A 144,179-nucleotide genomic window follows, 5' to 3' on the forward strand; every position below is an offset into this window, starting at 1 on the left:
CTCTTTCTGTAGAAACTGCAATTGGACATTCTGAGCGCTAAGAGGCCTCTATTGGGAAAAAAAATATCTTCAAATAAAAACTACACAGAAGCATTGTGTGAAACTAATTTCTGATATGTTCATTAAGCTAACAGATTTAAACCATACTTTTGATTGCGCAGTTCTGAACACTCTTTCTGTAGAAAATGCAAGTGGACATTCGGAGCGCTAAGAGGGTAATAGTGGAAAAAGGAATATATTCAAATATAAACTACACAGTAGCATTCTGTGAAAATTCTTTCTGTTCTGTGCATTCAACTAACAGAGTTGAACCTTACTTTTGATTGAGCCGTTCTGAAACACTCTTTCTGTAGAAACTGCAATTGGACATGCTAAGCGCTAAGAGGCCTACATTGGGAAAAAGAATATCTTCAAATAAAAACTACACAGATGCATTCTGTGAAACTTATTTCTGATTTGTAAATTCAGTTAACAGAGATAAAACATATTTTTGATTGAGCAGTTATGAAACACTCTTTTTGTAGAAAGTGCAAGTGGAGATTTGGAGCGCTAAGAGGGTAATAGTGGAAAAAGGAATGTCTTCAAATATAAACTACACAGAATCATTCGGTGAAACTTCTTTCTGATCTGTGGATTCAGCTAACAGAGTTAAACCATACTTTTGATTGTGCAGATCTGAACACTCTTTCTGTTGAAAATGCAACTGGACATTTGGAGCGCTAAGAGCTTAGTAGTGGAAAAAGGAATATATTCAAATATAAACTACACAGAAGCATTCTGTGAAACTTCTTTCTGATCTGAGCATACAGCTAACAGAGTTAAACCATACTTTTGATTGAGCAGTGTTGAAACACTCTGTCTGTAGAAAATGCCACTGGACATTCGTAGCGCTAAGTGGGTAATAGTGGAAAAAATAATATGTTGAAATATAAACTACACAGAAGCATTGTATGAAACTTCTTTCTGTTCTGTGCATTCAACTAACAGAGTTGAACCTTACTTTTGATTGAGCCGTTCTGAAACACTCTTTCTGTAGAAACTGCAATTGGACATTCTGAGCGTTAAGAGGCCTATATTGGGAAAAAGAATGTCTACAAATAAAAACTACACAGAAGAATTGTGTGAAACTTCTTTCTGTTCTGTTTGTTCAACTAAAAGAGTTGAACCTTAGTTTTGATTGAGCCGTTCTGAAACACTCTTTCTGTAGAAAATGCAAGTGGAGATTCGGAGCGCTAAGAGGGTAATAGTGGAAAAAGGAATGTCTCCAAATATAAACTACACAGAATCATTCTGTGAAACTTCTTTCTGATCTGTGCATTCAGCTAACAGATTTAAACCATACTTTTGATTGAGCAGATCTGAACACTCTTTCTGTAGAAAATGCAACTGGACATTTGGAGCGCTAAGAGAGTAGTAGTGGAAAAAGGAATATATTCAAATATAAACTACACAGAAGCATTCTGTGAAACTTCTTTCTGATCTGAGCATTCAGCTAACAGAGTTAAACCATACTTTTGATTGAGCAGTTTTGAAACACTCTGTCTGTAGAAAATGCAACTGGACATTCGTAGCGCTAAGTGGGTAATAGTGGAAAAATGAATATGTTCAAATATAAACTACACAGAAGCATTGTATGAAACTCCTTTCTGTTCTGTGCATTCAACTAACAGAGTTGAACCTTACTTTTGATTGAGCCTTTCTGAAACACTCTTTCTGTAGAAACTGCAATTGGACATTCTGAGCGCTAAGAGGCCTATATTGGGAAAAATAATATCTTCAAATAAAACTACACAGAAGCATTGTGTGAAACTTACTTCTGATATGTTCATTAAGCTAACAGAGTTAAACCATACTTTTGATTGCGCAGTTCTGAACACTCTTTCTGTAGAAAATACAAGTGGACATTCGGAGCGCTAAGAGGGTAATAGTGGAAAAAGGAATATATTCAAATATAAACTACATAGAAGCATTGTATGAAACTACTTTCTGTTCTGTGCATTCAACTAACAGAGTTGAACCTTACTTTTGATTGAGCCGTTCTGAAACACTCTTTCTGTAGAAACTGCAATTGGACATGCTAAGCGCTAAGAGGCCTACCATGGGAAAAAAATATCTTCAAATAAAAACTACACAGATGCATTCTGTGAAACTTATTTCTGATCTGTAATTTCAGTTAACAGAGATAAAACATATTTTTGATTGAGCAGTTATGAAAAACTCTTTTTGTAGAAAATGCAAGTGGAGATTCGGAGCGCTAAGAGGGTAATAGTGGAAAAAGGAATGTCTTCAAACATAAACTACACAGAATCATTCGGTGAAACTTCTTTCTGATCTGTGCATTCAGCTAACAGAGTTCAACCATACTTTTGATTGAGCAGATCTGAACACTCTTTCTGTAGAAAGTGCAACTGGACATTTGGAGCGCTAATAGAGTAGTAGTGGGAAAAGGAATATATTCAAATATAAACTACACAGAAGCATTCTGTGACACTTCTTTCTGATCTGAGCATTCAGCTAACAGAGTTAAACCATACTTTTGATTGAGCAGTTTTGAAACACTCTGTCTGTAGAAAATGCAACTGGACATTCGGAGCGCTAAGAGGGTAATAGTGGAAAAAGGAATATATTCAAATATAAACTACACAGTAGCATTCTGTGAAAATTCTTTCTGTTCTGTGCATTCAACTAACAGAGTTGAACCTTACTTTTGATTGAGCCGTTCTGAAACACTCTTTCTGTAGAAACTGCAATTGGACATTCTGAGCGCTAAGAGGCCTATATTGGGAAAAAGAATGTCTACAAATAAAAACTACACAGAAGAATTGTGTGAAACTTCTTTCTGTTCTGTTTGTTCAACTAAAAGAGTTGAACCTTAGTTTTGATTGAGCCGTTCTGAAACACTCTTTCTGTAGAAAATGCAAGTGGAGACTCGGAGCGCTAAGAGGGTAATAGTGGAAAAAGGAATGTCTCCAAATATAAACTACACAGAATCATTCTGTGAAACTTCTTTCTGATCTGTGCATTCAGCTAACAGAGTTAAACCATACTTTTGATTGAGCAGATCTGAACACTCTTTCTGTAGAAAATGCAACTGGACATTTGGAGCGCTAAGAGATTAGTAGTGGAAAAAGGAATATATTCAAATATAAACTACACAGAAGCATTCTGTGAAACTTCTTTCTGATCTGAGCATTCAGCTAACAGAGTTAAACCATACTTTTGATTGAGCAGTTTTGAAACACTCTGTCTGTAGAAAATGCAACTGGACATTCGTAGCGCTAAGTGGGTAATAGTGGAAAAAAGAATATGTTCAAATATAAACTACACAGAAGCATTGTATGAAACTTCTTTCTGTTCTGTGCATTCAACTAACAGAGTTGAACCTTACTTTTGATTGAGCCTTTCTGAAACACTCTTTCTGTAGAAACTGCAATTGGACATTCTGAGCGCTAAGAGGCCTCTATTGGGAAAAATAATATCTTCAAATAAAAACTACACAGAAGCATTGTGTGAAACTTATTTCTGATATGTTCATTAAGCTAACAGAGTTAAACCATACTTTTGATTGCGCAGTTCTGAACACTCTTTCTGTAGAAAATGCAAGTGCACATTCGGAGCGCTAAGAGGGTAATAGTGGAAAAAGGAATATATTCAAATATAAACTACACAGTAGCATTCTGTGAAAATTCTTTCTGTTCTGTGCATTCAACTAACAGAGTTGAACCTTACTTTTGATTGAGCCGTTCTGAAACACTCTTTCTGTAGTAACGGCAATTGGACATGCTAAGCGCTAAGAGGCCTACATTGGGAAAAAGAATATCTTCAAATAAAAACTACACAGATGCATTCTGTGAAACTTATTTCTGATCTGTAAATTCGGTTAACAGATATAAAACATATTTTTGATTGAGCAGTTATGAAACACTCTTTTTGTAGAAAATGCAAGTGGAGATTCGGAGCGCTAAGAGGGTAACAGTGGAAAAAGGAATGTCTTCAAATATAAACTACACAGAATCATTCGGTGAAACTTCTTTCTGATCTGTGCATTCAGCTAACAGAGTTAAACCATACTTTTGATTGAGCAGATCTGAACACTCTTTCTGTAGAAAATGTAACTGGACATTTGGAGCGCTAAGAGTGTAGTAGTGGAAAAAGGAATATATTCAAATATAAACTACACAGAAGCATTCTGTGAAACTTCTTTCTGATCTGAGCATTCAGCTAACAGAGTTTAACCATACTTTTGATTGAGCAGTTTTGAAACACTCTGTCTGTAGAAAATGCAACTGGACATTCGTAGCGCTAAGTGGGTAATAGTGGAAAAAAGAATATGTTCAAATATAAACTACACAGAAGCATTGTATGAAACTTCTTTCTTTTCTGTGCATTCAACTTACAGAGTTGAACCTTACTTTTGATTGAGCCGTTCTGAAACACTCTTTCTGTAGAAACTGCAATTGGACATTCTGAGCGCTAAGAGGCCTATATTGGGAAAAAGAATGTCTACAAATAAAAACTACACAGAAGAATTGTGTGAAACTTCTTTCTGTTCTGTTTGTTCAACTAAAAGAGTTGAACCTTAGTTTTGATTGAGCCGTTCTGAAACACTCTTTCTGTAGAAAATGCAAGTGGAGATTCGGAGCGCTAAGAGGGTAATAGTGGAAAAAGGAATGTCTCCAAATATAAACTACACAGAATCATTCTGTGAAACTTCTTTCTGATCTGTGCATTCAGCTAACAGAGTTAAACCATACTTTTGATTGAGCAGATCTGAACACTCTTTCTGTAGAAAATGCAACTGGACATTTGGAGCGCTAAGAGAGTAGTAGTGGAAAAAGGAATATATTCAAATATAAACTACACAGAAGCATTCTGTGAAACTTCTTTCTGATCTGAGCATTCAGCTAACAGAGTTAAACCATACTTTTGATTGAGCAGTTTTGAAACACTCTGTCTGTAGAAAATGCAACTGGACATTCGTAGCGCTAAGTGGGTAATAGTGGAAAAAAGAATATGTTCAAATATAAACTACACAGAAGCATTGTATGAAACTTCTTTCTGTTCTGTGCATTCAACTAACAGAGTTGAACCTTACTTTTGATTGAGCCTTTCTGAAACACTCTTTCTGTATAAACTGCAATTGGACATTCTGAGCGCTAAGAGGCCTCTATTGGGAAAAATAATATCTTCAAATAAAAACTACACAGAAGCATTGTGTGAAACTTATTTCTGATATGTTCATTAAGCTAACAGAGTTAAACCATACTTTTGATTGCGCAGTTCTGAACACTCTTTCTGTAGAAAATGCAAGTGGACATTCGGAGCGCTAAGAGGGTAATAGTGGAAAAAGGAATATATTCAAATATAAACTACACAGTAGCATTCTGTGAAAATTCTTTCTGTTCTGTGCATTCAACTAACAGAGTTGAACCTTACTTTTGATTGAGCCGTTCTGAAACACTCTTTCTGTAGTAACGGCAATTGGACATGCTAAGCGCTAAGAGGCCTACATTGGGAAAAAGAATATCTTCAAATAAAAACTACACAGATGCATTCTGTGAAACTTATTTCTGATCTGTAAATTCGGTTAACAGATATAAAACATATTTTTGATTGAGCAGTTATGAAACACTCTTTTTGTAGAAAATGCAAGTGGAGATTCGGAGCGCTAAGAGGGTAACAGTGGAAACAGGAATGTCTTCAAATATAAACTACACAGAATCATTCGGTGAAACTTCTTTCTGATCTGTGCATTCAGCTAACAGAGTTAAACCATACTTTTGATTGAGCAGATCTGAACACTCTTTCTGTAGAAAATGTAACTGGACATTTGGAGCGCTAAGAGCGTAGTAGTGGAAAAAGGAATATATTCAAATATAAACTACACAGAAGCATTCTGTGAAACTTCTTTCTGATCTGAGCATTCAGCTAACAGAGTTTAACCATACTTTTGATTGAGCAGTTTTGAAACACTCTGTCTGTAGAAAATGCAACAGGACATTCGTAGCGCTAAGTGGGTAATAGTGGAAAAAAGAATATGTTCAAATATAAACTACACAGAAGCATTGTATGAAACTTCTTTCTTTTCTGTGCATTCAACTTACAGAGTTGAACCTTACTTTTAATTGAGCCGTTCTGAAACACTCTTTCTGTAGAAACTGCAATTGGACATTCTGAGCGCTAAGAGGCCTATATTGGGAAAAAGAATGTCTACAAATAAAAACTACACAGAAGAATTGTGTGAAACTTCTTTCTCTTCTGTTTGTTCAACTAAAAGAGTTGAACCTTAGTTTTGATTGAGCCGTTCTGAAACACTCTTTCTGTAGAAAATGCAAGTGGAGATTCGGAGCGCTAAGAGGGTAATAGTGGAAAAAGGAATGTCTTCAAATATAAACTACACAGAATCATTCGGTGAAACTTCTTTCTGATCTGTGCATTCAGCTAACAGAGTTAAACCATACTTTTGATTGAGCAGCTCGGAACACTCTTTCTGTTGAAAATGCAACTGGACATTTGGAGCGGTAAGAGAGTAGTAGTGGAAAAAGGAATATATTCAAATATAAACTACACAGAAGCATTCTGTGAAACTTCTTTCTGATTTGAGCATTCAGCTAACAGATTTAAACCATACTTTTGATTGAGCAATTTTGAAACACTCTGTCTGTAGAAAATGCAACTGGACATTCGTAGCGCTAAGTGGGTAATAGTGGAAAAAAGAATATGTTCAAATATAAACTACACAGAAGCATTGTATGAAACTTCTTTCTGTTCTGTGTATTCATCTAACAGAGTTGAACCTTACTTTTGATTGAGCCGTTCTGAAACACTCTTTCTGTAGAAACTGCAATTGGACATTCTGAGCGCTAAGAGGCCTATATTGGGAAAAAGAATGTCTACAAATAAAAACTACACAGAAGAATTGTGTGAAACTTCTTTCTGTTCTGTTTGTTCAACTAAAAGAGTTGAACCTTAGTTTTGATTGAGCCGTTCTGAAACACTCTTTCTGTAGAAAATGCAAGTGGAGATTCGGAGCGCTAAGAGGGTAATAGTGGAAAAAAGAATATGTTCAAATATAAACTACACAGAAGCATTGTATGAAACTTCTTTCTGTTCTGTGCATTCAACTAACAGAGTTGAACCTTACTTTTGATTGAGCCTTTCTGAAACACTCTTTCTGTAGAAACTGCAATTGGACATTCTGAGCGCTAAGAGGCCTCTATAGGGAAAAATAATATCTTCAAATAAAAACTACACAGAAGCATTGTGTGAAACTTATTTCTGATATGTTCATTAAGCTAACAGAGTTAAACCATACTTTTGATTGCGCAGTTCTGAACACTCTTTCTGGAGAAAATGCAAGTGGACATTCGGAGCGCTAAGAGGGTAATAGTGGAAAAAGGAATATATTCAAATATAAACTACACAGTAGCATTCTGTGAAAATTCTTTCTGTTCTGTGCATTCAACTAACAGAGTTGAACCTTACTTTTGATTGAGCCGTTCTGAAACACTCTTTCTGTAGTAACTGCAATTGGACATGCTAAGCGCTAAGAGGCCTACATTGGGAAAAAGAATATCTTCAAATAAAAACTACACAGATGCATTCTGTGAAACTTATTTCTGATCTGTAAATTCAGTTAACAGATATAAAACATATTTTTGATTGAGCAGTTATGAAACACTCTTTTTGTAGAAAATGCAAGTGGAGATTCGGAGCGCTAAGAGGGTAACAGTGGAAAAAGGAATGTCTTCAAATATAAACTACACAGAATCATTCGGTGAAACTTCTTTCTGATCTGTGCATTCAGCTAACAGAGTTAAACCATACTTTTGATTGCGCAGTTCTGAACACTCTTTCTGTAGAAAATGCAAGTGGACATTCGGAGCGCTAAGACGGTAATAGTGGAAAAAGGAATATATTCAAATATAAACTACACAGTAGCATTCTGTGAAAATTCTTTCTGTTCTGTGCATTCAACTAACAGAGTTGAACCTTACTTTTGATTGAGCCGTTCTGAAACACTCTTTCTGTAGTAACTGCAATTGGACATGCTAAGCGCTAAGAGGCCTACATTGGGAAAAAGAATATCTTCAAATAAAAACTACACAGATGCATTCTGTGAAACTTATTTCTGATCTGTAAATTCGGTTAACAGATATAAAACATATTTTTGATTGAGCAGTTATGAAACACTCTTTTTGTAGAAAATGCAAGTGGAGATTCGGAGCGCTAAGAGGGTAACAGTGGAAAAAGGAATGTCTTCAAATATAAACTACACAGAATCATTCGGTGAAACTTCTTTCTGATCTGTGCATTCAGCTAACAGAGTTAAACCATACTTTTGATTGAGCACATCTGAACACTCTTTCTGTAGAAAATGCAACTGGACATTTGGAGCGCTAAGAGAGTAGTAGTGGAAAAAGGAATATATTCAAATATAAACTACACAGAAGCATTCTGTGAAACTTCTTTCTGATCTGAGCATTCAGCTAACAGAGTTAAACCATACTTTTGATTGAGCAGTTTTGAAACACTCTGTCTGTAGAAAATGCAACTGGACATTCGTAGCGCTAATTGGGTAATAGTGGAAAAAAGAATATGTTCAAATATAAACTACACAGAAGCATTGTATGAAACTTCTTTCTGTTCTGTGCATTCAACTAACAGAGTTGAACCTTACTTTTGATTGAGCCGTTCTGAAACACTCTTTCTGTAGAAACTGCAATTGGACATTCTGAGCGCTAAGAGGCCTATATTGGGAAAAAGAATGTCTACAAATAAAAACTACACAGAAGAATTGTGTGAAACTTCTTTCTGTTCTGTTTGTTCAACTAAAAGATTTGAACCTTAGTTTTGATTGAGCCGTTCTGAAACACTCTTTCTGTAGAAAATGCAAGTGGAGATTCGGAGCGCTAAGAGGGTAATAGTGGAAAAAGGAATGTCTCCAAATATAAACTACACAGAATCATTCTGTGAAACTTCTTTCTGATCTGTGCATTCAGCTAACAGAGTTAAACCATACTTTTGATTGAGCAGATCTGAACACTCTTTCTGTAGAAAATGCAACTGGACATTTGGAGCGCTAAGAGAGTAGTAGTGGAAAAAGGAATATATTCAAATATAAACTACACAGAAGCATTCTGTGAAACTTCTTTCTGATCTGAGCATTCAGCTAACAGAGTTAAACCATACTTTTGATTGAGCAGTTTTGAAACACTCTGTCTGTAGAAAATGCAACTGGACATTCGTAGCGCTAAGTGGGTAATAGTGGAAAAAAGAATATGTTCAAATATAAACTACACAGAATCATTGTATGAAACTACTTTCTGTTCTGTGCATTCAACTAACAGAGTTGAACCTTACTTTTGATTGAGCCTTTCTGAAACACTCTTTCTGTAGAAACTGCAATTGGACATTCTGAGCGCTAAGAGGCCTCTATTGGGAAAAATAATATCTTCAAATAAAAACTACACAGAAGCATTGTGTGAAACTTATTTCTGATATGTTCATTAAGCTAACAGAGTTAAACCATACTTTTGATTGCGCAGTTCTGAACACTCTTTCTGTAGAAAATGCAAGTGAACATTCGGAGCGCTAAGAGGGTAATAGTGGAAAAAGGAATATATTCAAATATAAACTACACAGTAGCATTCTGTGAAAATTCTTTCTGTTCTGTGCATTCAACTAACAGAGTTGAACCTTGCTTTTGATTGAGCCGTTCTGAAACACTCTTTCTGTAGAAACTGCAATTGGACATGCTAAGCGCTAATAGGCCTACATTGGGAAAAAGAATATCTTCAAATAAAAACTACACAGATGCACTCTGTGAAACTTATATCTGATCTGTAAATTCAGTTAACAGAGATAAAACATATTTTTGATTGAGCAGTTATGAAACACTCTTTTTGTAGAAAATGCAAGTGGAGATTCGGAGCGCTAAGAGGGTAATAGTGGAAAAAGGAATGTCTTCAAATATAAACTACACAGAATCATTCGGTGAAACTTCTTTCTGATCTGTGCATTCAGCTAACAGAGTTAAACCATACTTTTGATTGAGCAGCTCTGAACACTCTTTCTGTTGAAAATGCAACTGGACATTTGGAGCGGTAAGAGAGTAGTAGTGGAAAAAGGAATATATTCAAATATAAACTACACAGAAGCATTCTGTGAAACTTCTTTCTGATTTGAGCATTCAGCTAACAGAGTTAAACCATACTTTTGATTGAGCAATTTTGAAACACTCTGTCTGTAGAAAATGCAACTGGACATTCGTAGCGCTAAGTGGGTAATAGTGGAAAAAAGAATATGTTCAAATATAAACTACACAGAAGCATTGTATGAAACTTCTTTCTGTTCTGTGTATTCATCTAACAGAGTTGAACCTTACTTTTGATTGAGCCGTTCTGAAACACTCTTTCTGTAGAAACTGCAATTGGACATTCTGAGCGCTAAGAGGCCTATATTGGGAAAAAGAATGTCTACAAATAAAAACTACACAGAAGAATTGTGTGAAACTTCTTTCTGTTCTGTTTGTTCAACTAAAAGAGTTGAACCTTAGTTTTGATTGAGCCGTTCTGAAACACTCTTTCTGTAGAAAATGCAAGTGGAGATTCGGAGCGCTAAGAGGGTAATAGTGGAAAAAAGAATATGTTCAAATATAAACTACACAGAAGCATTGTATGAAACTTCTTTCTGTTCTGTGCATTCAACTAACAGAGTTGAACCTTACTTTTGATTGAGCCTTTCTGAAACACTCTTTCTGTAGAAACTGCAATTGGACATTCTGAGCGCTAAGAGGCCTCTATAGGGAAAAATAATATCTTCAAATAAAAACTACACAGAAGCATTGTGTGAAACTTATTTCTGATATGTTCATTAAGCTAACAGAGTTAAACCATACTTTTGATTGCGCAGTTCTGAACACTCTTTCTGTAGAAAATGCAAGTGGACATTCGGAGCGCTAAGAGGGTAATAGTGGAAAAAGGAATATATTCAAATATAAACTACACAGTAGCATTCTGTGAAAATTCTTTCTGTTCTGTGCATTCAACTAACAGAGTTGAACCTTACTTTTGATTGAGCCGTTCTGAAACACTCTTTCTGTAGTAACTGCAATTGGACATGCTAAGCGCTAAGAGGCCTACATTGGGAAAAAGAATATCTTCAAATAAAAACTACACAGATGCATTCTGTGAAACTTATTTCTGATCTGTAAATTCAGTTAACAGATATAAAACATATTTTTGATTGAGCAGTTATGAAACACTCTTTTTGTAGAAAATGCAAGTGGAGATTCGGAGCGCTAAGAGGGTAACAGTGGAAAAAGGAATGTCTTCAAATATAAACTACACAGAATCATTCGGTGAAACTTCTTTCTGATCTGTGCATTCAGCTAACAGAGTTAAACCATACTTTTGATTGAGCAGATCTGAACACTCTTTCTGTAGAAAATGGAACTGGACATTTGGAGCGCTAAGAGCGTAGTAGTGGAAAAAGGAATATATTCAAATATAAACTACACAGAAGCATTCTGTGAAACTTCTTTCTGATCTGAGCATTCAGCTAACAGAGTTAAACCATACTTTTGATTGAGCAGTTTTGAAACACTCTGTCTGTAGAAAATGCAACTGGACATTCGTAGCGCTAAGTGGGTAATAGTGGAAAAAAGAATATGTTCAAATATAAACTACACAGAAGCATTGTATGAAACTTCTTTCTGTTCTGTGCATTCAACTAACAGAGTTGAACCTTACTTTTGATTGAGCCGTTCTGAAACACTCTTTCTGTAGAAACTGCAATTGGACATTCTGAGCGCTAAGAGGCCTATATTGGGAAAAAGAATGTCTACAAATAAAAACTACACAGAAGAATTGTGTGAAACTTCTTTCTGTTCTGTTTGTTCAACTAAAAGAGTTGAACCTTAGTTTTGATTGAGCCGTTCTGAAACACTCTTTCTGTAGAAAATGCAAGTGGAGATTCGGAGCGCTAAGAGGGTAATAGTGGAAAAAGGAATGTCTCCAAATATAAACTACACAGAATCATTCTGTGAAACTTCTTTCTGATCTGTGCATTCAGCTAACAGTGTTAAACCATACTTTTGATTGAGCAGATCTGAACACTCTTTCTGTAGAAAATGCAACTGGACATTTGGAGCGCTAAGAGCGTAGTAGTGGAAAAAGGAATATATTCAAATATAAACTACACAGAAGCATTCTGTGAAACTTCTTTCTGATCTGAGCATTCAGCTAACAGAGTTAAACCATACTTTTGATTGAGCAGTTTTGAAACACTCTGTCTGTAGAAAATGCAACTGGACATTCGTAGCGCTAAGTTGGTAATAGTGGAAAAAAGAATATGTTCAAATATAAACTACACAGAAGCATTGTATGAAACTTCTTTCTGTTCTGTGCATTCAACTAACAGAGTTGAACCTTACTTTTGATTGAGCCGTTCTGAAACACTCTTTCTGTAGAAACTGCAATTGGACATTCTGAGCGCTAAGAGGCCTATATTGGGAAAAAGAATGTCTACAAATAAAAACTACACAGAAGAATTGTGTGAATCTTCTTTCTGTTCTGTTTGTTCAACTAAAAGAGTTGAACCTTAGTTTTGATTGAGCCGTTCTGAAACACTCTTTCTGTAGAAAATGCAAGTGGAGATTCGGAGCGCTAAGAGGGTAATAGTGGAAAAAGGAATGTCTACAAATATAAACTACACAGAATCATTCTGTGAAACTTCTTTCTGATCTGTGCATTCAGCTAACAGAATTAAAACATACTTTTGATTGAGCAGATCCGAACACTCTTTCTGTAGAAAATGCAACTGGACATTTGGAGCGCTAAGAGAGTAGTAGTGGAAAAAGGAATATATTCAAATATAAACTACACAGAAGCATTCTGTGAAACTTCTTTCTGATCTGAGCATTCAGCTAACAGAGTTAAACCATACTTATGATTGAGCAGTTTTGAAACACTCTGTCTGTAGAAAATGCAACTGGACATTCGTAGCGCTAAGAGGGTAATAGTGGAAGAAAGAATATGTTCAAATATAAACTACACAGAAGCATTGTATGAAACTTCTTTCTGTTCTGTGCATTCAACTAACAGAGTTGAACCTTACTTTTGATTGAGCCTTTCTGAAACACTCTTTCTGTAGAAACTGCAATTGGACATTCTGAGCGCTAAGAGGCCTCTATTGGGAAAAATTATATCTTCAAATAAAAACTACACAGAAGCATTGTGTGAAACTTATTTCTGATATGTTCATTAAGCTAACAGAGTTAAACCATACTTTTGATTGCGCAGTTCTGAACACTCTTTCTGTAGAAAATGCAAGTGGACATTCGGAGCGCTAAGAGGGTAATAGTGGAAAAAGGAATATATTCAAATATAAACTACACAGTAGCATTCTGTGAAAATTCTTTCTGTTCTGTGCATTCAACTAACAGAGTTGAACCTTACTTTTGATTGAGCCGTTCTGAAACACTCTTTCTGTAGAAACTGCAATTGGACATGCTAAGCGCTAAGAGGCCTACATTGGGAAAAAGAATATCTTCAAATAAAAACTACACAGATGCATTCTGTGAAACTTATTTCTGATCAGTAAATTCAGTTAACAGAGATAAAACATATTTTTGATTGAGCAGTTATGAAACACTCTTTTTGTAGAAAATGCAAGTGGAGATTCGGAGCGCTAAGAGGGTAATAGTGGAAAAAGGAATGTCTTCAAATATAAACTACACAGAATCATTCGGTGAAACTTCTTTCTGATCTGTTCATTCAGCTAACAGAGTTAAACCATACTTTTGATTGAGCAGATCTGAACACTCTTTCTGTTGAAAATGCAACTGGACATTTGGAGCGCTAAGAGCGTAGTAGTGGAAAAAGGAATATATTCAAATATAAACTACACAGAAGCATTCTGTGAAACTTCTTTCTGATCTGAGCATACAGCTAACAGAGTTAAACCATACTTTTGATTGAGCAGTTTTGAAACCCTCTGTCTGTAGAAAATGCAACTGGACATTCGTAGCGCTAAATGGGTAATAGTGGAAAAGAGAATATGTTCAAATATAAACTACACAGAAGCATTGTATGAAACTTCTTTCTGTTCTGTGCATTCAACTAACAGAGTTGAACCTTACTTTTGATTGAGCCGTTCTGAAACACTCTTTCTGTAGAAACTGCAATTGGACATTCTGAGCGCTAAGAGGCCTATATTGGGAAAAAGAATGTCTACAAATAAAAACTACACAGAAGAATTGTGTGAAACTTCTTTCTGTTCTGTTTGTTCAACTAAAAGAGTTGAACCTTAGTTTTGATTGAGCCTTTCTGAAACACTCTTTCTGTAGAAAATGCAAGTGGAGATTCGGAGCGCTAAGAGGGTAATAGTGGAAAAAGGAATGTCTCCAAATATAAACTACACAGAATGATTCTGTGAAACTTCTTTCTGATCTGTGCATTCAGCTAACAGAGTTAAACCATAATTTTGATTGAGCAGATCTGAACACTCTTTCTGTAGAAAATGCAACTGGACATTTGGAGCGCTAAGAGAGTAGTAGTGGAAAAAGGAATATATTCAAATATAAACTACACAGAAGCATTCTGTGAAACTTCTTTCTGATCTGAGCATTCAGCTAACAGAGTTAAACCATACTTATGATTGAGCAGTTTTGAAACACTCTGTCTGTAGAAAATGCAACTGGACATTCGTAGCGCTAAGTGGGTAATAGTGGAAAAAAGAATATGTTCAAATATAAACTACACAGAAGCATTGTATGAAACTTCTTTCTGTTCTGTGCATTCAACAAACAGAGTTGAACCTTACTTTTGATTGAGCCTTTCTGAAACACTCTTTCTGTAGAAACTGCAATTGGACATTCTGAGCGCTAAGAGGCCTATATTGGGAAAAATAATATCTTCAAATAAAAACTACACAGAAGAATTGTGTGAAACTTATTTCTGATATGTTCATTAAGCTAACAGAGTTAAACCATACTTTTGATTGCGCAGTTCTGAACACTCTTTCTGTAGAAAATGCAAGTGGACATTCGGAGCGCTAAGAGGGTAATAGTGGAAAAAGGAATATATTCAAATATAAACTACACAGTAGCATTCTGTGAAAATTCTTTCTGTTCTGTGCATTCAACTAACAGAGTTGAAATTTACTTTTGATTGAGCCGTTCAGAAACACTCCTTCTGTAGAAACTGCAATTGGACATGCTAAGCGCTAAGAGGTCTACATTGGGAAAAATAATATCTTCAAATAAAAACTACACAGATGCATTCTGTGAAACTTATTTCTGATCTGTAAATTCAGTTAACAGACATAAAACATATTTTTGATTGAGCAGTTATGAAACACTCTTTTTGTAGAAAATGCAAGTGGAGATTCGGAGCGCTAAGAGGGTAATAGTGGAAAAAGGAATGTCTTCAAATATAAACTACACAGATTCATTCGGTGAAACTTCTTTCTGATCTGTGCATTCAGCTAATAGAGTTAAACCATACTTTTGATTGAGCAGATCTGAACACTCTTTCTGTTGAAAATGCAACTGGACATTTGGAGCGCTAAGAGCGTAGTAGTGGAAAAAGGAATATATTCAAATATAAACTACACAGAATCATTCTGTGAAACTTCTTTCTGATCTGAGCATTCAGCTAACAGAGTTAAACCATACTTTTGATTGAGCAGTTTTGAAACACTCTGTCTGTAGAAAATGCAACTGGACATTCGTAGCGCTAAGTGGGTAATAGTGGAAAAAAGAATATGTTCAAATATAAACTACACAGAAGCATTGTATGAAACTTCTTTCTGTTCTGTGCATTCAACTAACAGAGTTGAACCTTACTTTTGATTGAGCCTTTCTGAAACACTCTTTCTGTAGAAACTGCAATTGGACATTCTGAGCGCTAAGAGGCCTCTATTGGGAAAAATAATATCTTCAAATAAAAACTACACAGAAGCATTGTGTGAAACTTATTTCTGATATGTTCATTAAGCTAACAGAGTTAAACCATACTTTTGATTGCGCAGTTCTGAACACTCTTTCTGTAGAAAATGCAAGTGGACATTCGGAGCGCTAAGAGGGTAATAGTGGAAAAAGGAATATATTCAAATATAAACTACACAGTAGCATTCTGTGAAAATTCTTTCTGTTCTGTGCATTCAACTAAGAGAGTTGAACCTTACTTTTGATTGAGCCGTTCTGAAACACTCTTTCTGTAGAAACTGCAATTGGACATGCTAAGCGCTAAGAGGCCTACATTGGGAAAAAGAATATCTTCAAATAAAAACTACACAGATGCATTCTGTGAAACTTATTTCTGATCAGTAAATTCAGTTAACAGAGATAAAACATATTTTTGATTGAGCAGTTATGAAACACTCTTTTTGTAGAAAATGCAAGTGGAGATTCGGAGCGCTAAGAGGGTAATAGTGGAAAAAGGAATGTCTTCAAATATAAACTACACAGAATCATTCGGTGAAACTTCTTTCTGATCTGTGCATTCAGCTAACAGAGTTAAACCATACTTTTGATTGAGCAGATCTGAACACTCTTTCTGTTGAAAATGCAACTGGACATTTGGAGCGCTAAGAGCGTAGTAGTGGAAAAAGGAATATATTCAAATATAAACTACACAGAAGCATTCTGTGAAACTTCTTTCTGATCTGAGCATACAGCTAACAGAGTTAAACCATACTTTTGATTGAGCAGTTTTGAAACCCTCTGTCTGTAGAAAATGCAACTGGACATTCGTAGCGCTAAATGGGTAATAGTGGAAAAGAGAATATGTTCAAATATAAACTACACAGAAGCATTGTATGAAACTTCTTTCTGTTCTGTGCATTCAACTAACAGAGTTGAACCTTACTTTTGATTGAGCCGTTCTGAAACACTCTTTCTGTAGAAACTGCAATTGGACATTCTGAGCGCTAAGAGGCCTATATTGGGAAAAAGAATGTCTACAAATAAAAACTACACAGAAGAATTGTGTGAAACTTCTTTCTGTTCTGTTTGTTCAACTAAAAGAGTTGAACCTTAGTTTTGATTGAGCCGTTCTGAAACACTCTTTCTGTAGAAAATGCAAGTGGAGATTCGGAGCGCTAAGAGGGTAATAGTTGAAAAAGGAATGTCTCCAAATATAAACTACACAGAATCATTCTGTGAAACTTCTTTCTGATCTGTGCATTCAGCTAACAGAGTTAAACCATAATTTTGATTGATCAGATCTGAACACTCTTTCTGTAGAAAATGCAACTGGACATTTGGAGCGCTAAGAGAGTAGTAGTGGAAAAATGAATATATTCAAATATAAACTACACAGAAGCATTCTGTGAAACTTCTTTCTGATCTGAGCATTCAGCTAACAGAGTTAAACCATACTTATGATTGAGCAGTTTTGAAACACTCTGTCTGTAGAAAATGCAACTGGACATTCGTAGCGCTAAGTGGGTAATAGTGGAAAAAAGAATATGTTCAAATATAAACTACACAGAAGCATTGTATGAAACTTCTTTCTGTTCTGTGCATTCAACAAACAGAGTTGAACCTTACTTTTGATTGAGCCTTTCTGAAACACTCTTTCTGTAGAAACTGCAATTGGACATTCTGAGCGCTAAGAGGCCTATATTGGGAAAAATAATATCTTCAAATAAAAACTACACAGAAGAATTGTGTGAAACTTATTTCTGATATGTTCATTAAGCTAACAGAGTTAAACCATACTTTTGATTGCGCAGTTCTGAACACTCTTTCTGTAGAAAATGCAAGTGGACATTCGGAGCGCTAAGAGGGTAATAGTGGAAAAAGGAATATATTCAAATATAAACTACACAGTAGCATTCTGTGAAAATTCTTTCTGTTCTGTGCATTCAACTAACAGAGTTGAAATTTACTTTTGATAGAGCCGTTCAGAAACACTCCTTCTGTAGAAACTGCAATTGGACATGCTAAGCGCTAAGAGGTCTACATTGGGAAAAATAATATCTTCAAATAAAAACTACACAGATGCATTCTGTGAAACTTATTTCTGATCTGTAAATTCAGTTAACAGACATAAAACATATTTTTGATTGAGCAGTTATGAAACACTCTTTTTGTAGAAAATGCAAGTGGAGATTCGGAGCGCTAAGAGGGTAATAGTGGAAAAAGGAATGTCTTCAAATATAAACTACACAGATTCATTCGGTGAAACTTCTTTCTGATCTGTGCATTCAGCTAATAGAGTTAAACCATACTTTTGATTGAGCAGATCTGAACACTCTTTCTGTTGAAAATGCAACTGGACATTTGGAGCGCTAAGAGCGTAGTAGTGGAAAAAGGAATATATTCAAATATAAACTACACAGAATCATTCTGTGAAACTTCTTTCTGATCTGAGCATTCAGCTAACAGAGTTAAACCATACTTTTGATTGAGCAGTTTTGAAACACTCTGTCTGTAGAAAATGCAACTGGACATTCGTAGCGCTAAGTGGGTAATAGTGGAAAAAAGAATATGTTCAAATATAAACTACACAGAAGCATTGTATGAAACTTCTTTCTGTTCTGTGCATTCAACTAACAGAGTTGAACCTTACTTTTGATTGAGCCTTTCTGAAACACTCTTTCTGTAGAAACTGCAATTGGACATTCTGAGCGCTAAGAGGCCTATATTGGGAAAAATAATATCTTCAAATAAAAACTACACAGAAGCATTGTGTGAAACTTATTTCTGATATGTTCATTAAGCTAACAGAGTTAAACCATACTTTTGATTGCGCAGTTCTGAACACTCTTTCTGTAGAAAATGCAAGTGGACATTCGGAGCGCTAAGAGGGTAATAGTGGAAAAAGGAATATATTCAAATATAAACTACACAGTAGCATTCTGTGAAAATTCTTTCTGTTCTGTGCATTCAACTAAGAGAGTTGAACCTTACTTTTGATTGAGCCGTTCTGAAACACTCTTTCTGTAGAAACTGCAATTGGACATGCTAAGCGCTAAGAGGCCTACATTGGGAAAAAGAATATCCTCAAATAAAAACTACACAGATGCATTCTGTGAAACTTATTTCTGATCTGTAATTTCAGTTAACAGAGATAAAACATATTTTTGATTGAGCAGTTATGAAACACTCTTTTTGTAGAAAATGCAAGTGGAGATTCGGAGCGCTAAGAGGGTAATAGTGGAAAAAGGAATGTCCTCAAATATAAACTACACAGAATCATTCGGTGAAACTTCTTTCTGATCTGTGCATTCAGCTAACAGAGTTAAACCATACTTTTGATTGAGCAGATCTGAACACTCTTTCTGTAGAAAATGCAACTGGACATTGGAGCGCTAAGAGCGTAGTAGTGGAAAAAGGAATATATTCAAATATAAACTACACAGAAGCATTCTGTGAAACTTCTTTCTGATCTGAGCATTCAGCTAACAGAGTTAAACCATACTTTTGATTGACCAGTTTTGAAACACTCTGTCTGTAGAAAATGCAACTGGACATTCGTAGCGCTAAGTGGGTAATAGTGGAAAAAAGAATATGTTCAAATATAAACTACACAGAAGCATTGTATGAAACTTCTTTCTGTTCTGTGCATTCAACAAACAGAGTTGAACCTTACTTTTGATTGAGCCTTTCTGAAACACTCTTTCTGTAGAAACTGCAATTGGACATTCTGAGCGCTAAGAGGCCTATATTGGGAAAAATAATATCTTCAAATAAAAACTACACAGAAGCATTGTGTGAAACTTATTTCTGATATGTTCATTAAGCTAACAGAGTTAAACCATACTTTTGATTGCGCAGTTCTGAACACTCTTTCTGTAGAAAATGCAAGTGGACATTCGGAGCGCTAAGAGGGTAATAGTGGAAAAAGGAATATATTCAAATATAAACTACACAGTAGCATTCTGTGAAAATTCTTTCTGTTCTGTGCATTCAACTAACAGAGTTGAACCTTACTTTTGATTGAGCCGTTCTGAAACACTCTTTCTGTAGTAACTGCAATTGGACATGCTAAGCGCTAAGAGGCCTACATTGGGAAAAAGAATATCTTCAAATAAAAACTACACAGATGCATTCTGTGAAACTTATTTCTGATCTGTAAATTCAGTTAACAGATATAAAACATATTTTTGATTGAGCAGTTATGAAACACTCTTTTTGTAGAAAATGCAAGTGGAGATTCGGAGCGCTAAGAGGGTAACAGTGGAAAAAGGAATGTCTTCAAATATAAACTACACAGAATCATTCGGTGAAACTTCTTTCTGATCTGTGCATTCAGCTAACAGAGTTAAACCATACTTTTGATTGAGCAGATCTGAACACTCTTTCTGTAGAAAATGGAACTGGACATTTGGAGCGCTAAGAGCGTAGTAGTGGAAAAAGGAATATATTCAAATATAAACTACACAGAAGCATTCTGTGAAACTTCTTTCTGATCTGAGCATTCAGCTAACAGAGTTAAACCATACTTTTGATTGAGCAGTTTTGAAACACTCTGTCTGTAGAAAATGCAACTGGACATTCGTAGCGCTAAGTGGGTAATAGTGGAAAAAAGAATATGTTCAAATATAAACTACACAGAAGCATTGTATGAAACTTCTTTCTGTTCTGTGCATTCAACTAACAGAGTTGAACCTTACTTTTGATTGAGCCGTTCTGAAACACTCTTTCTGTAGAAACTGCAATTGGACATTCTGAGCGCTAAGAGGCCTATATTGGGAAAAAGAATGTCTACAAATAAAAACTACACAGAAGAATTGTGTGAAACTTCTTTCTGTTCTGTTTGTTCAACTAAAAGAGTTGAACCTTAGTTTTGATTGAGCCGTTCTGAAACACTCTTTCTGTAGAAAATGCAAGTGGAGATTCGGAGCGCTAAGAGGGTAATAGTGGAAAAAGGAATGTCTCCAAATATAAACTACACAGAATCATTCTGTGAAACTTCTTTCTGATCTGTGCATTCAGCTAACAGAGTTAAACCATACTTTTGATTGAGCAGATCTGAACACTCTTTCTGTAGAAAATGCAACTGGACATTTGGAGCGCTAAGAGCGTAGTAGTGGAAAAAGGAATATATTCAAATATAAACTACACAGAAGCATTCTGTGAAACTTCTTTCTGATCTGAGCATTCAGCTAACAGAGTTAAACCATACTTTTGATTGAGCAGTTTTGAAACACTCTGTCTGTAGAAAATGCAACTGGACATTCGTAGCGCTAAGTTGGTAATAGTGGAAAAAAGAATATGTTCAAATATAAACTACACAGAAGCATTGTATGAAACTTCTTTCTGTTCTGTGCATTCAACTAACAGAGTTGAACCTTACTTTTGATTGAGCCGTTCTGAAACACTCTTTCTGTAGAAACTGCAATTGGACATTCTGAGCGCTAAGAGGCCTATATTGGGAAAAAGAATGTCTACAAATAAAAACTACACAGAAGAATTGTGTGAAACTTCTTTCTGTTCTGTTTGTTCAACTAAAAGAGTTGAACCTTAGTTTTGATTGAGCCGTTCTGAAACACTCTTTCTGTAGAAAATGCAAGTGGAGATTCGGAGCGCTAAGAGGGTAATAGTGGAAAAAGGAATGTCTACAAATATAAACTACACAGAATCATTCTGTGAAACTTCTTTCTGATCTGTGCATTCAGCTAACAGAATTAAACCATACTTTTGATTGAGCAGATCCGAACACTCTTTCTGTAGAAAATGCAACTGGACATTTGGAGCGCTAAGAGAGTAGTAGTGGAAAAAGGAATATATTCAAATATAAACTACACAGAAGCATTCTGTGAAACTTCTTTCTGATCTGAGCATTCAGCTAACAGAGTTAAACCATACTTATGATTGAGCAGTTTTGAAACACTATGTCTGTAGAAAATGCAACTGGACATTCGTAGCGCTAAGAGGGTAATAGTGGAAGAAAGAATATGTTCAAATATAAACTACACAGAAGCATTGTATGAAACTTCTTTCTGTTCTGTGCATTCAACTAACAGAGTTGAACCTTACTTTTGATTGAGCCTTTCTGAAACACTCTTTCTGTAGAAACTGCAATTGGACATTCTGAGCGCTAAGAGGCCTCTATTGGGAAAAATTATATCTTCAAATAAAAACTACACAGAAGCATTGTGTGAAACTTATTTCTGATATGTTCATTAAGCTAACAGAGTTAAACCATACTTTTGATTGCGCAGTTCTGAACACTCTTTCTGTAGAAAATGCAAGTGGACATTCGGAGCGCTAAGAGGGTAATAGTGGAAAAAGGAATATATTCAAATATAAACTACACAGTAGCATTCTGTGAAAATTCTTTCTGTTCTGTGCATTCAACTAACAGAGTTGAACCTTACTTTTGATTGAGCCGTTCTGAAACACTCTTTCTGTAGAAACTGCAATTGGACATGCTAAGCGCTAAGAGGCCTACATTGGGAAAAAGAATATCTTCAAATAAAAACTACACAGATGCATTCTGTGAAACTTATTTCTGATCAGTAAATTCAGTTAACAGAGATAAAACATATTTTTGATTGAGCAGTTATGAAACACTCTTTTTGTAGAAAATGCAAGTGGAGATTCGGAGCGCTAAGAGGGTAATAGTGGAAAAAGGAATGTCTTCAAATATAAACTACACAGAATCATTCGGTGAAACTTCTTTCTGATCTGTGCATTCAGCTAACAGAGTTAAACCATACTTTTGATTGAGCAGATCTGAACACTCTTTCTGTTGAAAATGCAACTGGACATTTGGAGCGCTAAGAGCGTAGTAGTGGAAAAAGGAATATATTCAAATATAAACTACACAGAAGCATTCTGTGAAACTTCTTTCTGATCTGAGCATACAGCTAACAGAGTTAAACCATACTTTTGATTGAGCAGTTTTGAAACCCTCTGTCTGTAGAATATGCAACTGGACATTCGTAGCGCTAAATGGGTAATAGTGGAAAAGAGAATATGTTCAAATATAAACTACACAGAAGCATTGTATGAAACTTCTTTCTGTTCTGTGCATTCAACTAACAGAGTTGAACCTTACTTTTGATTGAGCCGTTCTGAAACACTCTTTCTGTAGAAACTGCAATTGGACATTCTGAGCGCTAAGAGGCCTATATTGGGAAAAAGAATGTCTACAAATAAAAACTACACAGAAGAATTGTGTGAAACTTCTTTCTGTTCTGTTTGTTCAACTAAAAGAGTTGAACCTTAGTTTTGATTGAGCCGTTCTGAAACACTCTTTCTGTAGAAAATGCAAGTGGAGATTCGGAGCGCTAAGAGGGTAATAGTGGAAAAAGGAATGTCTCCAAATATAAACTACACAGAATGATTCTGTGAAACTTCTTTCTGATCTGTGCATTCAGCTAACAGAGTTAAACCATAATTTTGATTGAGCAGATCTGAACACTCTTTCTGTAGAAAATGCAACTGGACATTTGGAGCGCTAAGAGAGTAGTAGTGGAAAAAGGAATATATTCAAATATAAACTACACAGAAGCATTCTGTGAAACTTCTTTCTGATCTGAGCATTCAGCTAACAGAGTTAAACCATACTTATGATTGAGCAGTTTTGAAACACTCTGTCTGTAGAAAATGCAACTGGACATTCGTAGCGCTAAGTGGGTAATAGTGGAAAAAAGAATATGTTCAAATATAAACTACACAGAAGCATTGTATGAAACTTCTTTCTGTTCTGTGCATTCAACAAACAGAGTTGAACCTTACTTTTGATTGAGCCTTTCTGAAACACTCTTTCTGTAGAAACTGCAATTGGACATTCTGAGCGCTAAGAGGCCTATATTGGGAAAAATAATATCTTCAAATAAAAACTACACAGAAGAATTGTGTGAAACTTATTTCTGATATGTTCATTAAGCTAACAGATTTAAAACATACTTTTGATTGCGCAGTTCTGAACACTCTTTCTGTAGAAAATGCAAGTGGACATTCGGAGCGCTAAGAGGGTAATAGTGGAAAAAGGAATATATTCAAATATAAACTACACAGTAGCATTCTGTGAAAATTCTTTCTGTTCTGTGCATTCAACTAACAGAGTTGAAATTTACTTTTGATTGAGCCGTTCAGAAACACTCCTTCTGTAGAAACTGCAATTGGACATGCTAAGCGCTAAGAGGTCTACATTGGGAAAAATAATATCTTCAAATAAAAACTACACAGATGCATTCTGTGAAACTTATTTCTGATCTGTAAATTCAGTTAACAGACATAAAACATATTTTTGATTGAGCAGTTATGAAACACTCTTTTTGTAGAAAATGCAAGTGGAGATTCGGAGCGCTAAGAGGGTAATAGTGGAAAAAGGAATGTCTTCAAATATAAACTACACAGATTCATTCGGTGAAACTTCTTTCTGATCTGTGCATTCAGCTAATAGAGTTAAACCATACTTTTGATTGAGCAGATCTGAACACTCTTTCTGTTGAAAATGCAACTGGACATTTGGAGCGCTAAGAGCGTAGTAGTGGAAAAAGGAATATATTCAAATATAAACTACACAGAATCATTCTGTGAAACTTCTTTCTGATCTGAGCATTCAGCTAACAGAGTTAAACCATACTTTTGATTGAGCAGTTTTGAAACACTCTGTCTGTAGAAAATGCAACTGGACATTCGTAGCGCTAAGTGGGTAATAGTGGAAAAAAGAATATGTTCAAATATAAACTACACAGAAGCATTGTATGAAACTTCTTTCTGTTCTGTGCATTCAACTAACAGAGTTGAACCTTACTTTTGATTGAGCCTTTCTGAAACACTCTTTCTGTAGAAACTGCAATTGGACATTCTGAGCGCTAAGAGGCCTCTATTGGGAAAAATAATATCTTCAAATAAAAACTACACAGAAGCATTGTGTGAAACTTATTTCTGATATGTTCATTAAGCTAACAGAGTTAAACCATACTTTTGATTGCGCAGTTCTGAACACTCTTTCTGTAGAAAATGCAAGTGGACATTCGGAGCGCTAAGCGGGTAATAGTGGAAAAAGGAATATATTCAAATATAAACTACACAGTAGCATTCTGTGAAAATTCTTTCTGTTCTGTGCATTCAACTAAGAGAGTTGAACCTTACTTTTGATTGAGCCGTTCTGAAACACTCTTTCTGTAGAAACTGCAATTGGACATGCTAAGCGCTAAGAGGCCTACATTGGGAAAAAGAATATCTTCAAATAAAAACTACACAGATGCATTCTGTGAAACTTATTTCTGATCAGTAAATTCAGTTAACAGAGATAAAACATATTTTTGATTGAGCAGTTATGAAACACTCTTTTTGTAGAAAATGCAAGTGGAGATTCGGAGCGCTAAGAGGGTAATAGTGGAAAAAGGAATGTCTTCAAATATAAACTACACAGAATCATTCGGTGAAACTTCTTTCTGATCTGTGCATTCAGCTAACAGAGTTAAACCATACTTTTGATTGAGCAGATCTGAACACTCTTTCTGTTGAAAATGCAACTGGACATTTGGAGCGCTAAGAGCGTAGTAGTGGAAAAAGGAATATATTCAAATATAAACTACACAGAAGCATTCTGTGAAACTTCTTTCTGATCTGAGCATACAGCTAACAGAGTTAAACCATACTTTTGATTGAGCAGTTTTGAAACCCTCTGTCTGTAGAAAATGCAACTGGACATTCGTAGCGCTAAATGGGTAATAGTGGAAAAGAGAATATGTTCAAATATAAACTACACAGAAGCATTGTATGAAACTTCTTTCTGTTCTGTGCATTCAACTAACAGAGTTGAACCTTACTTTTGATTGAGCCGTTCTGAAACACTCTTTCTGTAGAAACTGCAATTGGACATTCTGAGCGCTAAGAGGCCTATATTGGGAAAAAGAATGTCTACAAATAAAAACTACACAGAAGAATTGTGTGAAACTTCTTTCTGTTCTGTTTGTTCAACTAAAAGAGTTGAACCTTAGTTTTGATTGAGCCGTTCTGAAACACTCTTTCTGTAGAAAATGCAAGTGGAGATTCGGAGCGCTAAGAGGGTAATAGTGGAAAAAGGAATGTCTCCAAATATAAACTACACAGAATCATTCTGTGAAACTTCTTTCTGATCTGTGCATTCAGCTAACAGAGTTAAACCATAATTTTGATTGAGCAGATCTGAACACTCTTTCTGTAGAAAATGCAACTGGACATTTGGAGCGCTAAGAGAGTAGTAGTGGAAAAAGGAATATATTCAAATATAAACTACACAGAAGCATTCTGTGAAACTTCTTTCTGATCTGAGCATTCAGCTAACAGAGTTAAACCATACTTATGATTGAGCAGTTTTGAAACACTCTGTCTGTAGAAAATGCAACTGGACATTCGTAGCGCTAAGTGGGTAATAGTGGAAAAAAGAATATGTTCAAATATAAACTACACAGAAGCATTGTATGAAACTTCTTTCTGTTCTGTGCATTCAACAAACAGAGTTGAACCTTACTTTTGATTGAGCCTTTCTGAAACACTCTTTCTGTAGAAACTGCAATTGGACATTCTGAGCGCTAAGAGGCCTATATTGGGAAAAATAATATCTTCAAATAAAAACTACACAGAAGAATTGTGTGAAACTTATTTCTGATATGTTCATTAAGCTAACAGAGTTAAACCATACTTTTGATTGCGCAGTTCTGAACACTCTTTCTGTAGAAAATGCAAGTGGACATTCGGAGCGCTAAGAGGGTAATAGTGGAAAAAGGAATATATTCAAATATAAACTACACAGTAGCATTCTGTGAAAATTCTTTCTGTTCTGTGCATTCAACTAACAGAGTTGAAATTTACTTTTGATTGAGCCGTTCAGAAACACTCCTTCTGTAGAAACTGCAATTGGACATGCTAAGCGCTAAGAGGTCTACATTGGGAAAAATAATATCTTCAAATAAAAACTACACAGATGCATTCTGTGAAACTTATTTCTGATCTGTAAATTCAGTTAACAGACATAAAACATATTTTTGATTGAGCAGTTATGAAACACTCTTTTTGTAGAAAATGCAAGTGGAGATTCGGAGCGCTAAGAGGGTAATAGTGGAAAAAGGAATGTCTTCAAATATAAACTACACAGATTCATTCGGTGAAACTTCTTTCTGATCTGTGCATTCAGCTAATAGAGTTAAACCATACTTTTGATTGAGCAGATCTGAACACTCTTTCTGTTGAAAATGCAACTGGACATTTGGAGCGCTAAGAGCGTAGTAGTGGAAAAAGGAATATATTCAAATATAAACTACACAGAATCATTCTGTGAAACTTCTTTCTGATCTGAGCATTCAGCTAACAGAGTTAAACCATACTTTTGATTGAGCAGTTTTGAAACACTCTGTCTGTAGAAAATGCAAATGGACATTCGTAGCGCTAAGTGGGTAATAGTGGAAAAAAGAATATGTTCAAATATAAACTACACAGAAGCATTGTATGAAACTTCTTTCTGTTCTGTGCATTCAACTAACAGAGTTGAACCTTACTTTTGATTGAGCCTTTCTGAAACACTCTTTCTGTAGAAACTGCAATTGGACATTCTGAGCGCTAAGAGGCCTATATTGGGAAAAATAATATCTTCAAATAAAAACTACACAGAAGCATTGTGTGAAACTTATTTCTGATATGTTCATTAAGCTAACACAGTTAAACCATACTTTTGATTGCGCAGTTCTGAACACTCTTTCTGTAGAAAATGCAAGTGGACATTCGGAGCGCTAAGAGGGTAATAGTGGAAAAAGGAATATATTCAAATATAAACTACACAGTAGCATTCTGTGAAAATTCTTTCTGTTCTGTGCATTCAACTAAGAGAGTTGAACCTTACTTTTGATTGAGCCGTTCTGAAACACTCTTTCTGTAGAAACTGCAATTGGACATGCTAAGCGCTAAGAGGCCTACATTGGGAAAAAGAATATCCTCAAATAAAAACTACACAGATGCATTCTGTGAAACTTATTTCTGATCTGTAATTTCAGTTAACAGAGATAAAACATATTTTTGATTGAGCAGTTATGAAACACTCTTTTTGTAGAAAATGCAAGTGGAGATTCGGAGCGCTAAGAGGGTAATAGTGGAAAAAGGAATGTCCTCAAATATAAACTACACAGAATCATTCGGTGAAACTTCTTTCTGATCTGTGCATTCAGCTAACAGAGTTAAACCATACTTTTGATTGAGCAGATCTGAACACTCTTTCTGTAGAAAATGCAACTGGACATTGGAGCGCTAAGAGCGTAGTAGTGGAAAAAGGAATATATTCAAATATAAACTACACAGAAGCATTCTGTGAAACTTCTTTCTGATCTGAGCATTCAGCTAACAGAGTTAAACCATACTTTTGATTGACCAGTTTTGAAACACTCTGTCTGTAGAAAATGCAACTGGACATTCGTAGCGCTAAGTGGGTAATAGTGGAAAAAAGAATATGTTCAAATATAAACTACACAGAAGCATTGTATGAAACTTCTTTCTGTTCTGTGCATTCAACAAACAGAGTTGAACCTTACTTTTGATTGAGCCTTTCTGAAACACTCTTTCTGTAGAAACTGCAATTGGACATTCTGAGCGCTAAGAGGCCTATATTGGGAAAAATAATATCTTCAAATAAAAACTACACAGAAGAATTGTGTGAAACTTATTTCTGATATGTTCATTAAGCTAACAGAGTTAAACCATACTTTTGATTGCGCAGTTCTGAACACTCTTTCTGTAGAAAATGCAAGTGGACATTCGGAGCGCTAAGAGGGTAATAGTGGAAAAAGGAATATATTCAAATATAAACTACACAGTAGCATTCTGTGAAAATTCTTTCTGTTCTGTGCATTCAACTAACAGAGTTGAAATTTACTTTTGATTGAGCTGTTCAGAAACACTCCTTCTGTAGAAACTGCAATTGGACATGCTAAGCGCTAAGAGGTCTACATTGGGAAAAATAATATCTTCAAATAAAAACTACACAGATGCATTCTGTGAAACTTATTTCTGATCTGTAAATTCAGTTAACAGACATAAAACATATTTTTGATTGAGCAGTTATGAAACACTCTTTTTGTAGAAAATGCAAGTGGAGATTCGGAGCGCTAAGAGGGTAATAGTGGAAAAAGGAATGTCTTCAAATATAAACTACACAGATTCATTCGGTGAAACTTCTTTCTGATCTGTGCATTCAGCTAATAGAGTTAAACCATACTTTTGATTGAGCAGATCTGAACACTCTTTCTGTTGAAAATGCAACTGGACATTTGGAGCGCTAAGAGCGTAGTAGTGGAAAAAGGAATATATTCAAATATAAACTACACAGAATCATTCTGTGAAACTTCTTTCTGATCTGAGCATTCAGCTAACAGAGTTAAACCATACTTTTGATTGAGCAGTTTTGAAACACTCTGTCTGTAGAAAATGCAACTGGACATTCGTAGCGCTAAGTGGGTAATAGTGGAAAAAAGAATATGTTCAAATATAAACTACACAGAAGCATTGTATGAAACTTCTTTCTGTTCTGTGCATTCAACTAACAGAGTTGAACCTTACTTTTGATTGAGCCTTTCTGAAACACTCTTTCTGTAGAAACTGCAATTGGACATTCTGAGCGCTAAGAGGCCTATATTGGGAAAAATAATATCTTCAAATAAAAACTACACAGAAGCATTGTGTGAAACTTATTTCTGATATGTTCATTAAGCTAACAGAGTTAAACCATACTTTTGATTGCGCAGTTCTGAACACTCTTTCTGTAGAAAATGCAAGTGGACATTCGGAGCGCTAAGAGGGTAATAGTGGAAAAAGGAATATATTCAAATATAAACTACACAGTAGCATTCTGTGAAAATTCTTTCTGTTCTGTGCATTCAACTAAGAGAGTTGAACCTTACTTTTGATTGAGCCGTTCTGAAACACTCTTTCTGTAGAAACTGCAATTGGACATGCTAAGCGCTAAGAGGCCTACATTGGGAAAAAGAATATCCTCAAATAAAAACTACACAGATGCATTCTGTGAAACTTATTTCTGATCTGTAATTTCAGTTAACAGAGATAAAACATATTTTTGATTGAGCAGTTATGAAACACTCTTTTTGTAGAAAATGCAAGTGGAGATTCGGAGCGCTAAGAGGGTAATAGTGGAAAAAGGAATGTCCTCAAATATAAACTACACAGAATCATTCGGTGAAACTTCTTTCTGATCTGTGCATTCAGCTAACAGAGTTAAACCATACTTTTGATTGAGCAGATCTGAACACTCTTTCTGTAGAAAATGCAACTGGACATTGGAGCGCTAAGAGCGTAGTAGTGGAAAAAGGAATATATTCAAATATAAACTACACAGAAGCATTCTGTGAAACTTCTTTCTGATCTGAGCATTCAGCTAACAGAGTTAAACCATACTTTTGATTGACCAGTTTTGAAACACTCTGTAGAAAATGCAACTGGACATTCGTAGCGCTAAGAGGGTAATAGTGGATAAAAGAATATGTTCAAATATAAACTACACAGAAGCATTGTATGAAACTTCTTTCTGTTCTGTGCATTCAACTAACAGAGTTGAACCTTACTTTTGATTGAGCCGTTCTGAAACACTCTTTCTGTAGAAACTGCAATTGGACATTCTGAGCGCTAAGAGGCCTATATTGGGAAAAAGAATGTCTACAAATAAAAACTACACAGAAGAATTGTGTGAAACTTCTTTCTGTTCTGTTTGTTCAACTAAAAGAGTTGAACCTTAGTTTTGATTGAGCCGTTCTGAAACACTCTTTCTGTAGAAAATGCAAGTGGAGATTCGGAGCGCTAAGAGGGTAATAGTGGAAAAAGGAATGTCTCCAAATATAAACTACACAGAATCATTCTGTGAAACTTCTTTCTGATCTGTGCATTCAGCTAACAGAGTTAAACCATACTTTTGATTGAGCCGATCTGAACACTCTTTCTGTAGAAAATGCAACTGGACATTTGGAGCGCTAAGAGAGTAGTAGTGGAAAAAGGAATATATTCAAATATAAACTACACAGAAGCATTCTGTGAAACTTATTTCTGATCTGAGCATTCAGCTAACAGAGTTAAACCATACTTTTGATTGAGCAGTTTTGGAACACTCTGTCTGTAGAAAATGCAACTGGACATTCGTAGCGCTAAGTGGGTAATAGTGGAAAAAATAATATGTTCAAATATAAACTACACAGAAGCATTGTATGAAACTTCTTTCTGTTCTGTGCATTCAAATAACAGAGTTGAACCTTACTTTTGATTGAGCCTTTCTGAAACACTCTTTCTGTAGAAACTGCAATAGGACATTCTGAGCGCTAAGAGGCCTCTATTGGGAAAAATAATATCTTCAAATAAAAACTACACAGAAGCATTGTGTGAAACTTATTTCTGATATGTTCATTAAGCTAACAGAGTTAAACCATAATTTTGATTGCGCAGTTCTGAACACTCTTTCTGTAGAAAATGCAAGTGGACATTCGGAGCGCTAAGAGGGTAGTAGTGGAAAAAGGAATATATTCAAATATAAACTACACAGTAGCATTCTGTGAAAATTCCTTCTGTTCTGTTCATTCAACTAACAGAGTTGAAACTTACTTTTGATTGAGCCGTTCTGAAACACTCTCTCTGTAGAAACTGCAATTGGACATGCTAAGCGCTAAGAGGCCTACATTGGGAAAAAGAATATCTTCAAATAAAAACTACACAGATGCATTCTGTGAAAATTATTTCTGATCTGTAAATTCAGTTAACAGAGATAAAACATATTTTTGATTGAGCAGTTATGAAACACTCTTTTTGTAGAAAATGCAAGTGGAGATTCGGAGCGCTAAGAGGGTAATAGTGGAAAAAGGAATGTCTTCAAATATAAACTACACAGAATCATTCGGTGAAACTTCTTTCTGATCTGTGCATTCAGCTAACAGAGTTAAACCATACTTTTGATTGAGCAGATCTGAACACTCTTTCTGTGGAAAATGCAACTGGACATTTGGAGCGCTAAGAGCGTAGTAGTGGAAAAAGGTATATATTCAAATATAAACTACACAGAAGCATTCTGTGAAACTTCTTTCTGATCTGAGCATACAGCTAACAGAGTTAAACCATACTTTTTATTGAGCAGTTTTGAAACACTCTGTCTGTAGAAAATGCAACTGGACATTCGTAGCGCTAAGTGGGTAATAGAGGAAAAGAGAATATGTTCAAATATAAACTACACAGAAGCATTGTATGAAACTTCTTTCTGTTCTGTGCATTCAACTAACAGTGTTGAACCTTACTTTTGATTGAGCCGTTCTGAAACACTCTTTCTGTAGAAACTGCAATTGGACATTCTGAGCGCTAAGAGGCCTATATTGGGAAAAAGAATGTCTACAAATAAAAACTACACAGAAGAATTGTGTGAAACTTCTTTCTGTTCTGTTTGTTCAACTAAAAGAGTTGAACCTTAGTTTTGATTGAGCCGTTCTGAAACACTCTTTCTGTAGAAAATGCAAGTGGAGATTCGGAGCGCTAAGAGGGTAATAGTGGAAAAAGGAATGTCTCCAAATATAAACTACACAGAATCATTCTGTGAAACTTCTTTCTGATCTGTGCATTCAGCTAACAGAGTTAAACCATACTTTTGATTGAGCAGATCTGAACACTCTTTCTGTAGAAAATGCAACTGGACATTTGGAGCGCTAAGAGAGTAGTAGTGGAAAAAGCAATATATTCAAATATAAACTACACAGAAGCATTCTGTGAAACTTCTTTCTGATCTGAGCATTCAGCTAACAGAGTTAAACCATACTTTTGATTGAGCAGTTTTGAAACACTCTGTCTGTAGAAAATGCAACTGGACATTCTTAGCGCTAAGTGGGTAATAGTGGAAAAAAGAATATGTTCAAATATAAACTGCACAGAAGCATTGTATGAAACTTCTTTCTGTTCTGTGCATTAAACTAACAGAGTTGAACCTTACTTTTGATTGAGCCTTTCTGAAACACTCTTTCTGTAGAAACTGCAATTGGACATTCTGAGCGCTAAGAGGCCTCTATTGGGAAAAATAATATCTTCAAATAAAAACTACACAGAAGCATTTTGTGAAACTTATATCTGATATGTTCATTAAGCTAACAGAGTTAAACCATACTTTTGATTGCGCAGTTCTGAACACTCTTTCTGTAGAAAATGCAAGTGGACATTCGGAGCGCTAAGAGGGTAATAGTGGAAAAAGGAATATATTCAAATATAAACTACACAGTAGCATTCTGTGAAAATTCTTTCTGTTCTGTGCATTCAAATAACAGAGTTGAAATTTACTTTTGATTGAGCCGTTCTGAAACACTCTTTCTGTAGAAACTGCAATTGGACATGCTAAGCGCTAAGAGGCCTACATTGGGAAAAATAATATCTTCAAATAAAAACTACACAGATGCATTCTGTGAAACTTATTTCTGATCTGTAAATTCAGTTAACAGAGATAAAACATATTTTTGATTGAGCAGTTATGAAACACTCTTTTTGTAGAAAATGCAAGTGGAGATTCGGAGCGCTAAGAGGGTAATAGTGGAAAAAGGAATGTCTTCAAATATAAACTACACAGAATCATTCGGTGAAACTTCTTTCTGATCTGTGCATTCAGCTAACAGAGTTAAACCATACTTTTGATTGAGCAGATCTGAACACTCTTTCTGTAGAAAATGCAACTGGACATTTGGAGCTCTAAGAGCGTAGTAGTGGAAAAAGGAATATATTCAAATATAAACTACACAGAAGCATTCTGTGAAACTTCTTTCTGATCTGAGCATTCAGCTAACAGAGTTAAACCATACTTATGATTGAGCAGTTTTGAAACACTCTGTCTGTAGAAAATGCAACTGGACATTCGTAGCGCTAAGTGGGTAATAGTGGAAGAAAGAATATGTTCAAATATAAACTACACAGAAGCATTGTATGAAACTTCTTTCTGTTCTGTGCATTCAACTAACAGAGTTGAACCTTACTTTTGATTGAGCCGTTCTGAAACACTCTTTCTGTAGAAACTGCAATTGGACATTCTGAGCGCTAAGAGGCCTCTATTGGGAAAAATAATATCTTCAAATAAAAACTACACAGAAGCATTGTGTGAAACTTATTTCTGATATGTTCATTAAGCTAACAGAGTTAAACCATACTTTTGATTGCGCAGTTCTGAACACTCTTTCTGTAGAAAATGCAAGTGGAGATTCGGAGCGCTAAGAGGGTAATAGTGGAAAAAGGAATGTCTCCAAATATAAACTACACAGAATCATTCTGTGAAACTTCTTTCTGATCTGTGCATTCAGCTAACAGAGTTAAACCATACTTTTGATTGAGCAGATCTGAACACTCTTTCTGTAGAAAATGCAACTGAACATTTGGAGCGCTAAGAGAGTAGTAGTGGAAAAAGCAATATATTCAAATATAAACTACACAGAAGCATTCTGTGAAACTTCTTTCTGATCTGAGCATTCAGCTAACAGAGTTAAACCATACTTTTGATTGAGCAGTTTGGAAACACTCTGTCTGTAGAAAATGCAACTGGACATTCGTAGCGCTAAGTGGGTAATAGTGGAAAAAAGAATATGTTCAAATATAAACTGCACAGAAGCATTGTATGAAACTTCTTTCTGTTCTGTGCATTAAACTAACAGAGTTGAACCTTACTTTTGATTGAGCCTTTCTGAAACACTCTTTCTGTAGAAACTGCAATTGGACATTCTGAGCGCTAAGAGGCCTCTATTGGGAAAAATAATATCTTCAAATAAAAACTACACAGAAGCATTGTGTGAAACTTATTTCTGATATGTTCATTAAGCTAACAGAGTTAAACCATACTTTTGATTGCGCAGTTCTGAACACTCTTTCTGTAGAAAATGCAAGTGGACATTCGGAGCGCTAAGAGGGTAATAGTGGAAAAAGGAATATATTCAAATATAAACTACACAGTAGCATTCTGTGAAAATTCTTTCTGTTCTGTGCATTCAACTAACAGAGTTGAACCTTACTTTTGATTGAGCCGTTCTGAAACACTCTTTCTGTAGAAACTGCAATTGGACATGCTAAGCGCTAAGAGGCCTACATTGGGAAAAATAATATCTTCAAATAAAAACTACACAGATGCATTCTGTGACACTTATTTCTGATCTGTAAATTCAGTTAACAGAGATAAAACATATTTTTGATTGAGCAGTTATGAAACAATCTTTTTGTAGAAAATGCAAGTGGAGATTCAGAGCGCTAAGAGGGTAATAGTGGAAAAAGGAATGTCTTCAAATATAAACTACACAGAATCATTCGGTGAAACTTCTTTCTGATCTGTGCATTCAGCTAACAGAGTTAAACCATACATTTGATTGAGCAGATCTGAACACTCTTTCTGTTGAAAATGCAACTGGACATTTGGAGCGCTAAGAGCGTAGTAGTGGAAAAAGGAATATATTCAAATATAAACTACACAGAAGCATTCTGTGAAACTTCTTTCTGATCTGAGCATACAGCTAACAGAGTTAAACCATACTTTTGATTGAGCAGTTTTGAAACACTCTGTCTGTAGAAAATGCAACTGGACATTCGTAGCGCTAAGTGGGTAATAGTGGAAATGATAATATGTTCAAATATAAACTACACAGAAGCATTGTATGAAACTTCTTTCTGTTCTGTGCATTCAACTAACAGAGTTGAACCTTACTTTTGATTGAGCCGTTCTGAAACACTCTTTCTGTAGAAACTGCAATTGGACATTCTGAGCGCTAAGAGGCCTATATTGGGAAAAAGAATGTCTACAAATAAAAACTACACCGAAGAATTGTGTGAAACTTCTTTCTGTTCTGTTTGTTCAACTAAAAGAGTTGAACCTTAGTTTTGATTGAGCCGTTCTGAAACACTCTTTCTGTAGAAAATGCAAGTGGAGATTCGGAGCGCTAAGAGGGTAATAGTGGAAAAAGGAATGTCTCCAAATATAAACTACACAGAATCATTCTGTGAAACTTCTTTCTGATCTGTGCATTCAGCTAACAGAGTTAAACCATACTTTTGATTGAGCAGATCTGAACACTCTTTCTGTAGAAAATGCAACTGGACATTTGGAGCGCTTAGAGCGTAGTAGTGGAAAAAGGAATATATTCAAATATAAACTACACAGAAGCATTCTGTGAAACTTCTTTCTGATCTGAGCATTCAGCTAACAGAGTTAAACCATACATTTGATTGAGCAGTTTTGAAACACTCTGTCTGTAGAAAATGCAACTGGACATTCGTAGCGCTAAGTGGGTAATAGTGGAAAAAAGAATATGTTCAAATATAAACTACACAGAAGCATTGTATGAAACTTCTTTCTGTTCTGTGCATTCAACTAACAGAGTTGAACCTTACTTTTGATTGAGCCGTTCTGAAACACTCTTTCTGTAGAAACTGCAATTGGACATTCTGAGCGCTAAGAGGGCTATATTGGGAAAAAGAATGTCTACAAATAAAAACTACACAGAAGAATTGTGTGAAACTTCTTTCTGTTCTGTTTGTTCAACTAAAAGAGTTGAACCTTAGTTTTGATTGAGCCGTTCTGAAACACACTTTCTGTAGCAAATGCAAGTGGAGATTCGGAGCGCTAAGAGGCTAATAGTGGAAAAAGGAATGTCTCCAAATATAAACTACACAGAATCATTCTGTGAAACTTCTTTCTGATCTGTGCATTCAGCTAACAGAGTTAAACCATACTTTTGATTGAGCAGATCTGAACACTCTTTCTGTAGAAAATGCAACTGGACATTTGGAGCGCTAAGAGAGTAGTAGTGGAAAAAGGAATATATTCAAATATAAACTACACAGAAGCATTCTGTGAAACTTCTTTCTGATCTGAGCATTCAGCTAACAGAGTTAAACCATACTTATGATTGAGCAGTTTTGAAACACTCTGTCTGTAGAAAATGCAACTGGACATTCGTAGCGCTAATTGGGTAATAGTGGAAAAAAGAATATGTTCAAATATAAACTGCACAGAAGCATTGTATGAAACTTCTTTCTGTTCTGTGCATTAAACTAACAGAGTTGAACCTTACTTTTGATTGAGCCTTTCTGAAACACTCTTTCTGTAGAAACTGCAATTGGACATTCTGAGCGCTAAGAGGCCTCTATTGGGAAAAATAATATCTTCAAATAAAAACTACACAGAAGCATTGTGTGAAACTTATATCTGATATGTTCATTAAGCTAACAGAGTTAAACCATACTTTTGATTGCGCAGTTCTGAACACTCTTTCTGTAGAAAATGCAAGTGGACATTCGGAGCGCTAAGAGGGTAATAGTGGAAAAAGGAATATATTCAAATATAAACTACACAGTAGCATTCTGTGAAAATTCTTTCTGTTCTGTGCATTCAACTAACAGAGTTGAACCTTACTTTTGATTGAGCCGTTCTGAAACACTCTTTCTGTAGAAACTGCAATTGGACATGCTAAGCGCTAAGAGGCCTACATTGGGAAAAAGAATATCTTCAAATAAAAACTACACAGATGCATTCTGTGAAACTTATTTCTGATCTGTAAATTCAGTTAACAGAGATAAAACATATTTTTGATTGAGCAGTTATGAAACACTCTTTTTGTAGAAAATGCAAGTGGAGATTCGGAGCGCTAAGAGGGTAATAGTGGAAAAAGGAATGTCTTCAAATATAAACTACACAGAATCATTCGGTGAAACTTCTTTCTGATCTGTGCGTTCAGCTAACAGAGTTAAACCATACTTTTGATTGAGCAGATCTGAACACTCTTTCTGTTGAAAATGCAACTGGACATTTGGAGCGCTAAGAGCGTAGTAGTGGAAAAAGGAATATATTCAAATATAAACTACACAGAAGCATTCTGTGAAACTTCTTTCTGATCTGAGCATTCAGCTAACAGAGTTAAACCATACTTTTGATTGAGCTGTTTTGAAACACTCTGTCTGTAGAAAATGCAACTCGACATTCGTAGCGCTAAGTTGGTAATAGTGGAAAAAAGAATATGTTCAAATATAAACTACACAGAAGCATTGTATGAAACTCCTTTCTGTTCTGTGCATTCAACTAACAGAGTTGAACCTTACTTTTGATTGAGCCGTTCTGAAACACTCTTTCTGTAGAAACTGCAATTGGACATTCTGAGCGCTAAGAGGCCTATATTGGGAAAAAGAATGTCTACAAATAAAAACTACACAGAAGAATTGTGTGAATCTTCTTTCTGTTCTGTTTGTTCAACTAAAAGAGTTGAACCTTAGTTTTGATTGAGCCGTTCTGAAACAGTCTTTCTGTAGAAAATGCAAGTGGAGATTCGGAGCGCTAAGAGGGTAATAGTGGAAAAAGGAATGTCTCCAAATATAAACTACACAGAATCATTCTGTGAAACTTCTTTCTGATCTGTGCATTCAGCTAACAGAGTTAAACCATACTTTTGATTGAGCAGATCCGAACACTCTTTCTGTAGAAAATGCAACTGGACATTTGGAGCGCTAAGAGAGTAGTAGTGGAAAAAGGAATATATTCAAATATAAACTACACAGAAGCATTCTGTGAAACTTCTTTCTGATCTGAGCATTCAGCTAACAGAGTTAAACCATACTTATGATTGAGCAGTTTTGAAACACTCTGTCTGTAGAAAATGCAACTGGACATTCGTAGCGCTAAGTGGGTAATAGTGGAAGAAAGAATATGTTCAAATATAAACTACACAGAAGCATTGTATGAAACTTCTTTCTGTTCTGTGCATTCAACTAACAGAGTTGAACCTTACTTTTGATTGAGCCGTTCTGAATCACTCTTTCTGTAGAAACTGCAATTGGACATTCTGAGCGCTAAGAGGCCTCTATTGGGAAAAATAATATCTTCAAATAAAAACTACACAGAAGCATTGTGTGAAACTTATTTCTGATATGTTCATTAAGCTAACAGAGTTAAACCATACTTTTGATTGCGCAGTTCTGAACACTCTTTCTGTAGAAAATGCAAGTGGACATTCGGAGCGCTAAGAGGGTAATAGTGGAAAAAGGAATATATTCAAATATAAACTACACAGTAGCATTCTGTGAAAATTCTTTCTGTTCTGTGCATTCAACTAACAGAGTTGAACCTTACTTTTGATTGAGCCGTTCTGAAACACTCTTTCTGTAGAAACTGCAATTGGACATGCTAAGCGCTAAGAGGCCTACATTGGGAAAAAGAATATCTTCAAATAAAAACTACACAGATGCATTCTGTGAAACTTATTTCTGATCTGTAAATTCAGTTAACAAAGATAAAACATATTTTTGATTGAGCAGTTATGAAACACAATTTTTGTAGAAAATGCAAGTGGAGATTCAGAGCGCTAAGAGGTTAATAGTGGAAAAAGGAATGTCTTCAAATATAAACTACACAGAATCATTCGGTGAAACTTCTTTCTGATCTGTGCATTCAGCTAACAGTGTTAAACCATACTTTTGATTGAGCAGATCTGAACACTCTTTCTGTTGAAAATGCAACTGGACATTTGGAGCGCTAAGAGCGTAGTAGTGGAAAAAGGAATATATTCAAATATAAACTACACAGAAGCATTCTGTGAAACTTCTTTCTGATCTGAGCATACAGCTAACAGAGTTAAACCATACTTTTGATTGAGCAGTTTTGAAACACTCTGTCTGTAGAAAATGCAACTGGACATTCGTAGCGCTAAGTGGGTAATAGTGGAAAAGATAATATGTTCAAATATAAACTACACAGAAGCATTGTATGAAACTTCTTTCTGTTCTGTGCATTCAACTAACAGAGTTGAACCTTACTTTTGATTGAGCCGTTCTGAAACACTCTTTCTGTAGAAACTGCAATTGGACATTCTGAGCGCTAAGAGGCCTATATTGGGAAAAAGAATGTCTACAAATAAAAACTACACCGAAGAATTGTGTGAAACTTCTTTCTGTTCTGTTTGTTCAACTAAAAGAGTTGAACCTTAGTTTTGATTGAGCCGTTCTGAAACACTCTTTCTGTAGAAAATGCAAGTGGAGATTCGGAGCGCTAAGAGGGTAATAGTGGAAAAAGGAATGTCTCCAAATATAAACTACACAGAATCATTCTGTGAAACTTCTTTCTGATCTGTGCATTCAGCTAACAGAGTTAAACCATACTTTTGATTGAGCAGATCTGAACACTCTTTCTGTAGAAAATGCAACTGGACATTTGGAGCGCTAAGAGCGTAGTAGTGGAAAAAGGAATATATTCAAATATAAACTACACAGAAGCATTCTGTGAAACTTCTTTCTGATCTGAGCATTCAGCTAACAGAGTTAAACCATACATTTGATTGAGCAGTTTTGAAACACTCTGTCTGTAGAAAATGCAACTGGACATTCGTAGCGCTAAGTGGGTAATAGTGGAAAAAAGAATATGTTCAAATATAAACTACACAGAAGCATTGTATGAAACTTCTTTCTGTTCTGTGCATTCAACTAACAGAGTTGAACCTTACTTTTTATTGAGCCGTTCTGAAACACTCTTTCTGTAGAAACTGCAATTGGACATTCTGAGCACTAAGAGGGCTATATTGGGAAAAAGAATGTCTACAAATAAAAACTACACAGAAGAATTGTGTGAAACTTCTTTCTGTTCTGTTTGTTCAACTAAAAGAGTTGAACCTTAGTTTTGATTGAGCCGTTCTGAAACACTCTTTCTGTAGCAAATGCAAGTGGAGATTCGGAGCGCTAAGAGGCTAATAGTGGAAAAAGGAATGTCTCCAAATATAAACTACACAGAATCATTCTGTGAAACTTCTTTCTGATCTGTGCATTCAGCTAACAGAGTTAAACCATACTTTTGATTGAGCAGATCTGAACACTCTTTCTGTAGAAAATGCAACTGGACATTTGGAGCGCTAAGAGAGTAGTAGTGGAAAAAGGAATATATTCAAATATAAACTACACAGAAGCATTCTGTGAAACTTCTTTCTGATCTGAGCATTCAGCTAACAGAGTTAAACCATACTTATGATTGAGCAGTTTTGAAACACTCTGTCTGTAGAAAATGCAACTGGACATTCGTAGCGCTAATTGGGTAATAGTGGAAAAAAGAATATGTTCAAATATAAACTGCACAGAAGCATTGTATGAAACTTCTTTCTGTTCTGTGCATTAAACTAACAGAGTTGAACCTTACTTTTGATTGAGCCTTTCTGAAACACTCTTTCTGTAGAAACTGCAATTGGACATTCTGAGCGCTAAGAGGCCTCTATTGGGAAAAATAATATCTTCAAATAAAAACTACACAGAAGCATTGTGTGAAACTTATATCTGATATGTTCATTAAGCTAACAGAGTTAAACCATACTTTTGATTGCGCAGTTCTGAACACTCTTTCTGTAGAAAATGCAAGTGGACATTCGGAGCGCTAAGAGGGTAATAGTGGAAAAAGGAATATATTCAAATATAAACTACACAGTAGCATTCTGTGAAAATTCTTTCTGTTCTGTGCATTCAACTAACAGAGTTGAACCTTACTTTTGATTGAGCCGTTCTGAAACACTCTTTCTGTAGAAACTGCAATTGGACATGCTAAGCGCTAAGAGGCCTACATTGGGAAAAAGAATATCTTCAAATAAAAACTACACAGATGCATTCTGTGAAACTTATTTCTGATCTGTAAATTCAGTTAACAGAGATAAAACATATTTTTGATTGAGCAGTTATGAAACACTCTTTTTGTAGAAAATGCAAGTGGAGATTCGGAGCGCTAAGAGGGTAATAGTGGAAAAAGGAATGTCTTCAAATATAAACTACACAGAATCATTCGGTGAAACTTCTTTCTGATCTGTGCGTTCAGCTAACAGAGTTAAACCATACTTTTGATTGAGCAGATCTGAACACTCTTTCTGTTGAAAATGCAACTGGACATTTGGAGCGCTAAGAGCGTAGTAGTGGAAAAAGGAATATATTCAAATATAAACTACACAGAACCATTCTGTGAAACTTCTTTCTGATCTGAGCATTCAGCTAACAGAGTTAAACCATACTTTTGATTGAGCTGTTTTGAAACACTCTGTCTGTAGAAAATGCAACTGGACATTCGTAGCGCTAAGTTGGTAATAGTGGAAAAAAGAATATGTTCAAATATAAACTACACAGAAGCATTGTATGAAACTTCTTTCTGTTCTGTGCATTCAACTAACAGAGTTGAACCTTACTTTTGATTGAGCCGTTCTGAAACACTCTTTCTGTAGAAACTGCAATTGGACATTCTGAGCGCTAAGAGGCCTATATTGGGAAAAAGAATGTCTACAAATAAAAACTACACAGAAGAATTGTGTGAATCTTCTTTCTGTTCTGTTTGTTCAACTAAAAGAGTTGAACCTTAGTTTTGATTGAGCCGTTCTGAAACACTCTTTCTGTAGAAAATACAAGTGGAGATTCGGAGCGCTAAGAGGGTAATAGTGGAAAAAGGAATGTCTCCATATATAAACTACACAGAATCATTCTGTGAAACTTCTTTCTGATCTGTGCATTCAGCTAACAGAGTTAAACCATACTTTTGATTGAGCAGATCTGAACACTCTTTCTGTAGAAAATGCAACTGGACATTTGGAGCGCTAAGAGAGTAGTAGTGGAAAAAGGAATATATTCAAATATAAACTACACAGAAGCATTCTGTGAAACTTCTTTCTGATCTGAGCATTCAGCTAACAGCGTTAAACCATACTTTTGATTGAGCAGTTTTGAAACACTCTGTCTGTAGAAAATGCAACTGGACATTCGTAGCGCTAAGTGGGTAATAGTGGAAAAAAGAATATGTTCAAATATAAACTACACAGAAGCATTGTATGAAACTTCTTTCTGTTCTGTGCATTCAACTAACAGAGTTGAACCTTACTTTTGAATGAGCCTTTCTGAAACACTCTTTCTGTAGAAACTGCAATTGGACATTCTGAGCGCTAAGAGGCCTATATTGGGAAAAATAATATCTTCAAATACAAACTACACAGAAGCGTTGTGTGAAACTTATTTCTGATATGTTCATTAAGCTAACAGAGATAAACCATACTTTTGATTGCGCAGTTCTGAACACTCTTTCTGTAGAAAATGCAAGTGGACATTCGGAGCGCTAAGAGGGTAATAGTGGAAAAAGGAATATATTCAAATATAAACTACACAGTAGCATTCTGTGATAATTCTTTCTGTTCTGTGCATTCAACTAACAGAGTTGAACCTTACTTTTGATTGAGCCGTTCTGAAACACTCTTTCTGTAGAAACTGCAATTGGACATGCTAAGCGCTAAGAGGCCTACATTGGGAAAAAGAATATCTTCAAATAAAAACTACACAGATGCATTCTGTGAAACTTATTTCTGATCTGTAAATTCAGTTAACAGAGATAAAACATATTTTTGATTGAGCAGTTATGAAACACTCTTTTTGTAGAAAATGCAAGTGGAGATTCGGAGCGCTAAGAGGGTAATAGTGGAAAAAGGAATGTCTTCAAATATAAACTACACAGAATCATTCGGTGAAACTTCTTTCTGATCTGTGCGTTCAGCTAACAGAGTTAAACCATACTTTTGATTGAGCAGATCTGAACACTCTTTCTGTTGAAAATGCAACTGGACATTTGGAGCGCTAAGAGCGTAGTAGTGGAAAAAGGAATATATTCAAATATAAACTACACAGAACCATTCTGTGAAACTTCTTTCTGATCTGAGCATTCAGCTAACAGAGTTAAACCATACTTTTGATTGAGCTGTTTTGAAACACTCTGTCTGTAGAAAATGCAACTGGACATTCGTAGCGCTAAGTTGGTAATAGTGGAAAAAAGAATATGTTCAAATATAAACTACACAGAAGCATTGTATGAAACTTCTTTCTGTTCTGTGCATTCAACTAACAGAGTTGAACCTTACTTTTGATTGAGCCGTTCTGAAACACTCTTTCTGTAGAAACTGCAATTGGACATTCTGAGCGCTAAGAGGCCTATATTGGGAAAAAGAATGTCTACAAATAAAAACTACACAGAAGAATTGTGTGAATCTTCTTTCTGTTCTGTTTGTTCAACTAAAAGAGTTGAACCTTAGTTTTGATTGAGCCGTTCTGAAACACTCTTTCTGTAGAAAATACAAGTGGAGATTCGGAGCGCTAAGAGGGTAATAGTGGAAAAAGGAATGTCTCCATATATAAACTACACAGAATCATTCTGTGAAACTTCTTTCTGATCTGTGCATTCAGCTAACAGAGTTAAACCATACTTTTGATTGAGCAGATCTGAACACTCTTTCTGTAGAAAATGCAACTGGACATTTGGAGCGCTAAGAGAGTAGTAGTGGAAAAAGGAATATATTCAAATATAAACTACACAGAAGCATTCTGTGAAACTTCTTTCTGATCTGAGCATTCAGCTAACAGCGTTAAACCATACTTTTGATTGAGCAGTTTTGAAACACTCTGTCTGTAGAAAATGCAACTGGACATTCGTAGCGCTAAGTGGGTAATAGTGGAAAAAAGAATATGTTCAAATATAAACTACACAGAAGCATTGTATGAAACTTCTTTCTGTTCTGTGCATTCAACTAACAGAGTTGAACCTTACTTTTGAATGAGCCTTTCTGAAACACTCTTTCTGTAGAAACTGCAATTGGACATTCTGAGCGCTAAGAGGCCTATATTGGGAAAAATAATATCTTCAAATACAAACTACACAGAAGCGTTGTGTGAAACTTATTTCTGATATGTTCATTAAGCTAACAGAGATAAACCATACTTTTGATTGCGCAGTTCTGAACACTCTTTCTGTAGAAAATGCAAGTGGACATTCGGAGCGCTAAGAGGGTAATAGTGGAAAAAGGAATATATTCAAATATAAACTACACAGTAGCATTCTGTGATAATTCTTTCTGTTATGTGCATTCAACTAACAGAGTTGAACCTTACTTTTGATTGAGCCGTTCTGAAACACTCTTTCTGTAGAAACTGCAATTGGACATGCTAAGCGCTAAGAGGCCTACATTGGGAAAAAGAATATCTTCAAATAAAAACTACACAGATGCATTCTGTGAAACTTATTTCTGATCTGTAAATTCAGTTAACAGAGATAAAACATATTTTTGATTGAGCAGTTATGAAACACTCTTTTTGTAGAAAATGCAAGTGGAGATTCGGAGCGCTAAGAGGTTAATAGTGGAAAAAGGAATGTCTTCAAATATAAACTACACAGAATCATTCGGTGAAACTTCTTTCTGATCTGTGCATTCAGCTAACAGAGTTAAACCATACTTTTGATTGAGCAGTTTTGAAACACTCTGTCTGTAGAAAATGCAACTGGACATTCGTAGCGCTAAGTGGGTAATAGTGGAAAAAAGAATATGTTCAAATATAAACTACACAGAAGCATTGTATGAAACTTCTTTCTGTTCTGTGCATTCAACTAACAGAGTTGAACCTTACTTTTGATTGAGCCGTTCTGAAACACTCTTTCTGTAGAAACTGCAATTGGACATTCTGAGCGCTAAGAGGCCTATATTGGGAAAAAGAATGTCTACAAATAAAAACTACACAGAAGAACTGTGTGAAACTTCTTTCTGTTCTGTTTGTTCAACTAAAAGAGTTGAACTTTAGTTTTGATTGAGCCGTTCTGAAACACTCTTTCTGTAGAAAATGCAAGTGGAGATTCGGAGCGCTAAGAGGGTAATAGTGGAAAAAGGAATGTCTCCAAATATAAACTACACAGAATCATTCTGTGAAACTTCTTTCTGATCTGTGCATTCAGCTAACAGAGTTAAACCATACTTTTGATTGAGCAGATCTGAACACTCTTTCTGTAGAAAATGCAACTGGACATTTGGAGCGCTAAGAGAGTAGTAGTGGAAAAAGGAATATATTCAAATATAAACTACACAGAAGCATTCTGTGAAACTTCTTTCTGATCTGAGCATTCAGCTGACAGAGTTAAAACATACTTTTGATTGAGCAGTTTTGAAACACTCTGTCTGTAGAAAATGCAACTGGACATTCGTAGCGCTAAGTGGGTAATAGTGGAAAAAAGAATATGTTCAAATATAAACTACACAGAAGCATTGTATGAAACTTCTTTCTGTTCTGTGCATTCAACTAACAGAGTTGAACCTTACTTTTGATTGAGCCTTTCTGAAACACTCTTTCTGTAGAAACTTCAATTGGACATTCTGAGCGCTAAGAGGCCTGTATTGGGATAAATAATATCTTCAAATAGAAACTACACAGAAGTATTGTGTGTAACTTATTTCTGATATGTTCATTAAGCTAACAGAGTTAAACCATACTTTTGATTGCGCAGTTCTGAACACTCTTTCTGTAGAAAATGCAAGTGGACATTCGGAGCGCTAAGAGGGTAAGAGTGGAAAAAGGAATATATTCAAATATAAACTACACAGTAGCATTCTGTGAAAATTCTTTCTGTTCTGTGCATTCAACTAACAGAGTTGAACCTTACTTTTGATTGAGCCGTTCTGAAACACTCTTTCTGTAGAAACTGCAATTGGACATGCTAAGCGCTAAGAGGCCTACATTGGGAAAAATAATATCTTCAAATAAAAACTACACAGATGCATTCTGTGAAACTTATTTCTGATCTGTAAATTCAGTTAACAGAGATAAAACATATTTTTGATTGAGCAGTTATGAAACACTCTTTTTGTAGAAAATGCAAGTGGAGATTCGGAGCGCTAACAGGGTAATAGTGGAAAAAGGAATGTCTTCAAATATAAACTACACAGAATCATTCGGTGAAACTTCTTTCTGATCTGTGCATTCAGCTAACAGAGTTAAACCATACTTTTGATTGAGCAGATCTGAACACTCTTTCTGTAGAAAATGCAACTGGACATTTGGAGCGCTAAGAGCGTAGTAGTGGAAAAAGGAATACATTCAAATATAAACTACACAGAAGCATTCTGTGAAACTTCTTTCTGATCTGAGCATTCAGCTAACAGAGTTAAACCATACTTTTGATTGAGCAGTTTTGAAACACTCTGTCTGTAGAAAATGCAACTAGACATTCGTAGCGCTAAGTGGGTAATAGTGGAAAAAAGAATATGTTCAAATATAAACTACACAGAAACATTGTATGAAACTTCTTTCTGTTCTGTGCTTTCAACTAACAGAGTTGAACCTTACTTTTGATTGAGCCGTTCTGAAACACTCTTTCTGTAGAAACTGCAATTGGACATTCTGAGCGCTAAGAGGCCTATATTGGGAAAAAGAATGTCTACAAATAAAAACTACACAGAAGAATTGTGTGAAACTTCTTTCTGTTCTGTTTGTTCAACTAAAAGAGTTGAACCTTAGTTTTGATTGAGCCGTTCTGAAACACTCTTTCTGTAGAAAATACAAGTGGAGATTCGGAGCGCTAAGAGGGTAATAGTGGAAAAAGGAATGTCTCCATATATAAACTACACAGAATCATTCTGTGAAACTTCTTTCTGATCTGTGCATTCAGCTAACAGAGTTAAACCATACTTTTGATTGAGCAGATCTGAACACTCTTTCTGTAGAAAATGCAGCTGGACAATTGGAGCGCTAAGAGAGTAGTAGTGGAATAAGGAATATATTCAAATATAAACTACACAGAAGCATTCTGTGAAACTTCTTTCTGATCTGAGTATTCAGCTACCAGAGTTAAACCATACTTTTGATTGAGCAGTTTTGAAACACTCTGTCTGTAGAAAATGCAACTGGACATTCGTAGCGCTAAGTGGGTAATAGTGGAAAAAAGAATATGTTCAAATATAAACTACACAGAAGCATTGTATGAAACTACTTTCTGTTCTGTGCATACAACTAACAGAGTTGAACCTTACTTTTGATTGAGCCTTTCTGAAACACTCTTTCTGTAGAAACTGCAATTGGACATTCTGAGCGCTAAGAGGCCTATATTGGGAAAAATAATATCTTCAAATAAAAACTACACAGAAGCATTGTGTGAAACTTATTTCTGATATGTTCATTAAGCTAACAGAGTTAAACCATACTTTTGATTGCGCAGTTCTGAACACTCTTTCTGTAGAAAATGCAAGTGGACATTAGGAGCGCTAAGAGGGTAATAGTGGAAAAAGGAATATATTCAAATATAAACTACACAGTAGCATTCTGTGAAAATTCTTTCTGTTCTGTGCATTCAACTAACAGAGTTTAACCTTACTTTGGATTGAGCCGTTCTGAAACACTCTTTCTGTAGAAACTGCAATTGGACATGCTAAGCGCTAAGAGGCCTATATTGGGAAAAAGAATATCTTCAAATAAAAACTACACAGATGCATTCTGGGAAACTTATTTCTGATCTGTAAATTCAGTTAACAGAGATAAAACATATTTTTGATTGAGCAGTTATGAAACACTCTTTCTGTAGAAAATGCAAGTGGAAATTCGGAGCGCTAAGATGGTAATAGTGGAAAAAGGAATGTCTCCAAATATAAACTACACAGAATCATTCTGTGAAACTTCTTTCTGATCTGTGCATTCAGCTAACAGAGTTAAACCATACTTTTGATTGAGCAGATCTGAACACTCTTTCTGTAGAAAATGCAACTGGACATTTGGAGCCCTAAGAGAGTAGTAGTGGAAAAAGGAATATATTCAAATATAAACTACACAGAAGCATTCTGTGAAACTTCTTTCTGATCTGAGCATTCAGCTAACAGAGTTAAACCATACTTTTGATTGAGCAGTTTTGAAACCCTCTGTCTGTAGAAAATGCAACTGGACATTCGTAGCGCTAAGTGGGTAATAGTGGAAAAAAGAATATGTTCAAATATAAACTACACAGAAGCAATGTATGAAACTTCTTTCTGTTCTGTGCATTCAACTAACAGAGTTGAACCTTAGTTTTGATTGAGCCTTTCTGAAACACTCTTTCTGTAGAAACTGCAATTGGACATTCTGAGCGCTAAGAGGCCTCTATTGGGAAAAGTAATATCTTCAAATAAAAACTACACAGAAGCATTGTGTGAAACTTATTTCTGATATGTTCATTAAGCTAACAGAGTTAAACCATACTTTTGATTGCGCACTTCTGAACACTCTTTCTGTAGAAAATGCAAGTGGAAATTCGGAGCGCTAAGAGGGTAATAGTGGAAAAAGGAATATATTCAAATATAAACTACACAGTAGCATTCTCTGAAAATTCTTTCTGTTCTGTGCATTCAACTAACAGAGTTGAACCTTACTTTTGATTGAGCCGTTCTGAAACACTCTTTCTGTAGAAACTGCAATTGGACATGCTAAGCGCTAAGAGGCCTACATTGGGAAAAAGAATATCTTCAAATAAAAATTACACAGATGCATTCTGTGAAACTTATTTCTGATCTGTAAATTCAGTTAACAGAGATAAAACATATTTTTGATTGTGCAGTTATGAAACACTCTTTTTGTAGAAAATGCAAGTGGAGATTCGGAGCGCTAAGAGGGTAATAGTGGAAAAAGTAATGTCTTCAAATATAAACTACACAGAATCATTCGGTGAAACTTCTTTCTGATCTGTGCATTCAGCTAACAGAGTTAAACCATACTTTTGATTGAGCAGATCTGAACACTCTTTCTGTAGAAAATGCAACTGGACATTTGGAGCGCTAAGAGCGTAGTAGTGGAAAAAGGAATATATTCAAATATAAACTACACAGAAGCATTCTGTGAAACTTCTTTCTGATCTGAGCATTCAGCTAACAGAGTTAAACCATAGTTTGGATAGAGCAGTTTTGAAACACTCTGTCTGTAGAAAATGCAACTGGACATTCGTAGCGCTAAGTGGGTAATAGTGGAAAAAAGAATATGTTCAAATATAAACTACACAGAAGCATTGTATGAAACTTCTTTCTGTTCTGTGCATTCAACTAACAGAGTTGAACCTTACTTTTGATTGAGCCGTTCTGAAACACTCTTTCTGTAGAAACTGCAATTGGACATTCTGAGTGCTAAGAGGCCTATATTGGGAAAAAGAATGTCTACCAATAAAAACTACACAGAAGAATTGTGTGAAACTTCTTTCTGTTCTGTTTTTTCAACTAAAAGAGTTGAACCTTAGTTTTGATTGAGCCGTTCTGAAACACTCTTTCTGTAGAAAATGCAAGTAGAGATTCGGAGCGCTAAGAGGGTAATAGTGGAAAAGGGAATGTCTCCAAATATAAACTACACAGAATCATTCTGTGAAACTTCTTTCTGATCTGTGCATTCAGCTAACAGTGTTAAACCATACTTTTGATTGAGCAGATCTGAACACTCTTTCTGTAGAAAATGCAACTGGACATTTGGAGCGCTAAGAGAGTAGTAGTGGAAAAAGGAATATATTCAAATATAAACTACACAGAAGCATTCTGTGAAACTTCTTTCTGATCTGAGCATTCAGCTAACAGAGTTAAACCATACTTTTGATTGAGCAGTTTTGAAACACTCTGTCTGTAGAAAATGCAACTGGACATTCGTAGCGCTAAGTGGGTAATAGTGGAAAAAAGAATATGTTCAAATATAAACTACACAGAAGCATTGTATGAAACTTCTTTCTGTTCTGTGCATTCAACTAACAGAGTTGAACCTTACTTTTGATTGAGCCTTTCTGAAACACTCTTTCTGTAGAAACTGCAATTGGACATTCTGAGCGCTAAGAGGCCTCTATTGGGAAAAATAATATCTTCAAATAAAAACTACACAGAAGCATTGTGTGAAACTTATTTCTGATATGTTCATTAAGCTAACAGAGTTAAACCATACTTTTGATTGCGCAGTTCTGAACACTCTTTCTGTAGATAATGCAAGTGGACATTCGGAGCGCTAAGAGGGTAATAGTGGAAAAAGGAATATATTCAAATATAAACTACACAGTAGCATTCTGTGAAAATTCTTTCTGTTCTGTGCATTCAACTAACAGAGTTGAACCTTACTTTTGATTGAGCCGTTCTGAAACACTCTTTCTGTAGAAACTGCAATTGGACATGCTAAGCGCTTAGAGGCCTACATTGGGAAAAAGAATATCTTCAAATAAAAACTACACAGATGCATTCTGTGAAACTAATTTCTGATCTGTAAATTCAGTTAACAGAGATAAAACATATTTTTGATTGAGCAGTTATGAAACACTCTTTTTGTAGAAAATGCAAGTGGAGATTCGGAGCGCTAAGAGGTTAATAGTGGAAAAAGGAATGTCTTCAAATATAAACTACACAGAATCATTCTGTGAAACTTCTTTCTGATCTGTGCATTCAGCTAACAGAGTTAAACCATACTTTTGATTGAGCAGATCTGAACACTCTTTCTGTAGAAAATGCAACTGGACATTTGGAGCGCTAAGAGCGTAGTAGTGGAAAAAGGAATATATTCAAATATAAACTACACAGAAGCATTCTGTGAAACTTCTTTCTGATCTGAGCATTCAGCTAACAGAGTTAAACCATACTTTTGATTGAGCAGTTTTGAAACACTCTGTCTGTAGAAAATGCAACTGGACATTCGTAGCGCTAAGTGGGTAATAGTGGAAAAAAGAATATGTTCAAATATAAACTACACAGAAGCATTGTATGAAACTTCTTTCTGTTCTGTGCATTCAACTAACAGGGTTGAACCTTACTTTTGATTGAGCCGTTCTGAAACACTCTTTCTGTAGAAACTGCAATTGGACATTCTGAGCGCTAAGAGGCCTATATTGGGAAAAATAATGTCTACAAATAAAAACTACACAGAAGAATTGTGTGAAACTTCTTTCTGTTCTGTTTGTTCAACTAAAAGAGTTGAAACTTAGTTTTGATTGAGCCGTTCTGAAACACTCTTTCTGTAGAAAATGCAAGTGGAGATTCGGAGCGCTAAGAGGGTAATAGTGGAAAAAGGAATGTCTCCAAATATAAACTACACAGAATCATTCTGTGAAACTTCTTTCTGATCTGTGCATTCAGCTAACAGATTTAAACCATACTTTTGATTGAGCAGATCTGAACACTCTTTCTGTAGAAAATGCAACTGGACATTTGGAGCGCTAAGAGAGTAGTAGTGGAAAAAGGAATATATTCAAATATAAACTACACAGAAGCATTCTGTGAAACTTCTTTCTGATCTGAGCATTCAGCTAACAGAGTTAAACCATACTTTTGATTGAGCAGTTTTGAAACACTCTGTCTGTAGAAAATGCAACTGGACATTTGTAGCGCTAAGTGGGTAATAGTGGAAAAAAGAATATGTTCAAATATAAACTACACAGAAGCATTGTATGAAACTTCTTTCTGTTCTGTGCATACAACTAACAGAGTTGAACCTTACTTTTGATTGAGCCTTTCTGAAACACTCTTTCTGTAGAAACTGCAATTGGACATTCTGAGCGCTAAGAGGCCTATATTGGGAAAAATAATATCTTCAAATAAAAACTACACAGAAGCATTGTGTGAAACTTATTTCTGATATGTTCATTAAGCTAACAGAGTTAAACCATACTTTTGATTGCGCAGTTCTGAACACTCTTTCTGTAGAAAATGCAAGTGGACATTAGGAGCGCTAAGAGGGTAATAGTGGAAAAAGGAATATATTCAAATATAAACTACACAGTAGCATTCTGTGAAAATTCTTTCTGTTCTGTGCATTCAACTAACAGAGTTGAACCTTACTTTTGATTGAGCCGTTCTGAAACACTCTTTCTGTAGAAACTGCAATTGGACATGCTAAGCGCTAAGAGGCCTATATTGGGAAAAAGAATATCTTCAAATAAAAACTACACAGATGCATTCTGTGAAACTTATTTCTGATCTGTAAATTCAGTTAACAGAGATAAAACATATTTTTGATTGAGCAGTTATGAAACACTCTTTCTGTAGAAAATGCAAGTGGAGATTCGGAGCGCTAAGAGGGTAATAGTGGAAAAAGGAATGTCTCCAAATATAAACTACACAGAATCATTCTGTGAAACTTCTTTCTGATCTGTGCATTCAGCTAACAGAGTTAAACCGTACTTTTGATTGAGCAGATCTGAACACTCTTTCTGTAGAAAATGCAACTGGACATTTGGAGCCCTAAGAGAGTAGTAGTGGAAAAAGGAATATATTCAAATATAAACTACACAGAAGCATTGTGTGAAACTTCTTTCTGATCTGAGCATTCAGCTAACAGAGTTAAACCATACTTTTGATTGAGCAGTTTTGAAACACTCTGTCTGTAGAAAATGCAACTGGACATTCGTAGCGCTATGTGGGTAATAGTGGAAAAAAGAATATGTTCAAATATAAACTACACAGAAGCATTGTATGAAACTTCTTTCTGTTCTGTGCATTCAACTAACAGAGTTGAACCTTACTTTTGATTGAGCCTTTCTGAAACACTCTTTCTGTAGAAACTGCAATTGGACATTCTGAGCGCTAAGAGGCCTATATTGGGAAAAATAATATCTTCAAATAAAAACTACACAGAAGCATTGTGTGAAACTTATTTCTGATATGTTCATTAAGCTAACAGAGTTAAACCATACTTTTGATTGAGCAGATCTGAACACTCTTTCTGTAGAAAATGCAAGTGGACATTCGGAGCGCTAAGAGGGTAATAGTGGAAAAAGGAATATATTCAAATATAAACTACACAGTAGCATTCTCTGAAAATTCTTTCTGTTCTGTGCATTCAACTAACAGAGTTGAACCTTACTTTTGATTGAGCCGTTCTGAAACACTCTTTCTGTAGAAACTGCAATTGGACATTCTAAGCGCTAAGAGGTCTACATTGGGAAAAAGAATATCTTCAAATAAAAACTACACAGATGCATTCTGTGAAACTTATTTCTGATCTGTAAATTCAGTTAACAGAGATAAAACATATTTTTGATTGTGCAGTTATGAAACACTCTTTTTGTAGAAAATGCAAGTGGAGATTCGGAGCGCTAAGAGGGTAATAGTGGAAAAAGTAATGTCTTCAAATATAAACTACACAGAATCATTCGGTGAAACTTCTTTCTGATCTGTGCATTCAGCTAACAGAGTTAAACCATACTTTTGATTGAGCAGATCTGAACACTCTTTCTGTAGAAAATGCAACTGGACATTTGGAGCGCTAAGAGCGTAGTAGTGGAAAAAGGAATATATTCAAATATAAACTACACAGAAGCATTCTGTGAAACTTCTTTCTGATCTGAGCATTCAGCTAACAGAGTTAAACCATAGTTTGGATAGAGCAGTTTTGAAACACTCTGTCTGTAGAAAATGCAACTGGACATTCGTAGCGCTAAGTGGGTAATAGTGGAAAAAAGAATATGTTCAAATATAAACTACACAGAAGCATTGTATGAAACTTCTTTCTGTTCTGTGCATTCAACTAACAGAGTTGAACCTTACTTTTGATTGAGCCGTTCTGAAACACTCTTTCTGTAGAAACTGCAATTGGACATTCTGAGTGCTAAGAGGCCTATATTGGGAAAAAGAATGTCTACCAATAAAAACTACACAGAAGAATTGTGTGAAACTTCTTTCTGTTCTGTTTGTTCAACTAAAAGAGTTGAAACTTAGTTTTGATTGAGCCGTTCTGAAACACTCTTTCTGTAGAAAATGCAAGTGGAGATTCGGAGCGCTAAGAGGGTAATAGTGGAAAAAGGAATGTCTCCAAATATAAACTACACAGAATCATTCTGTGAAACTTCTTTCTGATCTGTGCATTCAGCTAACAGAGTTAAACCATACTTTTGATTGAGCAGATCTGAACACTCTTTCTGTAGAAAATGCAACTGGACATTTGGAGCGCTAAGAGAGTAGTAGTGGAAAAAGGAATATATTCAAATATAAACTACATAGAAGCATTCTGTGAAACTTCTTTCTGATCTGAGCATTCAGCTAACAGAGTTAAACCATACTTTTGATTGAGCAGTTTTGAAACACTCTGTCTGTAGAAAATGCAACTGGACATTCGTAGCGCTAAGTGGGTAATAGTGGAAAAAAGAATATGTTCAAATATAAACTACACAGAAGCATTGTATGAAACTTCTTTCTGTTCTGTGCATACAACTAACAGAGTTGAACCTTACTTTTGATTGAGCCTTTCTGAAACACTCTTTCTGTAGAAACTGCAATTGGACATTCTGAGCGCTAAGAGGCCTATATTGGGAAAAATAATATCTTCAAATAAAAACTACACAGAAGCATTGTGTGAAACTTATTTCTGATATGTTCATTAAGCAAACAGAGTTAAACCATACTTTTGATTGCGCAGTTCTGAACACTCTTTCTGTAGAAAATGCAAGTGGACATTAGGAGCGCTAAGAGGGTAATAGTGGAAAAAGGAATATATTCAAATATAAACTACACAGTAGCATTCTGTGAAAATTCTTTCTGTTCTGTGCATTCAACTAACAGAGTTGAACCTTACTTTTGATTGAGCCGTTCTGAAACACTCTTTCTGTAGAAACTGCAATTGGACATGCTAAGCGCTAAGAGGCCTACATTGGGAAAAAGAATATCTTCAAATAAAAACTACACAGATGCATTCTGTGAAACTAATTTCTGATCTGTAAATTCAGTTAACAGAGATAAAACATATTTTTGATTGAGCAGTTATGAAACACTCTTTTTGTAGAAAATGCAAGTGGAGATTCGGAGCGCTAAGAGGTTAATAGTGGAAAAAGGAATGTCTTCAAATATAAACTACACAGAATCATTCGGTGAAACTTCTTTCTGATCTGTGCATTCAGCTAACAGAGTTAAACCATACTTTTGATTGAGCAGATCTGAACACTCTTTCTGTAGAAAATGCAACTGGACATTTGGAGCGCTAAGAGCGTAGTAGAGGAAAAAGGAATATATTCAAATATAAACTACACAGAAGCATTCTGTGAAACTTCTTTCTGATCTGAGCATTCAGCTAACAGAGTTAAACCATACTTTTGATTGAGCAGTTTTGAAACACTCTGTCTGTAGAAAATGCAACTGGACATTCGTAGCGCTAAGTGGGTAATAGTGGAAAAAAGAATATGTTCAAATATAAACTACACAGAAGCATTGTATGAAACTTCTTTCTGTTCTGTGCATTCAACTAACAGGGTTGAACCTTACTTTTGATTGAGCCGTTCTGAAACACTCTTTCTGTAGAAACTGCAATTGGACATTCTGAGCGCTAAGAGGCCTATATTGGGAAAAATAATGTCTACAAATAAAAACTACACAGAAGAATTGTGTGAAACTTCTTTCTGTTCTGTTTGTTCAACTAAAAGAGTTGAAACTTAGTTTTGATTGAGCCGTTCTGAAACACTCTTTCTGTAGAAAATGCAAGTGGAGATTCGGAGCGCTAAGAGGGTAATAGTGGAAAAAGGAATGTCTCCAAATATAAACTACACAGAATCATTCTGTGAAACTTCTTTCTGATCTGTGCATTCAGCTAACAGATTTAAACCATACTTTTGATTGAGCAGATCTGAACACTCTTTCTGTAGAAAATGCAACTGGACATTTGGAGCGCTAAGAGAGTAGTAGTGGAAAAAGGAATATATTCAAATATAAACTACACAGAAGCATTCTGTGAAACTTCTTTCTGATCTGAGCATTCAGCTAACAGAGTTAAACCATACTTTTGATTGAGCAGTTTTGAAACACTCTGTCTGTAGAAAATGCAACTGGACATTTGTAGCGCTAAGTGGGTAATAGTGGAAAAAAGAATATGTTCAAATATAAACTACACAGAAGCATTGTATGAAACTTCTTTCTGTTCTGTGCATACAACTAACAGAGTTGAACCTTACTTTTGATTGAGCCTTTCTGAAACACTCTTTCTGTAGAAACTGCAATTGGACACTCTGAGCGCTAAGAGGCCTATATTGGGAAAAATAATATCTTCAAATAAAAACTACACAGAAGCATTGTGTGAAACTTATTTCTGATATGTTCATTAAGCTAACAGAGTTAAACCATACTTTTGATTGCGCAGTTCTGAACACTCTTTCTGTAGAAAATGCAAGTGGACATTAGGAGCGCTAAGAGGGTAATAGTGGAAAAAGGAATATATTCAAATATAAACTACACAGTAGCATTCTGTGAAAATTCTTTCTGTTCTGTGCATTCAACTAACAGAGTTGAACCTTACTTTTGATTGAGCCGTTCTGAAACACTCTTTCTGTAGAAACTGCAATTGGACATGCTAAGCGCTAAGAGGCCTATATTGGGAAAAAGAATATCTTCAAATAAAAACTACACAGATGCATTCTGTGAAACTTATTTCTGATCTGTAAATTCAGTTAACAGAGATAAAACATATTTTTGATTGAGCAGTTATGAAACACTCTTTCTGTAGAAAATGCAAGTGGAGATTCGGAGCGCTAAGAGGGTAATAGTGGAAAAAGGAATGTCTCCAAATATAAACTACACAGAATCATTCTGTGAAACTTCTTTCTGATCTGTGCATTCAGCTAACAGAGTTAAACCATACTTTTGATTGAGCAGATCTGAACACTCTTTCTGTAGAAAATGCAACTGGACATTTGGAGCCCTAAGAGAGTAGTAGTGGAAAAAGGAATATATTCAAATATAAACTACACAGAAGCATTGTGTGAAACTTCTTTCTGATCTGAGCATTCAGCTAACAGAGTTAAACCATACTTTTGATTGAGCAGTTTTGAAACACTCTGTCTGTAGAAAATGCAACTGGACATTCGTAGCGCTATGTGGGTAATAGTGGAAAAAAGAATATGTTCAAATATAAACTACACAGAAGCATTGTATGAAACTTCTTTCTGTTCTGTGCATTCAACTAACAGAGTTGAACCTTACTTTTGATTGAGCCTTTCTGAAACACTCTTTCTGTAGAAACTGCAATTGGACATTCTGAGCGCTAAGAGGCCTATATTGGGAAAAATAATATCTTCAAATAAAAACTACACAGAAGCATTGTGTGAAACTTATTTCTGATATGTTCATTAAGCTAACAGAGTTAAACCATACTTTTGATTGAGCAGATCTGAACACTCTTTCTGTAGAAAATGCAAGTGGACATTCGGAGCGCTAAGAGGGTAATAGTGGAAAAAGGAATATATTCAAATATAAACTACACAGTAGCATTCTCTGAAAATTCTTTCTGTTCTGTGCATTCAACTAACAGAGTTGAACCTTACTTTTGATTGAGCCGTTCTGAAACACTCTTTCTGTAGAAACTGCAATTGGACATTCTAAGCGCTAAGAGGTCTACATTGGGAAAAAGAATATCTTCAAATAAAAACTACACAGATGCATTCTGTGAAACTTATTTCTGATCTGTAAATTCAGTTAACAGAGATAAAACATATTTTTGATTGTGCAGTTATGAAACACTCTTTTTGTAGAAAATGCAAGTGGAGATTCGGAGCGCTAAGAGGGTAATAGTGGAAAAAGTAATGTCTTCAAATATAAACTACACAGAATCATTCGGTGAAACTTCTTTCTGATCTGTGCATTCAGCTAACAGAGTTAAACCATACTTTTGATTGAGCAGATCTGAACACTCTTTCTGTAGAAAATGCAACTGGACATTTGGAGCGCTAAGAGCGTAGTAGTGGAAAAAGGAATATATTCAAATATAAACTACACAGAAGCATTCTGTGAAACTTCTTTCTGATCTGAGCATTCAGCTAACAGAGTTAAACCATAGTTTGGATAGAGCAGTTTTGAAACACTCTGTCTGTAGAAAATGCAACTGGACATTCGTAGCGCTAAGTGGGTAATAGTGGAAAAAAGAATATGTTCAAATATAAACTACACAGAAGCATTGTATGAAACTTCTTTCTGTTCTGTGCGTTCAACTAACAGAGTTGAACCTTACTTTTGATTGAGCCGTTCTGAAACACTCTTTCTGTAGAAACTGCAATTGGACATTCTGAGTGCTAAGAGGCCTATATTGGGAAAAAGAATGTCTACCAATAAAAACTACACAGAAGAATTGTGTGAAACTTCTTTCTGTTCTGTTTGTTCAACTAAAAGAGTTGAACCTTAGTTTTGATTGAGCCGTTCTGAAACACTCTTTCTGTAGAAAATGCAAGTGGAGATTCGGAGCGCTAAGAGGGTAATAGTGGAAAAAGGAATGTCTCCAAATATAAACTACACAGAATCATTCTGTGAAACTTCTTTCTGATCTGTGCATTCAGCTAACAGAGTTAAACCATACTTTTGATTGAGCAGATCTGAACACTCTTTCTGTAGAAAATGCAACTGGACATTTGGAGCGCTAAGAGAGTAGTAGTGGAAAAAGGAATATATTCAAATATAAACTACATAGAAGCATTCTGTGAAACTTCTTTCTGATCTGAGCATTCAGCTAACAGAGTTAAACCATACTTTTGATTGAGCAGTTTTGAAACACTCTGTCTGTAGAAAATGCAACTGGACATTCGTAGCGCTAAGTGGGTAATAGTGGAAAAAAGAATATGTTCAAATATAAACTACACAGAAGCATTGTATGAAACTTCTTTCTGTTCTGTGCATACAACTAACAGAGTTGAACCTTACTTTTGATTGAGCCTTTCTGAAACACTCTTTCTGTAGAAACTGCAATTGGACATTCTGAGCGCTAAGAGGCCTATATTGGGAAAAATAATATCTTCAAATAAAAACTACACAGAAGCATTGTGTGAAACTTATTTCTGATATGTTCATTAAGCAAACAGAGTTAAACCATACTTTTGATTGCGCAGTTCTGAACACTCTTTCTGTAGAAAATGCAAGTGGACATTAGGAGCGCTAAGAGGGTAATAGTGGAAAAAGGAATATATTCAAATATAAACTACACAGTAGCATTCTGTGAAAATTCTTTCTGTTCTGTGCATTCAACTAACAGAGTTGAACCTTACTTTTGATTGAGCCGTTCTGAAACACTCTTTCTGTAGAAACTGCAATTGGACATGCTAAGCGCTAAGAGGCCTATATTGGGAAAAAGAATATCTTCAAATAAAAACTACACAGATGCATTCTGTGAAACTTATTTCTGATCTGTAAATTCAGTTAACAGAGATAAAACATATTTTTGATTGAGCAGTTATGAAACACTCTTTCTGTAGAAAATGCAAGTGGAGATTCGGAGCGCTAAGAGGGTAATAGTGGAAAAAGGAAGGTCTCCAAATATAAACTACACAGAATCATTCTGTGAAACTTCTTTCTGATCTGTGCATTCAGCTAACAGAGTTAAACCATACTTTTGATTGAGCAGATCTGAACACTCTTTCTGTAGAAAATGCAACTGGACATTTGGAGCCGTAAGAGAGTAGTAGTGGAAAAAGGAATATATTCAAATATAAACTACACAGAAGCATTGTGTGAAACTTCTTTCTGATCTGAGCATTCAGCTAACAGAGTTAAACCATACTTTTGATTGAGCAGTTTTGAAACACTCTGTCTGTAGAAAATGCAACTGGACATTCGTAGCGCTATGTGGGTAATAGTGGAAAAAAGAATATGTTCAAATATAAACTACACAGAAGCATTGTATGAAACTTCTTTCTGTTCTGTGCATTCAACTAACAGAGTTGAACCTTACTTTTGATTGAGCCTTTCTGAAACACTCTTTCTGTAGAAACTGCAATTGGACATTCTGAGCGCTAAGAGGCCTATATTGGGAAAAATAATATCTTCAAATAAAAACTACACAGAAGCATTGTGTGAAACTTATTTCTGATATGTTCATTAAGCTAACAGAGTTAAACCATACTTTTGATTGCGCACTTCTGAACACTCTTTCTGTAGAAAATGCAAGTGGACATTCGGAGCGCTAAGAGGGTAATAGTGGAAAAAGGAATATATTCAAATATAAACTACACAGTAGCATTCTGTGAAAATTCTTTCTGTTCTGTGCATTCAACTAACAGAGTTGAACCTTACTTTTGATTGAGCCGTTCTGAAACACTCTTTCTGTAGAAACTGCAATTGGACATGCTAAGCGCTAAGAGGCCTACATTGGGAAAAAGAATATCTTCAAATAAAAACTACACAGATGCATTCTGTGAAACTTATTTCTGATCTGTAAATTCAGTTAACAGAGATAAAACATATTTTTGATTGTGCAGTTATGAAACACTCTTTTTGTAGAAAATGCAAGTGGAGATTCGGAGCGCTAAGAGGGTAATAGTGGAAAAAGGAATGTCTTCAAATATAAACTACACAGAATCATTCGGTGAAACTTCTTTCTGATCTGTGCATTCAGCTAACAGAGTTAAACCATACTTTTGATTGAGCAGATCTGAACACTGTTTCTGTAGAAAATGCAACTGGACATTTTGAGCGCTAAGAGCGTAGTAGTGGAAAAAGGGATATATTCAAATATAAACTACACAGAAGCATTCTGTGAAACTTCTTTCTGATCTGAGCATTCAGCTAACAGAGTTAAACCATACTTTTGATTGAGCAGATCTGAACACTCTTTCTGTAGAAAATGCAACTGGACATTTGGAGCGCTAAGAGAGTAGTAGTGGAAAAAGGAATATGTTCAAATATAAACTACACAGAAGCATTCTGTGAAACTTCTTTCTGATCTGAGCATTCAGCTAACAGAGTTAAACCATACTTTTGATTGAGCAGTTTTGAAACACTCTGTCTGTAGAAAATGCAACTGGACATTCGTAGCGCTAACTGGGTAATAGTGGAAAAAAGAATATGTTCAAATATAAACTACACAGAAGCATTGTATGAAACTACTTTCTGTTCTGTGCATTCAACTAACAGAGTTGAACCTTACTTTTGAATGAGCCTTTCTGAAACACTCTTTCTGTAGAAACTGCAATTGGACATTCTGAGCGCTAAGAGGCCTCTATTGGGAAAAATAATATCTTCAAATAAAAACTACACAGAAGCATTGTGCCAAACTTATTTCTGATATGTTCATTAAGCTAACAGAGTTAAACCATACTTTTGATTGCGCAGTTATGAACACTCTTTCTGTAGAAAATGCAAGTGGACATTCGGAGCGCTAAGAGGGTAAGAGTGGAAAAAGGAATATATTCAAATATAAACTACACAGTAGCATTCTGTGAAAATTCTTTCTGTTCTGTGCATTCAACTAACAGAGTTGAACCTTACTTTTGATTAAGCCGTTCTGAAACACTCTTTCTGTAGAAACTGCAATTGGACATGCTAAGCGCTAAGAGGCCTACATTGGGAAAAAGAATATCTTCAAATAAAAACTACACAGATGCATTCTGTGAAACTTATTTCTGATCTGTAAATTCAGTTAACAGAGATAAAACATATTTTTGATTGAGCAGTTATGAAACACACTTTTTGTAGAAAATGCAAGTGGAGATTCGGAGCGCTAAGAGGGTAATAGTGGAAAAAGGAATGTCTTCAAATATAAACTACACAGAATCATTCGGTGAAACTTCTTTCTGATCTGTGCATTCAGCTAAGAGAGTTAAACCATACTTTTGATTGAGCAGATCTGAACACTCTTTCTGTAGAAAATGCAACTGGACATTTGGAGCGCTAAGAGCGTAGTAGTGAAAAAAGGAATACATTCAAATATAAACTACACAGAAGCATTCTGTGAAACTTCTTTCAGATCTGAGCATTCAGCTAACAGAGTTAAACCATACTTTTGATTGAGCAGTTTTGAAACACTCTGTCTGTAGAAAATGCAACTGGACATTCGTAGCGCTAAGTGGGTAATAGTGGAAAAAAGAATATGTTCAAATATAAACTACACAGAAACATTGTATGAAACTTCTTTCTGTTCTGTGCTTTCAACTAACAGAGTTGAACCTTACTTTTGATTGAGCCGTTCTGAAACACTCTTTCTGTAGAAACTGCAATTGGACATTCTGAGCGCTAAGAGGCCTATATTGGGAAAAATAATGTCTACAAATAAAAACTACACAGAAGAATTGTGTGAAACTTCTTTCTGTTCTGTTTGTTCAACTAAAAGAGTTGAACCTTAGTTTTGATTGAGCCGTTCTGAAACACTCTTTCTGTAGAAAATACAAGTGGAGATTCGGAGCGCTAAGAGGGTAATAGTGGAAAAAGGAATGTCTCCAAATATAAACTACACAGAATCATTCTGTGAAACTTCTTTCTGATCTGTGCATTCAGCTAACAGAGTTAAACCATACTTTTGATTGAGCAGATCTGAACACTCTTTCTGTAGAAAATGCAACTGGACATTTGGAGCGCTAAGAGAGTAGTAGTGGAAAAAGGAATATATTCAAATATAAACTACACAGAAGCATTCTGTGAAACTTCTTTCTGATCTGAGCATTCAGCTAACAGAGTTAAACCATACTTTTGATTGAGCAGTTTTGAAACACTCTGTCTGTAGAAAATGCAACTGGACATTCGTAGCGCTAAGTGGGTAATAGTGGAAAAAAGAATATGTTCAAATATAAACTACACAGAAGCATTGTATGAAACTTCTTTCTTTTCTGTGCATACAACTAACAGAGTTGAACCTTACTTTTGATTGAGCCTTTCTGAAACACTCTTTCTGTAGAAACTGCAATTGGACATTCTGAGCGCTAAGACGCCTATATTGGGAAAAATAATATCTTCAAATAAAAACTACACAGAAGCATTGTGTGAAACTTATTTCTGATATGTTCATTAAGCTAACAGAGTTAAACCATACTTTTGATTGCGCAGTTCTGAACACTCTTTCTGTAGAAAATGCAAGTGGACATTAGGAGCGCTAAGAGGGTAATAGTGGAAAAAGGAATATATTCAAATATAAACTACACAGTAGCATTCTGTGAAAATTCTTTCTGTTCTGTGCATTCAACTAACAGAGTTGAACCTTACTTTTGATTGAGCCGTTCTGAAACACTCTTTCTGTAGAAACTGCAATTGGACATGCTAAGCGCTAAGAGGCCTACATTGGGAAAAAGAATATCTTCAAATAAAAACTACACAGATGCATTCTGTGAAACTTATTTCTGATCTGTAAATTCAGTTAACAGAGATAAAACATATTTTTGATTGAGCAGTTATGAAACACTCTTTCTGTAGAAAATGCAAGTGGAGATTCGGAGCGCTAAGAGGGTAATAGTGGAAAAAGGAATGTCTCCAAATATAAACTACACAGAATCATTCTGTGAAACTTCTTTCTGATCTGTGCATTCAGCTAACAGAGGTAAACCATACTTTTGATTGAGCAGATCTGAACACTCTTTCTGTAGAAAATGCAACTGGACATTTGGAGCCCTAAGAGAGTAGTAGTGGAAAAAGGAATATATTCAAATATAAACTACACAGAAGAATTGTGTGAAACTTCTTTCTGATCTGAGCATTCAGCTAACAGAGTTAAACCATACTTTTGATTGAGCAGTTTTGAAACACTCTGTCTGTAGAAAATGCAACTGGACATTCGTAGCGCTAAGTGGGTAATAGTGGAAAAAAGAATATGTTCAAATATAAACTACACAGAAGCATTGTATGAAACTTCTTTCTGTTCTGTGCATTCAACTAACAGAGTTGAACCTTACTTTTGATTGAGCCTTTCTGAAACACTCTTTCTGTAGAAACTGCAATTGGACATTCTGAGCGCTAAGAGGCCTATATTGGGAAAAATAATATCTTCAAATAAAAACTACACAGAAGCATTGTGTGAAACTTATTTCTGATATGTTCATTAAGCAAACAGAGTTAAACCATACTTTTGATTGCGCACTTCTGAACACTCTTTCTGTAGAAAATGCAAGTGGACATTCGGAGCGCTAAGAGGGTAATAGTGGAAAAAGGAATATATTCAAATATAAACTACACAGTAGCATTCTGTGAAAATTCTTTCTGTTCTGTGCATTCAACTAACAGAGTTGAACCTTACTTTTGATTGAGCCGTTCTGAAACACTCTTTCTGTAGAAACTGCAATTGGACATGCTAAGCGCTAAGAGGCCTACATTGGGAAAAAGAATATCTTCAAATAAAAACTACACAGATGCATTCTCTGAAACTTATTTCTGATCTGTAAATTCAGTTAACAGAGATAAAACATATTTTTGATTGTGCAGTTATGAAACACTCTTTTTGTAGAAAATGCAAGTGGAGATTCGGAGCGCTAAGAGGGTAATAGTGGAAAAAGGAATGTCTTCAAATATAAACTACACAGAATCATTCGGTGAAACTTCTTTCTGATCTGTGCATTCAGCTAACAGAGTTAAACCATACTTTTGATTGAGCAGATGTGAACACTGTTTCTGTAGAAAATGCAACTGGACATTTTGAGCGCTAAGAGCGTAGTAGTGGAAAAAGGGATATATTCAAATATAAACTACACAGAAGCATTCTGTGAAACTTCTTTCTGATCTGTGCATTCAGCTAACAGAGTTAAACCATACTTTTGATTGAGCAGATCTGAACACTCTTTCTGTAGAAAATGCAACTGGACATTTGGAGCGCTAAGAGAGTAGTAGTGGAAAAAGGAATATATTCAAATATAAACTACACAGAAGCATTCTGTGAAACTTCTTTCTGATCTGAGCATTCAGCTAACAGAGTTAAACCATACTTTTGATTGAGCAGTTTTGAAACACTCTGTCTGTAGAAAATGCAACTGGACATTCGTAGCGCTAAGTGGGTAATAGTGGAAAAAAGAATATGTTCAATTATAAACTACACAGAAGCATTGTATGAAACTACTTTCTGTTCTGTGCATTCAACTAACAGAGTTGAACCTTACTTTTGAATGATCCTTTCTGAAACACTCTTTCTGTAGAAACTGCAATTGGACATTCTGAGCGCTAAGAGGCCTCTATTGGGAAAAATAATATCTTCAAATAAAAACTACACAGAAGCATTGTGCCAAACTTATTTCTGATATGTTCATTAAGCTAACAGAGTTAAACCATACTTTTGATTGCGCAGTTATGAACACTCTTTCTGTAGAAAATGCAAGTGGACATTCGGAGCGCTAAGAGGGTAATAGTGGAAAAAGGAATATATTCAAATATAAACTACACAGTAGCATTCTGTGAAAATTCTTTCTGTTCTGTGCATTCAACTAACAGAGTTGAACCTTACTTTTGATTAAGCCGTTCTGAAACACTCTTTCTGTAGAAACTGCAATTGGACATGCTAAGCGCTAAGAGGCCTACATTGGGAAAAAGAATATCTTCAAATAAAAACTACACAGATGCATTCTGTGAAACTTATTTCTGATCTGTAAATTCAGTTAACAGAGATAAAACATATTTTTGATTGAGCAGTTATGAAACACACTTTTTGTAGAAAATGCAAGTGGAGATTCGGAGCGCTAAGAGGGTAATAGTGGAAAAACGAATGTCTTCAAATATAAACTACACAGAATCATTCGGTGAAACTTCTTTCTGATCTGTGCATTCAGCTAAGAGAGTTAAACCATACTTTTGATTGAGCAGATCTGAACACTCTTTCTGTAGAAAATGCAACTGGACATTTGGAGCGCTAAGAGCGTAGTAGTGGAAAAAGGAATACATTCAAATATAAACTACACAGAAGCATTCTGTGAAACTTCTTTCAGATCTGAGCATTCAGCTAACAGAGTTAAACCATACTTTTGATTGAGCAGTTTTGAAACACTCTGTCTGTAGAAAATGCAACTGGACATTCGTAGCGCTAAGTGGGTAATAGTGGAAAAAAGAATATGTTCAAATATAAACTACACAGAAGCATTGTATGAAACTTCTTTCTGTTCTGTGCATTCAACTAACAGAGTTGAACCTTACTTTTGATTGAGCCTTTCTGAAACACTCTTTCTGTAGAAACTGCAATTGGACATTCTGAGCGCTAAGAGGCCTATATTGGGAAAAAGAATGTCTACAAATAAAAACTGCACAGAAGAATTGTGTGAAACTTCTTTCTGTTCTGTTTGTTCAACTAAAAGTGTTGAACCTTAGTTTTGATTTAGCCGTTCTGAAACACTCTTTCTGTAGAAAATGCAAGTGGAGATTCGGAGCGCTAAGAGGGTAATAGTGGAAAAAGGAATGTCTCCAAATATAAACTACACAGAATCATTCTGTGAAACTTCTTTCTGATCTGTGCATTCAGCTAACAGACTTAAACCATACTTTTGATTGAGCAGATCTGAACACTCTTTCTGTAGAAAATGCAACTGGACATTTGGAGCGCTAAGAGAGTAGTAGTGGAAAAAGGAATATATTCAAATATAAACTACACAGAAGCATTCTGTGAAACTTCTTTCTGATCTGAGCATTCAGCTAACAGAGTTAAACCATACTTTTGATTGAGCAGGTTTGAAACACTCTGTCTGTAGAAAATGCAACCGGACATTCGTAGCGCTAAGTGGGTAATAGTGGAAAAAACAATATGTTCAAATATAAACTACACAGAAGCATTGTATGAAACTTCTTTCTGTTCTGTGCATTCAACTAACAGAGTTGAACCTTACTTTTGATTGAGCCTTTCTGAAACACTCTTTCTGTAGAAACTGCAATTGGACATTCTGAGCGCTAAGAGGCCTCTATTGGGAAAAATAATATCTTCAAATAGAAACTACACAGAATTATTGTGTGAAACTTATTTCTGATATGTTCATTAAGCTAACAGAGTTAAACCATACTTTTGATTGCGCAGTTCTGAACACTCTTTCTGTAGAAAATGCAAGTGGACATTCGGAGCGCTAATAGGGTAAGAGTGGAAAAAGGAATATATTCAAATATAAACTACACAGTAGCATTCTGTGAAAATTCTTTCTGTTCTGTGCATTCAACTAACAGATTTGAACCTTACTTTTGATTGAGCCGTTCTGAAACACTCTTTCTGTAGAAACTGCAATTGGACATGCTAAGCGCTAAGAGGCCTACATTGGGAAAAAGAATATCTTCAAATAAAAACTACACAGATGCATTCTGTGAAACTTATTTCTGATCTGTAAATTCAGTTAACAGAGATAAAACATATTTTTGATTGAGCAGTTATGAAACACAATTTTGTAGAAAATACAAGTGGAGATTCGGAGCGCTAACAGGGTAATAGTGGAAAAAGGAATGTCTTCAAATATAAACTACACAGAATCATTCGGTGAAACTTCTTTCTGATCTGTGCATTCAGCTAACAGAGTTAAACCATACTTTTGATTGAGCAGATCTGAACACTCTTTCTGTAGAAAATGCAACTGGACATTTGGAGCGCTAAGAGAGTAGTAGTGGAAAAAGGAATATATTCAAATATAAAATACACAGAAGCATTCTGTGAAACTTCTTTCTGATCTGAGCATTCAGCTAACAGATTTAAACCATACTTTTGATTGAGCAGTTTTGAAACACACTGTCTGTAGAAAATGCAACTGGACATTCGTAGCGCTAAGTGGGTAATAGTGGAAAAAAGAATATGTTCAAATATAAACTACACAGAAGCATTGTATGAAACTTCTTTCTGTTCTGTGCATTCAACTAACAGAGTTGAACCTTACTTTTGATTGAGCCTTTCGAAACACTCTTTCTGTAGAAACTGCAATTGGACATTCTGAGCGCTAAGAGGCCTCTATTGGGAAAAATAATATCTTCAAATAAAAACTACACAGAAGCATTGTGTGAAACTTATTTCTGATATGTTCATTAAGCTAACAGAGTTAAACCATACTTTGATTGCGCAGTTCTGAACACTCTTTCTGTAGAAAATGCAAGTGGACATTCGGAGCGCTAAGAGGGTAATAGTGGAAAAAGGAATATATTCAAATATAAACTACACAGTAGCATTCTGTGAAAATTCTTTCTGTTCTCTGCATTCAACTAACAGAGTTGAACCTTACTTTTGATTGAGTCGTTCTGAAACACTCTTTCTGTAGAAACTGCAATTGGACATGCTAAGCGCTAAGAGGCCTACATTGGGAAAAAGAATATCTTCAAATAAAAACTACACAGATGCATTCTGTGAAACTTATTTCTGATCTGTAAATTCAGTTAACAGAGATAAAACATATTTTTGATTGAGCAGTTATGAAACACTCTTTCTGTAGAAAATGCAAGTGGAGATTCGGAGCGCTAAGAGGGTAATAGTGGAAAAAGGAATGTCTCCAAATATAAACTACACAGAATCATTCGGTGAAACTTCTTTCTGATCTGTGCATTCAGCCAACAGAGTTAAACCATACTTTGATTGAGCAGATCTGAACACTCTTTCTGTAGAAAATGCAACTGGACATTTGGAGCCCTAAGAGAGTAGTAGTGGAAAAAGGAATATATTCAAATATAAACTACACAGAAGCATTCTGTGAAACTTCTTTCTGTTCCGAGCATTCAGCAAAGAGAGTTAAACCATACTTTTGATTGAGCAGTTTTGAAACACTCTGTCTGTAGAAAATGCAAATGGACATTCGTAGCGCTAAGTGAGTAATACTGGAAAAAAGAATATGTTCAAATATAAACTACACAGAAGCATTGTATGAAACTTCTTTCTGTTCTGTGCATTCAACTAACAGAGTTGAACCTTACTTTTGATTGAGCCTTTCTGAAACACTCTTTCTGTAGAAACTGCAATTGGACATTCTGAGCGCTAAGAGGCCTATATTGGGAAAAATAATATCTTCAAATACAAACTACACAGAAGCGTTGTGTGAAACTTATTTCTGATATGTTCATTAAGCTAACAGAGATAAACCATACTTTTGATTGCGCAGTTCTGAACACTCTTTCTGTAGAAAATGCAAGTGGACATTCGGAGCGCTAAGAGGGTAATAGTGGAAAAAGGAATATATTCAAATATAAACTACACAGTAGCATTCTGTGATAATTCTTTCTGTTCTGTGCATTCAACTAACAGAGTTGAACCTTACTTTTGATTGAGCCGTTCTGAAACACTCTTTCTGTAGAAACTGCAATTGGACATGCTAAGCGCTAAGAGGCCTACATTGGGAAAAAGAATATCTTCAAATAAAAACTACACAGATGCATTCTGTGAAACTTATTTCTGATCTGTAAATTCAGTTAACAGAGATAAAACATATTTTTGATTGAGCAGTTATGAAACACTCTTTTTGTAGAAAATGCAAGTGGAGATTCGGAGCGCTAAGAGGTTAATAGTGGAAAAAGGAATGTCTTCAAATATAAACTACACAGAATCATTCGGTGAAACTTCTTTCTGATCTGTGCATTCAGCTAACAGAGTTAAACCATACTTTTGATTGAGCAGATCTGAACACTCTTTCTGTAGAAAATGCAACTGGACATTTGGAGCGCTAAGAGCGTAGTATTGGAAAAAGGAATATATTCAAATATAAACTACACAGAAGCATTCTGTGAAACTCCTTTCTGATCTGAGCATTCAGCTAACAGAGTTAAACCATACTTTTGATTGAGCAGTTTTGAAACACTCTGTCTGTAGAAAATGCAACTGGACATTCGTAGCGCTAAGTGGGTAATAGTGGAAAAAAGAATATGTTCAAATATAAACTACACAGAAGCATTGTATGAAACTTCTTTCTGTTCTGTGCATTCAACTAACAGAGTTGAACCTTACTTTTGATTGAGCCGTTCTGAAACACTCTTTCTGTAGAAACTGCAATTGGACATTCTGAGCGCTAAGAGGCCTATATTGGGAAAAAGAATGTCTACAAATAAAAACTACACAGAAGAACTGTGTGAAACTTCTTTCTGTTCTGTTTGTTCAACTAAAAGAGTTGAACCTCAGTTTTGATTGAGCCGTTCTGAAACACTCTTTCTGTAGAAAATGCAAGTGGAGATTCGGAGCGCTAAGAGGGTAATAGTGGAAAAAGGAATGTCTCCAAATATAAACTACACAGAATCATTCTGTGAAACTTCTTTCTGATCTGTGCATTCAGCTAACAGAGTTAAACCATACTTTTGATTGAGCAGATCTGAACACTCTTTCTGTAGAAAATGCAACTGGACATTTGGAGCGCTAAGAGAGTAGTAGTGGAAAAAGGAATATATTCAAATATAAACTACACAGAAGCATTCTGTGAAACTTCTTTCTGATCTGAGCATTCAGCTAACAGAGTTAAACCATACTTTTGATTGAGCAGTTTTGAAACACTCTGTCTGTAGAAAATGCAACTGGACATTCGTAGCGCTAAGTGGGTAATAGTGGAAAAAAGAATATGTTCAAATATAAACTACACAGAAGCATTGTATGAAACTTCTTTCTGTTCTGTGCATTCAACTAACAGAGTTGAACCTTACTTTTGATTGAGCCTTTCTGAAACACTCTTTCTGTAGAAACTTCAATTGGACATTCTGAGCGCTAAGAGGCCTGTATTGGGATAAATAATATCTTCAAATAGAAACTACACAGAAGTATTGTGTGTAACTTATTTCTGATATGTTCATTAAGCTAACAGAGTTAAACCATACTTTTGATTGCGCAGTTCTGAACACTCTTTCTGTAGAAAATGCAAGTGGACATTCGGAGCGCTAAGAGGGTAAGAGTGGAAAAAGGAATATATTCAAATATAAACTACACAGTAGCATTCTGTGAAAATTCTTTCTGTTCTGTGCATTCAACTAACAGAGTTGAACCTTACTTTTGATTGAGCCGTTCTGAAACACTCTTTCTGTAGAAACTGCAATTGGACATTCTAAGCGCTAAGAGGTCTACATTGGGAAAAAGAATATCTTCAAATAAAAACTACACAGATGCATTCTGTGAAACTTATTTCTGATCTGTAAATTCAGTTAACAGAGATAAAACATATTTTTGATTGTGCAGTTATGAAACACTCTTTTTGTAGAAAATGCAAGTGGAGATTCGGAGCGCTAAGAGGGTAATAGTGGAAAAAGGAATGTCTTCAAATATAAACTACACAGAATCATTCGGTGAAACTTCTTTCTGATCTGTGCATTCAGCTAACAGAGTTAAACCATACTTTTGATTGAGCAGATCTGAACACTCTTTCTGTAGAAAATGCAACTGGACATTTGGAGCGCTAAGAGCGTAGTAGTGGAAAAAGGAATATATTCAAATATAAACTACACAGAAGCATTCTGTGAAACTTCTTTCTGATCTGAGCATTCAGCTAACAGAGTTAAACCATAGTTTGGATAGAGCAGTTTTGAAACACTCTGTCTGTAGAAAATGCAACTGGACATTCGTAGCGCTAAGTGGGTAATAGTGGAAAAAAGAATATGTTCAAATATAAACTACACAGAAGCATTGTATGAAACTTCTTTCTGTTCTGTGCATTCAACTAACAGAGTTGAACCTTACTTTTGATTGAGCCGTTCTGAAACACTCTTTCTGTAGAAACTGCAATTGGACATTCTGAGTGCTAAGAGGCCTATATTGGGAAAAAGAATGTCTACCAATAAAAACTACACAGAAGAATTGTGTGAAACTTCTTTCTGTTCTGTTTGTTCAACTAAAAGAGTTGAACCTTAGTTTTGATTGAGCCGTTCTGAAACACTCTTTCTGTAGAAAATGCAAGCAGAGATTCGGAGCGCTAAGAGGGTAATAGTGGAAAAGGGAATGTCTCCAAATATAAACTACACAGAATCATTCTGTGAAACTTCTTTCTGATCTGTGCATTCAGCTAACAGTGTTAAACCATACTTTTGATTGAGCAGATCTGAACACTCTTTCTGTAGAAAATGCAACTGGACATTTGGAGCGCTAAGAGAGTAGTAGTGGAAAAAGGAATATATTCAAATATAAACTACACAGAAGCATTCTGTGAAACTTCTTTCTGATCTGAGCATTCAGCTAACAGAGTTAAACCATACTTTTGATTGAGCAGTTTTGAAACACTCTGTCTGTAGAAAATGCAACTGGACATTCGTAGCGCTAAGTGGGTAATAGTGGAAAAAAGAATATGTTCAAATATAAACTACACAGAAGCATTGTATGAAACTTCTTTCTGTTCTGTGCATTCAACTAACAGAGTTGAACCTTACTTTTGATTGAACCTTTCTGAAACACTCTTTCTGTAGAAACTGCAATTGGACATTCTGAGCGCTAAGAGGCCTCTATTGGGAAAAATAATATCTTCAAATAAAAACTACACAGAAGCATTGTGTGAAACTTATTTCTGATATGTTCATTAAGCTAACAGAGTTAAACCATACTTTTGATTGCGCAGTTCTGAACACTCTTTCTGTAGATAATGCAAGTGGACATTCGGAGCGCTAATAGGGTAATAGTGGAAAAAGGAATATATTCAAATATAAACTACACAGTAGCATTGTGTGAAAATTCTTTCTGTTCTGTGCATTCAACTAACAGAGTTGAACCTTACTTTTGATTGAGCCGTTCTGAAACACTCTTTCTGTAGAAACTGCAATTGGACATGCTAAGCGCTAAGAGGCCTATATTGGGAAAAAAATATCTTCAAATAAAAACTACACAGATGCATTCTGTGAAACTTATTTCTGATCTGTAAATTCAGTTAACAGAGATAAAACATATTTTTGATTGAGCAGTTATGAAACACTCTTTCTGTAGAAAATGCAAGTGGAGATTCGGAGCGCTAAGAGGGTAATAGTGGAAAAAGGAATGTCTTCAAATATAAACTACACAGAATCATTCGGTGAAACTTCTTTCTGATCTGTGCATTCAGCTAACAGAGTTAAACCATACTTTTGATTGAGCAGATCTGAACACTGTTTCTGTAGAAAATGCAACTGGACATTTTGAGCGCTAAGAGCGTAGTAGTGGAAAAAGGAATATATTCAAATATAAACTACACAGAAGCATTCTGTGAAACTTCTTTCTGATCTGAGCATTCAGCTAACAGAGTTAAACCATACTTTTGATTGAGCAGTTTTGAAACACACTGTCTGTAGAAAATGCAACTGTACATTCGTAGCGCTAAGTGGGTAATAGTGGAAAAAAGAATATGTTCAAATATAAACTACACAGAAGCATTGTATGAAACTTCTTTCTGTTCTGTGCATTCAACTAACAGAGTTGAACCTTACTTTTGATTGAGCCGTTCTGAAACACTCTTTCTGTAGAAACTGCAATTGGACATTCTGAGCGCTAAGAGGCCTATATTGGGAAAAAGAATGTCTACAAATAAAAACTACACAGAAGAATTGTGTGAAACTTCTTTCTGTTCTGTTTGTTCAACTAAAAGAGTTGAACCTTAGTTTTGATTGAGCCGTTCTGAAACACTCTTTCTGTAGAAAATGCAAGTGGAGATTCGGAGCGCTAAGAGGGTAATAGTGGAAAAAGGAATGTCTCCAAATATAAACTACACAGAATCATTCTGTGAAACTTCTTTCTGATCTGTGCATTCAGCTAACAGAGTTAAACCATACTTTAGATTGAGCAGATCTGAACACTCTTTCTGTAGAAAATGCAGCTGGACAATTGGAGCGCTAAGAGAGTAGTAGTGGAAAAAGGAATATATTCAAATATAAACTACACAGTAGCATTCTGTGAAAATCCTTTCTGTTCTGTGCATTCAACTAACAGAGTTGAACCTTACTTTGGATTGAGCCGTTCTGAAACACTCTTTCTGTAGAAACTGCAATTGGACATGCTAAGCGCTAAGAGGCCTATATTGGGAAAAAGAATATCTTCAAATAAAAACTACACAGATGCATTCTGGGAAACTTATTTCTGATCTGTAAATTCAGTTAACAGAGATAAAACATATTTCTGATTGAGCAGTTATGAAACACTCTTTCTGTAGAAAATGCAAGTGGAGATTCGGAGCGCTAAGATGGTAATAGTGGAAAAAGGAATGTCTCCAAATATAAACTACACAGAATCATTCTGTGAAACTTCTTTCTGATCTGTGCATTCAGCTAACAGAGTTAAACCATACTTTTGATTGAGCAGATCTGAACACTCTTTCTGTAGAAAATGCAACTGGACATTTGGAGCCCTAAGAGAGTAGTACTGGAAAAAGGAATATATTCAAATATAAACTACACAGAAGCATTCTGTGAAACTTCTTTCTGATCTGAGCATTCAGCTAACAGAGTTAAACCATACTTTTGATTGAGCAGTTTTGAAACACTCTGTCTGTAGAAAATGCAACTGGACATTCGTAGCGCTAAGTGGGTAATAGTGGAAAAAAGAATATGTTCAAATATAAACTACACAGAAGCAATTTATGAAACTTCTTTCTGTTCTGTGCATTCAACTAACAGAGTTGAACCTTAGTTTTGATTGAGCCTTTCTGAAACACTCTTTCTGTAGAAACTGCAATTGGACATTCTGAGCGCTAAGAGGCCTATATTGGGAAAAATAATATCTTCAAATAAAAACTACACAGAAGCATTGTGTGAAACTTATTTCTGATATGTTCATTAAGCTAACAGAGTTAAACCATACATTTGATTGCGCAGTTCTGAACACTCTTTCTGTAGAAAATGCAAGTGGACATTCGGAGCGCTAAGAGGGTAATAGTGGAAAAAGGAATATATTCAAATATAAACTACACAGTAGCATTCTCTGAAAATTCTTTCTGTTCTGTGCATTCAACTAACAGAGTTGAACCTTACTTTTGATTGAGCCGTTCTGAAACACTCTTTCTGTAGAAACTGCAATTGGACATTCTAAGCGCTAAGAGGTCTACATTGGGAAAAAGAATATCTTCAAATAAAAACTACACAGATGCATTCTGTGAAACTTATTTCTGATCTGTAAATTCAGTTAACAGAGATAAAACATATTTTTGATTGTGCAGTTATGAAACACTCTTTTTGTAGAAAATGCAAGTGGAGATTCGGAGCGCTAAGAGGGTAATAGTGGAAAAAGGAATGTCTTCAAATATAAACTACACAGAATCATTCGGTGAAACTTCTTTCTGATCTGTGCATTCAGCTAACAGAGTTAAACCATACTTTTGATTGAGCAGATCTGAACACTCTTTCTGTAGAAAATGCAACTGGACATTTGGAGCGCTAAGAGCGTAGTAGTGGAAAAAGGAATATATTCAAATATAAACTACACAGAAGCATTCTGTGAAACTTCTTTCTGATCTGAGCATTCAGCTAACAGAGTTAAACCATAGTTTGGATAGAGCAGTTTTGAAACACTCTGTCTGTAGAAAATGCAACTGGACATTCGTAGCGCTAAGTGGGTAATAGTGGAAAAAAGAATATGTTCAAATATAAACTACACAGAAGCATTGTATGAAACTTCTTTCTGTTCTGTGCATTCAACTAACAGAGTTGAACCTTACTTTTGATTGAGCCGTTCTGAAACACTCTTTCTGTAGAAACTGCAATTGGACATTCTGAGTGCTAAGAGGCCTATATTGGGAAAAAGAATGTCTACCAATAAAAACTACACAGAAGAATTGTGTAAAACTTCTTTCTGTTCTGTTTGTTCAACTAAAAGAGTTGAACCTTAGTTTTGATTGAGCCGTTCTGAAACACTCTTTCTGTAGAAAATGCAAGCAGAGATTCGGAGCGCTAAGAGGGTAATAGTGGAAAAGGGAATGTCTCCAAATATAAACTACACAGAATCATTCTGTGAAACTTCTTTCTGATCTGTGCATTCAGCTAACAGTGTTAAACCATACTTTTGATTGAGCAGATCTGAACACTCTTTCTGTAGAAAATGCAACTGGACATTTGGAGCGCTAAGAGAGTAGTAGTGGAAAAAGGAATATATTCAAATATAAACTACACAGAAGCATTCTGTGAAACTTCTTTCTGATCTGAGCATTCAGCTAACAGAGTTAAACCATACTTTTGATTGAGCAGTTTTGAAACACTCTGTCTGTAGAAAATGCAACTGGACATTCGTAGCGCTAAGTGGGTAATAGTGGAAAAAAGAATATGTTCAAATATAAACTACACAGAAGCATTGTATGAAACTTCTTTCTGTTCTGTGCATTCAACTAACAGAGTTGAACCTTACTTTTGATTGAACCTTTCTGAAACACTCTTTCTGTAGAAACTGCAATTGGACATTCTGAGCGCTAAGAGGCCTCTATTGGGAAAAATAATATCTTCAAATAAAAACTACACAGAAGCATTGTGTGAAACTTATTTCTGATATGTTCATTAAGCTAACAGAGTTAAACCATACTTTTGATTGCGCAGTTCTGAACACTCTTTCTGTAGATAATGCAAGTGGACATTCGGAGCGCTAATAGGGTAATAGTGGAAAAAGGAATATATTCAAATATAAACTACACAGTAGCATTGTGTGAAAATTCTTTCTGTTCTGTGCATTCAACTAACAGATTTGAACCTTACTTTTGATTGAGCCGTTCTGAAACACTCTTTCTGTAGAAACTGCAATTGGACATGCTAAGCGCTAAGAGGCCTATATTGGGAAAAAAATATCTTCAAATAAAAACTACACAGATGCATTCTGTGAAACTTATTTCTGATCTGTAAATTCAGTTAACAGAGATAAAACATATTTTTGATTGAGCAGTTATGAAACACTCTTTCTGTAGAAAATGCAAGTGGAGATTCGGAGCGCTAAGAGGGTAATAGTGGAAAAAGGAATGTCTTCAAATATAAACTACACAGAATCATTCGGTGAAACTTCTTTCTGATCTGTGCATTCAGCTAACAGAGTTAAACCATACTTTTGATTGAGCAGATCTGAACACTGTTTCTGTAGAAAATGCAACTGGACATTTTGAGCGCTAAGAGCGTAGTAGTGGAAAAAGGAATATATTCAAATATAAACTACACAGAAGCATTCTGTGAAACTTCTTTCTGATCTGAGCATTCAGCTAACAGAGTTAAACCATACTTTTGATTGAGCAGTTTTGAAACACTCTGTCTGTAGAAAATGCAACTGGACATTCGTAGCGCTAAGTGGGTAATAGTGGAAAAAAGAATATGTTCAAATATAAACTACACAGAAGCATTGTATGAAACTTCTTTCTGTTCTGTGCATTCAACTAACAGAGTGGAACCTTACTTTTGATTGAGCCTTTCTGAAACACTCTTTCTGTAGAAACTGCAATTGGACATTCTGAGCGCTAAGAGGCCTATATTGGGAAAAATAATATCTTCAAATAAAAACTACACAGAAGCGTTGTGTGAAACTTATTTCTGATATGTTCATTAAGCTAACAGAGTTAAACCATACTTTTGATTGCGCAGTTCTGAAAACTCTTTCTGTAGAAAATGCAAGTGTACATTCGGAGCGCTAAGAGTGTAATAGTGGAAAAAGGAATATATTCAAATATAAACTACACAGTAGCATTCTGTGAAAATTCTTTCTGTTCTGTGCATTCAACTAACAGAGTTGAACCTTACTTTTGATTGAGCCGTTCTGAAACACTCTTTCTGTAGAAACTGCAATTGGACATGCTAAGCGCTAAGAGGCCTACATTGGGAAAAAGAATATCTTCAAATAAAAACTACACAGATGCATTCTGTGAAACTTATTTCTGATCTGTAAATTCAGTTAACAGAGATAAAACATATTTTTGATTGAGCAGTTATGAAACACTCTTTTTGAAGAAAATGCAAGTGGAGATTCGGAGCGCTAAGAGGTTAATAGTGGAAAAAGGAATGTCTTCAAATATAAACTACACAGAATCATTCGGTGAAACTTCTTTCTGATCTGTGCATTCAGCTAACAGAGTTAAACCATACTTTTGATTGAGCAGATCTGAACACTCTTTCTGTAGAAAATGCAACTGGACATTTGGAGCGCTAAGAGCGTAGTAGTGGAAAAAGGAATATATTCAAATATAAACTACACAGAAGCATTCTGTGAAACTTCTTTCTGATCTGAGCATTCAGCTAACAGAGTTAAACCATACTTTTGATTGAGCAGTTTTGAAACACTCTGTCTGTAGAAAATGCAACTGGACATTCGTAGCGCTAAGTGGGTAATAGTGGAAAAAAGAATATGTTCAAATATAAACTACACAGAAGCATTGTATGAAACTTCTTTCTGTTCTGTGCATTCAACTAACAGGGTTGAACCTTACTTTTGATTGAGCCGTTCTGAAACACTCTTTCTGTAGAAACTGCAATTGGACATTCTGAGCGCTAAGAGGCCTATATTGGGAAAAATAATGTCTACAAATAAAAACTACACAGAAGAATTGTGTGAAACTTCTTTCTGTTCTGTTTGTTCAACTAAAAGAGTTGAAACTTAGTTTTGATTGAGCCGTTCTGAAACACTCTTTCTGTAGAAAATGCAAGTGGAGATTCGGAGCGCTAAGAGGGTAATAGTGGAAAAAGGAATGTCTCCAAATATAAACTACACAGAATCATTTTGTGAAACTTCTTTCTGATCTGTGCATTCAGCTAACAGAGTTAAACCATACTTTTGATTGAGCAGATCTGAACACTCTTTCTGTAGAAAATGCAACTGGACATTTGGAGCGCTAAGAGAGTAGTAGTGGAAAAAGGAATATATTCAAATATAAACTACACAGAAGCATTCTGTGAAACTTCTTTCTGATCTGAGCATTCAGCTAACAGAGTTAAACCATACTTTTGATTGAGCAGATTTGAAACACTCTGTTTGTAGAAAATGCAACTGGACATTCGTAGCACTAAGTGGGTAATAGTGGAAAAAAGAATATGTTCAAATATAAACTACACAGAAGCATTGTATGAAACTTCTTTCTGTTCTGTGCATACAACTAACAGAGTTGAACCTTACTTTTGATTGAGCCTTTCTGAAACACTCTTTCTGTAGAAACTGCAATTGGACATTCTGAGCGCTAAGAGGCCTATATTGGGAAAAATAATATCTTCAAATAAAAACTACACAGAAGCATTGTGTGAAACTTATTTCTGATATGTTCATTAAGCTAACAGAGTTAAACCATACTTTTGATTGCGCAGTTCTGAACACTCTTTCTGTAGAAAATGCAAGTGGACATTAGGAGCGCTAAGAGGGTAATAGTGGAAAAAGGAATATATTCAAATATAAACTACACAGTAGCATTCTGTGAAAATTCTTTCTGTTCTGTGCATTCAACTAACAGAGTTGAACCTTACTTTTGATTGAGCCGTTCTGAAACACTCTTTCTGTAGAAACTGCAATTGGACATGCTAAGCGCTAAGAGGCCTATATTGGGAAAAAGAATATCTTCAAATAAAAACTACACAGATGCATTCTGTGAAACTTATTTCTGATCTGTAAATTCAGTTAACAGAGATAAAACATATTTTTGATTGAGCAGTTATGAAACACTCTTTCTGTAGAAAATGCAAGTGGAGATTCGGAGCGCTAAGAGGGTAATAGTGGAAAAAGGAATGTCTCCAAATACAAACTACACAGAATCATTCGGTGAAACTTCTTTCTGATCTGTGCATTCAGCTAACAGAGTTAAACCATACTTTTGATTGAGCAGATCTGAACACTGTTTCTGTAGAAAATGCAACTGGACATTTTGAGCGCTAAGAGCGTAGTAGTGGAAAAAGGGATATATTCAAATATAAACTACACAGAAGCATTCTGTGAAACTTCTTTCTGACCTGAGCATTCAGCTAACAGATTTAAACCATACTTTTGATTGAGCAGTTTTGAAACACTCTGTCTGTAGAAAATGCAACTGGACATTCGTAGCGCTAAGTGGGTAATAGTGGAAAAAAGAATATGTTCAAATATAAACTACACAGAAGCATTGTATGAAACTTCTTTCTGTTCTGTGCATTCAACTAACAGAGTTGAACCTTACTTTTGATTGAGCCGTTCTGAAACTCTCTTTCTGTAGAAACTGCAATTGGACATTCTGAGCGCTAAGAGGCCTATATTGGGAAAAAGAAGGTCTACAAATAAAAACTACACAGAAGAATTGTGTGAAACTTCTTTCTGTTCTGTTTGTTCAACTAAAAGAGTTGAACCTTAGTTTTGATTGAGCCGTTCTGAAACACTCTTTCTGTAGAAAATGCAAGTGGAGATTCGGAGCGCTAAGAGGGTAATAGTGGAAAAAGGAATGTCTCCAAATATAAACTACACAGAATCATTCTGTGAAACTTCTTTCTGATCTGTGCATTCAGCTAACAGAGTTAAACCATACTTTTGATTGAGCAGATCTGAACACTCTTTCTGTAGAAAATGCAACTGGACATTTGGAGCGCTAAGAGAGTAGTAGTGGAAAAAGGAATATATTCAAATATAAACTACACAGAAGCATTCTGTGAAACTTCTTTCTGATCTGAGCATTCAGCTAACAGAGTTAAACCATACTTTCGATTGAGCAGTTTTGAAACACTCTGTCTGTAGAAAATGCAACTGGACATTCGTAGCGCTAAGTGGGTAATACTGGAAAAAAGAATATGTTCAAATATAAACTACACAGAAGCATTATATGAAACTTCTTTCTGTTCTGTGCATTCAACTAACAGAGTTGAACCTTACTTTTGATTGAGCCTTTCTGACACACTCTTTCTGTAGAAACTGCAATTGGACATTCTGAGCGCTAAGAGGCCTATATTGGGAAAAATAATATCTTCAAATAAAAATTACACAGAAGCGTTGTGTGAAACTTATTTCTGATATGTTCATTAAGCTAACAGAGTTAAACCATACTTTTGATTGCGCAGTTCTGAACACTCTTTCTGTAGAAAATGCAAGTGGACATTCGGAGCGCTAAGAGGGTAATAGTGGAAAAAGGAATATATTCAAATATAAACTACACAGTAGCATTCTGTGAAAATTCTTTCTGTTCTGTGCATTCAACTAACAGAGTTGAACCTTACTTTTGATTGAGCCGTTCTGAAACACTCTTTCTGTAGAAACTGCAATTGGACATGCTAAGCGCTAAGAGGCCTACATTGGGAAAAAGAATATCTTCAAATAAAAACTACACAGATGCATTCTGTGAAACTTATTTCTGATCTGTAAATTCAGTTAACAGAGATAAAACATATTTTTGATTGAGCAGTTATGAAACACTCTTTTTGTAGAAAATGCAAGTGGAGATTCGGAGCGCTAAGAGGGTAATAGTGGAAAAAGGAATGTCTTCAAATATAAACTACACAGAATCATTCGGTGAAACTTCTTTCTGATCTGTGCATTCAGCTAACAGAGTTAAACCATACTTTTGATTGAGCAGATCTGAACACTCTTTCTGTAGAAAATGCAACTGGACATTTGGAGCGCTAAGAGCGTAGTAGTGGAAAAAGGAATATATTCAAATATAAACTACACAGAAGCATTCTGTGAAACTTCTTTCTGATCTGAGCATTCAGCTAACAGAGTTAAACCATACTTTGGATTGAGCAGTTTTGAAACACTCTGTCTGTAGAAAATGCAACTGGACATTCGTAGCGCTAAGTGGGTAATAGTGGAATAAAGAATATGTTCAAATATAAACTACACAGAAGCATTGTATGAAACTTCTTTCTGTTCTGTGCATTCAACTAACAGAGTTGAACCTTACTTTTGATTGAGCCGTTCTGAAACACTCTTTCTGTAGAAACTGCAATTGGACATTCTGAGCGCAAAGAGGCCTATATTGGGAAAAAGAATGTCTACAAATAAAAACTACACAGAAGAATTGTGTGAAACTTCTTTCTGTTCTGTTTGTTCAACTAAAAGAGTTGAACCTTAGTTTTGATTGAGCCGTTCTGAAACACTCTTTCTGTAGAAAATGCAAGTGGAGATTCCGAGCGCTAAGAGGGTAATAGTGGAAAAAGGAATGTCTCCAAATATAAACTACACAGAATCGTTCTGTGAAACTTCTTTCTGATCTGTGCATTCAGCTAACAGAGTTAAACCATACTTTTGATTGAGCAGATCTGAACACTCTTTCTGTAGATAATGCAACTGGACATTTGGAGCGCTAAGAGAGTAGTAGTCGAAAAAGGAATATATTCAAATATAAACTACACAGAAGCATTCTGTGAAACTTCTTTCTGATCTGAGCATTCAGCTAACAGAGTTAACCCATACTTTTGATTGAGCAGTTTTGAAACACTCTGTCTGTAGAAAATGCAACTGGACATTCGTAGCGCTAAGTGGGTAATAGTGGAAAAAAGAATATGTTCAAATATAAACTACACAGAAGCATTGTATGAAACTTCTTTCTGTTCTGTGCATTCAACTAACAGAGTTGAACCTTACTTTTGATTGAGACTTTCTGAAACACTGTTTATGTAGAAACTGCAATTGGACATTCTGAGCGCTAAGAGGCCTATATTGGGAAAAATAATATCTTCAAATAAAAACTACACAGAAGCATTGTGTGAAACTTATTTCTGATATGTTCATTAAGCTAACAGAGTTAAACCATACTTTTGATTGCGCAGTTCTGAACACTCTTTCTGTAGAAAATGCAAGTGTACATTCGGAGCGCTAAGAGGGTAATAGTGGAAATAGGAATATATTCAAATATAAACTACACAGTAGCATTCTGTGAAAATTCTTTCTGTTCTGTGCATTCAACTAACAGAGTTGAACCTTACTTTTGATTGAGCCGTTCTGAAACACTCTTCCTGTATAAACTGCAATTGGACATGCTAAGCGCTAAGAGGCCTACATTGGGAAAAAGAATATCTTCAAATAAAAACTACACAGATGCATTCTGTGAAACATATTTCTGATCTGTAAATTCAGTTAACAGAGATAAAACATATTTTTGATTGAGCAGTTATGAAACACTCTTTTTGTAGAAAATGCAAGTGGAGATTCGGAGCGCTAAGAGGGTAATAGTGGAAAAAGGAATGTCTTCAAATATAAACTACACAGAATCATTCGGTGAAATTTCTTTCTGCTCTGTGCATTCAGCTAACAGAATTAAACCATACTTTTGATTGAGCAGATCTGAACACTCTTTCTGTAGAATATGCAACTGGACATTTGGAGCGCTAAGAGCGTAGTAGTGGAAAAAGGAATATATTCAAATATAAACTACACAGAAGCATTCTGTGAAACTTCTTTCTGATCTGAGCATTCAGCTAACAGAGTTAAACCATACATTTGATTGAGCAGTTTTGAAACACTCTGTCTGTAGAAAATGCAACTGGACATTCGTAGCGCTAAGTGGGTAATAGTGGAAAAAAGAATATGTTCAAATATAAACTACACAGAAGCATTGTATGAAACTTCTTTCTGTTCTGTGCATTCAACTAACAGAGTTGAACCTTACTTTTGATTGAGCCTTTCTGAAACACTCTTTCTGTAGAAACTGCAATTGGACATTCTGAGCGCTAAGAGGCCCATATTGGGAAAAATAATATCTTCAAATAAAAACTACACAGAAGCATTGTGTGAAACTTATTTCTGATATGTTCATTAAGCTACCAGAGTTAAACCATACTTTTGATTGCGCAGTTCTGAACACTCTTTCTGTAGAAAATGCAAGTGGACATTCGGAGCGCTAAGAGGGTAATAGTGGAAAAAGGAATATATTCAAATATAAACTACACAGTAGCATTCTGTGAAAATTCTTTCTGTTCTGTGCATTCAACTAACAGAGTTGAACCTTACTTTTGATTGAGCCGTTCTGAAACACTCTTTCTGTAGAAACTGCAATTGGACATGCTAAGCGCTAAGAGGCCTACATTGGGAAAAAGAATATCTTCAAATAAAAACTACACAGATGCATTCTGTGAAACTAATTTCTGATCTGTAAATTCAGTTAACAGAGATAAAACATATTTTTGATTGAGCAGTTATGAAACACACTATCTGTAGAAAATGCAAGTGGAGATTCGGAGCGCTAAGAGGGTAATAGTGGAAAAAGGAATGTCTTCAAATATAAACTACACAGAATCATTCTGTGAAACTTCTTTCTGATCTGTGCATTCAGCTATCAGAGTTAAACCATACTTTTGATTGAGCAGATATGAACACTCTTTCTGTAGAAAATGCAACTGGACATTTGGAGCCCTAAGAGAGTAGTAGTGGAAAAAGGAATATATTCAAATATAAACTACACAGAAGCATTCTGTGAAACTTCTTTCTGATCTGAGCATTCAGCTAACAGAGTTAAACCATACTTTTGATTGAGCAGTTTTGAAACACTCTGTCTGTAGAAAATGCAACTGGACATTCGTAGCGCTAAGTGGGTAAGAGTGGAAAAAAGAATATGTTCAAATATAAACTACACAGAAGCATTGCATGAAACTTATTTCTGTTCTGTGCATTCAACTAACAGAGTTGAACCTTACTTTTGATTGAGCCTTTCTGAAACACTCTTTCTGTAGAAACTGCAATTGGACATTCTGAGCGCTAAGAGACCTATATTGGGAAAAATAATATCTTCAAATAAAAACTACACAGAAGCATTGTGTGAAACTTATTACTGATATGTTCATTAAGCTAACAGAGTTAAACCATAATTTTGATTGCGCAGTTCTGAACACTCTTTCTGTAGAAAATGCAAATGGACATTCGGAGCGCTAAGTGGGTAATAGTGGAAAAAAGAATATGTTCAAATATAAACTACACAGAAGCATTGTATGAAACTTCTTTCTGTTCTGTGCATTCAACTAACAGAGTTGAACCTTACTTTTGATTGAGCCTTTCTGAAACACTCTTTCTGTAGAAATTGCAATTGGACATTCTGAGCGCTAAGAGGCCTATATTGGGAAAAATAATATCTTCAAATAAAAACTACACAGATGCATTGTGTGAAACTTATTTCTGATATGTTCATTACGCTAACAGAGTTAAACCATACTTTTGATTGCGCAGTTCTGAACACTCTTTCTGTAGAAAATGCAAGTGGACATTCGGAGCGCTAAGAGGGTAATAGTGGAAATAGGAATATATTCAAATATAAACTACACAGTAGCATTCTGTGAAAATTCTTTCTGTTCTGTGCATTCAACTAACAGAGTTGAACCTTACTTTTAATTGAGCCGTTCTGAAACACTCTTCCTGTAGAAACTGCAATTGGACATGCTAAGCGCTAAGAGGCCTACATTGGGAAAAAGAATATCTTCAAATAAAAACTACACAGATGCATTCTGTGAAACTTATTTCTGTTCTGTAAATTCAGTTAACAGAGATAAAACATATTTTTTATTGAGCAGTTATGAAACACTCTTTCTGTAGAAAATGCAAGTGGAGATTCGGAGCGCTAAGAGGGTAATAGTGGAAAAAGGAATATCTTCAAATATAAACTACACAGAATCATTCTGTGAAAATTCTTTCTGATCTGTGCATTCAGCTAACAGAGTTAAACCATACTTTTGATTGAGCAGATATGAACACTCTTTCTGTAGAAAATGCAACTGGACATTTGGAGCCCTAAGAGAGTAGTAGTGGAAAAAGGAATATATTCAAATATAAACTACACAGAAGCATTCTGTGAAACTTCTTTCTGATCTGAGCATTCAGCTAACAGAGTTAAACCATACTTTTGATTGAGCAGTTTTGAAACACTCTGTCTGTAGAAAATGCAACTGGACATTCGTAGCGCTAAGTGGGTAATAGTGGAAAAAAGAATATGTTCAAATATAAACTACACAGAAGCATTGTATGAAACTTATTTCTGTTCTGTGCATTCAACTAACAGAGTTGAACCTTACTTTTGATTGAGCCTTTCTGAAACACTCTTTCTGTAGAAACTGCAATTGGACATTCCGAGCGATAAGAGGCCTATATTGGGAAAAATAATATCTTCAAATAAAAACTACACAGAAGCATTGTGTGAAACTTATTACTGATATGTTCATTAAGCTAACAGAGTTAAACCATACTTTTGATTGCGCAGTTCTGAACACTCTTTCTGTAGAAAATGCAAATGGACATTCGGAGCGCTAAGTGGGTAATAGTGGAAAAAAGAATATGTTCAAATATAAACTACACAGAAGCATTGTATGAAACTTCTTTCTGTTCTGTGCATTCAACTAACAGAGTTGAACCTTACTTTTGATTGAGCCGTTCTGAAACACTCTTTCTGTAGAAACTGCAATTGGACATTCTGAGCGCTAAGAGGCCTATATTGGGAAAAAGAATGTCTACAAATAAAAACTACACAGAAGAATTGTGTGAAACTTCTTTCTGTTCTGTTTGTTCAACTAAAAGAGTTGAACCTTAGTTTTGATTGAGCCGTTCTGAAACACTCTTTCTGTAGAAAATGCAAGTGGAGATTCGGAGCGCTAAGAGGGTACTAGTGGAAAAAGGAATGTCTCCAAATATAAACTACACAGAATCATTCTGTGAAACTTCTTTCTGATCTGTGCATTCAGCTAACAGAGTTAAACCATACTTTTGATTGAGCAGATCTGAACACTCTTTCTGTAGAAAATGCAACTGGACATTTGGAGCGCTAAGAGAGTAGTAGTGGAAAAAGGAATATATTCAAATATAAACTACACAGAAGCATTCTGTGAAACTTCTTTCTGATCTGAGCATTCAGCTAACAGAGTTAAACCATACTTTTGATTGAGCAGTTTTGAAACACTCTGTCTGTAGAAAATGCAACTGGACATTCGTAGCGCTAAGTTTGTAATAGTGGAAAAAATAATATGTTCAAATATAAACTACACAGAAGCATTGTATGAAACTTCTTTCTGTTCTGTGCATTCAACTAACAGAGTTGAACCTTACTTTTGATTGAGCCTTTCTGAAACACTCTTTCTGTAGAAACTGCAATTGGACATTCTTAGCGCTAAGAGGCCTATATTGGGAAAAATAATATCTTCAAATAAAAACTACACAGAAGCATTGTGTGAAACTTATTTCTGATATGTTCATTAACCTAACAGAGTTAAACCATACTTTTGATTGCGCAGTTCTGAACACTCTTTCTGTAGAAAATGCAAGTGGACATTCGGAGCGCTAAGAGGGTAATAGTGGAAAAAGGAATATATTCAAATATAAACTACACAGTAGCATTCTGTGAAAATTCTTTCTGTTCTGTGCATTCAACTAACAGATTTGAACCTTACTTTTGATTGAGCCGTTCTGAAACACTCTTTCTGTAGAAACTGCAATTGGACATGATAAGCGCTAAGAGGCCTACATTGGGAAAAAGAATATCTTCAAATAAAAACTACACAGATGCATTCTGTGAAACATATTTCTGATCTGTAAATTCAGTTAACAGAGATAAAACATATTTTTGATTGAGCAGTTATGAAACACTCTTTTTGTAGAAAATGCAAGTGGAGATTCGGAGCGCTAAGAGGGTAATAGTGGAAAAAGGAATGTCTTCAAATATAAACTACACAGAATCATTCGGTGAAACTTCTTTCTGATCTGTGCATTCAGCTAACAGAGTTAAACCATACTTTTGATTGAGCAGATCTGAACACTCTTTCTGTAGAAAATGCAACTGGACATTTGGAGCGCTAAGAGAGTAGTAGTGGAAAAAGAAATATATTCAAATATAAACTACACAGAAGCATTCTGTGAAACTTCTTTCTGATCTGAGCATTCAGCTAACAGAGTTAAACCATACTTTTGATTGAGCAGTTTTGAAACACTCTGTCTGTAGAAAATGCAACTGGACATTCGTAGCGCTAAGTGGGTAATAGTGGAAAAAAGAATATTTTCAAATATAAACTACACAGAAGCATTGTATGAAACTTCTTTCTGTTCTGTGCATTCAACTAACAGAGTTGAACCTCACTTTTGATTGAGCCTTTCTGAAACACTCTTTCTGTAGAAACTGCAATTGGACATTCTGAGCGCTAAGAGGCCTATATTGGGAAAAAAATATCTTCAAATAAAAACTACACAGAAGCATTGTGTGAAACTTATTACTGATATGTTCATTAAGCTAACAGAGTTAAACCATACTTTTGATTGCGCAGTTCTGAACACTCTTTCTGTAGAAAATGCAAATGGACATTCGGAGCGCTAAGTGGGTAATAGTGGAAAAAAGAATATGTTCAAATATAAACTACACAGAAGCATTGTATGAAACTTCTTTCTGTTCTGTGCATTCAACTAACAGAGTTGAACCTTACTTTTGATTGAGCCGTTCTGAAACACTCTTTCTGTAGAAACTGCAATTGGACATTCTGAGCGCTAAGAGGCCTATATTGGGAAAAAGAATGTCTACAAATAAAAACTACACAGAAGAATTGTGTGAAACTTCTTTCTGTTCTGTTTGTTCAACTAAAAGAGTTGAACCTTAGTTTTGATTGAGCCGTTCTGAAACACTCTTTCTGTAGAAAATGCAAGTGGAGATTCGGAGCGCTAAGAGGGTAATAGTGGAAAAAGGAATGTCTCCAAATATAAACTACACAGAATCATTCTGTGAAACTTCTTTCTGATCTGTGCATTCAGCTAACAGAGTTAAACCATACTTTTGATTGAGCAGATCTGAACACTCTTTCTGTAGAAAATGCAACTGGACATTTGGAGCACTAAGAGAGTAGTAGTGGAAAAAGGAATATATTCAAATATAAACTACACAGAAGCATTCTGTGAAACTTCTTTCTGATCTGAGCATTCAGCTAACAGAGTTAAACCATACTTTTGATTGAGCAGTTTTGAAACACTCTGTCTGTAGAAAATGCAACTGCACATTCGTAGCGCTAAGTTTGTAATAGTGGAAAAAATAATATGTTCAAATATAAACTACACAGAAGCATTGTATGAAACTTCTTTCTGTTCTGTGCATTCAACTAACAGAGTTGAACCTTACTTTTGATTGAGCCTTTCTGAAACACTCTTTCTGTAGAAACTGCAATTGGACATTCTTAGCGCTAAGAGGCCTATATTGGGAAAAATAATATCTTCAAATAAAAACTACACAGAAGCATTGTGTGAAACTTATTTCTGATATGTTCATTAAGCTAACAGAGTTAAACCATACTTTTGATTGCGCAGTTCTGAACACTCTTTCTGTAGAAAATGCAAGTGGACATTCGGAGCGCTAAGAGGGTAATAGTGGAAAAAGGAATATATTCAAATATAAACTACACAGTAGCATTCTCTGAAAATTCTTTCTGTTCTGTGCATTCAACTAACAGGGTTGAACCTTACTTTTGATTGAGCCGTTCTGAAACACTCTTTCTGTAGAAACTGCAATTGGACATGCTAAGCGCTAAGAGGCCTACATTGGGAAAAAGAATATCTTCAAATAAAAACTACACAGATGCATTCTGTGAAACATATTTCTAATCTGTAAATTCAGTTAACAGAGATAAAACATATTTTTGATTGAGCAGATATGAAACACTCTTTTTTTAGAAAATGCAAGTGGAGATTCGGAGCGCTAAGATGGTAATAGTGGAAAAAGGAATGTCTTCAAATATAAACTACACAGAATCATTCGGTGAAACTTCTTTCTGCTCTGTGCTTTTAGCTAACAGAGTTAAACCATACTTTTGATTGAGCAGATCTGAACACTCTTTCTGTAGAAAATGCAACTGGACATTTGGAGCGCTAAGAGAGTAGTAGTGGAAAAAGGAATATATTCAAATATAAACTACACAGAAGCATTCTGTGAAACTTCTTTCTGATCTGAGCATTCAGCTAACAGAGTTAAACCATACTTTTGATTGAGCAGTTTTGAAACACTCTGTCTGTAGAAAATGCAACTGGACATTCGTAGCGCTAAGTGGGTAATAGTGGAAAAAAGAATATTTTCAAATATAAACTACACAGAAGCATTGTATGAAACTTCTTTCTGTTCTGTGCATTCAACTAACAGAGTTGAACCTTACTTTTGATTGAGCCTTTCTGAAACACTCTTTCTGTAGAAACTGCAATTGGACATTCTGAGCGCTAAGAGGCCTATATTGGGAAAAATAATATCTTCAAATAAAAACTACACAGAAGCATTGGGTGAAACTTATTACTGATATGTTCATTAAGCTAACAGAGTTAAACCATACTTTTGATTGCGCAGTTCTGAACACTCTTTCTGTAGAAAATGCAAATGGACATTCGGAGCGCTAAGTGGGTATTAGTGGAAAAAAGAATATGTTCAAATATAAACTACACAGAAGCATTGTATGAAACTTCTTTCTGTTCTGTGCATTCAACTAACAGAGTTGAACCTTACTTTTGATTGAGCCGTTCTGAAACACTCTTTCTGTAGAAACTGCAATTGGACATTCTGAGCGCTAAGAGGCCTATATTGGGAAAAAGAATGTCTACAAATAAAAACTACACAGAAGAATTGTGTGAAACTTCTTTCTGTTCTGTTTGTTCAACTAAAAGAGTTGAACCTTAGTTTTGATTGAGCCGTTCTGAAACACTCTTTCTGTAGAAAATGCAAGTGGAGATTCGGAGCGCTAAGAGGGTAATAGTGGAAAAAGGAATGTCTCCAAATATAAACTACACAGAATCATTCTGTGAAACTTCTTTCTGATCTGTGCATTCAGCTAACAGAGTTAAACCATACTTTTGATTGAGCAGATCTGAACACTCTTTCTGTAGAAAATGCAACTGGACATTTGGAGCGCTAAGAGAGTAGTAGTGGAAAAAGGAATATATTCAAATATAAACTACACAGAAGCATTCTGTGAAACTTCTTTCTGATCTGAGCATTCAGCTAACAGAGTTAAACCATACTTTTGATTGAGCAGTTTTGAAACACTCTGTCTGTAGAAAATGCAACTGGACATTCGTAGCGCTAAGTGGGTAATAGTGGAAAAAAGAATATGTTCAAATATAAACTACACAGAAGCATTGTATGAAACTACTTTCTGTTCTGTGCATTCAACTAACAGAGTTGAACCTTACTTTTGATTGAGCCTTTCTGAAACACTCTTTCTGTAGAAACTGCAATTGGACATTCTTAGCGCTAAGAGGCCTATATTGGGAAAAATAATATCTTCAAATAAAAACTACACAGAAGCATTGTGTGAAACTTATTTCTGATATGTTCATTAACCTAACAGAGTTAAACCATACTTTTGATTGCGCAGTTCTGAACACTCTTTCTGTAGAAAATGCAAGTGGACATTCGGAGCGCTAAGAGGGTAATAGTGGAAAAAGGAATATATTCAAATATAAACTACACAGTAGCATTCTGTGAAAATTCTTTCTGTTCTGTGCATTCAACTAACAGAGTTGAACCTTACTTTTGATTGAGCCGTTCTGAAACACTCTTTCTGTAGAAACTGCAATTGGACATGCTAAGCGCTAAGAGGCCTACATTGGGAAAAAGAATATCTTCAAATAAAAACTACACAGATGCATTCTGTGAAACATATTTCTGATCTGTAAATTCAGTTAACAGAGATAAAACATATTTTTGATTGAGCAGTTATGAAACACTCTTTTTGTAGAAAATGCAAGTGGAGATTCCGAGCGCTAAGAGGGTAATAGTGGAAAAAGGAATGTCTTCAAATATAAACTACACAGAATCATTCGGTGAAACTTCTTTCTGATCTGTGCATTCAGCTAACAGAGTTAAACCATACTTTTGATTGAGCAGATCTGAACACTCTTTCTGTAGAAAATGCAACTGGACATTTGGAGCGCTAAGAGAGTAGTAGTGGAAAAAGGAATATATTCAAATATAAACTACACAGAAGCATTCTGTGAAACTTCTTTCTGATCTGAGCATTCAGCTAACAGAGTTAAACCATAATTTTGATTGAGCAGTTTTGAAACACTCTTTTTGTAGAAAATGCAAGTGGAGATTCGGAGCGCTAAGAGGGTAATAGTGGAAAAAGGAATGTCTTCAAATATAAACTACACAGAATCATTCGGTGAAACTTCTTTCTGATCTGTGCATTCAGCTAACAGAGTTAAACCATACTTTTGATTGAGCAGATCTGAACACTCTTTCTGTAGAAAATGCAACTGGACATTTGGAGCTCTAATAGCGTAGTAGTGGAAAAAGTAATATATTCAAATATAAACTACACAAAAGCATTATGTGAAACTTCTTTCTGATCTGAGCATTCAGCTAACAGAGTTAAACCATACTTTTGATTGAGCAGTTTTGAAACACTCTGTCTGTAGAAAATGCAACTGGACATTCGTAGCGCTAAGTGGGTAATAGTGGAAAAAAGAATATGTTCAAATATAAACTACACAGAAGCATTGTATGAAACTTCTTTCTGTTCTGTGCATTCAACTAACAGAGTTGAACCTTACTTTTGATTGAGCCGTTCTGAAACACTCTTACTGTAGAAACTGCAATTGGACATTCTGAGCGCTAAGAGGCCTATATTGGGAAAAATAATATCTTCAAATAAAAACTACACAGAAGCATTGTGTGAAAATTAATTCTGATATGTTTGTTCAACTAAAAGAGTTGAACCTTAGTTTTGATTGAGCCGTTCTGAAACACTCTTTCTGTAGAAAATGCAAGTGGAGATTCGGAGCGCTAAGAGGGTAATAGTGGAAAAAGGAATGTCTCCAAATAAAAACTACACAGAATCATTCTGTGAAACTTCTTTCTGATCTGTGCATTCAGCTAACAGAGTTAAACCATACTTTTGATTGAGCAGATCTGAACACTCTTTCTGTAGAAAATGCAACTGGACATTTGGAGCGCTAAGAGAGTAGTAGTGGAAAAAGTAATATATTCAAATATAAACTACACAGAAGCATTCTGTGAAACTTCTTTCTGATCTGAGCATTCAGCTAACAGAGTTAAACCATACTTTTGATTGAGCAGTTTTGAAACACTCTGTCTGTAGAAAATGCAACTGGACATTCGTAGCGCTAAGTGGGTAATAGTGGAAAAAAGAATATGTTCAAATATAAACTACACAGAAGCATTGTATGAAACTTCTTTCTGTTCTGTGCATTCAACTAACAGAGTTGAACCTTACTTTTGATTGAGCCTTTCTGAAACACTCTTTCTGTAGAAACTGCAATTGGACATTCTGAGCGCTAAGAGGCCTCTATTGGGAAAAATAATATCTTCAAATAAAAACTACACAGAAGCATTGTGTGAAACTTATTTCTGATATGTTCATTAAGCTAACAGAGTTAAACCATACTTTTGATTGCGCAGTTCTGAACACTCTTTCTGTAGAAAATGCAAGTGGACATTCGGAGCGCTAAGAGGGTAATTGTGGAAAAAGGAATATATTCAAATATAAACTACACAGTAGCATTCTGTGAAAATTCTTTCTGTTCTGTGCATTCAACTAACAGAGTTGAACCTTACTTTTGATTGAGCCGTTCTGAAACACTCTTTCTGTAGAAACTGCAATTGGACATGCTAAGCGCTAAGAGGCCTACATTGGGAAAAAGAATATCTTCAAATAAAAACTACACAGATGCATTCTGTGAAACTTATTTCTGATCTGTAAATTCAGTTAACAGAGATAAAACATATTTTTGATTGAGCAGTTATGAAACACTCTTTTTGTAGAAAATGCAAGTGGAGATTCGGAGCGCTAAGAGGGAAATAGTGGAAAAAGGAATGTCTTCAAATATAAACTACACAGAATCATTCGGTGAAACTTCTTTCTGATCTGTGCATTCAGCTAACAGAGTTAAACCATACTTTTGATTGAGCAGATCTGAACACTCTTTGTGTAGAAAATGCAACTGGACATTTGGAGCGCTAAGAGCGTAGTAGTGGAAAAAGGAATATATTCAAATATAAACTACACAGAAGCATTCTGTGAAACTTCTTTCTGATCTGAGCATTCAGCTAACAGAGTTAAACCATAATTTTGATTGAGCAGTTTTGAAACACTCTGTCTGTAGAAAATGCAACTGGACATTCGTAGCGCTAAGCGGGTAATAGTGGAAAAAAGAATATGTTCAAATATAAACTACACAGAAGCATTGTATGAAACTTCTTTCTGTTCTGTGCATTCAACTAACAGAGTTGAAACTGACTTTTGATTGAGCCTTTCTGAAACACTCTTTCTGTAGAAAATGCAATTGGACATTCTGAGCGCTAAGAGGCCTATATTGGGAAAAATAATATCTTCAAATAAAAACTACACAGATGCATTGTGTGAAACTTATTTCTGATATGTTCATTAAGCTAACAGAGTTAAACCATACTTTTGATTGCGCAGTTCTGAACACTCTTTCTGTAGAAAATGCAAGTGGACATTCGGAGCGCTAAGAGGGTAATAGTGGAAAAAGGAATATATTCAAATATAAACTACACAGTAGCATTCTGTGAAAATACTTTCTGTTCTGTGCATTCAACTAACAGAGTTGAACCTTACTTTTGATTGAGCCGTTCTGAAACACTCTTTCTGTAGAAACTGCAATTGGACATGCTAAGCGCTAAGAGGCCTACATTGGGAAAAAGAATATCTTCAAATAAAAACTACACAGATGCATTCCGTGAAACATATTTCTGATCTGTAAATTCAGTTAACAGAGATAAAACATATTTTTTTTTGAGCAGTTATGAAACACTCTTTTTGTAGAAAATGCAAGTGGAGATTCGGAGCGCTAAGAGGGTAATAGTGGAAAAAGGAATGTCTTCAAATATAAACTACACAGAATCATTCGGTGAAACTTCTTTCTGATCTGTGCATTCAGCTAACAGAGTTAAACCATACTTTTGATTGAGCAGATCTGAACACTCTTTCTGTAGAAAATGCAACTGGACATTTGGAGCTCTAATAGCGTAGTAGTGGAAAAAGTAATATATTCAAATATAAACTACACAAAAGCATTATGTGAAACTTCTTTCTGATCTGAGCATTCAGCTAACAGAGTTAAACCATACTTTTGATTGAGCAGTTTTGAAACACTCTGTCTGTAGAAAATGCAACTGGACATTCGTAGCGCTAAGTGGGTAATAGTGGAAAAAAGAATATGTTCAAATATAAACTACACAGAAGCATTGTATGAAACTTCTTTCTGTTCTGTGCATTCAACTAACAGAGTTGAACCTTACTTTTGATTGAGCCGTTCTGAAACACTCTTACTGTAGAAACTGCAATTGGACATTCTGAGCGCTAAGAGGCCTATATTGGGAAAAATAATATCTTCAAATAAAAACTACACAGAAGCATTGTGTGAAAATTAATTCTGATATGTTTGTTCAACTAAAAGAGTTGAACCTTAGTTTTGATTGAGCCGTTCTGAAACACTCTTTCTGTAGAAAATGCAAGTGGAGATTCGGAGCGCTAAGAGGGTAATAGTGGAAAAAGGAATGTCTCCAAATAAAAACTACACAGAATCATTCTGTGAAACTTCTTTCTGATCTGTGCATTCAGCTAACAGAGTTAAACCATACTTTTGATTGAGCAGATCTGAACACTCTTTCTGTAGAAAATGCAACTGGACATTTGGAGCGCTAAGAGAGTAGTAGTGGAAAAAGTAATATATTCAACTATAAACTACACAGAAGCATTCTGTGAAACTTCTTTCTGATCTGAGCATTCAGCTAACAGAGTTAAACCATACTTTTGATTGAGCAGTTTTGAAACACTCTGTCTGTAGAAAATGCAACTGGACATTCGTAGCGCTAAGTGGGTAATAGTGGAAAAAAGAATATGTTCAAATATAAACTACACAGAAGCATTGTATGAAACTTCTTTCTGTTCTGTGCATTCAACTAACAGAGTTGAACCTTACTTTTGATTGAGCCTTTCTGAAACACTCTTTCTGTAGAAACTGCAATTGGACATTCTGAGCGCTAAGAGGCCTCTATTGGGAAAAATAATATCTTCAAATAAAAACTACACAGAAGCATTGTGTGAAACTTATTTCTGATATGTTCATTAAGCTAACAGAGTTAAACCATACTTTTGATTGCGCAGTTCTGAACACTCTTTCTGTAGAAAATGCAAGTGGACATTCGGAGCGCTAAGAGGGTAATTGTGGAAAAAGGAATATATTCAAATATAAACTACACAGTAGCATTCTGTGAAAATTCTTTCTGTTCTGTGCATTCAACTAACAGAGTTGAACCTTACTTTTGATTGAGCCGTTCTGAAACACTCTTTCTGTAGAAACTGCAATTGGACATGCTAAGCGCTAAGAGGCCTACATTGGGAAAAAGAATATCTTCAAATAAAAACTACACAGATGCATTCTGTGAAACTTATTTCTGATCTGTAAATTCAGTTAACAGAGATAAAACATATTTTTGATTGAGCAGTTATGAAACACTCTTTTTGTAGAAAATGCAAGTGGAGATTCGGAGCGCTAAGAGGGAAATAGTGGAAAAAGGAATGTCTTCAAATATAAACTACACAGAATCATTCGGTGAAACTTCTTTCTGATCTGTGCATTCAGCTAACAGAGTTAAACCATACTTTTGATTGAGCAGATCTGAACACTCTTTGTGTAGAAAATGCAACTGGACATTTGGAGCGCTAAGAGCGTAGTAGTGGAAAAAGGAATATATTCAAATATAAACTACACAGATGCATTCTGTGAAACTTCTTTCTGATCTGAGCATTCAGCTAACAGAGTTAAACCATAATTTTGATTGAGCAGTTTTGAAACACTCTGTCTGTAGAAAATGCAACTGGACATTCGTAGCGCTAAGCGGGTAATAGTGGAAAAAAGAATATGTTCAAATATAAACTACACAGAAGCATTGTATGAAACTTCTTTCTGTTCTGTGCATTCAACTAACAGAGTTGAAACTGACTTTTGATTGAGCCTTTCTGAAACACTCTTTCTGTAGAAAATGCAATTGGACATTCTGAGCGCTAAGAGGCCTATATTGGGAAAAATAATATCTTCAAATAAAAACTACACAGATGCATTGTGTGAAACTTATTTCTGATATGTTCATTAAGCTAACAGAGTTAAACCATACTTTTGATTGCGCAGTTCTGAACACTCTTTCTGTAGAAAATGCAAGTGGACATTCGGAGCGCTAAGAGGGTAATAGTGGAAAAAGGAATATATTCAAATATAAACTACACAGTAGCATTCTGTGAAAATACTTTCTGTTCTGTGCATTCAACTAACAGAGTTGAACCTTACTTTTGATTGAGCCGTTCTGAAACACTCTTTCTGTAGAAACTGCAATTGGACATGCTAAGCGCTAAGAGGCCTACATTGGGAAAAAGAATATCTTCAAATAAAAACTACACAGATGCATTCCGTGAAACATATTTCTGATCTGTAAATTCAGTTAACAGAGATAAAACATATTTTTTTTTGAGCAGTTATGAAACACTCTTTTTGTAGAAAATGCAAGTGGAGATTCGGAGCGCTAAGAGGGTAATAGTGGAAAAAGGAATGTCTTCAAATATAAACTACACAGAATCATTCGGTGAAACTTCTTTCTGATCTGTGCATTCAGCTAACAGAGTTAAACCATACTTTTGATTGAGCAGATCTGAACACTCTTTCTGTAGAAAATGCAACTGGACATTTGGAGCTCTAATAGCGTAGTAGTGGAAAAAGTAATATATTCAAATATAAACTACACAAAAGCATTATGTGAAACTTCTTTCTGATCTGAGCATTCAGCTAACAGAGTTAAACCATACTTTTGATTGAGCAGTTTTGAAACACTCTGTCTGTAGAAAATGCAACTGGACATTCGTAGCGCTAAGTGGGTAATAGTGGAAAAAAGAATATGTTCAAATATAAACTACACAGAAGCATTGTATGAAACTTCTTTCTGTTCTGTGCATTCAACTAACAGAGTTGAACCTTACTTTTGATTGAGCCGTTCTGAAACACTCTTACTGTAGAAACTGCAATTGGACATTCTGAGCGCTAAGAGGCCTATATTGGGAAAAATAATATCTTCAAATAAAAACTACACAGAAGCATTGTGTGAAAATTAATTCTGATATGTTTGTTCAACTAAAAGAGTTGAACCTTAGTTTTGATTGAGCCGTTCTGAAACACTCTTTCTGTAGAAAATGCAAGTGGAGATTCGGAGCGCTAAGAGGGTAATAGTGGAAAAAGGAATGTCTCCAAATAAAAACTACACAGAATCATTCTGTGAAACTTCTTTCTGATCTGTGCATTCAGCTAACAGAGTTAAACCATACTTTTGATTGAGCAGATCTGAACACTCTTTCTGTAGAAAATGCAACTGGACATTTGGAGCGCTAAGAGAGTAGTAGTGGAAAAAGTAATATATTCAAATATAAACTACACAGAAGCATTCTGTGAAATTTCTTTCTGATCTGAGCATTCAGCTAACAGAGTTAAACCATACTTTTGATTGAGCAGTTTTGAAACACTCTGTCTGTAGAAAATGCAACTGGACATTCGTAGCGCTAAGTGGGTAATAGTGGAAAAAAGAATATGTTCAAATATAAACTACACAGAAGCATTGTATGAAACTTCTTTCTGTTCTGTGCATTCAACTAACAGAGTTGAACCTTACTTTTGATTGAGCCTTTCTGAAACACTCTTTCTGTAGAAACTGCAATTGGACATTCTGAGCGCTAAGAGGCCTCTATTGGGAAAAATAATATCTTCAAATAAAAACTACACAGAAGCATTGTGTGAAACTTATTTCTGATATGTTCATTAAGCTAACAGAGTTAAACCATACTTTTGATTGCGCAGTTCTGAACACTCTTTCTGTAGAAAATGCAAGTGGACATTCGGAGCGCTAAGAGGGTAATTGTGGAAAAAGGAATATATTCAAATATAAACTACACAGTAGCATTCTGTGAAAATTCTTTCTGTTCTGTGCATTCAACTAACAGAGTTGAACCTTACTTTTGATTGAGCCGTTCTGAAACACTCTTTCTGTAGAAACTGCAATTGGACATGCTAAGCGCTAAGAGGCCTACATTGGGAAAAAGAATATCTTCAAATAAAAACTACACAGATGCATTCTGTGAAACTTATTTCTGATCTGTAAATTCAGTTAACAGAGATAAAACATATTTTTGATTGAGCAGTTATGAAACACTCTTTTTGTAGAAAATGCAAGTGGAGATTCGGAGCGCTAAGAGGGAAATAGTGGAAAAAGGAATGTCTTCAAATATAAACTACACAGAATCATTCGGTGAAACTTCTTTCTGATCTGTGCATTCAGCTAACAGAGTTAAACCATACTTTTGATTGAGCAGATCTGAACACTCTTTGTGTAGAAAATGCAACTGGACATTTGGAGCGCTAAGAGCGTAGTAGTGGAAAAAGGAATATATTCAAATATAAACTACACAGAAGCATTCTGTGAAACTTCTTTCTGATCTGAGCATTCAGCTAACAGAGTTGAACCATACTTCTGAATGAGCAGTTTTGAAACACTCTGTCTGTAGAAAATGCAGCAGGACATTCGTAGCGCTAAGTGGGTAATAGTGGAAAAAAGAATATGTTCAAATATAAACTACACAGAAGCATTGTATGAAACTTCTTTCTGTTCTGTGCATTCAACTAACAGAGTTGAACCTTACTTTTGATTGAGCCGTTCTGAAACACTCTTTCTGTAGAAACTGCAATTGGACATTCTGAGCGCTAGGAGGCCTATATTATGAAAAAGAATGTCTACAAATAAAAACTACACAGAAGAATTGTGTGAAACTTCTTTCTGTTCTGTTTGTTCAACTAAAAGAGTTGAACCTTAGTTTTGATTGAGCCGTTCTGAAACACTCTTTCTGTAGAAAATGCAAGTGGAGATTCGGAGCGCTAAGAGGGTAATAGTGGAAAAAGGAATGTCTCCAAATATAAACTACACAGAATCATTCTGTGAAACTTCTTTCTGATCTGTGCATTCAGCTAACAGAGTTAAACCATACTTTTGATTGAGCAGATCTGAACACTCTTTCTGTAGAAAATGCAACTGGACATTTGGAGCGCTAAGAGAGTAGTAGTGGAAAAAAGAATATATTCAAATATAAACTACACAGAAGCATTCTGTGAAACTTCTTTCTGATCTGAGCATTCAGCTAACAGAATTAAACCATACTTTTGATTGAGCAGTTTTGAAACACTCTGTCTGTAGAAAATGCAACTGGACATTCGTAGCGCTAAGTGGGTAATAGTGGAAAAAAGAATATGTTCAAATAGAAACTACACAGAAGCATTGTATGAAACTTCTTTCTGTTCTGTGCATTCAACTAACAGAGTTGAACCTTACTTTTGATTGAGCCTTTCTGAAACACTCTTTCTGTAGAAACTGCAATTGGACATTCTGAGCGCTAAGAGGCCTCTATTGGGAAAAATAATATCTTCAAATAAAAACTACACAGAAGCATTGTGTGAAACTTATTTCTGATATGTTCATTAAGCTAACAGAGTTAAACCATACTTTTGATTGCGCAGTTCTGAACACTCTTTCTGTAGAAAATGCAAGTGGACATTCGGAGCGCTAAGAGGGTAATAGTGGAAAAAGGAATATATTCAAATATAAACTACACAGTAGCATTCTGTGAAAATTCTTTCTGTTCTGTGCATTCAACTAACAGAGTTGAACCTTACTTTTGATTGAGCCGTTCTGAAACACTCTTTCTGTAGAAACTGCAATTGGACATGCTAAGCGCTAAGAGGCCTACATTGGGAAAAAGAATATCTTCAAATAAAAACTACACAGATGCATTCTGTGAAACTTATTTCTGATCTGTAAATTCAGTTAACAGAGATAAAACATATTTTTGATTGAGCAATTATGAAACACTCTTTTTGTAGAAAATGCAAGTGTAGATTCGGAGCGCTAAGAGCGTAATAGTGGAAAAAGGAATGTCTTCAAATATAAACTACACAGAATCATTCGGTGAAACTTCTTTCTGATCTGTGCATTCAGCTAACAGAGTTAAACCATACTTTTGATTGAGCAGATCTGAACACTCTTTCTGTAGAAAATGCAACTGGACATTTGGAGCGCTAAGAGCGTAGTAGTGGAAAAAGGAATATATTCAAATATAAACTACACAGAAGCATTCTGTGAAACTTCTTTCTGATCTGAGCATTCAGCTAACAGAATTAAACCATACTTTTGATTGAGCAGTTTTGAAACACTCTGTCTGTAGAAAATGCAACTGGACATTCGTAGCGCTAAGTGGGTAATATTGGAAAAAATAATATGTTCAAATATAAACTACACAGAAGCATTGTATGAAACTTCTTTCTGTTCTGTGCATTCAACTAACAGAGTTGAACCTTACTTTTGATTGAGCCTTTCTGAAACACTCTTTCTGTAGAAACTGCAATTGGACATTCTGAGCGCTAAGAGGCCTCTATTGGGAAAAATAATATCTTCAAATAAAAACTACACAGAAGCATTGTGTGAAACTTATTTCTGATATGTTCATTAAGCGAACAGAATTAAACCATACTTTTGATTGCGCAGTTCTGAACACTCTTTCTGTAGAAAATGCAAGTGGACATTCGGAGCGCTAAGAGGGTAATAGTGGAAAAAGGAATATATTCAAATATAAACTACACAGTAGCATTCTGTGAAAATTCTTTCTGTTCTGTGCATTCAACTAACAGAGTTGAACCTTACTTTTGATTGAGCCGTTCTGAAACACTCTTTCTGTAGAAACTGCAATTGGACATGCTAAGCGCTAAGAGGCCTACATTGGGAAAAAGAATATCTTCAAATAAAAACTACACAGATGCATTCCGTGAAACATATTTCTGATCTGTAAATTCAGTTAACAGAGATAAAACATATTTTTGATTGAGCAGTTATGAAACACTCTTTTTGTAGAAAATGCAAGTGGAGATTCGGAGGGCTAAGAGGGTAATAGTGGAAAAAGGAATGTCTTCAAATATAAACTACACAGAATCATTCGGTGAAACTTCTTTCTGATCTGTGCATTCAGCTAACAGAGTTAAACCATACTTTTGATTGAGCAGATCTGAACACTCTTTCTGTAGAAAATGCAACTGGACATTTGGAGCGCTAATAGCGTAGTAGTGGAAAAAGTAATATATTCAAATATAAACTACACAAAAGCATTCTGTGAAACTTCTTTCTGATCTGAGCATTCAGCTAACAGAGTTAAACCATACTTTTGATTGAGCAGTTTTGAAACACTCTGTCTGTAGAAAATGCAACTGGACATTCGTAGCGCTAAGTGGGTAATAGTGGAAAAAAGAATATGTTCAAATATAAACTACACAGAAGCATTGTATGAAACTTCTTTCTGTTCTGTGCATTCAACTAACAGAGTTGAACCTTACTTTTGATTGAGCCGTTCTGAAACACTCTTACTGTAGAAACTGCAATTGGACATTCTGAGCGCTAAGAGGCCTATATTGGGAAAAATAATATCTTCAAATAAAAACTACACAGAAGCATTGTGTGAAAATTAATTCTGATATGTTTGTTCAACTAAAAGAGTTGAACCTTAGTTTTGATTGAGCCGTTCTGAAACACTCTTTCTGTAGAAAATGCAAGTGGAGATTCGGAGCGCTAAGAGGGTAATAGTGGAAAAAGGAATGTCTCCAAATAAAAACTACACAGAATCATTCTGTGAAACTTCTTTCTGATCTGTGCATTCAGCTAACAGAGTTAAACCATACTTTTGATTGAGCAGATCTGAACACTCTTTCTGTAGAAAATGCAACTGGACATTTGGAGCGCTAAGAGAGTAGTAGTGGAAAAAGAAATATATTCAAATATAAACTACACAGAAGCATTCTGTGAAACTTCTTTCTGATCTGAGCATTCAGCTAACAGAGTTAAACCATACTTTTGATTGAGCAGTTTTGAAACACTCTGTCTGTAGAAAATGCAACTGGACATTCGTAGCGCTAAGTGGGTAATAGTGGAAAAAAGAATATGTTCAAATATAAACTACACAGAAGCATTGTATGAAACTTCTTTCTGTTCTGTGCATTCAACTAACAGAGTTGAACCTTACTTTTGATTGAGCCTTTCTGAAACACTCTTTCTGTAGAAACTGCAATTGGACATTCTGAGCGCTAAGAGGCCTCTATTGGGAAAAATAATATCTTCAAATAAAAACTACACAGAAGCATTGTGTGAAACTTATTTCTGATATGTTCATTAAGCTAACAGAGTTAAACCATACTTTTGATTGCGCAGTTCTGAACACTCTTTCTGTAGAAAATGCAAATGGACATTCGGAGCGCTAAGAGGGTAATTGTGGAAAAAGGAATATATTCAAATATAAACTACACAGTAGCATTCTGTGAAAATTCTTTCTGTTCTGTGCATTCAACTAACAGAGTTGAACCTTACTTTTGATTGAGCCGTTCTGAAACACTCTTTCTGTAGAAACTGCAATTGGACATGCTAAGCGCTAAGAGGCCTACATTGGGAAAAAGAATATCTTCAAATAAAAACTACACAGATGCATTCTGTGAAACTTATTTCTGATCTGTAAATTCAGTTAACAGAGATAAAACATATTTTTGATTGAGCAGTTATGAAACACTCTTTTTGTAGAAAATGCAAGTGGAGATTCGGAGCGCTAAGAGGGAAATAGTGGAAAAAGGAATGTCTTCAAATATAAACTACACAGAATCATTCGGTGAAACTTCTTTCTGATCTGTGCATTCAGCTAACAGAGTTAAACCATACTTTTGATTGAGCAGATCTGAACACTCTTTGTGTAGAAAATGCAACTGGACATTTGGAGCGCTAAGAGCGTAGTAGTGGAAAAAGGAATATATTCAAATATAAACTACACAGAAGCATTCTGTGAAACTTCTTTCTGATCTGAGCATTCAGCTAACAGAGTTGAACCATACTTCTGATTGAGCAGTTTTGAAACACTCTGTCTGTAGAAAATGCAGCTGGACATTCGTAGCGCTAAGTGGGTAATAGTGGAAAAAAGAATATGTTCAAATATAAACTACACAGAAGCATTGTATGAAACTTCTTTCTGTTCTGTGCATTCAACTAACAGAGTTGAACCTTACTTTTGATTGAGCCTTTCTGAAACACTCTTTCTGTAGAAACTGCAATTGGACATTCTGAGCGCTAAGAGGCCTCTATTGGGAAAAATAATATCTTCAAATAAAAACTACACAGAAGCATTGTGTGAAACTTATTTCTGATATGTTCATTAAGCTAACAGAATTAAACCATACTTTTGATTGCGCAGTTCTGAACACTCTTTCTGTAGAAAATGCAAGTGGACATTCGGAGCGCTAAGAGGGTAATAGTGGAAAAAGGAATATATTCAAATATAAACTACACAGTAGCATTCTGTGAAAATTCTTTCTGTTCTGTGCATTCAACTAACAGAGTTGAACCTTACTTTTGATTGAGCCGTTCTGAAACACTCTTTCTGTAGAAACTGCAATTGGACATGCTAAGCGCTAAGAGGCCTACATTGGGAAAAAGAATATCTTCAAATAAAAACTACACAGATGCATTCCGTGAAACATATTTCTGATCTGTAAATTCAGTTAACAGAGATAAAACATATTTTTGATTGAGCAGTTATGAAACACTCTTTTTGTAGAAAATGCAAGTGGAGATTCGGAGGGCTAAGAGGGTAATAGTGGAAAAAGGAATGTCTTCAAATATAAACTACACAGAATCATTCGGTGAAACTTCTTTCTGATCTGTGCATTCATCTAACAGAGTTAAACCATACTTTTGATTGAGCAGATCTGAAAACTCTTTCTGTAGAAAATGCAACTGGACATTTGGAGCGCTAATAGCGTAGTAGTGGAAAAAGTAATATATTCAAATATAAACTACACAAAAGCATTCTGTGAAACTTCTTTCTGATCTGAGCATTCAGCTAACAGAGTTAAACCATACTTTTGATTGAGCAGTTTTGAAACACTCTGTCTGTAGAAAATGCAACTGGACATTCGTAGCGCTAAGTGGGTAATAGTGGAAAAAAGAATATGTTCAAATATAAACTACACAGAAGCATTGTATGAAACTTCTTTCTGTTCTGTGCATTCAACTTACAGAGTTGAACCTTACTTTTGATTGAGCCTTTCTGAAACACTCTTACTGTAGAAACTGCAATTGGACATTCTGAGCGCTAAGAGGCCTATATTGGGAAAAATAATATCTTCAAATAAAAACTACACAGAAGCATTGTGTGAAAATTAATTCTGATATGTTTGTTCAACTAAAAGAGTTGAACCTTAGTTTTGATTGAGCCGTTCTGAAACACTCTTTCTGTAGAAAATTCAAGTGGAGATTCGGAGCGCTAAGAGGGTAATAGTGGAAAAAGGAATGTCTCCAAATATAAACTACACAGAATCATTCTGTGAAACTTCTTTCTGATCTGTGCATTCAGATAACAGAGTTAAACCATACTTTTGATTGAGCAGATCTGAACACTCTTTCTGTAGAAAATGCAACTGGACATTTGGAGCGCTAAGAGAGTAGTAGTGGAAAAAGGAATATATTCAAATATAAACTACACAGAAGCATTCTGTGAAACTTCTTTCTGATCTGAGCATTCAGCTATCAGAGTTAAACCATACTTTTGATTGAGCAGTTTTGAAACACTCTGTCTGTAGAAAATGCAACTGGACATTCGTAGCGCTAAGTGGGTAATAGTGGGAAAAAGTATATGTTCAAATATAAACTACACAGAAGCATTGTATGAAACTTCTTTCTGTTCTGTGCATTCAACTAACAGAGTTGAAACTGACTTTTGATTGAGCCTTTCTGAAACACTCTTTCTGTAGAAAATGCAATTGGACATTCTGAGCGCTAAGAGGCCTATATTGGGAAAAATAATATCTTCAAATAAAAACTACACAGATGCATTGTGTGAACCTTATTTCTGATATGTTCATTAAGCTAACAGAGTTAAACCATACTTTTGATTGCGCAGTTCTGAACACTCTTTCTGTAGAAAATGCAAGTGGACATTCGGAGCGCTAAGAGGGTAATAGTGGAAAAAGGAATATATTCAAATATAAACTACACAGTAGCATTCTGTGAAAATTCTTTCTCTTCTGTGCATTCAACTAACAGAGTTGAACCTTACTTTTGATTGAGCCGTTCTGAAACACTCTTTCTGTAGAAACTGCAATTGGACATGCTAAGCGCTAAGAGGCCTACATTGGGAAAAAGAATATCTTCAAATAAAAACTACACAGATGCATTCCGTGAAACATATTTCTGATCTGTAAATTCAGTTAACAGAGATAAAACATATTTTTTTTTGAGCAGTTATGAAACACTCTTTTTGTAGAAAATGCAAGTGGAGATTCGGAGCGCTAAGAGGGTAATAGTGGAAAAAGGAATGTCTTCAAATATAAACTACACAGAATCATTCGGTGAAACTTCTTTCTGATCTGTGCATTCAGCTAACAGAGTTAAACCATACTTTTGATTGAGCAGATCTGAACACTCTTTCTGTAGAAAATGCAACTGGACATTTGGAGCTCTAATAGCGTAGTAGTGGAAAAAGTAATATATTCAAATATAAACTACACAAAAGCATTATGTGAAACTTCTTTCTGATCTGAGCATTCAGCTAACAGAGTTAAACCATACTTTTGATTGAGCAGTTTTGAAACACTCTGTCTGTAGAAAATGCAACTGGACATTCGTAGCGCTAAGTGGGTAATAGTGGAAAAAAGAATATGTTCAAATATAAACTACACAGAAGCATTGTATGAAACTTCTTTCTGTTCTGTGCATTCAACTAACAGAGTTGAACCTTACTTTTGATTGAGCCGTTCTGAAACACTCTTACTGTAGAAACTGCAATTGGACATTCTGAGCGCTAAGAGGCCTATATTGGGAAAAATAATATCTTCAAATAAAAACTACACAGAAGCATTGTGTGAGAATTAATTCTGATATGTTTGTTCAACTAAAAGAGTTGAACCTTAGTTTTGATTGAGCCGTTCTGAAACACTCTTTCTGTAGAAAATGCAAGTGGAGATTCGGAGCGCTAAGAGGGTAATAGTGGAAAAAGGAATGTCTCCAAATAAAAACTACACAGAATCATTCTGTGAAACTTCTTTCTGATCTGTGCATTCAGCTAACAGAGTTAAACCATACTTTTGATTGAGCAGATCTGAACACTCTTTCTGTAGAAAATGCAACTGGACATTTGGAGCGCTAAGAGAGTAGTAGTGGAAAAAGGAATATATTCAAATATAAACTACACAGAAGCATTCTGTGAAACTTCTTTCTGATCTGAGCATTCAGCTAACAGAGTTAAACCATACTTTTGATTGAGCAGTTTTGAAACACTCTGTCTGTAGAAAATGCAACTGGACATTCGTAGCGCTAAGTGGGTAATAGTGGAAAAAAGAATATGTTCAAATATAAACTACACAGAAGCATTGTATGAAACTTCTTTCTGTTCTGTGCATTCAACTAACAGAGTTGAACCTTACTTTTGATTGAGCCTTTCTGAAACACTCTTTCTGTAGAAACTGCAATTGGACATTCTGAGCGCTAAGAGGCCTCTATTGGGAAAAATAATATCTTCAAATAAAAACTACACAGAAGCATTGTGTGAAACTTATTTCTGATATGTTCATTAAGCTAACAGAGTTAAACCATACTTTTGATTGCGCAGTTCTGAACACTCTTTCTGTAGAAAATGCAAGTGGACATTCGGAGCGCTAAGAGGGTAATTGTGGAAAAAGGAATATATTCAAATATAAACTACACAGTAGCATTCTGTGAAAATTCTTTCTGTTCTGTGCATTCAACTAACAGAGTTGAACCTTACTTTTGATTGAGCCGTTCTGAAACACTCTTTCTGTAGAAACTGCAATTGGACATGCTAAGCGCTAAGAGGCCTACATTGGGAAAAAGAATATCTTCAAATAAAAACTACACAGATGCATTCTGTGAAACTTATTTCTGATCTGTAAATTCAGTTAACAGAGATAAAACATATTTTTGATTGAGCAGTTATGAAACACTCTTTTTGTAGAAAATGCAAGTGGAGATTCGGAGCGCTAAGAGGGAAATAGTGGAAAAAGGAATGTCTTCAAATATAAACTACACAGAATCATTCGGTGAAACTTCTTTCTGATCTGTGCATTCAGCTAACAGAGTTAAACCATACTTTTGATTGAGCAGATCTGAACACTCTTTGTGTAGAAAATGCAACTGGACATTTGGAGCGCTAAGAGCGTAGTAGTGGAAAAAGGAATATATTCAAATATAAACTACACAGAAGCATTCTGTGAAACTTCTTTCTGATCTGAGCATTCAGCTAACAGAGTTGAACCATACTTCTGATTGAGCAGTTTTGAAACACTCTGTCTTTAGAAAATGCAGCAGGACATTCGTAGCGCTAAGTGGGTAATAGTGGAAAAAAGAATATGTTCAAATATAAACTACACAGAAGCATTGTATGAAACTTCTTTCTGTTCTGTGCATTCAACTAACAGAGTTGAACCTTACTTTTGATTGAGCCGTTCTGAAACACTCTTTCTGTAGAAACTGCAATTGGACATTCTGAGCGCTAGGAGGCCTATATTATGAAAAAGAATGTCTACAAATAAAAACTACACAGAAGAATTGTGTGAAACTTCTTTCTGTTCTGTTTGTTCAACTAAAAGAGTTGAACCTTAGTTTTGATTGAGCCGTTCTGAAACACTCTTTCTGTAGAAAATGCAAGTGGAGATTCGGAGCGCTAAGAGGGTAATAGTGGAAAAAGGAATGTCTCCAAATATAAACTACACAGAATCATTCTGTGAAACTTCTTTCTGATCTGTGCATTCAGCTAACAGATTTAAACCATACTTTTGATTGAGCAGATCTGAACACTCTTTCTGTAGAAAATGCAACTGGACATTTGGAGCGCTAAGAGAGTAGTAGTGGAAAAAAGAATATATTCAAATATAAACTACACAGAAGCATTCTGTGAAACTTCTTTCTGATCTGAGCATTCAGCTAACAGAATTAAACCATACTTTTGATTGAGCAGTTTTGAAACACTCTGTCTGTAGAAAATGCAACTGGACATTCGTAGCGCTAAGTGGGTAATAGTGGAAAAAAGAATATGTTCAAATAGAAACTACACAGAAGCATTGTATGAAACTTCTTTCTGTTCTGTGCATTCAACTAACAGAGTTGAACCTTACTTTTGATTGAGCCTTTCTGAAACACTCTTTCTGTAGAAACTGCAATTGGACATTCTGAGCGCTAAGAGGCCTCTATTGGGAAAAATAATATCTTCAAATAAAAACTACACAGAAGCATTGTGTGAAACTTATTTCTGATATGTTCATTAAGCTAACAGAGTTAAACCATACTTTTGATTGCGCAGTTCTGAACACTCTTTCTGTAGAAAATGCAAGTGGACATTCGGAGCGCTAAGAGGGTAATAGTGGAAAAAGGAATATATTCAAATATAAACTACACAGTAGCATTCTGTGAAAATTCTTTCTGTTCTGTGCATTCAACTAACAGAGTTGAACCTTACTTTTGATTGAGCCGTTCTGAAACACTCTTTCTGTAGAAACTGCAATTGGACATGCTAAGCGCTAAGAGGCCTACATTGGGAAAAAGAATATCTTCAAATAAAAACTACACAGATGCATTCTGTGAAACTTATTTCTGATCTGTAAATTCAGTTAACAGAGATAAAACATATTTTTGATTGAGCAATTATGAAACACTCTTTTTGTAGAAAATGCAAGTGTAGATTCGGAGCGCTAAGAGCGTAATAGTGGAAAAAGGAATGTCTTCAAATATAAACTACACAGAATCATTCGGTGAAACTTCTTTCTGATCTGTGCATTCAGCTAACAGAGTTAAACCATACTTTTGATTGAGCAGATCTGAACACTCTTTCTGTAGAAAATGCAACTGGACATTTGGAGCGCTAAGAGCGTAGTAGTGGAAAAAGGAATATATTCAAATATAAACTACACAGAAGCATTCTGTGAAACTTCTTTCTGATCTGAGCATTCAGCTAACAGAATTAAACCATACTTTTGATTGAGCAGTTTTGAAACACTCTGTCTGTAGAAAATGCAACTGGACATTCGTAGCGCTAAGTGGGTAATATTGGAAAAAATAATATGTTCAAATATAAACTACACAGAAGCATTGTATGAAACTTCTTTCTGTTCTGTGCATTCAACTAACAGAGTTGAACCTTACTTTTGATTGAGCCTTTCTGAAACACTCTTTCTGTAGAAACTGCAATTGGACATTCTGAGCGCTAAGAGGCCTCTATTGGGAAAAATAATATCTTCAAATAAAAACTACACAGAAGCATTGTGTGAAACTTATTTCTGATATGTTCATTAAGCTAACAGAATTAAACCATACTTTTGATTGCGCAGTTCTGAACACTCTTTCTGTAGAAAATGCAAGTGGACATTCGGAGCGCTAAGAGGGTAATAGTGGAAAAAGGAATATATTCAAATATAAACTACACAGTAGCATTCTGTGAAAATTCTTTCTGTTCTGTGCATTCAACTAACAGAGTTGAACCTTACTTTTGATTGAGCCGTTCTGAAACACTCTTTCTGTAGAAACTGCAATTGGACATGCTAAGCGCTAAGAGGCCTACATTGGGAAAAAGAATATCTTCAAATAAAAACTACACAGATGCATTCCGTGAAACATATTTCTGATCTGTAAATTCAGTTAACAGAGATAAAACATATTTTTGATTGAGCAGTTATGAAACACTCTTTTTGTAGAAAATGCAAGTGGAGATTCGGAGGGCTAAGAGGGTAATAGTGGAAAAAGGAATGTCTTCAAATATAAACTACACAGAATCATTCGGTGAAACTTCTTTCTGATCTGTGCATTCAGCTAACAGAGTTAAACCATACTTTTGATTGAGCAGATCTGAACACTCTTTCTGTAGAAAATGCAACTGGACATTTGGAGCGCTAATAGCGTAGTAGTGGAAAAAGTAATATATTCAAATATAAACTACACAAAAGCATTCTGTGAAACTTCTTTCTGATCTGAGCATTCAGCTAACAGAGTTAAACCATACTTTTGATTGAGCAGTTTTGAAACACTCTGTCTGTAGAAAATGCAACTGGACATTCGTAGCGCTAAGTGGGTAATAGTGGAAAAAAGAATATGTTCAAATATAAACTACACAGAAGCATTGTATGAAACTTCTTTCTGTTCTGTGCATTCAACTAACAGAGTTGAACCTTACTTTTGATTGAGCCGTTCTGAAACACTCTTACTGTAGAAACTGCAATTGGACATTCTGAGCGCTAAGAGGCCTATATTGGGAAAAATAATATCTTCAAATAAAAACTACACAGAAGCATTGTGTGAAAATTAATTCTGATATGTTTGTTCAACTAAAAGAGTTGAACCTTAGTTTTGATTGAGCCGTTCTGAAACACTCTTTCTGTAGAAAATGCAAGTGGAGATTCGGAGCGCTAAGAGGGTAATAGTGGAAAAAGGAATGTCTCCAAATAAAAACTACACAGAATCATTCTGTGAAACTTCTTTCTGATCTGTGCATTCAGCTAACAGAGTTAAACCATACTTTTGATTGAGCAGATCTGAACACTCTTTCTGTAGAAAATGCAACTGGACATTTGGAGCGCTAAGAGAGTAGTAGTGGAAAAAGGAATATATTCAAATATAAACTACACAGAAGCATTCTGTGAAACTTCTTTCTGATCTGAGCATTCAGCTAACAGAGTTAAACCATACTTTTGATTGAGCAGTTTTGAAACACTCTGTCTGTAGAAAATGCAACTGGACATTCGTAGCGCTAAGTGGGTAATAGTGGAAAAAAGAATATGTTCAAATATAAACTACACAGAAGCATTGTATGAAACTTCTTTCTGTTCTGTGCATTCAACTAACAGAGTTGAACCTTACTTTTGATTGAGCCTTTCTGAAACACTCTTTCTGTAGAAACTGCAATTGGACATTCTGAGCGCTAAGAGGCCTCTATTGGGAAAAATAATATCTTCAAATAAAAACTACACAGAAGCATTGTGTGAAACTTATTTCTGATATGTTCATTAAGCTAACAGAGTTAAACCATACTTTTGATTGCGCAGTTCTGAACACTCTTTCTGTAGAAAATGCAAATGGACATTCGGAGCGCTAAGAGGGTAATTGTGGAAAAAGGAATATATTCAAATATAAACTACACAGTAGCATTCTGTGAAAATTCTTTCTGTTCTGTGCATTCAACTAACAGAGTTGAACCTTACTTTTGATTGAGCCGTTCTGAAACACTCTTTCTGTAGAAACTGCAATTGGACATGCTAAGCGCTAAGAGGCCTACATTGGGAAAAAGAATATCTTCAAATAAAAACTACACAGATGCATTCTGTGAAACTTATTTCTGATCTGTAAATTCAGTTAACAGAGATAAAACATATTTTTGATTGAGCAGTTATGAAACACTCTTTTTGTAGAAAATGCAAGTGGAGATTCGGAGCGCTAAGAGGGAAATAGTGGAAAAAGGAATGTCTTCAAATATAAACTACACAGAATCATTCGGTGAAACTTCTTTCTGATCTGTGCATTCAGCTAACAGAGTTAAACCATACTTTTGATTGAGCAGATCTGAACACTCTTTGTGTAGAAAATGCAACTGGACATTTGGAGCGCTAAGAGCGTAGTAGTGGAAAAAGGAATATATTCAAATATAAACTACACAGAAGCATTCTGTGAAACTTCTTTCTGATCTGAGCATTCAGCTAACAGAGTTGAACCATACTTCTGATTGAGCAGTTTTGAAACACTCTGTCTGTAGAAAATGCAGCTGGACATTCGTAGCGCTAAGTGGGTAATAGTGGAAAAAAGAATATGTTCAAATATAAACTACACAGAAGCATTGTATGAAACTTCTTTCTGTTCTGTGCATTCAACTAACAGAGTTGAACCTTACTTTTGATTGAGCCTTTCTGAAACACTCTTTCTGTAGAAACTGCAATTGGACATTCTGAGCGCTAAGAGGCCTCTATTGGGAAAAATAATATCTTCAAATAAAAACTACACAGAAGCATTGTGTGAAACTTATTTCTGATATGTTCATTAAGCTAACAGAATTAAACCATACTTTTGATTGCGCAGTTCTGAACACTCTTTCTGTAGAAAATGCAAGTGGACATTCGGAGCGCTAAGAGGGTAATAGTGGAAAAAGGAATATATTCAAATATACACTACACAGTAGCATTCTGTGAAAATTCTTTCTGTTCTGTGCATTCAACTAACAGAGTTGAACCTTACTTTTGATTGAGCCGTTCTGAAACACTCTTTCTGTAGAAACTGCAATTGGACATGCTAAGCGCTAAGAGGCCTACATTGGGAAAAAGAATATCTTCAAATAAAAACTACACAGATGCATTCCGTGAAACATATTTCTGATCTGTAAATTCAGTTAACAGAGATAAAACATATTTTTGATTGAGCAGTTATGAAACACTCTTTTTGTAGAAAATGCAAGTGGAGATTCGGAGGGCTAAGAGGGTAATAGTGGAAAAAGGAATGTCTTCAAATATAAACTACACAGAATCATTCGGTGAAACTTCTTTCTGATCTGTGCATTCATCTAACAGAGTTAAACCATACTTTTGATTGAGCAGATCTGAAAACTCTTTCTGTAGAAAATGCAACTGGACATTTGGAGCGCTAATAGCGTAGTAGTGGAAAAAGTAATATATTCAAATATAAACTACACAAAAGCATTCTGTGAAACTTCTTTCTGATCTGAGCATTCAGCTAACAGAGTTAAACCATACTTTTGATTGAGCAGTTTTGAAACACTCTGTCTGTAGAAAATGCAACTGGACATTCGTAGCGCTAAGTGGGTAATAGTGGAAAAAAGAATATGTTCAAATATAAACTACACAGAAGCATTGTATGAAACTTCTTTCTGTTCTGTGCATTCAACTTACAGAGTTGAACCTTACTTTTGATTGAGCCTTTCTGAAACACTCTTACTGTAGAAACTGCAATTGGACATTCTGAGCGCTAAGAGGCCTATATTGGGAAAAATAATATCTTCAAATAAAAACTACACAGAAGCATTGTGTGAAAATTAATTCTGATATGTTTGTTCAACTAAAAGAGTTGAACCTTAGTTTTGATTGAGCCGTTCTGAAACACTCTTTCTGTAGAAAATGCAAGTGGAGATTCGGAGCGCTAAGAGGGTAATAGTGGAAAAAGGAATGTCTCCAAATATAAACTACACAGAATCATTCTGTGAAACTTCTTTCTGATCTGTGCATTCAGATAACAGAGTTAAACCATACTTTTGATTGAGCAGATCTGAACACTCTTTCTGTAGAAAATGCAACTGGACATTTGGAGCGCTAAGAGAGTAGTAGTGGAAAAAGGAATATATTCAAATATAAACTACACAGAAGCATTCTGTGAAACTTCTTTCTGATCTGAGCATTCAGCTATCAGAGTTAAACCATACTTTTGATTGAGCAGTTTTGAAACACTCTGTCTGTAGAAAATGCAACTGGACATTCGTAGCGCTAAGTGGGTAATAGTGGGAAAAAGTATATGTTCAAATATAAACTACACAGAAGCATTGTATGAAACTTCTTTCTGTTCTGTGCATTCAACTAACAGAGTTGAACCTTACTTTTGATTGAGCCTTTCTGAAACACTCTTTCTGTAGAAACTGCAATTGGACATTCTGAGCGCTAAGAGGCCTATATTGGGAAAAATAATATCTTCAAATAAAAACTACACAGAAGCATTGTGTGAAACATATTTGTGATATGTTCAGTAAGCTAACAGAGTTAAACTATACTTTTGTTTGCGCAGTTCTGAACACTCTTTCTGAAGAAAATTCAAGTGGACATTCGGAGCGCTAAGAGGGTAATAGTGGAAAAAGGAATATATTCAAATATAAACTACACAGTAGCATTCTGTGAAAATTCTTTCTGTTCTGTGCATTCAACTAACAGAGTTGAACCTTACTTTTGATTGAGCCGTTCTGAAACACTCTTTCTGTAGAAACTGCAATTGGACATGCTAAGCGCTAAGAGGCCTACATTGGGAAAAAGAATATCTTCAAATAAAAACTACACAGATGCATTCTGTGAAACATATTTCTGATCTGTAAATTCAGTTAACAGAGATAAAACATATTTTTGATTGAGCAGTTATGAAACACTCTTTTTGTAGAAAATGCAAGAGGAGATTCGGAGCTCTAAGAGGGTATTAGTGGAAAAATGAATGTCTTCAAATAAAAACTACACAGAATCATTCGGTGAAACTTCTTTCTGATCTGTGCATTCAGCTAACAGAGTTAAACCATACTTTTGATTGAGCAGATCTGAACACTCTTTCTGTAGAAAATGCAACTGGACATTTGGAGCGCTAAGAGAGTAGTAGTGGAAAAAGGAATATATTCAAATATAAACTACACAGAAGCGTTCTGTGAAACTTTTTTCTGATCTGAGCATTCAGCTAACAGAGTTAAACCATAATTTTGATTGAGCAGTTTTGAAACACTCTGTCTGTAGAAAATGCAACTGGACATTCGTAGCGCTAAGTGGGTAATAGTGGAAAAAAGAATATGTTCAAATATAAACTACACAGAAGCATTGTATGAAACTTCTTTCTGTTCTGTGCATTCAACTAACAGAGTTGAACCTTACCTTTGATTGAGCCGTACTGAAACACTCTTTCTGTGGAAACTGCAATTGGACATTCTGAGCGCTAAGAGGCCTATATTGGGAAAAAGAATGTCTACAAATAAAAACTACACAGAAGAATTGTGTGAAACTTCTTTCTGTTCTGTTTGTTCAACTAAAAGAGTTGAACCTTAGTTTCGATTGAGCCGTTCTGAAACACTCTTTCTGTAGAAAATGCAAGTGGAGATTCGGAGCGCTAAGACGGTAATAGTGGAAAAAGGAATGTCTCCAAATATAAACTACACAGAATCATTCTGTGAAACTTCTTTCTGATCTGTGCATTCAGATAACAGAGTTAAACCATACTTTTGATTGAGCAGATCTGAACACTCTTTCTGTAGAAAATGCAACTGGACATTTGGAGCGCTAAGAGAGTAGTAGTGGAAAAAGGAATATATTCAAATATAAACTACACGGAAGCATTCTGTGAAACTTCTTTCTGATCTGAGCATTCAGCTATCAGAGTTAAACCATACTTTTGATTGAGCAGTTTTGAAACACTCTGTCTGTAGAAAATGCAACTGGACATTCGTAGCGCTAAGTGGGTAATAGTGGGAAAAAGTATATGTTCAAATATAAACTACACAGAAGCATTGTATGAAACTTCTTTCTGTTCTGTGCATTCAACTAACAGAGTTGAACCTTACTTTTGATTGAGCCTTTCTGAAACACTCTTTCTGTAGAAACTGCAATTGGACATTCTGAGCGCTAAGAGGCCTATATTGGGAAAATTAATATCTTCAAATAAAAACTACACAGAAGCATTGTGTGAAACTTATTTCTGATATGTTCATTAAGCTAACAGAGTTAAACCATACTTTTGATTGCGCAGTTCTGAACACTCTTTCTGTAGAAAATGCAAGTGGACATTCGGAGCGCTAAGAGGGTAATAGTGGAAAAGGGAATATATTCAAATATAAACTACACAGTAGCATTCTGTGAAAATTCTTTCTGTTCTGTGCATTCAACTAACAGAGTTGAACCTTACTTTTGATTGAGCCGTTCTGAAACACTCTTTCTGTAGAAACTGCAATTGGACATGCTAAGCGCTAAGAGGCCTACATTGGGAAAAAGAATATCTTCAAATAAAAACTACACAGATGCATTCTGTGAAACTTATTTCTGATCTGAGCATTCAGCTAACAGAATTAAACCATACTTTTGATTGAGCAGTTTTGAAACACTCTGTCTGTAGAAAATGCAACTGGACATTCGTAGCGCTAAGTGGGTAATAGTGGAAAAAAGAATATGTTCAAATAGAAACTACACAGAAGCATTGTATGAAACTTCTTTCTGTTCTGTGCATTCAACTAACAGAGTTGAAACTTACTTTTGATTGAGCCTTTCTGAAACACTCTTTCTGTAGAAACTGCAATTGGACATTCTGAGCGCTAAGAGGCCTCTATTGGGAAAAATAATATCTTCAAATAAAAACTACACAGAAGCATTGTGTGAAACTTATTTCTGATATGTTCATTAAGCTAACAGAGTTAAACCATACTTTTGATTGCGCAGTTCTGAACACTCTTTCTGTAGAAAATGCAAGTGGACATTCGGAGCGCTAAGAGGGTAATAGTGGAAAAAGGAATATATTCAAATATAAACTACACAGTAGCATTCTGTGAAAATACTTTCTGTTCTGTGCATTCAACTAACAGAGTTGAACCTTACTTTTGATTGAGCCGTTCTGAAACACTCTTTCTCTACAAACTGCAATTGGACATGCTAAGCGCTAAGAGGCCTACATTGGGAAAAAGAATATCTTCAAATAAAAACTACACAGATGCATTCTGTGAAACTTATTTCTGATCTGTAAATTCAGTTAACAGAGATAAAACATATTTTTGATTGAGCAATTATGAAACACTCTTTTTGTAGAAAATGCAAGTGGAGATTCGGAGCGCTAAGAGCGTAATAGTGGAAAAAGGAATGTCTTCAAATATAAACTACACAGAATCATTCGGTGAAACTTATTTCTGATCTGTGCATTCAGCTAACAGAGTTAAACCATACTTTTGATTGAGCAGATCTGAACACTCTTTCTGTAGAAAATGCAACTGGACATTTGGAGCGCTAAGAGCGTAGTAGTGGAAAAAGGAATATATTCAAATATAAACTACACAGAAGCATTCTGTGAAACTTCTTTCTGATCTGAGCATTCAGCTAACAGAATTAAACCATACTTTTGATTGAGCAGTTTTGAAACACTCTGTCTGTAGAAAATGCAACTGGACATTCGTAGCGCTAAGTGGGTAATATTGGAAAAAATAATATGTTCAAATATAAACTACACAGAAGCATTGTATGAAACTTCTTTCTGTTCTGTGCATTCAACTAACAGAGTTGAACCTTACTTTTGATTGAGCCTTTCTGAAACACTCTTTCTGTAGAAACTGCAATTGGACATTCTGAGCGCTAAGAGGCCTCTATTGGGAAAAATAATCTCTTCAAATAAAAACTACACAGAAGCATTGTGTGAAACTTATTTCTGATATGTTCATTAAGCTAACAGAATTAAACCATACTTTTGATTGCGCAGTTCTGAACACTCTTTCTGTAGAAAATGCAAGTGGACATTCGGAGCGCTAAGAGGGTAATAGTGGAAAAAGGAATATATTCAAATATAAACTACACAGTAGCATTCTGTGAAAATTCTTTCTGTTCTGTGCATTCAACTAACAGAGTTGAACCTTACTTTTGATTGAGCCGTTCTGAAACACTCTTTCTGTAGAAACTGCAATTGGACATGCTAAGCGCTAAGAGGCCTACATTGGGAAAAAGAATATCTTCAAATAAAAACTACACAGATGCATTCTGTGAAACTTATTTCTGATCTGTAAATTCAGTTAACAGAGATAAAACATATTTTTGATTGAGCAGTTTTGAAACACTCTGTCTGTAGAAAATGCAACTGGACATTCGTAGCGCTAAGTGGGTAATAGTGGAAAAAAGAATATGTTCAAATATAAACTACACAGAAGCATTGTATGAAACTTCTTTCTGTTCTGTGCATTCAACTAACAGAGTTGAACCTTAATTTTGATTGAGCCGTTCTGAAACACTCTTTCTGTAGAAACTGCAATTGGACATTCTGAGCGCTAAGAGGCCTATATTGGGAAAAAGAATGTCTACAAATAAAAACTACACAGAAGAATTGTGTGAAACGTCTTTCTGTACTGTTTGTTCAACTAAAAGAGTTGAAACTTAGTTTTGATTGAGCCGTTCTGAAACACTCTTTCTGTTGAAAATGCAAGTGGAGATTCGGAGCGCTAAGAGGGTAATAGTGGAAAAAGGAATATATGCAAATATAAACTACACAGTAGCATTCTGTGAAAATACTTTCTGTTCTGTGCATTCAACTAACAGAGTTGAACCTTACTTTTGATTGAGCCGTTCTGAAACACTCTTTCTGTAGAAACTGCAATTGGACATTCTGAGCGCTAAGAGGCCTATATTGGGAAAAGGAATGTCTACAAAAAAAACTACACAGAAGAATTGTGTGAAACTTCTTTCTGTTCTGTTTGTTCAACTAAAAGAGTTGAACCTTAGTTTTGATTGAGCCGTTCTGAAACACTCTTTCTGTAGAAAATGCAAGTGGAGATTCGGAGCGCTAAGAGGGTAATAGTGGAAAAAGGAATGTCTCCAAATATAAACTACACAGAATCATTCTGTGAAACTTTTTTCTGATCTGTGCATTCAGCTAACAGAGTTAAAACATACTTTTGATTGAGCAGATCTGAACACTCTTTCTGTAGAAAATGCAACTGGACATTTGGAGCGCTAAGAGAGTAGTAGTGGAAAAAGGAATATATTCAAATATAAACTACACAGAAGCATTCTTTGAAACTTCTTTCTGATCTGAGCATTCAGCTAACAGAGTTAAACCATACTTTTGATTGAGCAGTTTTGAAACACTCTGTCTGTAGAAAATGCAACTGGACATTCGTAGCGCTAAGTGGGTAATAGTGGAAAAAAGAATATGTTCAAATATAAACTACACAGAAGCATTGTATGAAACTTCTTTCTGTTCTGTGCATTCAACTAACAGAGTTGAACCTTACTTTTGATTGAGCCTTTCTGAAACACTCTTTCTGTAGAAACTGCAATTGGACATTCTGAGCGCTAAGAGGCCTATATTGGGAAAAAGAATATCTTCAAATAAAAACTACACAGATGCATTCTGTGAAACTTATTTCTGATCTGTAAATTCAGTTAACAGAGATAAATCATATTTTTGATTGAGCAGTTATGAAACACTCTTTTTGTAGAAAATGCAAGTGGAGATTCGGAGCGCTAAGAGGGTAATAGTGGAAAAAGGGATATCTTCAAATATAAACTACACAGAATCATTCGGTGAAACTTCTTTCTGATCTGTGCATTCAGCTAACAGAGTTAAACCATACTTTTGATTAAGCAGATCTGAACACTCTTTCTGTAAAAAATGCAACTGGACATTTGGAGCGCTTAGAGCGTAGTAGTGGAAAAAGGAATATATTCAAATATAAACTACACAGAAGCATTCTGTGAAACTTCTTTCTGATCTGAGCATTCAGCTAACAGAGTTAAACCATACTTTTGATTGAGCAGTTTGGAAACACTCTGTCTGTAGAAAATGCAACTGGACATTCGTAACGCTAAGTGGGTAATAGTGGAAAAAAGAATATGTTCAAATATAAACTACACAGAAGCATTTTATGAAACTTCTTTCTGTTCTGTGCATTCAACTAACAGAGTTGAACCTTACTTTTGATTGAGCCTTTCTGAAACACTCTTTCTGTAGAAACTGCAATTGGACATTCTGAGCGCTAAGTGGCCTCTATTGGGAAAAAGAATGTCTACAAATAAAAACTACACAGAAGAATTGTGTGAAACCTCTTTCTGTTCTGTCTGTTCAACTAAAAGAGTTGAACCTTAGTTTTGATTGAGCCGTTCTGAAACACTCTTTCTGTAGAAAATGCAAGTGGAGATTCGGAGCGCTAAGAGGGTAATAGTGGAAAAAGGAATGTCTCCAAATATAAACTACACAGAATCATTCTGTGAAACTTCTTTCTGATCTGTGCATTCAGCTAACAGAGTTAAACCATACTTTTGATTGAGCAGATCTGAACACTCTTTCTGTAGAAAATGCAACTGGACATTTGGAGCGCTAAGAGAGTAGTAGTGGAAAAAGGAATATATTCAAATATAAACTACACAGAAGCATTCTGTGAAACTTCTTTCTGATCTGAGCATTCAGCTAACAGAGTTAAACCATACTTTTGATTGAGCAGTTTTGAAACACTCTGTCTGTAGAAAATGCAACTGGACATTCGTAGCGCTAAGTGGGTAATAGTGGAAAAAAGAATATGTTCAAATATAAACTACACAGAAGCATTGTATGAAACTTCTTTCTGTTCTGTGCATTCAACTAACAGAGTTGAACCTTACATTTGATTGAGCCTTTCTGAAACACTCTTTCCGTAGGAACTGCAATTGGACATTCTGAGCGCTAAGAGGCCTCTATTGGGAAAAATAATATCTTCAAATAAAAACTACACAGAAGCATTGTGTGAAACTTATTTCTGATATGTTCATTAAGCTAACAGAGTTAAACCATACTTTTGATTGCGCAGTTATGAACACTCTTTCTGTAGAAAATGCAAGTGGACATTCGAAGAGCTAAGAGGGTAATAGTGGAAAAAGGAATATATTCAAATATAAACTACACAGTAGCACTCTGTGAAAATTCTTTCTGTTCTGTGCTTTCAACTAACAGAGTTGAACCTTACTTTTGATTGAGCCGTTCTGAAACACTCTTTCTGTAGAAACTGCAATTGGACCTGCTAAGCGCTAAGAGGCCTACATTGGGAAAAAGAATATCTTCAAATAAAAACTACACAGATGCATTCTGTGAAACTTATTTCTGATCTGTAAATTCAGTTAACAGAGATAAAACATATTTTTATTGAGCAGTTATGAAACACTCTCTTTGTAGAAAATGCAAGTGGAGATTCGGAGCGCTAAGAGGGTAATAGTGGAAAAAGGAATGTCTTCAAATATAAACTACACAGAATCATTCGGTGAAACTTCTTTCTGATCTGTGCATTCAGCTAACAGAGTTAAACCATACTTTTGATTGAGCAGATCTGAACACTCTTTCTGTAGAAAATGCAACTGGACATTTGGAGCGCTAAGAGCGTAGTAGTGGAAAAAGGAATATATTCAAATATAAACTACACAGAAGCATTCTGTGAAACTTCTTTCTGATCTGAGCATTCAGCTAACAGAGTTAAACCATACTTTTGATTGAGCAGTTTTGAAACACTCTGTCTGTAGAAAATGCAACTGGACATTCGTAGCGCTAAGTGGGTAATAGTGGAAAAAAGAATATGTTCAAATATAAACTACACAGAAGCATTGTATGAAACTTCTTTCTGTTCTGTGCATTCAACTAACAGAGTTGAACCTTACTTTTGATTGAGCCGTTCTGAAACACTCTTTCTGTAGAAACTGCAATTGGACATTCTGAGCGCTAAGAGGCCTATATTGGGAAAAGGAATGTCTACAAATAAAAACTACACAGAAGAATTGTGTGAAACTTCTTTCTGTTCTGTTTGTTCAACTAAAAGATTTTAACCTTAGTTTTGATTGAGCCGTTCTGAAACACTCTTTCTGTAGAAAATGCAAGTGGAGATTCGGAGCGCTAAGAGGGTAATAGTGGAAAAAGGAATGTCTCCAAATATAAACTACACAGAATCATTCTGTGAAACATCTTTCTGATCTGTGCATTCAGCTAACAGAGTTAAACCATACTTTTGATTGAGCAGATCTGAACACTCTTTCTGTAGAAAATGCAACTGGACATTTGGAGCGCTAAGAGAGTAGTAGTGGAAAAAGGAATATATTCAAATATAAACTACACAGAAGCATTCTGTGAAACTTCTTTCTGATCTGAGCATTCAGCTAACAGAGTTAAACCATACTTTTGATTGAGCAGTTTTGAAACACTCTGTCTGAAGGAAATGCAACTGGACATTCGTAGCGTTAAGTGGGTAATTGTGGAAAAAAGAATATGTTCAAATATAAACTACACAGAAGCATTGTATGAAACTTCTTTCTGTTCTGTGCATTCAACTAACAGAGTTGAACCTTACTTTTGATTGAGCCTTTCTGAAACACTCTTTCTGTAGAAACTGCAATTGGACATTCTGAGCGCTAAGAGGCCTCTATTGGGAACAATAATATCTTCAAATAAAAACTACACCGAAGCATTGTGTGAAACTTATTTCTGATATGTTCATTAAGCAAACAGAGTTAAACCATACTTTTGATTGCGCAGTTCTGAACACTCTTTCTGTAGAAAATGCAAGTGGACATTCGGAGCGCTAAGAGGGTAATAGTGGAAAAAGGAATATATTCAAATATAAACTACACAGTAGCATTCTGTGAAAATTCTTTCTGTTCTGTGCATTCAACTAACAGAGTTGAACCTTACTTTTGATTGAGCCGTTCTGAAACACTCTTTCTGTAGAAACTGCAATTGGACATGCTAAGCGCTAAGAGGCCTACATTGGGAAAAAGAATATCTTCAAATAAAAACTACACAGATGCATTCTGTGAAACTTATTTCTGATCTGTAAATTCAGTTAACAGAGATAAAACATATTTTTGATTGAGCAGTTATGAAACACTCTTTTTGTAGAAAATGCAAGTGGAGATTCGGAGCGCTAAGAGGGTAATAGTGGAAAAAGGAATGTCTTCAAATATAAACTACACAGAATCATTCGGTGAAACTTCTTTCTGATCTGTGCATTCAGCTAACAGAGTTAAACCATACTTTTGATTGAGCAGATCTGAACACTCTTTCTGTAGAAAATGCAACTGGACATTTGGAGCGCTAAGAGCGTAGTAGTGTAAAAAGGAATATATTCAAATATAAACTACACAGAAGCATTCTGTGAAACTTCTTTCTGATCTGAGCATTCAGCTAACAGAGTTAAACCATACTTTTGATTGAGCCGTTTTGAAACACTCTGTCTGTAGAAAATGCAACTGGACATTCGTAGCGCTAAGTGGGTAATAGTGGAAAAAAGAATATGTTCAAATATAAACTACACAGAAGCATTGTATGAAACTTCTTTCTGTTCTTTGCATTCAACTAACAGAGTTGAACCTTACTTTTGATTGAGCCGTTCTGACACACTCTTTCTGTAGAAACTGCAATTGGACATTCTGAGCGCTAAGAGGCCTATATTGGGAAAAAGAATGTCTACACATAAAAACTACACAGAAGAATTGTGTGAAACTTCTTTCTGTTCTGTTTGTTCAACTAAAAGACTTGAACCTTAGTTTTGATTGAGCCGTTCTGAAACACTCTTTCTGTAGAAAATGCAAGTGGAGATTCGGAGCGCTAAGAGGGTAATAGTGGAAAAAGGAATGTCTCCAAATATAAACTACACAGAATCATTCTGTGAAACTTCTTTCTGATCTGTGCATTCAGCTAACAGATTTAAACCATACTTTTGATTGAGCAGATCTGAACACTCTTTCTGTAGAAAATGCAACTGGACATTTGGAGCGCTAAGAGCGTAGTAGTGGAAAAAGTAATATATTCAAATATAAACTACACAGAAGCATTCTGTGAAACTTCTTTCTGAGCTGAGCATTCAGCTAACAGAGTTAAACCATAGTTTTGATTGAGCAGTTTTGAAACACTCTGTCTGTAGAAAATGCAACTGGACATTCGTAGCGCTAAGTGGGTAATAGTGGAAAAAAGAATATGTTCAAATATAAACTACACAGAAGCATTGTATGAAACTTCTTTCTGTTCTGTGCATTCAACTAACAGAGTTAGGAGCTTACTTTTGATTGAGCCTTTCTGAAACACTCTTTCTGTAGAAACTGCAATTGGACATTCTGAGCGCTAAGAGGCCTATATTGGGAAAAATAATATCTTCAAATAAAAACTACACAGAAGCATTGTGTGAAACTTATTTCTGATATGTTCATTAAGCTAACAGAGTTAAACCATACTTTTGATAGCGCAGTTCTGAACACTCTTTCTGTAGAAAATGCAAGTGGACATTCGGAGCGCTAAGTGGGTAATATTGGAAAAAGGGATATATTCAAATATAAACTACACAGTAGCATTCTGTGAAAATTCTTTCTGTTCTGTGCATTCAACTAACAGAGTTGAACCTTACTTTTGATTGAGCCGTTCTGAAACACTCTTTCTGTAGAAACTACAATTGGACATGCTAAGCGCTAAGAGGCCTACATTGGGAAAAAGAATATCTTCAAATAAAAACTACACAGATGCATTCTGTGAAACTTATTTCTGATCTGTAAATTCAGTTAACAGAGATAAAACATATTTTTATTGAGCAGTTATGAAACACTCTCTTTGTAGAAAATGCAAGTGGAGATTCGGAGCGCTAAGAGGGTAATAGTGGAAAAAGGAATGTCTTCAAATATAAACTACACAGAATCATTCGGTGAAACTTCTTTCTGATCTGTGCATTCAGCTAACAGAGTTAAACCATACTTTTGATTGAGCAGATCTGAACACTCTTTCTGTAGAAAATGCAACTGGACATTTGGAGCGCTAAGAGCGTAGTAGTGGAAAAAGGAATATATTCAAATATAAACTACACAGAAGCATTCTGTGAAACTTCTTTCTGATCTGAGCATTTAGCTAACAGAGTTAAACCATACTTTTGATTGAGCAGTTTTGAAACACTCTGTCTGTAGAAAATGCAACTGGACATTTGTAGCGCTAAGTGGGTAATAGTGGAAAAAAGAATATGTTCAAATATAAACTACACAGAAGCATTGTATGAAACTTCTTTCTGTTCTGTGCATTCAACTAACAGAGTTGAACCTTACTTTTGATTGAGCCGTTCTGAAACACTCTTTCTGTAGAAACTGCAATTGGACATTCTGAGCGCTAAGAGGCCTATATTGGGAAAAGGAATGTCTACAAATAAAAACTACACAGAAGAATTGTGTGAAACTTCTTTCTGTTCTGTTTGTTCAACTAAAAGATTTGAACCTTAGTTTGATTGAGCCGTTCTGAAACACTCTTTCTGTAGAAAATGCAAGTGGAGATTCGGAGCGCTAAGAGGGTAATAGTGGAAAAAGGAATGTCTCCAAATATAAACTGCACAGAATCATTCTGTGAAACATCTTTCTGATCTGTGCATTCAGCGAACAGAGTTAAACCATACTTTTGATTGAGCAGATCTGAACACTCTTTCTGTAGAAAATGCAACTGGACATTTGGAGCGCTAAGAGAGTAGTAGTGGAAAAAGGAATATATTCAAATATAAACTACACAGAAGCATTCTGTGAAACTTCTTTCTGATCTGAGCATTCAGCTAACAGAGTGAAACCATACTTTTGATTGAGCAGTTTTGAAACACTCTGTCTGAAGGAAATGCAACTGGACATTCGTAGCGTTAAGTGGGTAATTGTGGAAAAAAGAATATGTTCAAATATAAACTACACAGAAGCATTGTATGAAACTTCTTTCTGTTCTGTGCATTCAACTAACAGAGTTGAACCTTACTTTTGATTGAGCCTTTCTGAAACACTCTTTCTGTAGAAACTGCAATTGGACATTCTGAGCGCTAAGAGGCCTCTATTGGGAAAAATAATATCTTCAAATAAAAACTACACAGAAGCATTGTGTGAAACTTATTTCTGATATGTTCATTAAGCTAACAGAGTTAAACCATACTTTTGATTGCGCAGTTCTGAACACTCTTTCTGTAGAAAATGCAAGTGGACATTCGGAGCGCTAAGAGGGTAATAGTGGAAAAAGTAATATATGCAAATATAAACTACACAGTAGCATTCTGTGAAAATTCTTTCTGTTCTGTGCATTCAACTAACAGAGTTGAACCTTACTTTTGATTGAGCCGTTCTGAAACACTCTTTCTGTAGAAACTGCAATTGGACATGCTAAGCGCTAAGAGGCCTACATTGAGAAAAAGAATATCTTCAAATAAAAACTACACAGATGCATTCTGTGAAACTTATTTCTGATCTGTAAATTCAGTTAACAGAGATAAAACATATTTTTGATTGAGCAGTTATGAAACACTCTTTTTGTAGAAAATGCAAGTGGAGATTCGGAGCGCTAAGAGGGTAATAGTGGAAAAAGGAATGTCTTCAAATATAAACTACACAGAATCATTCGGTGAAACTTCTTTCTGATCTGTGCATTCAGCTAACAGAGTTAAACTATACTTTTGATTGAGCAGATCTGAACACTCTTTCTGTAGAAAATGCAACTGGACATTTGGAGCGCTAAGAGCGTAGTAGTGGAAAAAGGAATATATTCAAATATAAACTACACAGAAGCATTCTGTGAAACTTCTTTCTGATCTGAGCATTCAGCTAACAGAGTTAAACCATACTTTTGATTGAGCAGTTTTGAAACACTCTGTCTGTAGAAAATGCAACTGGACATTCGTAGCGCTAAGTGGGTAATAGTGGAAAAAAGAATATGTTCAAATATAAACTACACAGAAGCATTGTATGAAACTTCTTTCTGTTCTGTGCATTCAACTAACAGAGTTGAACCTTACTTTTGATTGAGCCGTTCTGACACACTCTTTCTGTAGAAACTGCAATTGGACATTCTGAGCGCTAAGAGGCCTATATTGGGAAAAAGAATGTCTACAAATAAAAACTACACAGAAGAATTGTGTGAAACTTCTTTCTGTTCTGTTTGTTCAACTAAAAGAGTTGAACCTTAGTTTTGATTGAGCCGTTCTGAAACACTCTTTCTGTAGAAAATGCAAGTGGAGATTCGGAGCGCTAAGAGGATAATAGTGGAAAAAGGAATGTCTCCAAATATAAACTACACAGAATCATTCTGTGAAACTTCTTTCTGATCTGTGCATTCAGCTAACAGAGTTAAACCATACTTTTGATTGAGCAGATCTGAACACTCTTTCTGTAGAAAATGCAACTGGACATTTGGAGCGCTAAGAGCGTAGTAGTGGAAAAAGGAATATATTCAAATATAAACTACACAGAAGCATTCTGTGAAACTTCTTTCTGATCTGAGCATTCAGCCAACAGAGTTAAACCATACTTTTGATTGAGCGGTTTTGAAACACTCTGTCTGTAGAAAATGCAACTGGACATTCGTAGCGCTAAGTGGGTAATAGTGGAAAAAAGAATATGTTCAAATATAAACTACACAGAAGCATTGTATGAAACTTCTTTCTGTTCTGTGCATTCAACTAACAGAGTTTAACCTTACTTATGATTGAGCCTTTCTGAAACACTCTTTCTGTAGAAACTGCAATTGGACATTCTGAGCGCTAAGAGGCCTCTATTGGGAAAAATAATATCTTCAAATAAAAACTACACAGAAGCATTGTGTGAAACTTATTTCTGATATGTTCATTAAGCTAACAGAGTTAAACCATACTTTTGATTGCGCAGTTCTGAACACTCTTTCTGTAGAAAATGCAAGTGGACATTCGGAGCGCTAAGAGGGTAATAGTGGAAAAAGGAATATATTCAAATATAAACTACACAGTAGCATTCTGTGAAAATTCTTTCTGTTCTGTGCGTTCAACTTACAGAGTTGAACCTTCCTTTTGATTGAGCCGTTCTGAAACACTCTTTCTGTAGAAACTGCAATTGGACATGCTAAGCGCTAAGAGGCCTACATTGGGAAAAAGAATATCTTCAAATAAAAACTACACAGATGCATTCTGTGAAACTTATTTCTGATCTGTAAATTCAGTTAACAGAGATAAAACATATTTTTGATTGAGCAGTTATGAAACACTCTTTTTGTAGAAAATACAAGTGGAGATTCGGAGCGCTAAGAGGGTAATAGTGGAAAAAGGAATGTCTTCAAATATAAACTACACAGAATCATTCGGTGAAACTTCTTTCTGATCTGTGCATTCAGCTAACAGAGTTAAACCATACTTTTGATTGAGCAGATCTGAACACTCTTTCTGTAGAAAATGCAACTGGACATTTGGAGCGCTAAGAGCGTAGTAGTGGAAAGAGGAATATATTCAAATATAAACTACACAGAAGCATTCTGTGAAACTTCTTTCTGATCTGAGCATTCAGCTAACAGAGTTAAACCATACTTTTGATTGAGCAGTTTTGAAACACTCTGTCTGTAGAAAATGCAACTGGACATTCGTAGCGCTAAGTGGGTAATAGTGGAAAAAAGAATATGTTCAAATATAAACTACACAGAAGCATTGTATGAAACTTCTTTCTGTTCTTTGCATTCAACTAACAGAGTTGAACCTTACTTTTGATTGAGCCGTTCTGACACACTCTTTCTGTAGAAACTGCAATTGGACATTCTGAGCGCTAAGAGGCCTATATTGGGAAAAAGAATGTCTACAAATAAAAACTACACAGAAGAATTGTGTGAAACTTCTTTCTGTTCTGTTTGTTCAACTAAAAGAGTTGAACCTTAGTTTTGATTGAGCCGTTCTGAAACACTCTTTCTGTAGAAAATGCAAGTGGAGATTCGGAGCGCTAAGAGGATAATAGTGGAAAAAGGAATGTCTCCAAATATAAACTACACAGAATCATTCTGTGAAACTTCTTTCTGATCTGTGCATTCAGCTAACAGATTTAAACCATACTTTTGATTGAGCAGATCTGAACACTCTTTCTGTAGAAAATGCAACTGGACATTTGGAGCGCTAAGAGCGTAGTAGTGGAAAAATGAATATATTCAAATATAAACTACACAGAAGCATTCTGTGAAACTTCTTTCTGATCTGAGCATTCAGCTAACAGAGTTAAACCATACTTTTGATTGAGCAGTTTTGAAACACTCTGTCTGTAGAAAATGCAACTGGACATTCGTAGCGCTAAGTGGGTAATAGTGGAAAAAAGAATATGTTCAAATATAAACTACACAGAAGCATTGTATGAAACTTCTTTCTGTTCTGTGCATTCAACTAACAGAGTTAGGAGCTTACTTTTGATTGAGCCTTTCTGAAACACTCTTTCTGTAGAAACTGCAATTGGACATTCTGAGCGCTAAGAGGCCTATATTGGGAAAAATAATATCTTCAAATAAAAACTTCACAGAAGCATTGTGTGAAAGTTATTTCTGATATGTTCATTAAGCTAACAGAGTTAAACCATACTTTTGATTGCGCAGTTCTGAACACTCTTTCTGTAGAAAATGCAAGTGGACATTCGGAGCGCTAAGAGGGTAATAGTGGAAAAAGGAATATATTCAAATATAAACTACACAGTAGCATTCTGTGAAAATTCTTTCTGTTCTGTGCATTCAACTAACAGAGTTGAACCTTACTTTTGATTGAGCCGTTCTGAAACACTCTTTCTGTAGAAACTGCAATTGGACATGCTAAGCGCTAAGAGGCCTACATTGGGAAAAAGAATATCTTCAAATAAAAACTACACAGATGCATTCTGTGAAACTTATTTCTGATCTGTAAATTCAGTTAACAGAGATAAAACATATTTTTGATTGAGCAGTTATGAAACACTCTTTTTGTAGAAAATGCAAGTGGAGATTCGGAGCGCTAAGAGGGTAATAGTGGAAAAAGGAATGTCTTCAAATATAAACTACACAGAATCATTCGGTGAAACTTCTTTCTGATCTGTGCATTCAGCTAACAGAGTTAAACCATACTTTTGATTGAGCAGATCTGAACACTCTTTCTGTAGAAAATGCAACTGGACATTTGTAGCGCTAAGTGGGTAATAGTGGAAAAAGGAATATGTTCAAATATAAACTACACAGAAGCATTGTATGAAACTTCTTTCTGTTCTGTGCATTCAACTAACAGAGTTGAACCTTACTTTTGATTGAGCCGTTCTGAAACACTCTTTCTGTAGAAACTGCAATTGGACATTCTGAGCGCTAAGAGGCCTATATTGGGAAAAGGAATGTCTACAAATAAAAACTACACAGAAGAATTGTGTGAAACTTCTTTCTGTTCTGTTTGTTCAACTAAAAGATTTGAACCTTAGTTTGATTGAGCCGTTCTGAAACACTCTTTCTGTAGAAAATGCAAGTGGAGATTCGGAGCGCTAAGAGGGTAATAGTGGAATAAGGAATGTCTCCAAATATAAACTACACAGAATCATTCTGTGAAACATCTTTCTGATCTGTGCATTCAGCTAACAGAGTTAAACCATACTTTTGATTGAGCAGATCTGAACACTCTTTCTGTAGAAAATGCAACTGGACATTTGGAGCGCTAAGAGCGTAGTAGTGGAAAAAGGAATATATTCAAATATAAACTACACAGAAGCATTCTGTGAAACTTCTTTCTGATCTGAGCATTTAGCTAACAGATTTAAACCATACTTTTGATTGAGCAGTTTTGAAACACTCTGTCTGTAGAAAATGCAACTGGACATTCGTAGCGCTAAGTGGGTAATAGTGGAAAAAAGAATATGTTCAAATATAAACTACACAGAAGCATTGTATGAAACTTCTTTCTGTTCTGTGCATTCAACTAACAGAGTTGAACCTTACTTTTGATTGAGCCTTTCTGAAACACTCTTTCTGTAGAAACTGCAATTGGACATTCTGAGCGCTAAGAGGCCTCTATTGGGAAAAATAATATCTTCAAATAAAAACTACACAGAAGCATTGTGTGAAACTTATTTCTGATATGTTCATTAAGCTAACAGAGTTAAACCATACTTTTGATTGCGCAGTTCTGAACACTCTTTCTGTAGAAAATGCAAGTGGACATTCGGAGCGCTAAGAGGGTAATAGTGGAAAAAGTAATATATGCAAATATAAACTACACAGTAGCATTCTGTGAAAATTCTTTCTGTTCTGTGCATTCAACTAACAGAGTTGAACCTTACTTTTGATTGAGCCGTTCTGAAACACTCTTTCTGTAGAAACTGCAATTGGACATGCTAAGCGCTAAGAGGCCTACATTGAGAAAAAGAATATCTTCAAATAAAAACTACACAGATGCATTCTGTGAAACTTATTTCTGATCTGTAAATTCAGTTAACAGAGATAAAACATATTTTTGATTGAGCAGTTATGAAACACTCTTTTTGTAGAAAATGCAAGTGGAGATTCGGAGCGCTAAGAGGGTAATAGTGGAAAAAGGAATGTCTTCAAATATAAACTACACAGAATCATTCGGTGAAACTTCTTTCTGATCTGTGCATTCAGCTAACAGAGTTAAACCATACTTTTGATTGAGCAGATCTGAACACTCTTTCTGTAGAAAATGCAACTGGACATTTGGAGCGCTAAGAGCGTAGTAGTGGAAAGAGGAATATATTCAAATATAAACTACACAGAAGCATTCTGTGAAACTTCTTTCTGATCTGAGCATTCAGCTAACAGAGTTAAACCATACTTTTGATTGAGCAGTTTTGAAACACTCTGTCTGTAGAAAATGCAACTGGACATTCGTAGCGCTAAGTGGGTAATAGTGGAAAAAAGAATATGTTCAAATATAAACTACACAGAAGCATTGTATGAAACTTCTTTCTGTTCTTTGCATTCAACTAACAGAGTTGAACCTTACTTTTGATTGAGCCGTTCTGACACACTCTTTCTGTAGAAACTGCAATTGGACATTCTGAGCGCTAAGAGGCCTATATTGGGAAAAAGAATGTCTACAAATAAAAACTACACAGAAGAATTGTGTGAAACTTCTTTCTGTTCTGTTTGTTCAACTAAAAGAGTTGAACCTTAGTTTGATTGAGCCGTTCTGAAACACTCTTTCTGTAGAAAATGCAAGTGGAGATTCGGAGCGCTAAGAGGGTAATAGTGGAATAAGGAATGTCTCCAAATATAAACTACACAGAATCATTCTGTGAAACATCTTTCTGATCTGTGCATTCAGCTAACAGAGTTAAACCATACTTTTGATTGAGCAGATCTGAACACTCTTTCTGTAGAAAATGCAACTGGACATTTGGAGCGCTAAGAGCGTAGTAGTGGAAAAAGGAATATATTCAAATATAAACTACACAGAAGCATTCTGTGAAACTTCTTTCTGATCTGAGCATTTAGCTAACAGAGTTAAACCATACTTTTGATTGAGCAGTTTTGAAACACTCTGTCTGTAGAAAATGCAACTGGACATTCGTAGCGCTAAGTGGGTAATAGTGGAAAAAAGAATATGTTCAAATATAAACTACACAGAAGCATTGTATGAAACTTCTTTCTGTTCTGTGCATTCAACTAACAGAGTTGAACCTTACTTTTGATTGAGCCTTTCTGAAACACTCTTTCTGTAGAAACTGCAATTGGACATTCTGAGCGCTAAGAGGCCTCTATTGGGAAAAATAATATCTTCAAATAAAAACTACACAGAAGCATTGTGTGAAACTTATTTCTGATATGTTCATTAAGCTAACAGAGTTAAACCATACTTTTGATTGCGCAGTTCTGAACACTCTTTCTGTAGAAAATGCAAGTGGACATTCGGAGCGCTAAGAGGGTAATAGTGGAAAAAGTAATATATGCAAATATAAACTACACAGTAGCATTCTGTGAAAATTCTTTCTGTTCTGTGCATTCAACTAACAGAGTTGAACCTTACTTTTGATTGAGCCGTTCTGAAACACTCTTTCTGTAGAAACTGCAATTGGACATGCTAAGCGCTAAGAGGCCTACATTGAGAAAAAGAATATCTTCAAATAAAAACTACACAGATGCATTCTGTGAAACTTATTTCTGATCTGTAAATTCAGTTAACAGAGATAAAACATATTTTTGATTGAGCAGTTATGAAACACTCTTTTTGTAGAAAATGCAAGTGGAGATTCGGAGCGCTAAGAGGGTAATAGTGGAAAAAGGAATGTCTTCAAATATAAACTACACAGAATCATTCGGTGAAACTTCTTTCTGATCTGTGCATTCAGCTAACAGAGTTAAACCATACTTTTGATTGAGCAGATCTGAACACTCTTTCTGTAGAAAATGCAACTGGACATTTGGAGCGCTAAGAGCGTAGTAGTGGAAAGAGGAATATATTCAAATATAAACTACACAGAAGCATTCTGTGAAACTTCTTTCTGATCTGAGCATTCAGCTAACAGAGTTAAACCATACTTTTGATTGAGCAGTTTTGAAACACTCTGTCTGTAGAAAATGCAACTGGACATTCGTAGCGCTAAGTGGGTAATAGTGGAAAAAAGAATATGTTCAAATATAAACTACACAGAAGCATTGTATGAAACTTCTTTCTGTTCTTTGCATTCAACTAACAGAGTTGAACCTTACTTTTGATTGAGCCGTTCTGACACACTCTTTCTGTAGAAACTGCAATTGGACATTCTGAGCGCTAAGAGGCCTATATTGGGAAAAAGAATGTCTACAAATAAAAACTACACAGAAGAATTGTGTGAAACTACTTTCTGTTCTGTTTGTTCAACTAAAAGAGTTGAACCTTAGTTTTGATTGAGCCGTTCTGAAACACTCTTTCTGTAGAAAATGCAAGTGGAGATTCGGAGCGCTAAGAGGATAATAGTGGAAAAAGGAATGTCTCCAAATATAAACTACACAGAATCATTCTGTGAAACTTCTTTCTGATCTGTGCATTCAGCTAACATGTTAAACCATACTTTTGATTGAGCAGATCTGAACACTCTTTCTGTAGAAAATGCAACTGGACATTTGGAGCGCTAAGAGAGTAGTAGTGGAAAAAGGAATATATTCAAATATAAACTACACAGAAGCATTCTGTGAAACTTCTTTCTGATCTGAGCATTCAGCTAACAGAGTTAAACCATACTTTTGATTGAGCAGTTTTGAAACACTCTGTCTGTAGAAAATGCAACTGGACATTCGTAGCGCTAAGTGGGTAATAGTGGAAAAAAGAATATGTTCAAATATAAACTACACAGAAGCATTGTATGAAACTACTTTCTGTTCTGTGCATTCAACTAACAGAGTTGAACCTTACTTTTGATTGAGCCTTTCTGAAACACTCTTTCTGTAGAAACTGCAATTGGACATTCTGAGCGCTAAGAGGCCTCTATTGGGAACAATAATATCTTCAAATAAAAACTACACCGAAGCATTGTGTGAAACTTATTTCTGATATGTTCATTAAGCAAACAGAGTTAAACCATACTTTTGATTGCGCAGTTCTGAACACTCTTTCTGTAGAAAATGCAAGTGGACATTCGGAGCGCTAAGAGGGTAATAGTGGAAAAAGGAATATATTCAAATATAAACTACACAGTAGCATTCTGTGAAAATCCTTTCTGTTCTGTGCATTCAACTAACAGAGTTGAACCTTACTTTTGATTGAGCCGTTCTGAAACACTCTTTCTGTAGAAACTGCAATTGGACATGCTAAGCGCTAAGAGGCCTACATTGGGAAAAAGAATATCTTCAAATAAAAACTACACAGATGCATTCTGTGAAACTTATTTCTGATCTGTAAATTCAGTTAACAGAGATAAAACATATTTTTGATTGAGCAGTTATGAAACACTCTTTTTGTAGAAAATGCAAGTGGAGATTCGGAGCGCTAAGAGGGTAATAGTGGAAAAAGGAATGTCTTCAAATATAAACTACACAGAATCATTCGGTGAAACTTCTTTCTGATCTGTGCATTCAGCTAACAGAGTTAAACCATACTTTTGATTGAGCAGATCTGAACACTCTTTCTGTAGAAAATGCAACTGGACATTTGGAGCGCTAAGAGCGTAGTAGTGTAAAAAGGAATATATTCAAATATAAACTACACAGAAGCATTCTGTGAAACTTCTTTCTGATCTGAGCATTCAGCTAACAGAGTTAAACCATACTTTTGATTGAGCCGTTTTGAAACACTCTGTCTGTAGAAAATGCAACTGGACATTCGTAGCGCTAAGTGGGTAATAGTGGAAAAAAGAATATGTTCAAATATAAACTACACAGAAGCATTGTATGAAACTTCTTTCTGTTCTTTGCATTCAACTAACAGAGTTGAACCTTACTTTTGATTGAGCCGTTCTGACACACTCTTTCTGTAGAAACTGCAATTGGACATTCTGAGCGCTAAGAGGCCTATATTGGGAAAAAGAATGTCTACACATAAAAACTACACAGAAGAATTGTGTGAAACTTCTTTCTGTTCTGTTTGTTCAACTAAAAGACTTGAACCTTAGTTTTGATTGAGCCGTTCTGAAACACTCTTTCTGTAGAAAATGCAAGTGGAGATTCGGAGCGCTAAGAGGGTAATAGTGGAAAAAGGAATGTCTCCAAATATAAACTACACAGAATCATTCTGTGAAACTTCTTTCTGATCTGTGCATTCAGCTAACAGATTTAAACCATACTTTTGATTGAGCAGATCTGAACACTCTTTCTGTAGAAAATGCAACTGGACATTTGGAGCGCTAAGAGCGTAGTAGTGGAAAAAGTAATATATTCAAATATAAACTACACAGAAGCATTCTGTGAAACTTCTTTCTGATCTGAGCATTCAGCTAACAGAGTTAAACCATAGTTTTGATTGAGCAGTTTTGAAACACTCTGTCTGTAGAAAATGCAACTGGACATTCGTAGCGCTAAGTGGGTAATAGTGGAAAAAAGAATATGTTCAAATATAAACTACACAGAAGCATTGTATGAAACTTCTTTCTGTTCTGTGCATTCAACTAACAGAGTTAGGAGCTTACTTTTGATTGAGCCTTTCTGAAACACTCTTTCTGTAGAAACTGCAATTGGACATTCTGAGCGCTAAGAGGCCTATATTGGGAAAAATAATATCTTCAAATAAAAACTACACAGAAGCATTGTGTGAAACTTATTTCTGATATGTTCATTAAGCTAACAGAGTTAAACCATACTTTTGATAGCGCAGTTCTGAACACTCTTTCTGTAGAAAATGCAAGTGGACATTCGGAGCGCTAAGTGGGTAATATTGGAAAAAGGGATATATTCAAATATAAACTACACAGTAGCATTCTGTGAAAATTCTTTCTGTTCTGTGCATTCAACTAACAGAGTTGAACCTTACTTTTGATTGAGCCGTTCTGAAACACTCTTTCTGTAGAAACTACAATTGGACATGCTAAGCGCTAAGAGGCCTACATTGGGAAAAAGAATATCTTCAAATAAAAACTACACAGATGCATTCTGTGAAACTTATTTCTGATCTGTAAATTCAGTTAACAGAGATAAAACATATTTTTATTGAGCAGTTATGAAACACTCTCTTTGTAGAAAATGCAAGTGGAGATTCGGAGCGCTAAGAGGGTAATAGTGGAAAAAGGAATGTCTTCAAATATAAACTACACAGAATCATTCGGTGAAACTTCTTTCTGATCTGTGCATTCAGCTAACAGAGTTAAACCATACTTTTGATTGAGCAGATCTGAACACTCTTTCTGTAGAAAATGCAACTGGACATTTGGAGCGCTAAGAGCGTAGTAGTGGAAAAAGGAATATATTCAAATATAAACTACACAGAAGCATTCTGTGAAACTTCTTTCTGATCTGAGCATTTAGCTAACAGAGTTAAACCATACTTTTGATTGAGCAGTTTTGAAACACTCTGTCTGTAGAAAATGCAACTGGACATTTGTAGCGCTAAGTGGGTAATAGTGGAAAAAAGAATATGTTCAAATATAAACTACACAGAAGCATTGTATGAAACTTCTTTCTGTTCTGTGCATTCAACTAACAGAGTTGAACCTTACTTTTGATTGAGCCGTTCTGAAACACTCTTTCTGTAGAAACTGCAATTGGACATTCTGAGCGCTAAGAGGCCTATATTGGGAAAAGGAATGTCTACAAATAAAAACTACACAGAAGAATTGTGTGAAACTTCTTTCTGTTCTGTTTGTTCAACTAAAAGATTTGAACCTTAGTTTGATTGAGCCGTTCTGAAACACTCTTTCTGTAGAAAATGCAAGTGGAGATTCGGAGCGCTAAGAGGGTAATAGTGGAATAAGGAATGTCTCCAAATATAAACTACACAGAATCATTCTGTGAAACATCTTTCTGATCTGTGCATTCAGCTAACAGAGTTAAACCATACTTTTGATTGAGCAGATCTGAACACTCTTTCTGTAGAAAATGCAACTGGACATTTGGAGCGCTAAGAGCGTAGTAGTGGAAAAAGGAATATATTCAAATATAAACTACACAGAAGCATTCTGTGAAACTTCTTTCTGATCTGAGCATTTAGCTAACAGATTTAAACCATACTTTTGATTGAGCAGTTTTGAAACACTCTGTCTGTAGAAAATGCAACTGGACATTCGTAGCGCTAAGTGGGTAATAGTGGAAAAAAGAATATGTTCAAATATAAACTACACAGAAGCATTGTATGAAACTTCTTTCTGTTCTGTGCATTCAACTAACAGAGTTGAACCTTACTTTTGATTGAGCCTTTCTGAAACACTCTTTCTGTAGAAACTGCAATTGGACATTCTGAGCGCTAAGAGGCCTCTATTGGGAAAAATAATATCTTCAAATAAAAACTACACAGAAGCATTGTGTGAAACTTATTTCTGATATGTTCATTAAGCTAACAGAGTTAAACCATACTTTTGATTGCGCAGTTCTGAACACTCTTTCTGTAGAAAATGCAAGTGGACATTCGGAGCGCTAAGAGGGTAATAGTGGAAAAAGTAATATATGCAAATATAAACTACACAGTAGCATTCTGTGAAAATTCTTTCTGTTCTGTGCATTCAACTAACAGAGTTGAACCTTACTTTTGATTGAGCCGTTCTGAAACACTCTTTCTGTAGAAACTGCAATTGGACATGCTAAGCGCTAAGAGGCCTACATTGAGAAAAAGAATATCTTCAAATAAAAACTACACAGATGCATTCTGTGAAACTTATTTCTGATCTGTAAATTCAGTTAACAGAGATAAAACATATTTTTGATTGAGCAGTTATGAAACACTCTTTTTGTAGAAAATGCAAGTGGAGATTCGGAGCGCTAAGAGGGTAATAGTGGAAAAAGGAATGTCTTCAAATATAAACTACACAGAATCATTCGGTGAAACTTCTTTCTGATCTGTGCATTCAGCTAACAGAGTTAAACCATACTTTTGATTGAGCAGATCTGAACACTCTTTCTGTAGAAAATGCAACTGGACATTTGGAGCGCTAAGAGCGTAGTAGTGGAAAGAGGAATATATTCAAATATAAACTACACAGAAGCATTCTGTGAAACTTCTTTCTGATCTGAGCATTCAGCTAACAGAGTTAAACCATACTTTTGATTGAGCCGTTTTGAAACACTCTGTCTGTAGAAAATGCAACTGGACATTCGTAGCGCTAAGTGGGTAATAGTGGAAAAAAGAATATGTTCAAATATAAACTACACAGAAGCATTGTATGAAACTTCTTTCTGTTCTTTGCATTCAACTAACAGAGTTGAACCTTACTTTTGATTGAGCCGTTCTGACACACTCTTTCTGTAGAAACTGCAATTGGACATTCTGAGCGCTAAGAGGCCTATATTGGGAAAAAGAATGTCTACAAATAAAAACTACACAGAAGAATTGTGTGAAACTTCTTTCTGTTCTGTTTGTTCAACTAAAAGAGTTGAACCTTAGTTTGATTGAGCCGTTCTGAAACACTCTTTCTGTAGAAAATGCAAGTGGAGATTCGGAGCGCTAAGAGGGTAATAGTGGAATAAGGAATGTCTCCAAATATAAACTACACAGAATCATTCTGTGAAACATCTTTCTGATCTGTGCATTCAGCTAACAGAGTTAAACCATACTTTTGATTGAGCAGATCTGAACACTCTTTCTGTAGAAAATGCAACTGGACATTTGGAGCGCTAAGAGCGTAGTAGTGGAAAAAGGAATATATTCAAATATAAACTACACAGAAGCATTCTGTGAAACTTCTTTCTGATCTGAGCATTTAGCTAACAGATTTAAACCATACTTTTGATTGAGCAGTTTTGAAACACTCTGTCTGTAGAAAATGCAACTGGACATTCGTAGCGCTAAGTGGGTAATAGTGGAAAAAAGAATATGTTCAAATATAAACTACACAGAAGCATTGTATGAAACTTCTTTCTGTTCTGTGCATTCAACTAACAGAGTTGAACCTTACTTTTGATTGAGCCTTTCTGAAACACTCTTTCTGTAGAAACTGCAATTGGACATTCTGAGCGCTAAGAGGCCTCTATTGGGAAAAATAATATCTTCAAATAAAAACTACACAGAAGCATTGTGTGAAACTTATTTCTGATATGTTCATTAAGCTAACAGAGTTAAACCATACTTTTGATTGCGCAGTTCTGAACACTCTTTCTGTAGAAAATGCAAGTGGACATTCGGAGCGCTAAGAGGGTAATAGTGGAAAAAGTAATATATGCAAATATAAACTACACAGTAGCATTCTGTGAAAATTCTTTCTGTTCTGTGCATTCAACTAACAGAGTTGAACCTTACTTTTGATTGAGCCGTTCTGAAACACTCTTTCTGTAGAAACTGCAATTGGACATGCTAAGCGCTAAGAGGCCTACATTGAGAAAAAGAATATCTTCAAATAAAAACTACACAGATGCATTCTGTGAAACTTATTTCTGATCTGTAAATTCAGTTAACAGAGATAAAACATATTTTTGATTGAGCAGTTATGAAACACTCTTTTTGTAGAAAATGCAAGTGGAGATTCGGAGCGCTAAGAGGGTAATAGTGGAAAAAGGAATGTCTTCAAATATAAACTACACAGAATCATTCGGTGAAACTTCTTTCTGATCTGTGCATTCAGCTAACAGAGTTAAACCATACTTTTGATTGAGCAGATCTGAACACTCTTTCTGTAGAAAATGCAACTGGACATTTGGAGCGCTAAGAGCGTAGTAGTGGAAAGAGGAATATATTCAAATATAAACTACACAGAAGCATTCTGTGAAACTTCTTTCTGATCTGAGCATTCAGCTAACAGAGTTAAACCATACTTTTGATTGAGCAGTTTTGAAACACTCTGTCTGTAGAAAATGCAACTGGACATTCGTAGCGCTAAGTGGGTAATAGTGGAAAAAAGAATATGTTCAAATATAAACTACACAGAAGCATTGTATGAAACTTCTTTCTGTTCTTTGCATTCAACTAACAGAGTTGAACCTTACTTTTGATTGAGCCGTTCTGACACACTCTTTCTGTAGAAACTGCAATTGGACATTCTGAGCGCTAAGAGGCCTATATTGGGAAAAAGAATGTCTACAAATAAAAACTACACAGAAGAATTGTGTGAAACTTCTTTCTGTTCTGTTTGTTCAACTAAAAGAGTTGAACCTTAGTTTTGATTGAGCCGTTCTGAAACACTCTTTCTGTAGAAAATGCAAGTGGAGATTCGGAGCGCTAAGAGGATAATAGTGGAAAAAGGAATGTCTCCAAATATAAACTACACAGAATCATTCTGTGAAACTTCTTTCTGATCTGTGCATTCAGCTAACATGTTAAACCATACTTTTGATTGAGCAGATCTGAACACTCTTTCTGTAGAAAATGCAACTGGACATTTGGAGCGCTAAGAGAGTAGTAGTGGAAAAAGGAATATATTCAAATATAAACTACACAGAAGCATTCTGTGAAACTTCTTTCTGATCTGAGCATTCAGCTAACAGAGTTAAACCATACTTTTGATTGAGCAGTTTTGAAACACTCTGTCTGTAGAAAATGCAACTGGACATTCGTAGCGCTAAGTGGGTAATAGTGGAAAAAAGAATATGTTCAAATATAAACTACACAGAAGCATTGTATGAAACTACTTTCTGTTCTGTGCATTCAACTAACAGAGTTGAACCTTACTTTTGATTGAGCCTTTCTGAAACACTCTTTCTGTAGAAACTGCAATTGGACATTCTGAGCGCTAAGAGGCCTCTATTGGGAACAATAATATCTTCAAATAAAAACTACACCGAAGCATTGTGTGAAACTTATTTCTGATATGTTCATTAAGCAAACAGAGTTAAACCATACTTTTGATTGCGCAGTTCTGAACACTCTTTCTGTAGAAAATGCAAGTGGACATTCGGAGCGCTAAGAGGGTAATAGTGGAAAAAGGAATATATTCAAATATAAACTACACAGTAGCATTCTGTGAAAATTCTTTCTGTTCTGTGCATTCAACTAACAGAGTTGAACCTTACTTTTGATTGAGCCGTTCTGAAACACTCTTTCTGTAGAAACTGCAATTGGACATGCTAAGCGCTAAGAGGCCTACATTGGGAAAAAGAATATCTTCAAATAAAAACTACACAGATGCATTCTGTGAAACTTATTTCTGATCTGTAAATTCAGTTAACAGAGATAAAACATATTTTTGATTGAGCAGTTATGAAACACTCTTTTTGTAGAAAATGCAAGTGGAGATTCGGAGCGCTAAGAGGGTAATAGTGGAAAAAGGAATGTCTTCAAATATAAACTACACAGAATCATTCGGTGAAACTTCTTTCTGATCTGTGCATTCAGCTAACAGAGTTAAACCATACTTTTGATTGAGCAGATCTGAACACTCTTTCTGTAGAAAATGCAACTGGACATTTGGAGCGCTAAGAGCGTAGTAGTGTAAAAAGGAATATATTCAAATATAAACTACACAGAAGCATTCTGTGAAACTTCTTTCTGATCTGAGCATTCAGCTAACAGAGTTAAACCATACTTTTGATTGAGCCGTTTTGAAACACTCTGTCTGTAGAAAATGCAACTGGACATTCGTAGCGCTAAGTGGGTAATAGTGGAAAAAAGAATATGTTCAAATATAAACTACACAGAAGCATTGTATGAAACTTCTTTCTGTTCTTTGCATTCAACTAACAGAGTTGAACCTTACTTTTGATTGAGCCGTTCTGACACACTCTTTCTGTAGAAACTGCAATTGGACATTCTGAGCGCTAAGAGGCCTATATTGGGAAAAAGAATGTCTACACATAAAAACTACACAGAAGAATTGTGTGAAACTTCTTTCTGTTCTGTTTGTTCAACTAAAAGACTTGAACCTTAGTTTTGATTGAGCCGTTCTGAAACACTCTTTCTGTAGAAAATGCAAGTGGAGATTCGGAGCGCTAAGAGGGTAATAGTGGAAAAAGGAATGTCTCCAAATATAAACTACACAGAATCATTCTGTGAAACTTCTTTCTGATCTGTGCATTCAGCTAACAGATTTAAACCATACTTTTGATTGAGCAGATCTGAACACTCTTTCTGTAGAAAATGCAACTGGACATTTGGAGCGCTAAGAGCGTAGTTGTGGAAAAAGTAATATATTCAAATATAAACTACACAGAAGCATTCTGTGAAACTTCTTTCTGATCTGAGCATTCAGCTAACAGAGTTAAACCATACTTTTGATTGAGCAGTTTTGAAACACTCTGTCTGTAGAAAATGCAACTGGAAATTCGTAGCGCTAAGTGGGTAATAGTGGAAAAAAGAATATGTTCAAATATAAACTACACAGAAGCATTGTATGAAACTTCTTTCTGTTCTGTGCATTCAACTAACAGAGTTGAACCTTACTTTTGATTGAGCCTTTCTGAAACACTCTTTCTGTAGAAACTGCAATTGGACATTCTGAGCGCTAAGAGGCCTCTATTGGGAAAAATAATATCTTCAAATAAAAACTACACAGAAGCATTGTGTGAAACTTATTTCTGATATGTTCATTAAGCTAACAGAGTTAAACCATACTTTTGATTGCGCAGTTCTGAACACTCTTTCTGTAGAAAATGCAAGTGGACATTCGGAGCGCTAAGAGGGTAATAGTGGAAAAAGTAATATATGCAAATATAAACTACACAGTAGCATTCTGTGAAAATTCTTTCTGTTCTGTGCATTCAACTAACAGAGTTGAACCTTACTTTTGATTGAGCCGTTCTGAAACACTCTTTCTGTAGAAACTGCAATTGGACATGCTAAGCGCTAAGAGGCCTACATTGAGAAAAAGAATATCTTCAAATAAAAACTACACAGATGCATTCTGTGAAACTTATTTCTGATCTGTAAATTCAGTTAACAGAGATAAAACATATTTTTGATTGAGCAGTTATGAAACACTCTTTTTGTAGAAAATGCAAGTGGAGATTCGGAGCGCTAAGAGGGTAATAGTGGAAAAAGGAATGTCTTCAAATATAAACTACACAGAATCATTCGGTGAAACTTCTTTCTGATCTGTGCATTCAGCTAACAGAGTTAAACCATACTTTTGATTGAGCAGATCTGAACACTCTTTCTGTAGAAAATGCAACTGGACATTTGGAGCGCTAAGAGCGTAGTAGTGGAAAGAGGAATATATTCAAATATAAACTACACAGAAGCATTCTGTGAAACTTCTTTCTGATCTGAGCATTCAGCTAACAGAGTTA

The sequence above is a fragment of the Symphalangus syndactylus genome, chromosome 21, assembly GCF_028878055.3.
Source record: "Symphalangus syndactylus isolate Jambi chromosome 21, NHGRI_mSymSyn1-v2.1_pri, whole genome shotgun sequence".
In the NCBI taxonomy this organism is placed as follows: domain Eukaryota; kingdom Metazoa; phylum Chordata; class Mammalia; order Primates; family Hylobatidae; genus Symphalangus; species Symphalangus syndactylus.